The sequence below is a fragment of the Myodes glareolus genome, chromosome 15, assembly GCF_982192425.1.
Source record: "Myodes glareolus chromosome 15, mMyoGla1.1, whole genome shotgun sequence".
Taxonomy (NCBI): Eukaryota; Metazoa; Chordata; class Mammalia; order Rodentia; family Cricetidae; genus Myodes; species Myodes glareolus.
Genome location: NC_142040.1, coordinates 78365628 through 78506701, shown reverse-complemented (window position 1 = coordinate 78506701; position 141074 = coordinate 78365628). Strand labels below are relative to the sequence as shown.

The 141074-nt window shown below is 40.6% G+C and overlaps 4 protein-coding genes and 1 pseudogene across 6 annotated transcripts; 4 read left to right on the top strand and 1 right to left on the bottom strand.

The window, feature by feature from the left end:
* The first annotated feature begins 63238 nt into the window (after positions 1 to 63238).
* Lrrc14b (leucine rich repeat containing 14B) lies at positions 63239 to 67345 on the top strand. The gene is made up of 2 exons (XM_048459252.3): positions 63239 to 64326; positions 65685 to 67345. The coding sequence occupies exons 1-2, from the start codon at positions 63248 to 63250 to the stop codon at positions 66328 to 66330; spliced, it is 1725 nt and encodes a 574-aa protein (XP_048315209.2). The 5' UTR covers positions 63239 to 63247; the 3' UTR covers positions 66331 to 67345.
* Positions 67346 to 69154: 1809 nt separating this feature from the next.
* Positions 69155 to 69315, top strand: LOC148119738 (Nuclear RNase P; annotated as a pseudogene).
* A 2454-nt stretch (positions 69316 to 71769) lies between these two features.
* On the bottom strand, positions 71770 to 81516 carry Ccdc127 (coiled-coil domain containing 127). Of its 2 annotated transcripts, none has more exons than XM_048459236.3 (3): positions 81395 to 81516; positions 77899 to 78029; positions 71770 to 74837 (listed from the first exon to the last, which is right to left on the bottom strand). In XM_048459236.3, exons 2-3 carry the CDS (start codon positions 78017 to 78019, stop codon positions 74176 to 74178), a joined length of 783 nt encoding a protein of 260 aa, XP_048315193.3. In that variant the 5' UTR covers positions 78020 to 78029; positions 81395 to 81516; the 3' UTR covers positions 71770 to 74175. The 2 variants fall into 2 exon arrangements, with proteins under 2 accessions (XP_048315193.3, XP_048315199.3); XM_048459242.3 differs by having other exon boundaries at positions 81391 to 81458.
* Sdha (succinate dehydrogenase complex flavoprotein subunit A) lies at positions 81516 to 108213 on the top strand. Its single transcript, XM_048459226.3, has 15 exons — positions 81516 to 81652; positions 84494 to 84580; positions 87749 to 87910; positions 92533 to 92676; positions 93033 to 93197; positions 94866 to 95014; positions 98184 to 98308; positions 100117 to 100285; positions 101069 to 101264; positions 101962 to 102133; positions 104132 to 104250; positions 105150 to 105261; positions 105448 to 105578; positions 107109 to 107222; positions 107855 to 108213. The coding sequence occupies exons 1-15, from the start codon at positions 81590 to 81592 to the stop codon at positions 107939 to 107941; spliced, it is 1995 nt and encodes a 664-aa protein (XP_048315183.3). The 5' UTR covers positions 81516 to 81589; the 3' UTR covers positions 107942 to 108213.
* A 5113-nt stretch (positions 108214 to 113326) lies between these two features.
* On the top strand, positions 113327 to 130089 carry Pdcd6 (programmed cell death 6). 2 transcript variants are annotated; one of them, XM_048459216.3, is made up of 6 exons: positions 113327 to 113518; positions 114131 to 114192; positions 119124 to 119168; positions 120716 to 120868; positions 124910 to 125019; positions 129533 to 130089. In XM_048459216.3, the coding sequence occupies exons 1-6, from the start codon at positions 113418 to 113420 to the stop codon at positions 129629 to 129631; spliced, it is 570 nt and encodes a 189-aa protein (XP_048315173.1). In that variant the 5' UTR covers positions 113327 to 113417; the 3' UTR covers positions 129632 to 130089. The 2 variants fall into 2 exon arrangements, with proteins under 2 accessions (XP_048315173.1, XP_048315167.1); XM_048459210.3 differs by having other exon boundaries at positions 113328 to 113518; positions 120716 to 120874.
* The last annotated feature ends 10985 nt before the right edge of the window (positions 130090 to 141074 follow it).

Here is a 141074-nt window from a genome sequence, read left to right as displayed (position 1 = left end):
GAACTTCACCCCCATGGCAGCTGGAAGTAATTCTAGAGGACGATGTCCCCTCTCCCAGTAAAGTTTGTCCTTGGGTTTAGGGATATCATTTAGGGGTTGATTATAATTAGTATACAGTTGAGGGTTGGGGGAGGAATTTTATAAGCTCAGGGATCTTTTTGGAAAAAAAAGAGGGATAATTGGATGTTGGGATAATAGATTGGTACTTGTGAGTTATTGCTTTTAGACAATTATATTGGTATGGATTCTTGTATATTTATACAAAGTTAAATATTATATTGACTATTGTATGCATGCATGCTTCTACCTCTGTTTAAAACATTTTTTATGTATTGATATATTTATTTACCATATTGAAATGTATACTTGTACATTGTTTACATTTGGAGGTCATTGTCCTCATTTATTGTACAGTTGTTTATTGTCTTAGTCTTTAAGTTAGATAGGTATTGAGAATTATATAGATCAATAGTCATCTATGTTTGTCATTTATAATTAGACTAATCAGGTTCTTTAGATACATAGAGACTATATTCAGTATAGATATATAATCTTCAACCTCTTCAAAGAGCAGTAGAAAATGGCCTTTAATCTAACTCAGAGTTTTTTCCATGGCAGTGAGACACAATCACTCCAGGCAACACCAATCTATTCCCAAGAGAATGTTGAGCACCAAAGACACTCCACCTGGAGACTTTCTTCTTGGCAGAACTGGCCTTTGGGCAAAGAAATGCCCATACCTCAACTGCTGTCAGAGATACAGAGTATCTGTAAATGGATAAAACAGGATTGTCATATCCTGTCAAGACAGGGTAAGGTAGTTTTGAAAAGTTTCTTGTCTTTGAAAATTGTATGTCAGTTATGTTAGGCCTTAGCCAAAATTGGTTGCTTCAACACTGCAAATGTGAGTTTGGGTTATTGTCCAGGTAGCCAATTGTCTCTGTGATTTGTTGCATGTTTTGGAAGTCGTTTGATTGCACTTCCTAATTACTGAGGTAAAATTATTTCCCTTCTCAGATATATGTAATTACTTTCCTCTCATGACTTGAACAAGTTGTTTATTATACAAGACTTAAGCTAGTTAGAATAGGATATTTGTTCTTATTGTATATAATTTCGTAGTAGGCTTAGAACTCTCTGACTTAAACAAAAGGGGAAGGTGCTGCAGGAGCTCCTTCAGCCAATAGCCACTGAGAAATGCAAATTTGTACAAACACTTTAGAAACCAATATGGTGGTTTCTCAGAAAATTGGGAATCAACCTACCTCAAGACCCAGAAACACCAATCTTGGGCATATACCCAAGGATGCTCAACCATACTGCAAAGACATTTGTTCAACTATATTCAGAGTAGAATATTTGTAATAGCAAAAACCTGGAAACAACTCAGATGCCCCTCAACAAAACAATGAATAAAGAAAATGCGGTACACAATTGAATTACTAATAAGGGTAAAAAATAATGACATCTTGATATTTGCATGCATATGGGTGGATCTAGAAAACCCAATCCTGAGTGAGGAAACCCAGACCCAGAAAGATGAACATGGTATATACTCACTCAAAAGTTGGCACTAGCTGTAAAGCAAAAAAATAGTGAGCCTATTGTGCATAGAAGAAAGGAGATAACCCCATATTTCTCAGCCTGAACAAAACTCCAGCCCAAGTGATTCAAAAGCCTCACATAAAACCCTAAGTACTGAGCCTGACAGAAGAGAAACTAGTGAGTAACCTTGAATGCATTGCCACAGGAGACTACTTCCTAAACAAAACACTGATAATGCAGACACTAAGATCAACAATTAATAAAAGGGACCTCACAAAACTGGAAAGCTCCTGGAACGCAGAGAACACTGACAATAGGATAAAACAGCTGCTTACAGACTGGAAAATGATTTTCCCTAACTAACTCCACATTTAATAGCAGGCTCAATCAAAAACAAAGACAGCAAGTCCATGTGGAAATCTGTGATCCCTGCTGCTGCAAGTTGTTTGAGGCAAGGAAGCTTCTTTTGCAGACCCATGATTGAGAATGAGAGACATTGAAGGTTGCTGTGACAACCTCTTCCACTGAACAAACAAATCAAACTAAAAACAGTTCAGACAGGGAGTTGTTGAAGAGAATCCTTAACATTGTGATAAAGATGCTGAAGTATATAGACCTTCACAAATGATGGGTTTTCCTGGGGACCAGGGGACTGGGAAAGGACTTAGCAATCTTTAAGGATCTGGTCACCGTGATTTGACCATGTTAACTTATGAGGAACACAAATCGGTTTGGTGTATTTGGGGGCAGGGGTTGAAAAGTGTAGAAGGGTGAGGATGTAGAGCAAGGAGAACATTCCTCCACTGCTTGTGGGGGTTAAAACTTGCACATCTAATTTTTAAATCAATATGGATGTGCCAGGCTTTGTTGATTCCTCATGGGAGGCCTTGCCCTTTCTAGGGAGTGTATAGGGTGGGGTACAGTGAGGTTCTTCGTGCTGAAGGAAATACTCCAGTCTGACTGGCTGGCACGCGGCCCCATGTATTCAAAGACCACAGGAAGTTGGAGTCCGTGTTCATTGTTGCCTGGATGGAGACTGAAGGCATGTTTGCAATAACCTGCCACAGCGGGATGGCCTAGAGGCAGAGGAGCGATGCCCTGGAAGAGATCAAGAATCCTGAGCCAGGTGGAAGCTGCTGCCTCTACCATGGTGCTCAGGAGCTCCTGGCCACAGGAGAGTCAGGCCAGGGCCAAGGATGACTCTCCTCTCAGAGCACACAGCCCCAGGGGAAATCCTCTCCTCTCAGAGTCCCATATGCAAAGGACCAGAGAGTCCCCCTCCATAGCCCCATGCAGGACAAGGCCAGCCTGCTTTGCAGAGGCAAGGAATCCTAAGATGCAGCTGTGACTGCCACATCAGCCAGGCAGGCACCCCAGGTGTCCTTTGTTCTGGTGGTGAGTGCCTGCTGGGCGGTCTCCCAGGAAATTGAGGTACTGGAAATGGTGAGGGAGAAAGAGGCACCATCACTGCTCACCAACTATTCGCCACCTCAGCCTTCCTTCCACTGCAAATTTGCAGTTTCCTGCTGAAGAGTACAGCAGGAATGGGCTCTTCTCCTTCCAGATTCTGCTGTCCATGCACCAGCAGCTGTGCTTGGCAAACTCACAGCTGGAGCCATGTCTGATGGTCTTTCCCAAAATGTCCTCTGGCATGTGCATGGTGCTGTTTCTGGGCACCTCCATGATGACCAAGCAGAAAATCGACCATCTATGTTACCAGATCCAGGTCTACCTGGGTCACGGCCTGGACAAGTGCAATTGGAAGATCCTATCCCAGGTGCTCTTCACTGAGACCCACAGGGAGAGACAGTCAGGGAGAGTGGCTTAGGGCTTAGGGCTTAGGGATTGGGGCATTTTGGAGCGACTAATTAATCACTTACCTCTTCTTCCTTTGTTTCAGGTGGTGCTTGTGCCTATAGGGGCTATTCTACTTCTGATTCATTCAGGTGGTGCTACCTATAGAGTTTTCTATGGCCTAACATTGACAGTTCACAGTAACTCAAATTAAATTGAAAGGCTTAAGAATCTCCATAGGCAGCATTCTCTCCTTTCCTAGGTTGCTGCTCCAGAAGTCATGACACACATCAGGCATTGACCAATAATTACATATAACTTTTTGAAAGAGTAACTACACATCAACATAAAAACGTTTTCTCTTCAGGTAAAAATAGTGACACAATATAGAAAAAATATAGGCATTATATGAATTTTGTAGAAGGTATTAGAAGTTATATTCTATAGCTATAGTAATAAAACCCTTGTGATATTGTCAAAAATAAACATATTAATCAATGGATTTGAATCAAAGACCCAGATATAAATTCACATACATATGAACACCTGATATTTCATAAAGAAGCTAGAAATATACAATGAAAAACAGAAATCTTCTTTAATAAATAGTGCCAGTCTAACTGGATGTCTGTGTATAGAAGAAAGGAGATAGTTCCATATTTGTCAGACTGAACAAAACTACAGCCTAAGTGATTCAAAAGCCTCACATAAAACCATAAGTACTGAACCTGACAGAAGACAAACTAGGGAATAGCCTTGAATGCATTGACACAGGAGACTATTTCCTAAACAAAACACTGATAGTGTGGGCCCCAAGGTCAACAATTACTACACTGGATCTTACAAAACTGAAAATCTCCTGGAAAGCAGAGAACACTGCCAATAGGACAAAGCAGCTGCTTACAGACTGAAAAATGATTTTCCCTAACTCCACATCTAATAGAGGGCTCACATCCCAAATATATAAAGACAGCAAGTCCATGCTGCCGCCAGTTGTTCTGGCAAGGAAGCTTCTTTTGCAGACCCATGATTGAGAATGAGAGACACTGAAGCTTGCTCTGGCAACCTCTCCTCCCAAAAGACACAAATCAAAATTAAAAGGATTGAGACAGGGAGCCATTGAAGAGAGTCCTTAAAATTGTGATAAAGATGCTGAAGTATATAGATCTTCACAAATGATGGGCTTTCGTGTCGAGGAGGGAGGTGGGGATGGACTTATCAATCTTTAGGATCTGGCCACTGTGAGTTTGACCATGAGCCAATAAGTATATGGGAAACACAAATTCTGCTTGGTGTAAAGATGCTGAAGTATATAGATCTTCACAAATGATGGGGTTTTTTTTGGGGGGGGGAGGGGGATGAACAACAAAAAGTCCTTTTGCTACATAATAATCAAAACAATATACATGCAGAATAAAGAAAGAATACTAAGAGCTGCAAAGGTAAAAGGTCAAGTAACAGATAAAGGCAGACCTGCTAGATTACACCTGACTTTTCAATGGAAACAATCTAAGCCAGGAGGTCTGGGTCAAGCATTATGCAGACATTAAGAAAACATGGATGCCAGCCCAGACTACTATACCCGGCAAAACTTTCTTTTACCATAGACAGAGGAAAGACTTTCCATGACATGAATAGATTTCATGGAAAGTACTAGAAGGAAAATTTCAACCCAAGGAAGTCAGTTATATTCACAAAATCACAGAAAATAGATGATCTCATAGCAGTAAATCCCAAACAAAGGAAAGCAAAGACAATAATATCACTAACAACAAAAAGTAAAATAGCAGGAACTAGCAATCACTGGTCATTAATATCCCTTAATATAAATGGTCTCAAGTCACTTATAAAAAGACACAGACTAACAGATTGGATACAAGAACAGAGTTTATTCTTCTGCTGCATACCAGAAACATACCTGAACCTCAAAGACAGACATCATCTCAGAATAAAGGGTTGAGAAAATTTTCAAGTCAAATGGACCTAAGAAACAAGATGGTGTAGCTATCCAGTTATCTAACAAAATAGACTTCAAACTAAAATGAATCAAAAGAGAAAAAGAAAGATATTTAACATTAGTCACAGGAAAAATCCATCAGGAAAAAAAATCTCAATACTCAACATGTATATGCCAAATACAAGGGCACCTTCATATGTAAAAGAAACACTTCTAAGGCTTACATTACATTTTAAGCCATACACACGAATAGTGGGTGACCTCAACACTCCACTCTCACCACTGGATAGATCTGACAGACAGAAACTTATCAGAGAAATAAGGGATCTAACAGATGTTACGACTCAAATGGACTTAACCAACATCCATAGAATATTGTACCCAAATATATAAGAGTATACCTTCTTTTCTTCTCTACACCCCATGGAATTTTCTCGAAATTGACCATATACTCAATAAAAAAGAAAACCTCAACAGATACCAAAAATAATCGAATAATCCCATGTATCTTAAGGGATAATCATGAATAGAAGATAGCATTCAATACCGACATTAATTTCCTAAACCCACAAACATATGGAAATTGAGTAATATTCATCTGAATCACCAATGGGTCAAGGAAGAAACAAAGAAAGAAATTAAAACTTTATAAGATTCAATGAAAATGACCACACAAGATACCCAAAGTTATGGGACACAATGAAAGCAGTGTTAAGAGCAAAGTTCATAGCACTAAATACCTACATAAAGAAGCTGGAAAAATCCAAGATCAGAAAGTTAACAGAACGTCTATAAGCTCTATAACAAAAAGAAGAAAACTCACCCAGAAGGATTAGATGGCAGGAAATAATTAAATTGAAAGATGAGATTAACAAAATAGAAACAAAGAAAACAGTACAAAGAATCAATGAGACAAAGAGTTGATTCTTCGAGAAACCCACAAAATTGAAAAATGTCTTTCCAAACTAACCAAACTTCAGAAAGAATATCCAAATTAAAAAATGAGAAATGAAAAGGAGGACATAAAACAGACATGGAGGAAACCCAGCAAATTATTAGGTCATATATCAAATACCTGTACTTCAAAAAAAATGGAAAACTTAAAGGTAATGGAAAATTTTCTGGTAAATATCACATACCAAAATTGAATCAAGACCAGATAAGCAAAATAAATAGAAATATAACCACTAGAGAGATAGACACAGTCATTAAAAGTCTCCCAACTACCCCCCTTGCAAAAAAATAAAGACAAAAACAGGACCAGATGGTTTCAGCTCATAATTCTACAAAATTTTCACAGAAGAACTAATAGCAATATTCCTCAAGTGGTTCCATACAACAGAAACAGAAGGAAGAGTGCCAAACTCTTTTTATGAGGCTACAGTTACCCTGATACAAAAACCACAAAAAGACACTATTAACAATTACAGCTCAGTCTCACTCATGAACACTGATGCCAAAATACTCAGTAAAATACTGACAAACTGAGTCCAAGAACATATCAGAAATATCATCTATCATGACCAAGTTGTCTTCATCCCAGAGATACAGGAATGGTGCAACATATGAAAATCTATTAATGTAATCCACCATGTGAACAAACTGAAAGAAAAAAAAACACATGATCATCACAGTAGACGCTGAAAAAGCCTTCCACAGAACTCAACACCCCTTCATGATAGAAGTCTTGGAGAGAGCAAGGAAGGAAACAAAGACATAACTAAACATAATAAAGGCAACATACAGCAACACAACAGCCAAAATCAAATTTAATGGAGAGGAACTCAAAGTGGTCCAATTGAAATCGGGCACAAGACAAGGTAGTCCACTCTCCATATCTATGCATACAGTAATTAAAGTTCTAGCTAGAGCAATATGACAACAAAAAGACATGAAGGGGAAACAAACTGGAAAAGAAGAAGTCAAATTCACTAAAAAGAAGGAATGAAAAGGAGAAATGCAATGGCGCCAATTTACACAGCCTGGCAGACAGAACCTATACATACCTGCCGACTTCCCATTTAAAAGAAAGAATACACGCGCTGTTTTCCAGTGCAAACGGCTGCATTTTGGAAATACTGGCTGTCAGATTAACTGTAAACCTAGGTATGAGGAGACATTGGCTGGACATGAATGTCCGGCTGGGCCCTACCATTTCTAAATCTAATTTTAACCAGATGCCAGTGGAGTCTTACTGTTAGGAAAACTGAGCCGCATTTCCCTGGAGTCTTTCTGGGTGAAGTTTATTGCTTTCCCGTGGGGGAAACACGGCTCACCAGTGGCTGCCTCCGAGACGGAAAAAAGAGGCGGTTTTCTCATCATGCAGGCTCCTCATACAGCACTGACCCCACTGAGAGGCAGACAGGGCAGCTGACAGCAAACTGAACTGCAGGTGTCATGGCTCAGAGGCAATAATTCCTGCTCTGCCAACTGTCTTCTCAACAGTTGCCTGAACTCGCCTAAGTACGCATGTGCAGAGCTCCTGGGGAAGGCTGGACTCTGTACAACCTCAGAGTGTGAGACCTCAGCCTAGCTATGAACAGTGGGACCTCGAGAGCCAAGGCTGGGGCTGATGAGGATGGTGAGGGAGAGGGTGAGGGTTAAGGTGACAGGGGTGAGGGAGCGGGTGAGAGGGTCAGCAGAACCCAGAAGGAGACCAGGCACAGCTGCACTCTTCAGGCAGAAACTCCAGCCCTGCAGTGGAAAGAAGGCGGCTGTGGCTCTTAGTCTGTGAGCAGCAGTGGCACTTAGTCCTCCCACTCCATTTCAGGCACCTAGATCTTCTTGGAGACCACCAGCAGACACTCACCACTGGCAAGAAAGACACCGGGGGCTCCGGAGTGGCTGGCATGGCAGCTGGGAGCCAAACTCGGGATTCCTTGCCTCTGTGAAGCGGTCTTGCCTTGCCCTGCGCAGGGCCATGGAGGGGATTCTCTGGTCCTTTACTGGCCTGACACAGTAGAAGAGAAGATTCCCCTAGGATTGCATGTACTGAACACGGAGCCATCCTCAGCCCATGCCGGGCTCTTCTGTGGCCTGGGGCTTGGAAGCGCTATGGCAGAGGCCATGGCTTCTATCTGGCTCAGGAGTCCCAATCTGTTCACGGGAACTGCTCCCTGGCCTCTTGGCCGTCCTGCTCTGGCAGGGTATGGCAAACTTGCCTTCAATCTTGTTCCAGGCCACAATGAACATGAACTTGTGATACTCGCTCTCCTTGAATACATGGGACAGCACTGCCACCCAGTCAGACTTGAGCATCTCCTCCAACTCCAACAACATGGTAACTCGAATGGCTGGCTTCTCCTGTTCTCCCTACCTCAATGCACATGACCATATCTACTCCCCAGAAAGGATAAGGCCTCCATGAGGAGTCAACAAAGCCTGCACATCCACATTGATTGCCATATTGGTTATACAAGTTTTAAAGCCCACAAGCAATGGAAAAATGTTCCCCATGCTCGACATCCTAACCAGCATGAGCTGTCACTTGTGCTATTGATCTTAGTCATTTTGACAGATGTTCAATAGAATCTCAAACTAGTTTCGATTTTATGTTTCCCTAATTGCTAAAAATGTTGAACTTTTTTGGGCTTTTCTCAGTCATTCAAGATTTCTCTATGGAGAATTATGTTTATATCTGTAACCCAGTTTAAGTGGATTAATTGATTTGTTGATGTCTAATTTCTTGAGTTCTTTTTGCCTCAATACAATAAGTTGGTTAATTACTTGGGAATGTCATACAATGTGCACTGAGCACACTCTCTTCCCATTCCTCCCAGGCATACCCTTCTGCCCTTTCCCCTTTCAAAAAATAAAAATAAAAAGGAGAAAAAATACACCAATCTGAATTTGTGTCTCCCATATACTCATTGGAATATGGTCAAACTCACAGTGTCCAGATCCTTAAAGATTGCTAAGTTTATTCCCAGCCCCCTGCCCCACAGGAAAACCCATCATTTGTGAAGATCTATATACTTCAGAAACTTTATCAAATTTTCAAAAATTTTCCTCAGCAGCTCCCTGTCTGGACTGGTTTTAAATTGATTTGTTTGTTTGTGGGGAGAGGTTGTCACGGCAGCCTTCAATATCTCTCATTCCTAATAAAGGGTCTGCAAAAAAATATCCCTTGCCCCTAAAATCTGGCAGCAGCACAGATCACAGATTACCACATGGACTTCCAGTGTTTAGATATTTGTGATGTGAGCCCTCTATTAGATGTGGAGTTAGGGAGAATCCTTTTTCAATCTGACAGCTGCTGCTTTATCCTATTGCCAGTGTTCTCTGCTTTCCAGAAGAATTTTGGTTTTGTGAGGTCCCATTTATTAATTGTTGATCTTAGTGCCTGCACTATCAGTGTTTTGTTTAAGAAGTAGTCTCCTCTGTCAATTCATTCCAGGCTATTCCCTAGTTTCTCTTCTGTCTAGTTCAGTAAAAATGAATTTAGGTGAGGCTTTTGAATCACTTGGAATGGAGGTTTGTTTGGGCTGACAAATATGGTGCTATCTCCTTTCTTCTACACATAGAATCCAGTTAGAATGGAGCCATTTGTTAAAGATAATTCTCATTTGCATTGCATAGTTCTGGCTTCTTTATAAAATATCAGGTGTTCATAGGTATGTGGATTTGTCTATACTTTGTCACTGTTTTTACATGAAGAGAAAATGTTTTTATCTAGATGTGTAGTTACACTTTCAAATAAATTATATGAGCCGGGCGGTGGTGGCGCACGCCTTTAATCACAGGACTCAGAAGGCAGAGGCAGGCAGATCCCTGTGAATTCGAGGCCAGCCTGGTCTACAAGAGCTAATCCCAGGACAGGCACCAAAATCTATGGAGAAACCCTGTCTCAAAAATCAAAAAAAAAATTATATGTAATTATTGGTCCATGCCTAGAGTATGTCATGACTCCTGGAGAAGCAACCTAGGAAAGGAAAGAAAGATACCTATTGAGAGATTTTTAAGCTTTTCAATTTCATTTTATTTACTTGTGCACATTACATATATGTGTGTGTATATATATATATACACACATACACATGTATATATAAATAGCAGCACACGAGCACACACATATACTATTCATGTACATTATCCCTGTTAGGTCATAGAAAACTGTATACATAACACCACCTGAATGAATCAAAAGAAGAATAGCCCCTTGAGATGCAAGCACCACCTGAACCAAACGAAGAAGTGGTGAGTGATTAGTCTTGCAGCAAAAATGCCCCAATCCCTATGCCTAAGCCCAAGCCCTAAGACACTCTCCCTGCCTTTCAATCCCTGTGGGTCTTGGTGAAGAGCACCTGGGAAATGATCTTCCAACTGCACTTGTCCAGGCCCTGGCCCAGGTAGACCTAGAACTGGTCACACAGAGCATTGATCTCCTTCTTGGTCTTCTTAGGGGTACCCCTGAAGAGCACCGTTCACATGCCAGAGGGCTCTTCGGGGAAGACCCACAGACAGGGCTCCAGCTGTGAGTTTACCAGTCATAGCTGCTAGTGCATGGACAGTAGAACCTGGAAGGAGAAGAAGTCAGCCCAGCTGCACTCTTCAGCCAGATACTTCAGCTATGCTGTGGAAGAAAGGTGGCTGCTGCTCCTAGTCTGTGAGCAGTGGTGGTGCCTCTTCCTCCCTCACCATTCCAGGCACCTTAATCTCCTGGGAGACTGCCCTGCAGTCACTCACCACAGCACCAAAGACACCAGTGACACCAGGGGGGCTGGCATGGCAGCCATGACCACATCTTGGGATTCCTTGCCTTTGGAAAGCAGGTGGCCTTGCCCTAGGAGGAGCTAAGGAGGGGCCTCTCTGGTCCTTTGGGTGCAGAACCCTAAAGAGGAGAGGATTCCCCTGGGGCTGTGCGTGGGGAGCATAGAGTCATCCTCAGCCCAGGATGGGCACTTCTGCCTCCAGGACTCGGGAGTGCCAAGAGAGATGCTGTGGCTTTCCTCTGCCTCAGGTGTCCCCATCCTTTTGCTGGAACAAGAAACAATCTCAACCTCAAAGACAGACCCTACATCAGAGTAAAGGGTGGCAAAAGATTTTCCAATCAAATGGACCTGAGAAACATGCGCGTGTGGCTATCCTAATATCGAACAAAATTGATCACAAACAAAATCAATCAAAAGAGATAGAGAAGGACACTTTATACTGATAGCAACACAATTTATCAAGATGAAGTCTCAATCCTGAATATTTATGCCCCTCATTCAAGAGCAACCACATATGTAAATGAAACTTTCCCAAAACTTAAATCGCACATCAAAGCCCACACACTAATAGTAGGAGATTTAAACACTCCTCTCTCAGCAGTGGACATGTCAAACAGAAAGAAACTTAACGGAGAAATAAGAGAACTAACAGATGTAATGAATCAAATGAAATTAACAGACATCTATAGAACATTCCACCCAAACAAAAGAGTATATTCCTTCTCAGCACCTCATGGAACCTGCTCTAAAATTGGTCACCTTCTCGGTAACAAAGCAAACATTCACAGATACAAAAAAATTGGAGTAATCCACTGTGTCTTCTCAGATCACCACGGAGTATAGTTAGAATTCAACAGCAATACTACTCCCAGAATGCTTACAAACTCATGGAAACTGAAGAATCAACTACTGAATCACCCTAGAGTCAAGGAAGAAATAAAGAAAGAAATTAAAACTTTCCTTGAATCCAATGAAAATGAAAGCACAACACATCCAAACCTATTGGACACAAAGAAGGTAGTGCTAAGAGAAAAATTCATAGCACTGAGTGCCCACATAAAGAAAATGGAGAGAGCTCACATCAGTGACCTAACAGCATGCCTGAAAGCTCTAGAAAAAAAAGAAGCAGACTCACCTAGGAGGAGTAGAAGGATGGGGAGAAAGGGGGAGGTTAATGAGAACCTGAGGGAATGGTATAGTCAAGATGGATGAAGGACAGAAATGAGAGAAAGGATACAGAGACAGAGAACCACATTGGAGCACTGGACTTAGCTCCCAAGGTCCAGGTGAAGAGTGGAAGCAGTACAAATATGAGCAAGGATGTCAAGACCATGAGAGGTTTACCCACTGAGACAGTTTGCCTGAGCTAATGGGAGCTCACCAACTCCAGCTGGACTGCTAGTGAAGGAGCATGGGATCAAACTATTCCCTCTGAATGTGGTTCACATTTGGGGCAGACAGCGGCCCTGGTATTTGTCTCTACCTGATGTAATATTCTCTTTGGATGTATATCTTGCTCAACCTAGATGTAGTAGAGAGGACCATGGACTTGCCACAGGGCTGAGTGCCTTGTCCTCTCTTAGGATTGGAGGGGGATGGGTGGGAAGGTGTGGGGAGGCAGTCAGTGGGAGGAAGAGAGGGGGTGGGAATTTGAATTGGTATTTTTAAGTAATATTAATAATAATAAAATTCATGACCTCATCTCTAATTATTATTGCTACTTATGTAAGTACATACAAATGAAATATATAAAATATATAATACATCTTATACATGCATATGCTATATAGGTCTATATATAGATATATATACTGTCCTACCACTTCCGATAACTATTGCCTGTGTGAAGGGGTGTTTAGGTCTGAACACTTGGGAATTAGATTTCAGGTGGCTCATCTAATTTTATCATCTCCCCTTTCTCTGTCTTCTCTCCAAAATGCCCCATAAACCCATATATCTCTTATTGAACTGATGGAGGAGGGTTATCTGTCTATTGTGTTATTTTCATTGGTCAATAAAGAGACTGCCTTGGCCCCTTGATAGGACAGAAAATTAGGTAGGCGGAGTAAACAGAACAAAATGCTGGGAAGAGGGCTATGAGCCAGAAGCCATGGAGCCAGCCACCAGGTCAGACATGCTGAATCTTTTCCGGTAAGCCACCACCTCGTGGTGCTACAGATTATTAGAAATGGGTTAATATCAAGATATGAGAGTTAGTCAGTACTAACTCTCTAGAGATAATGGGCCAGGCAGTGCTTAAATGAATACAATTTGTGTGTTGTTATTTCTGGGACTAAGCTAGCCGTGCGGGAGCTGGGTGAGGCGAAAAGCAGGCCTGCCCGCAGCTCCTTTCTACATTGAACCCATCCATTCACCTCAATGCCCTCTTTTCACATTAATTAATTATATATATATATATATATATATATATATATACACATACATGATATATATATTATGTTATATATACATATTTTGTTATATATGTACATTACTACATATTCCTAAGTATATAAATGCTATGAATACTATCATTAACTTTGAAATGAGCAAAGCAGTGGACCTCCAAGAGAATTTTTAACACATTCTTAATTTTACTTAACCTGCCATGTTCTTTAGCCACCATACCCATGATAAGATGATACTTCTGAAAATACTATGAGCTTTAGCTAAATGACATCAAGAAATCAGTCTCAAATCAACCAAACTTCTTTCCTACTACCTAGATTTCATAATGATAAAAGGTACTGATTTGTGGAGAAAAGGCATCAATGATCTTACCCAACTTTAGACCTAGTATCTGAAATACTTACCTTACAGGTAAGATACGTCTGATGATACAATATTTACAAGCCTATTATAGAGTAATTAACCACTTTCTAATTAGATTGAATACTTGCTTCTCAGAATGGAGCTTCATGTTTGATTCAAGGCAGTACATGGTAATGCTATTTTGCAAATGGTCATTCTGTCAAGTTGCCTTCATAGTTTATATGTGCACACCAATAGAGCTATGCTGATGTTAACCTTAATCATAAAAGCTTATTTTGCAGTGAACAGAAGTCAAAGAAGAAGTTCTCAACGTATTAAGCATAAAAGCCTGAATTCTCAATCCTAAACAGTACAATTACCTTAAACCCACCACTATCAACAAGTTTCCAATAACAGCAAGAAGGAGAAAGCAGAGCAAATGTTACAGGGAAGAGGATTACAGGGTACTGTCTTGTGTACATGACACGGCTGTAAAAATCATGACCTTACAGCAGCTGTGGTTCTCTTCACAGACCTACACAAGATCAAGAAAGTCAAAATCCTAGTGTAGATGGAGCAAATAATTTCTAGATACCACTCAGTACTGAGGAGATACTGGTAGTTGTTGGAGGATGAAGAATCATTCATTTTGAGTATGTGGCTTTTGGCATGTTTTCCATGCTCCATGAAATGGCCCCATACCCATTCACATATGCATAATCACATATACATGATTATTTGTATTATAAAAAACAAAAATATTGAAGTTAGGAAGAATACATACAAAACACATAGGCGATCATCTTGGTAGGATTAATGGGAGTGGATATGGTCATGTTTAATTGTATGCAATTCTGAAAACTAACAAAAAATTAATATTAAAGTCAAATAAATAATGCAGGTAGATGTGTTTGGTACTTCATCCTCTTGCCTGATGAAATCGTGATTGATATGTTCACTTGCTTTCTGTTGCTGTGATAAAACACTATAAAACCAATCTAGAGTGAAAAGACATTTATTTCATCTTACAGTTTGTAATAATCATCAAGAGAATCCAAGACACCAAGTATAGACAGGAACCTGGAGGCAGGACCTAAAGCAGTGACCCTCGAGAAATGCTGCTTACTGGCTTGTTCCTCATGGTTTCCTCAACTTGTTTCTTTATACATCCCAGGACCATCAGCTCAGTGGTAGCTCTTCCCACAGTGGGCTAGAACTGCCTGAATCATACATTAACAACAACAACAAAAAATACCTGTTACGTTGTTCAAATATCCCATTCATGTCTTCTCCCCACCTGTGAGATAATAGTCTGAACATCTAGTGTCCCAATCAAATCTGGCCTCTACTCTCTGTTTCAAGATAGTTTCAAAGCTTCTGCCTAAACATCCTCTATATTTCCCCCAACATTAGGCTTCTTTAACACAACATATAGTCTATTTACACAGGCATACAAGAAGCACATCCTGTATATCAGTCAGGTGCTATATGTCTACCTGATTTCTTTACCCCAAGTCGTGTCCAACCTATAGGCTTGGCCTGCCCACACAACCTCTCTTCTACCTGAACCTGCTCAGTCTAGATTGGACTTAGAACTATTGAAGGAAGCTACATACTTCCTTCAATACTGCATACTTGGTATATCATAAAATACCAACAATATCTAAAACTAGACCAGTATCTCCTCTCTAAAACCAACCAATCCTATAGAAATGGTTGCCAATGAAAATTATCTAGATGAACCTCATAACCCATAACTTAAAAGAACAATCATAAATGACATCAGAGACTTCAAATAATATAAGAAAGCACAAAGAAACAGAAAAAAATTTTTTTCTTTAATGTTATCATTTACTCTTTTCCTTTTTAGGACAATTCTCTAGAGAATATGCGCATTTAAAAACAACAAATCATAATATAGTAAATACTTTCACATTTAGATAGTAATGCTTAAAATTGCCATTCCATGTTATGTCTCAAATTCAGAACCTCATGTCTGACATGCCTTCCCAAGCATAATCTATTGGTTTTAAACCCTGAAAAATCTCTTCTAGGATTTTTCATTACCTCCAGCTTTTGACGACTCATTCTTCTTCATCCAAAAGCCATTTATTTGGGACAAAGATACAGAAATTCATAGAACAAGGAAATTAAGGAGAAAGAACATAAGGAGAGTAAATGCCTGGATGATATCAAAGAAAAATATAAAAGTAATTTTGATGGAAATGACAAAAACAATCTAGGGCTTAAGAACAGAATTCAAAGAGGAGATAGAAATATTGTACTTGACTCAGGCTTATAAAGATGAAACCGAAAATGATATCTTATATGTATACTATAAAAATGAAATTGAAAAACTCAATAGCTAAAAAAGAAAACTAAAGCAAGTCTTTCAAAAAAAGGAATATAGGAAAAGAGAGATTATCAGGACTTAATGTGACAAAAAGGATCTGGATCAAAGGAACAAATAGTGAGGAAATTTTTAAAAAATAAATTAAAAGAATAGACAGAAAATATGAGACACCATGAGTAAAATAACTTTGAAATTATGTGCATAAAGAAGAGAGACTAATACCAAGTCTAAAGCATAGACGAGATCTTCAGCGAAAACATAGAAAGGAACTTACCCAAATAAAGCAAACACACATTATGGATACAAGAATCACAAAGAACACATAATCAATAAGGCCAGAAAAGAAAATCCCCATAAGTACATAATAGAGCACCATGTATACAGAACAAATAATGTGTACCGAAAACTACAAGAGAAAAAACTGAAACTACAAATAAAGGAAAATCCTTCAGAATTAATGCTGATTTCTCAATGAAAACTTTCAAAGTCAGAAGAAAACAGAATAATACGTTGGAAGTCTTTAAAGGCTACGATGATGGTCAAGCTAGAGTAGTATACACAGAAAAATTTGTCATGACTAAAGGAGAAAGAAAAACTTTTAACACTACAAAGAGACAGCAAACCAAACCTACAAAAAGTACAGAAAGCAATATTCAAGTTGAAGAACAACTGAACACATCCAAAAGGCTGTGGAAAGAAATAAAAAAAAAAGCCATAGTGGTTAAAACATAGTGGACCACTGAGAACACACACAACAACCAACAACAGGATGGCTGCAATTAATAAACACATTTCAATAATTACTTTAAATACCAATGACCTCAATGAACTAATTATAAGATACAGGATGACAGTATGAATCAAGAAATAAAATCCATCTACTTCTTATCTACAGGAAACCTATTTTAGTTTTGAAGATAGAAACTTAATTAGTACAAAAGGATGTACAAAATTAGGCCACTCAATTGGGTCCAGGAGGCAAGAAAGCAATTTTATATTATTATCTAACAATACAGACTACAAACTATAACTAATCAATAGGCATGAGGAGAGACTCTCCATTCTAATCAGAGAACAGCTAAAAAAGAAGATATCATATCCTAGACATATATGCACCAAATTCTGGGGCATCCAGTTTTATTTAAAAAGTGTACTTGTGGATTTAAAGACACTGATTCAAATCTGTAATAATGGGAATTATAAGAAATCTGTAGGTTGCATATTACAGAGTGGTTATTTTCTGGTAAAGCCATATGGAATTCAGTGTGGGTGTTGCTTAAAAAGCTAGAAATAAAACTATCATTTAATCCAGCTGTTCCACACTTGTGCATATGTCCAAAGGACCCTCTACTGCAGAGATGCTTGCACATCCATGGTCAGTGCTGCTCTAGTCACAATAGCTCAGAAAAAGAAACAGTTTATGTACAACAATGAGGATCCTAAGAGAGACATACATGGATCTAATCTATGTGAGAAGTAGAAAAAGATAAGATCTCCTGAGTAAATTGGGAGCATGGGAACCATGGGAGAAAGTAGAAGGGAAGGGGAGGAAAAGTAGGAGGAGTCAAGAAAAAAATATAGTTCCATAAAACAAAAACAAAAAAAAAACATTCACTTGCAACATTCTGATATAAATTTAAATAAGAAAATAAAGCATATGTGTGGAACAGAAGCTTAAAAGAAATCCTACCCTAGCTAGGAATTGAGAAATAGATGTTTTTTAATTTAGTGGCAAACTAACATATCAGAATTCTCTGCTTGAATGGAGAACAGAGATCGAATCCAGCAATCCAAAAGAGCAGCTGGGGAAAAGGGGTGGGCACAGGCTCTGCATCAGCATACATGGTCTAAGAGGCCATGCCCCAGTAGGTGGGTAACCACAAGCTGTAAGACTTCCTACAGCACCTCCCCCTTTTGTTTAAATAAGAGAGTTTTAAGCCTAATACACAACTATATACAAGAAGAACAAATATCCTATCCTAACTAGTTTAAGTCTGTATAATAAAGAACTTGGCCAAGTCATGAGCAGAAAGTAACTACAATTATCTAGTCTCCAACCCCATTGAGGATTTAGAGGAAAATAATATTACTTAAGGAAGCAGAAAGTGCAATCAAGAAACTTCCAAATGTGCTACAAATGATAGCGACAACTGGCTACTTGGGCAATTACTCAAAGACTCATTTACAATATTGAAGCAACCAACTTTGGCTAAGGTCTAGAATAGCTGACAGACCATTTTCAAAGGCAGGAAATTTTCCAAAACTGTTTTACTCTATTTTGGCAAGATTTGACAGTCCTGCTTATCCATTTCCCAATACTATGTATCTTGTCAGTGGTTGAGGCATGGGCATTTTTTCCCCAAAGACCAGTTTTGCCAAGAAGAAAACAAGCTCCAAGTGGAGTGTCTTCAGTGCTCAATATTCTCTCAAGAATAGATTGGTGCTTCCAAGAGCAATTGTGTCTCACTTCAACAGAATTCTAAGTTATTTAAATGCCATTTTCTACAGTTCTTTGAAGTGGTTGAAGATCTTCTATCTATGTAGAATATAATCTCTATGTATCTAAAGAACCTGATTAGTCTAAGTATGATAAACATAGATGACTATGGACCTATAATTATTAATACCTATATAACATAAAGACTAGGACAATAAACAACTATGCAATAAATGAAGAAAATTACTTTCAAACATAAACAATGTCTAAGTGTCTTGGTCAGAGGGGAAAATGTACATAGCAATATAATAAATTTATGCCAATATATAAAAGATGTTTAAGCAAAGGTAGAAGCATGCATGCATACATTATTCAATATAATTTAACTTTGTATCAATATACAAGAATCTATACCAATGTAATTGACTATAAATAATAACTCATAAGTATTTACTCTATTAGTCACTATTATTATTAGTGTGAGTAAGCTCATACCAATTTATTATCCCATCTAATTTCCCTTTTCTTTCAAAGAGATCCTTGAGCCTGTAAAATTCCCCTATCCAACCCCAACCCTATACCAATTATAATCAACCCCTATATGATGTCCTAACTCTGAGGAGAAACTTTGCTGGGAGATTGGACATTGTCTTCTAAAATTACTTCCGACTGTCATGGGGGTGACATTCTTTCTATACAATCCTATGAAAGTAAAATGACAGTTAAGTTCCAAGATTAATGTCTGGTATAATTGCAAATAGTCTCTGAGTATTCGGTGGAGGTCTGACCAGAACACTGTGAAAAGGTGCACCATTTCAGCTAACCAGGTTGGAACCATCTTGAGCAGCTGGTACACAAAACAAGTCTTGTAGTAGTGCTATCAGCATATGACATCATGTCAGCCAGGTGGAGTTGTTGTGGAGCCCCATCTTCTTCCTGGAAACTTCAAAGATTACTGCAGGAAAATTTATTGTCCATTGTGGAAAACGTAAACAATATTTATATAGACATATACAAACATATATATTTATGATAAAAACAAAAATAGATATGAAGAAAAGAAAAAAATTTAAATTCTTTTTTCTTTCTGTCCTATATCACGAGGCTCTTGACATGAGACAGAAACTCCCTGGGAAACCAAGAAAAAAACAATCAAACAGGTAAAGGAAACAGTTCAAGAATTGAAAACTGAAATGGAGGCAATGAAGAAAACACAAACTGAGGGCCGGCTGGATATGGAAAATCTAGGTAAACAAACAGAGACTTCAGAAACAAGCATAACCAATAGAATACAAGAGATAGAAGAACGAATCTCAGATTATGAAGATACCATAGAGAAAATAAACGCTCTGACCAAAGAAAACAGCAAATCCAACAAATTCTCATCACAAAACATTAAGGAAATGTGGGACACAATAAAAAAGCCAAATCTAAGAATAATAGGGGTAGAAGAAGGAGAAGAATTGCAGATCAAAGGTCCAGAAAATATATTCAACAAAATTATAGAAGAAAACTTTCCCAAACTAAAGAACGATATTCCTATGAAGGTTCAAGAAGCGTACAGAACACCAAATAGACTGGATCAAAATAAAACATCCCCTCGCCATATAATAATCAAAACACAAAACATTCAGATTAAAGAGAGAATATTAAGAGCAGCAAAGGGAAAAGGTCAAGTAACTTATAAAGGTAAACCTATCAGACTTACACTGGACTTCTCTATGGAAACCATGAAAGCCAGAAGGTCCTGGATATAGGTTCTGCAGAAACAAAGGGACCATGGATGCAAGCCCAGACTACTATACCCAGTCAAGCTATCGTTCACTATCAATGGAGAAAACAAAATATTCCAGGATAAAAACAAATTTAAACAATACATAGCTACAAATCCAGCCTTACAGAAAGTATTAGAAGGAAAATCACAACCCAAGGAATACAACATTCCCAACACTGCCTACAATAACTCAGACATCTAGTGACCCTTCACAAGCACAACTCAAAGAAGGGAAACACATACACTTTACTACCCAAAAAAACAACCGGAGTCAACAACCATTGGTCATTAATATCACTTAATATCAATGGACTCAATTCATGTATAAAAAGGCACAGACTTAGAGACTGGATACGAAAACAGGATCCAACATTCTGCTGTTTACAAGAAACACACCTCAACCACAAAGACAGACACCTACTCAGAGTAAAGGGTTGGGAAAAGGTTTTCCAAGCAAATGGACCTAAGAAACAAGTGGGTGTGGCCATTCTAATATCTAACAAAATTGACTTCAAACTAAAATCAATCAGAAGAGATGGAGATGGACATTTCATACTCATAACAGGAACAATTCATCAGGAAGAAGTCTCAATCCTGAATATCTATGCCCCTAATATAAAGGCACTCACTTATGTAAAAGAAACACTTCTAGAATTCCAGGCAGTCATCAAACCACACACACTAAAAGTAGGAGACTTCAACACACCTCTCTCACCAATGGACAGGTCAATCAGACAGAAACCTAATAGAGAAATAAGAGAATTATTGGAAGCATTGAATCAAATGGACTTAACAGACATCTATAGAACATTCCACCCAAATAGGAAAAAATATACCTTCTTTTCTGCAGCTCATGGAACCTTCTTGAAAACTGACCACATACTCAGTAACAAAGCAAACTTCCACAGATACAAAAAAGTATCAGTAACCACCTGTGTCTTGTCAGATCACCATGGATTAAAGTTAGAATTCAAAAACAATGCTACGCCCAGGAAGCCAACAAACTTATGGAAATTGAACAGTCAACTACTAAATCACCCCTGGGTCAAGGAAAAAATAAAGAAAGAAATTAAAGTCTTCCTTGAATTTAATGAAAATAAAGACACAACATACTCAAACCTATGGGACACCATGAAAGCAGTGCTAAGAGGAAAGTTCATAGCACTAAGTGCCCAATTAAAGAAAATGGAGAAAGCACACAATGGAGACTTAACAGCACACTTGAAAGCTCTAGAAAAAAAAAGAAGCTGATTCACCCAGGAGGTCTAGAAGACTGGAAATAATCGAACTGAGGGCTGAAATCAACAAAATAGAAACACAGAAAACACTCCAAAGAATCAATGAAACAAAAAGCTGGTTCTTGGAGAAAATCAACAAGATTGACAAACCCCTATCCAAACTAATCAAATGGCAGAGAGAGAACATGCAAATTAATAAGATCAGAAATGAAAAGGGGGACATAACCACAGACACAGAGGAAATTCAGAGAATCATTACATCTTACTACAAAAGTCTGTATGCCACAAAATTGGAAAATGTAAAAGAAACAGACATTTTTTTTAGATAAGTACCATATACCAAAGTTGAACCAAGACCAGGTGAACAATCTAAATAGACCTGTCAGTTGTGAAGAATTAGAAGCTGTTATCAAAAATCTCCCTACCAAAAAAAGCCCAGGGCCATATGGTTTCAATGTAGAATTCTACCAGAACTTCCAGGAAGAGCTAATACCTACACTCCTTAATGCATTTCACTATATAGAAACAGAAGAGTCATTGCCAAACTCTTTTTATAAAGCTACAGTTACCCTGATACCAAAATCACACAAAGACACAACCAAGAAAGAGAATTACAGGCCAATATCACTCGTGAACATCGACGCGAAAATTCTCAATAAAATACTGGCAAACCGAATCCAAGAACACATTAGAAAAATCATCCATTATGATCAAGTGGGCTTCATCCCAGAGATGCAGGGCTGGTTCAACATACACAAATCTATCAATGTTATTCATCATATAAATAAACTGAAAGGAAAAAAACCATATGATCATTTCATTGGATGCTGAAAAAGCATTTGACAAAATTCAACACCCATTTATGATAAAGGTGTTGGAGAGACTGGGGATACAAGGATCATACCTAAATATAATAAAAGCAATATACAGCAAGCCGACAGCTAACATCAAATTAAATGGAGAGGAACTCAAAGCCATTCCACTAAAATCAGGAACACGACAAGGCTGTCCACTCTCTCCATATCTCTTCAATATATTGATTGAAGTTCTAGCAATAGCAATACGACAACATAAAAGGGGATCAAGGGGATTCAAATTGGAAAGGATGAAGTTAAACTTTTGTTATTTGCAGACGATATGATAGTGTACATAAGCGACCCCAAAAACTCTACCAAAGAACTCCTACAGCTGATAAACACCTTTAGTAATGTGGCAGGATACAAGATCAACTCCAAAAAATCGGTTGCCCTCCTATACACAAAGGATAAAGAAGCAGAGAGGGAAATCAGAGAGACATCTCCTTTCACAATAGTCACAAATAGCATAAAATATCTTGGGGTTACTTTAACCAAGGAAGTAAAAGACCTATTTGACAAGAACTTTAAGTCTTTGAAGAAAGAAATTGAGGAGGACACCAGAAAATGGAAAGACCTCCCCTGCTCTTGGATTGGGAGAATCAACATAGTAAAAATGGCAATTCTACCAAAAGCAATCTATAGATTCGATGCAATCCCCATCAAAATCCCATCAAACTTCTTCACAGACCTTGAGAGAACCAACTTTATATGGCAAAACAAAAAATCCAGGGTAGCCAAAACAATCTTATACAATAAAGGAACTTCTGGAAGTATTACCATCCCTGACTTCAAACTCTATTACAGAGCTACAGTATTGAAAACAGCTTGGTATTGGCATAAGAACAAGAAGTCGACCTATGGAATCAAATAGAAGACCCAGATATTAACCCACAAACCTATGAACACCTAATTTTCGACAAGGGAGCTAAAAGTATACAATGAAAGAAGGAAAGCATCTTTAACAAATGGTGCTGGCATAACTGGATGTCAATCTGTAGAAGAATGAAAGTAGATCCATATCTATCATCATGCACAAAACTCAATGGATTGAAGACATCAACATTAATCTGTCTACTTTGAACCTGATAGAAGAGAAAGTGGGAAGTAATCTACAAGATATAGGCACAGGAGACCACTTCCTAAGTAGAACCCCAGTAGCACAGACAATAAGAGAATCAATGAATAAATGGGACCTACTGAAACTGAGAAGCTTCTGTAAAGCAAAGGACACTGTCACTAAGACAAAAAGGCTACCTTCGGACAGGGAGAAGATCTTCACCAACCCCTCATCAGACAAAGGTCTGATCTCCAAAATATACAAAGAACTCAAGAAACTAGACACTAAAACTCTAATTAACCCAATTTAAAAATGGTGTACTGAACTGAACAGAGAATTCTCAACAGATGAACTTCGAATGGCCAAAAGACACTTAAGGTCATGCTCGACCTCCTTAGTGATCAGGGAAATGCAAATCAAAACCACTTTGAGATACCATCTTACACCTGTCAGAATAGCTAAAACAAAAACACCAATGATAGCCTATGCTGGAGAGGATGTGAAGTGAGGGGAACACTCATCCATTGTTGGTGGGAATGCAAACTTGTACAGCCACTGTGGAAATCAGTGTGGAGGTTTCTCAGGCAACTGGGAGTCAACCTCCCTCAGGACCCAGCAATTCCACTCTTGGGAATATACCCAAGAGATGCCCTATCATACTACAAAAGTATTTGTTCATCAATGTTCATAGCTGCACTATTTGTAATAGCCAGAACCTGGAAACAACCTAGGTGCCCCTCTGGTGTGGGAGAATTATCTGTATTCTGTCAATTATATTTTAATAAAACGCTGATTGGCCAGGCAGGCAGTATAGGCGGGAAAGCCAGACAGGAAGTAGGGGTGGAGAAAAGAGACTGGGAGTATTCTGGAAGCAGAGCTCCCTCAGTATTCCTGTACAGACCACCGAAGAGGCAGCATGTAACTTGCCCAGCAGAGAAAGGTACGGAGCCATTATGGCTAACATAGATGAGAATAATGGGATAATATAAGTTATAAGAGTTAACAAGAAGCCTGACCTAATGAGCCAATCAGTTTATAACCTTATGGAGTCTTGTGTGTGATTTTCTTTGTTGCTTGCCGGCTGTTGGGGTACTGGGAGGGACAGAAACCCCAACAAGCCGGCCCCTCATGTTACACCCCTCAATAGAAGAATGGTTAAAGAAGGTGTGGAACATATATACATTAGAGTTTTACTCAGCGGTAAAAAAAAAAAAAAATGACATCTTGAATTTTGCATGCAAATGGATAGAAATAGAAAGCACTTTACTGAGTGAGGTAACCCAGACCCAAAAAGAGGAATATGGTATGTACTCACTCATAAGTGGATTCTAGCCATAGTTAAAGGTCTTTGAGCCTATATTTAGTGATCAAAGAGAAGCTAAATAAGAAGGTGAACCTGAAGAAAATCATATAGTTATCCTCCTGGATATTGGAAGTAAACAAGATTGCCAGGCAAACTTGGCTGCACGGGGATGGGGGGTGGAAGTAAGGGGAGATGGTTAGGGAGGGGGGAGAGGGGGAGGATTGGGGATGGCTTGGGTGAATGGGATGGGGGAGGAAGGAAGGATGATTATGGGAGCAGGGAAGTAAATATCTCAACTAAGGGAGCCATTTTAGGGTATGCAAGTGACTTGATTCTGGAGGGTTTCCCAGGCCCAAGGAGAGGTCCCCAGATTGTTCCCTGGGCATCAGAGGAGAGGGTGCCTGAACTGGCCTTGGCCCATAACCATACTGATGAATATTTTGCATGTCACCATAGAACCTTCATCTGTCGTTGGATGGAGATAGAGACAGAAACACATATTGGAACACTGGACTTAACTCCCTAGGTCCAAATGGGAAGAAGAGGGAGGGAGAACGTGTCCAAGGAAAGCAGAACCAGAGGGAACCTTCATCTGACGATGGATGAATATAGAGATGGAGACCCACATTGGAGCACTGGACTGAGCCTCCAAGGTCCAAATGAGGAGCAGGAGGGCAAACATGAAAAAGGAAATCAGGACCGCGAGGGGTGCGTTCACCCACTGATACAAGGGACTGATCGAATGAGAGCTCTCCAAGGCCAGCTCGACTGGGACTGAACGAGCTTGTGATCAAACTGGATTCTCTGAATGTGGCTGACATGGGGGCTGACTGAGAAGCCATTGACAATGGCACTGGGTCTTATTTCATCTGCACGTACTGGATTTTTGGGATCCTGGTCTGTTTGGATACTCACCTTCCTGGACCTGGAGGGAGGGTGGAGGAACTTGGACTTCCAACAGGACAGGAAACCCTGACTGCTCTTGGGACTGGAGAGGGAGTAGAAGAGGGAGTGGGGGGAGCGGGAGGGTATTGGGAGGAGGAGAGGAAGTGGAAATTTTTATAAATAAATAAATAAGTAAATTTTAAAAATAAATAAATCATTATGTAATCTATTTCTGTGGGTATTTTCCATTCATTTCTGTTTGTTCAGCATATCTTTTATAGTACAATATGATCTTTTTATAACTGCCTGACCTGTAGGATTATTTGGTATACCTGTAATGTGCTTTATATTATAATAAGAAAAAAACACTTCATTTTCTTAGAGACATAAGCTGGATCATTGTCTGTCATTATTTGTGCAGGAATGCCCATGATGGCCATAACTTCTAATAAATGTATGATTACTGAATCAGCCTTTTCTGAGCTCAAGACAGATGCCCATTGAAAACCTGGATACATGTCTATGGTGTGGTGTACATATTTTAATTTACCTAATTCTGCAAAGTGGAACACATCCATCTCATCCCTTTCAGTACCCTTAGAGTTACTCCCTGCAGGCAATTGTGTTTGATTATAGAAAGAGCAAGTAGGACACCTTTTATAATCTCCTTAGCTTGCTGCCATGTAATAGAAAACTCTTTCTTTAAACCTTTGCTATTGAGATAATGTTTTTATGAAATTCAGAGGCCTTTAACACACTTCTAATCAATAATTGACCAATTTCTGCATTATCTTGTGCTAGAGGACCTGGCAGACCTGTATGGGATCGGATTGTGTTATGTATATAGGACAAAGCCTATTCCTGATTATGTCTTGCACCTAGATAAACAATAAGTCAATTCCATATTATCTGGTATAAATTCAGCAGTTTCAATATGTAAGACAACTCTTTCTGCATATTGTGAATCAGTAACTATATTGAGAGGTTCTTTAAAATCCTTTAGTACCATAAGAGTAGCATATAATTCTGCCTGCTGGACAGAATTATAAGGGCTGTGTTCCACCTTACTTGATTCTTCTGATTTGTAACCTGCCTTCCCTGATTTATTAGCATCAGTACAAAATGTACGGGCTGCAGTTATTGGTGCGTCACGTACAATTTGGGGAAGAATCCAAGAAGTTCTTTTTATAAGGTTAAGCCTATCGCCTTTGGGATAATTGCTATTAATTTCTCCCAAAAATTAGCACAAGCCCTTTGGCTAGGTTCACTGTCTTCTCATAACTTTTTTATTTAATCAGCAGTAAAAGGCACTATAATCTCTGCTGAGTCTATGCCTGCTAATTGATGAAGTCTCAATTTACATTTTATAATAAATTCAGAGACCTTTTCCACATAAGTTTTTAATTTTTTACTTGGTTTATGTGATAAAAAGATTCATTCTAAGATAATATCATCCCTCTGCATTAAAATTCCTGTAGGAAAAATTCTGGAAGGCAATATGACTATAATACAGTTAAGATTTGGATTTACCCTATCCACATGTGCCTCCTGTAATTTCTCCTCAACAATTGTCAATTCCTTTTCCACTTTAGCTGTTAATTCTCTGGGACTATTTAAGCTTGATGTTCCTTATTTCTCCATAGATGATTGTGATAAAGTAGCTTGGTGAAGATGTAAGCCTATTGGAGACAGTCACCTGTGGGACCCTGTCCTCCCTGATCCTTGAGACCAAAATACTGGATGCAAATAATGTTTACTCTAACCAGCTAATCTTCCTGCTAGTTCCGTCCTTGGTTCTGCTACAGCCTGGTACATTAGCCTGAGGGATCTATTTTACTTTAAAATGGTAATTTCTCAACCTGCCTCAAAGAAGCTCAGGCGCCAAGGCCCATCTAACCTGTCTGACATTGCCTTGAACTATCGACCACCTGCCTGGGGAAAAACTCCCACAGAGGCCAGTTTCCCCAGCCCCCTCTGGGTGGGAGGAGTTTTCCTTTACTGGGGCCAAAGGTATTTTAACCCTGGATTTAGTTGAATAAAGGGGCATTCTCTTCTTGAGGATGACTGGAACTCTGTATCTGTGTGTGTGTGCATCTTGTGCTTTAACCCCTAGGACAATATGGAACTCGTGGGATGTGGGTGGCATGGAAGGATGACCACTACAGTCAACTGTGGACAATCCCAACTCTTTCTTTGATACCGAGTCTCACTCACATGGTTTAGCCTTGGCTGTGCTATACCTGCTTAATCTTCTTGGTTTTCTTTGTCTGATCTCTGCCTCTGCTGTCCCCCTCATCTGCACACACATCTGCAGTCTTAGGCTTCTCCTCCCTCATCATCCTCTTTTGTACTTTTCTCTTCCTCTTACTCATCTTCCTCTTTCCTTCATCCTCTGACTAAATCACCAAATGTAATAATGAGTTGTGAAAAACTCAGCACTAGCCAAGCCAGAGGCCAGGAGCCAACAGAACAGCCTGCTCATACTGCCAAACCCATACTCACATAGAGTGATGGGAGAGTCCATGAGTTGTTTCTTCACCACTACCTTGACCCTCTTTATTTCTTCTCTCTCTCTCTCTCTCTCTCTCTCTCTCTTGTTTGTCCTGATGGGGTTTCTCTGTGGAGCCCTGGTTGTCCTGGAACTACCTCAGTAGGCCAGGCTCTCCTTGAACTCACAGAGTTCTGCCTGCCTCTCCCTCCTGAGTGCTGGGATTAAAGGTGTGCACCACCTCTGCCAGCCCTGTGTGATTTTCTGAGGTGAGGGATCAGATTGGTTATACAATCAAAGTGTCACCTATATAAAGATGAACATAATATAGTATGAAGACATGGAATTAAAACTACAACTAGACCACTTTAAAATACTCTGCTCAAGACTTCTGACTTACTCAGCAAATTCCACCTAGCCCAAGGCACACTGTGGTCTGCATGAACTGTGAAGGATCCACCAGTTAATCATTTAAATGTGTGTATCAAGCAAGGCCAGCTTATAACCCTAAGGGTTGTAGATGAGGCTTCTACTGTTGTCTAACTTTAGGTATTTTCTTGGACTCACATAGTGAATCTTTTCCAAGGGCGATATAAACATATACACAGTCACATAATTCCGTTGGTCCAAACTGTCCCTTCTCCTTCAAATCAGGGGCAGATGTGTGGCATGAACAGTTGGATTATTCTATTCAATCACTCCCACCAAGTGTCCTAAGATGCTTCAATTCTCCCGCTTCTATGAAATTTTAAAAATACAAAATAATCTGCACTTCTGAAACATTAGAGATTAATTCCTATAGGAAACTTTTATTGTTGGAGCAGAAAGTATTGTTGAAGAGGCACATGAGCTGAGCGATTTCTGCCTGATGTGCAAAGTTCTCTACCTCTTCCTCTGGCCTCTATGGATAAAAAAATTATGTGTTAGCATGAAGCATAATTGCTGCACATTGTAAAATATTAAAATTAACCTCTTTCAGTCAGGTTGCCTTATTCAGAGACAAAGATAACACTGCTTTAAGTCCTAAGAGATGAAAATGTACATTTTTTAAAATGCTGAAAATCAGTGAGAAGGGAAGTCAAGAGTGGAAAACATTTAAGCAATGGTTGTACAACCAATAGAAGGCTGCATTGTAAGATAGAGTTCAGCTAAGAGGCTCAGAACCTCAACACCTACTAATGTATCTTGGAGAAAAGTGCAGAATTATAGTTAACTAGATTAAGGAACACATACAATGCCTGTGCACTTGTAAATGGATAAATTGCTAACTACACCTTTTGCCTTATGTGACCAAAGAAAGAACTAAGAGAAACAGCGGCCATTTCCCAGGCTGTTCCCAAGGGCATTAGTTGATGAAACAGTAATAAGAGAACACCAGAGGACAGGCATGGAGGGGCTCAGGGTACAATTAAATAAGGACCAAGAGCTATGAGGTAACAGCTCCAACATAACTGTTCACTGTGAAGACTTGCATAGGCCCTGACACTAGCAGAGTAGTTGCTGAAGCTGACCAGACAGCCTAGTCGCTGTAGGGCATAGGTGAGAAGGAAGCACAAGGTGAGGAGGCACCACTGTTTACCTTCACACCACCCAGCATCTAGTCACTGTGGAACCCAGAAGCTTCCACAAGAGTCTGAACTCTTGGGAGAGGAGAGAGCTATGGAACTTCCTGTTCCTGCCCTTTACCCATTTCTCCTCCCACTCCTCTGGGAGCACAGGAAAGACCTAGAAAGGGAACATGCAATGGGTTTAAGTGTCTGACAACTTTTGGGCCCTCCCCCAAAACCAAGCGTCTTGGAAAAGGTGTCCAGGACAGGTAACAGATTTGCTAGGCTGCCCTGCATCATGTATAGAGTAGAACATGAGTGAGCAGACACATCAGACTCATGAGCAACATCCTGAAGGGGACAGCAGAAATGGCTGTGTACAGTAGAGGCAGCTGCAGCCAGTGACAGAGGCCACATGAACATGAAAGTCCAAGTCCCACCTTGTGTGCTGCTGATCTAGTAATCCGTGGGGAGTCTCGTCTTGTCTTTGCACTGCAGACAGACTTGAGCAGCTGCAGGCCTTCCTGGTTCATCACAAAAGGGTGCCTGGATGTTCGCAGTCTTGGAGACAACTGATAAGATAATGGTGAGACTCTGGGGAAGGAGCCTCCAGAAAAGTCAGGGGCAAGGCATTACCTCTGCAGTAGGACCAAGTGGGGTTGTAGGAATAGACTCTCACAGAAAAACCTAGGTTCCTGGGGGTTGACTATAGAGGACTTTTCTACATGCTCCAGGATCTCCATGTCAAATGTGAGTCAGGATTAAGGCCCCTTGCTTGGATTACTTTGCACTGAAGGAGTGACCAATGGGAGTTACCAGCCCTTTTCATGATCTGACACCATGGTTTCCTGTCATGAAGGGTACAGGAAGCAGCTGGAATCTGTGTGTATGAGCAGGAAGTTTTTCTCTGGCTGCCTGTGGAGGAAGAAGCCACACTTGCACTAGAGCAATTTTTTCCAGCAGTGTCGTGTCATGGCCTGGTCACAAGGGAAGGGAGGACCAGTACCCCAGGCCTTTTTTGTCATCAATGTGGAAGCATGGCCCAGGGCAGGTGCTGGTGCTGGTCAGGATAGCAGAGTTCATTCCAAGAACTGAGAATGGCATTTGTTGGGGGAGGGCAATTCTGACTACAAAGGAAAGACCCAACGCTGCTAACAGCTTTCGTCTACTTATTTCATTTCATGAGAACGGAAAGTCTTATGAAATAAGTAAGAAGGGCTGGGATGTAGCCCAGTTACCTGAGTACTTCCTAATATGCACAGAGCCTGGATTATATCCCCGGTCCCAGGACAAGGTGTTACATGCCTGCAGTACCAGTACTTAAGAGGAGAAGGCCAGGGTAAGATTTCAAGGTTATAATAGCTTCTTTTTGTCTCATTAAAAAACAATGAGTAGGTAAAAATAGACTATATCAATCTGGACCATACTCTGGATGTCTTGGCTCCAAGGCTTTATCTTCTGTGTGGTCATAGCAGGTGGTATAATACAGGCCCTAGCTGGACAAAAGGCTCCATTCTGCCTGACAAGGTCTCCCCACATCACACAGTGGGAACTTCCTCCTGGACCCTGGATTAGACACAAACCACACCCAAACACTGTTTTCACAGACAGATCCTTTACTAAGCAGGGAAGAAAGATTAAAGGAGCAGCTTTCAAACTCAGGCAGAAAAGCAGCAGGAAATGACCTTGCAGGTGTCATTCTTTTAGAAGAAAGAAAATGAAGGTCTGTGCTACACTGCTCTAGGTTGGGATGGTGCATTTCAAATGAGCATGTTATTTCAATGAACCAAGAGGGCTTTTGACTGCTGGGCTTAAGATAGTTTTAACTTGGTAGTCAGCCTCCAGAGAAGGAAATGACAAATAAGTTAATAGACCTTGCCTTAATAGCTTTAACAGTGCAATCTAAAGGTTCTCTTCAAGCCTGTGGGAATTGTGGGGGGGGGATAGCAAGGCTGCCATAGCCACAAGCTCAAGTGGGCCGGTGCCACTTCAATCCCCTTATACTCGGGGTCACGTTCAACACCTAGACTCGGGGTCAGTCTTCTGTCCTGTCCTAGGAATTAGGCCATGGGAAAGCACAGGGAACCGTGGTGAAGAAAGAGTGTTTTATTTAATCAGAGGGACTTTGAAGGCACCTGGTTTATGTCCCTGTCAAACAGGCATTAAATGACAAGGAACGGAGACATGGAGAATAGGCATAGAAGTGTAATGAGCATGGAACCAGATTCCTCTGAATGAATAAAGAAAGGGGAATCTGTAGTGTAGATAGAACAGGAAATTTATAGAATAAGAATGAATGCAACTTGGTGTAATGTAAAAACATTTCTTCCTTGCGTGGTGTGGAAAATTATTAAAGTGAAATATTAAGAGAACATTTGCCTGCTTGAAGGCTGCCACACCCATCTGACCCTGTCAGATGGAGAGCCTGCACCCAGCAACCGTGGATCCCCACCCTTCTGTGACCAGTCGATACTGATAACCTAGGACACTTAGTTATCAGAAGGATCAAGTAAAGGGCAGTTTCGAACTGACTTAAAAGAGGATGCTAAAGCAGAACGGTTATCTCACTTCTCACAATAGCCCAGGTATCTGGCCTCGTGGAAGGAGAGATCCTCCAAGCCTGCCTCCCAAAAAGCGGAAATATTAAATGCCTTGCCTAAACATCTAATGCTCTGTCTCCCGAGTACAGAGCTTCATATCCCGAAAACAGACATTTAACGCCTTGCATCCCGAATGCAAAGCCTCATTCCCTGAGAATGGACACTGGAGGTCTGTCTCCAAAGAACAGATGCCTTTCAGAACGCTTTGCCATCCCGAGAGCAAAGTTTCATCTTCTAAGCAGACAGAGCACTTTGCCATCCCGAGAGCAAAGCTTCGTCTTTGAGAGTAGAGAACTAAAAGCCTTGTCTCCCGAAACTCGGTCACCCAAAAAGCTGAGTCCCAAGGCCCTACATTCTGAGATAGACTAGCACCAGGCCAGAGACTATGCGGTCAAGGAGTGATCCAGCACCCGATACCAGCCTGGAACAGGACATCAGAACCTTATCTCCCGAGTGCAGACTATGGGGTCAAGAGTAGAGCCTCGCTACCCAGCCCCCAGTGTGGTCAGGCATCCTGCCTGAAGAAATTCAAAAAGCCCTTTTTAAGCTGAAGAATGCCAGGTCGTATGATACTATTTCATGCATGTATGAGATGTTAAGAGAAGAGCATAGACATGTTAATACATATGTTTAGTGTGTGAAATGTTAAGACATATAGATAATTGATAAGATTAGAAAATGTTAATGGATAAGTTAAGGTTAAGAAGCGCTTTATAGATAAGTAATAAGATAAGTTGTATTAAGGTTAAGAAGTGTTTTATAGATAAGTAATAGATAAGTTGTATTAAGGTTAAGAAGTGTTTTATGGATAAGTGATAAATTAGATTAAGGTTATGAATTGATTTTATGTATTAGGTTTATTAGAATTAATAATTGTGATATTGAATTGCTTGTGTGATTGCCATTATCTATCCCCCATGCCTATTAAGATTGTAAACCCCATTGACGTATTAGATATTGAAGTTGCTAGTAAAGAATCATTATGAAAACAATTCTCTTGCTTGGTCTGGTCACTCATCGCTCTCTGGGGAGAAGGGCACAGAGTCCTCATAGATATTACTCAAAAATAACCTGGAGCTGAAGTCTCCCAGCTCGTAACACAAGGCAATGTATTACTTTAATTGAAGAAAAGCTTGCCTCTGCTCGTATTCATTATAGTCAACCGCTGCTGTTGATAATTTTCCCCTCTCAGCATAGTCCTACAGGAGTTTTTTGGCAGCAAGGACCCATCCTATGGGTACATGAACATGTGTCACCTGTAAAAATTGTTATCTCATATCCATCTACTGTGCTACGTGTTAATCAGCAAGGGTATAGACTTAGTTAGCAAACCTTTGGAATGTTACCTGATAAGGTTATTACACCATATACCCAGGCAGAAATAACTTGGCTGAAAAACTTTGCTAAAGATTGGACCTTGTTTTTTTATGCACTAATCCCTGCAGGTTTGATAATCATTATCCTTCTGATAAGTTGATCACCTTTTTTCAAAAATCATCCAGTATGCTTTTCTAAAGTCATTTTTTTGCAGCCTCTGGCAGGGGCACAGAATGTGTTTACTGATGGGTCTTCCACCTGGAGAGCTGTGGTGGCCTCCCCTCCTGATTTTGATATTCAGCCTGTTAATGCAAAATCTGCTCAGGTGGCTGAATTGATCGCTGTAAAAATGGCCTCAGAGAAATATGCTGATATTCCATTTAACCTTTTTACTGATAGTCAGTATATAAGCAAAATTCTTGCACCTTTGGAAACTGCAGCTTATATTGCCTCTGTATCTCGAGTCCAGATTCCGTTATTGGCTATTCAAACTTTGCTTTGGGTCTGATCTGTTCCCATTATGTAGGGCATTTTCAGACTCATACTGACCTCCCTGGTCCCTTGAGCGAGGGGAATACATTGGCTGATCAGCTTACCCACCAAATTTGTACAGTGAGTCAAAAATCTTATAAAGCCACAGAAAATGCTCATAATCATTTTCGTCTCAATGCTGGGTCTTTAAGATTTCATTTTAAGATTTCTCAAGAACAAGCCACTGATAGTGTTAAAAAATGTTCTCTGAGGTGAACCCAAAGAAAATCATATAGTTTTCCTCCTGGATATTGGAAGTAGACAAGATTGCCAGGCAAAAGTTGGGTGCACCAGGGTGGGAGGGTGGATGTAAGGGGAGATGGGTAGAGGGAAGGGAGAAGGGGAGAATTCAGGAGAGCTTGGGGGAATGGAATGGGTGGGATGGAGGATGGGTGGATATGGGAGCAGGGAAGTAAATATCTTAATTAAGGGAACCATTTTAGAGTTTGCAAGAGACTCGACTCTAGAGGGGTTCCCAGGTCCAAGGAGAGGTCCCCAGATTGTTCCCTGGGCAGCAGAGGAGAGGGTGCCTGAACTGGCCTTGTCCCATAGCCACACTGATGAATATCTTGCATGTCACCATAGAACCTTCCTCTGGCAATGGATGGAGATAGAGACAGAGACCCACATGGGAGCACTGGACTGAGCTCCCAAGGTCCAAATGAGGAGCAGAAAGAGGGAAAACATGAGCAAGGAAGTCAGGAACACGAGGGGTGCGCTCACCCACTGAGACGATGGGACTGATCTAATGGGAGCTCACCAAGTCCAGCTGGACTGGGAGTGATGGAGCATGTGGTCAAACTGGACACTCTGAATGTGGCTGACAATGAAGGCTGATTGTGAAGCCAAGGACAATGGCACTGGGCTTTGATTCTACTGCATGGAATGACTTTGTGGGAGCCTTGTTTGTTTGGATGCTCACCTTTATAGTCCTGTATTGAAGAGGGAGGACCTTGGACTTCCCATGGGGCAGGGACCCCTGACTGCTCTTAGGGATAGAGAGGGTCAGGGAGGTGGGAAAGGGGAGGGAAAAGGGAGCCAGGGAGGAAGTAGAAATTTTTAATTAAAAAAATGCTCTCTGTGAGGTGCTGGAGAGATGGCTCAGAGGTTAAGAGCACTGATTGCTCTTCCGGAGGTCCTGAGTTCAATTCCCAGCAACCACATGGTGGCTCACAGCCATCTGTAATGACATCTGGTGCCCTCTTCTAGCCAGCAAGCATACAGAGAAACAGAACACTGTATACATAATAAATAAATAAATCTAAAAAAATGCTCTCTGTGTCCAGAACTTTTAACTGTTCCCCATTTGGGAGTTAATCCTTGTGGGCTTGCTCCTAATCATTTATGGCAAATGGATGTTACCCATGTTCCTTCTTTTGTGTGTATGCAATATGTTCACGTAACTGTGGATACATATTCTCATCTTATTTTTGCTTCAGCCCATAAAGGAGAAAAATTACGGGATGTTAGAAGTCACTGTCTCCAGACTTTTGCCTGGAACATAGGAGTTACAAAAAATGTAAAAACTGACAACGGGCAGCCTACACCAGCACTGGCTTTGCTAATTTTTGCTGAGTTCTCCATTTCTCATAAAACAGGAATACCCTATTCCTCAAGGACAAGCTATAGGGGAGCAAGCGCATCATATGCTCAAAGCCTATTTGCATAAAATAAAAAAGGGGGAATATGGTTCCACCCCTAGAGACTATTTGTCTTTTATTTTATACATTTTGAATTTTTTGACTGTTGATGCTCAATCTCATACTGCTTCAACTAGCATTGGCGGCTAGATTCTTCTGGGATGCCTCGTGTCAAATGGAAGAATCTAGCAGATGGCACCTGGTATGGTCCAGATCCTGTACTGGTGTGGGGAAGAGGGGCTGTTTGTGTTTTCCCACAGGTACTGACAGTCCAATATGGGTACCTGAGCATCTGATGCGTACTGTGGATTTTTCTGTCCAGAAGCCTGAAGACAGTACAGAGCCAAGAGATCAAATAGACACTGACTTGTCAACTGAAGAGTTGCTGGGATCCTGAGGAGCTGGCTGTGGTGGTCCGAGTGCTAAGAATTATTCCTCTATCAACCCATCCCATGATTATGGCGGTCATTGCTGTGGCTGCTAGAGCGGCTACGGCTGCCGGATTTTTCATTATTCAGTTGCTTCTGCTAGCACAATGAATACCTTCTCAGGGCAGGTTGCAAATGCCTTGGCCATCCAAATTGAGCTAAATTTACAAATGAATATTGCAGTTAATTTTGTAGTTGGTTGTGTTTAAGACCACTGCTAGGTTATACAGTAAAAGGTTAATTGCTGTTATTCACGGACCCTGGAGTGCACTGTTTACAAATTGGCTCTTGAGATTATTCTAGTTAGCTATACCAGGGTTCCTCCCACCAGTGCTGAGACCTTACTTAAAGGGCTCCAATTTGCGGGCAGACTTATTAAGGACTGAGCAGGCACAGCCTCCTTAAGGAGTGCTTATATGTGCTGGAGCATCATCTTTATGGTTTCATGGTGCCAGAGTCAAAGGCAAGCTCAGGTCAATCTCTTATGTGTTCTTTCAATCACCAGGCCCTTGCCTGGCTCACGTACTGTACAATGGCATACGAACTGTACTGAGTGGGTAACACAGAATCAGGTGTTACACCAGTATTGGGGTCTCAGAGATCAAACTAATGTCATCAGACTTGGCAACAGGAGCCTTTGCCCACTGGGCCATTTTGCTAGCACTTGACCAAAACTTCCTGCACAGTATTTATTTAACTAGTTTTTCCTCCTAATAAACACATTGCTCAATTGTACATGCTTCTGCCTCTTCATCTGTGTGATGTCTTTAAGACTGTTGTTATTGTTGTGAGTTTATAATTTATAATTTCATCTTTAGTCAGATATCATGGGTATTGGCAGTATATCTTTGGCAGGAAATTGGGTCCCTCTACCCCACACACAATCTCCTTTCTTCCATCTGTAAATTCAGGCAAGTAATCTCAAGCTTTAGAAAGAAGAGCACAGGAGTAACAAAAGAGAATATCTTGATGCGGGGGGGGGGGCATTTTGGGGTTAGGGAGAAACATAGTGCCAGGGAAACTCTCAGAAACTCACAAAAATGACCCCATCTAAGACTCCTAGCAATGGTGGAGAGAGTGCCTGAACTGGCAGTCACCACAGCACAACAAAACAAACAAACACACTAAAAAAAAAGAATTCCCTTAGTCCTTACAGTGAATGAACCACATGCCGCTTCTGCTTTAAAGATGCTTCAAGCACAAATGGAGGTGGCTTTGTGTTTTCAGATCTCCCCTGCACTGTCTGCTGAAGATAATTTTTCCCTTTGTTGAACTTTATTTTTAAGTTTTTAAATTTTATGCATCAATAGAAATGATGGAGTTAAATAACTATAAGCTAATTCTTAGAGAGACATGTCCCAACAGTCTACGTTGTAAAAGACACTGTTGCCCCATCTCATTAGCTAAAGCATTTATTAACATAAGTGTAACTGTATGTCCAACCTGCGTGTATGCACACTGGGGGTAACTATGAATGTAACCCAGAACAGAATTATGAACTAATTTAAAACATTATGAGATTTTTTTTAAAGCAGGGTGACTTGATTGCATGGCTCACCAGTGTGAACTTTGTAGAAGAAAATGTCCTCCTGTAAGGTCAGGGGTTGAACATGCCTATTAGAGGGACAACCATGAATGAAGTGTGGTGGAAGGCTAAAGAAAATAGAAGGAAGAGAAACATTCACATATAGTGCTACATGTGTGATGAGCAGATTTTATTTGCTGGTTCATTCAATGTTTTGACAAGTTTAGGAACTTTTATTTACTTGACGAAAACTTGTTTACACCCAAAAAAGAATAGCAATTACATTCTTTAATGAAGTTCTGATTTCTTCTTTTGTATTATGATGATGATGATGATGATGATGATGATGTATTTGTTTGTGTGTCTGTGTTTGTGTGTGTGTGTGTGTGTGCTTTCCTGAATTGCCTGTGAACACCTAGAAAGGGTAAGTTCCCCTTTTCAATTACAATAAGTAACTGCTTACCACAACAAAGTGAGAATGGGTGTTGATTTTCTAGGTCTGTTAATCTTTGTATTCTTTATATAAAATCTTAATAATATTTCATTCAGATTGTTCTCACTCAACCATTGTGACAGGATGGATGAATGGCTCCTTAGGAGTCAAGGTGCAAGGATGGTAGATCTTGCAAGTTTGGCCCATTTAGGGCACTTTCCTGTACAAATCAGCCCAAACTATCATGATTTAAATTGATCTCCTAATATGATATCAGTTCTTGAGGACTAAAAAAAAAATCTATTCTCAACTCATTCGCTTCATCTACAAAATTGTGGCTTTGTGTTAGATTCCATCCAAACCTCTTCTTAGCTATAAAATGAGTGTTGGTCTAGAAAATACCTAGTTTGTAAAAGCTGATTGCAACAACATTCAATTTTATAGTCTGCTCCCTCTTTTTAATAGAAAATTATATGAGTTAAAATTTAGGTTTTGGTCACATGATAATTTTAGTCAACCATCAAATTATTTTTGATTATTTAATTGTGGCATGATGAATATCAAACCACCAAACATTTGAAGCCACTTTTCTTCTGGAGGTTTTGAGAACCGATACTTAGTTTTAGAACCAATACCAATAATTAGAATATAAGATAAAATGAGGGAGGTTATCATATGCATCACGGTAGAGTTGCCAAGAAAATGCCCATTTGACTTTAAATAAAGCAGTCCTGAATAATATTTGAGAAAGTAAACTACAGCATAGTTATGTGTTAATTTAATAATAATGATGAAATCTGCTGCTTATATGAACATTCCAGCTTTAGTATAGGCATTTTTCTGTATTTTAGCATATGCAAGAAGCTGGATATTTGGCATTGCCATAGGGGAGTCTCTCTAAAACCAATCTTAATGTTTAGAATATAGGGTAGCCTTTTACAACGAGTGATTAGAAATAGAAAAGGTAACATTCTACAAGATTATTGATAAGTTCTGCCCTATTTAAAATTTATTTAAAAGTTGTGTTAGGGTCTGGAGAGATGGCTCAGAGGTTAAGAGGCACTGACTGCTCTTCCAGAGGTCCTGAGTTACTCACCACCATCTGTAATGAGATCTGGCGCCCTCTTCTGGCCTGCAGGCTTACATGCAGACAGAACACTGTATACATAATAAATGTGTTTTAAAAAAGTTGTGTTAGTTAATTTTCTTGTTGCTATGACAAGGTACTAGAGAAGAAGCCACTTAAGGGAGGGAGGCTTTATCTAGGCTGTAAGAAGATGTACAGTCCATCATGGTAGGAAGACGTGGCAGCGGGAGCTGGAGGTCGTTGGTCACATTACATCCCTAGTGAGGAAGCAGAGAGGGAGGAAAGCTGGCCTCTTGCTTACATTCTCCATTTTATGTTCTTTGGGGCATTATAAATGTCAGGTGGCTCAGGAAAAGGTACCACCCACATTCAGGGTGGGTCTTCATACCTCAAAGAAGTCAATCTATGAACCTTCTCATGAACATACGTAGAGGTTTGACCCGAAGGCAAATTCTAGGTCCCGTCAAGTTGACAGTCAATGTAAAAAATTACAACAACGTAAGGGGAAAGTGAACTTGATTATATATTACATTTAAAGGAAATGAAATTAATATCACTATTTAAGTAAGTATCCTTAATAGTTTTATGTCAACTGAGCACTAGCTAGAGTCATCAGAGAGAATGGAACCTTAACTGAGGAACTACTTCCATAGATTGTATGGAGGAATTTTCTTAATTAGCAATCCATTGGTGAGGTCCCAGCCCATTGTGTGTGGGGCCCCTTGGTTGGTGATCCTGGGATCTGTAAGAAAGCAGAGTGAGTCGGTTCTGAGGAACAAGCTATTAAGTGGTACCTCTCTCCAGTCTCTGCATCAACTCCTGCCTCCAGGTTCCTGCCCTGCTTGAGTTTCTGCCCTCACTGCTCCTAATGGTGAACTGCTATACAGAACCATGAGTGAGATAAACCCTCTCCTCCCTAAGTTGCTTTTGGTCATGGTGTTTCATCACAACAATAGTAACCCTAAGATAGTAGGGGTGTTTATTCTAAACGAGCATTACTAATGACAGTAGGTCGTTATGAATTCTTACATGCTAATAATTCACCCAAAGAAGAATTTCAAAACTTACCTTTAAAGGGTTTTATATTGCTGATTGGTTTATGTTACTTTTCTTTGTAATGAGATGTTTTAAAATATAAAGTTTTGCTCATATTCTCACTCCTCCTACTCTTCAATTCGACTTTAAGAGCTCAGTCCAGTGCTCCAATCAGAGTCTCTGTCTCTGTTTCCATCAGTTGCTGGATGAAGGTTCTATGGTGATTTAAAATATTCATCAGTCTGACTACAAGGCAAGGTCAATTCAGGCACCCTTTCCTCTATTGCTTAGAGTCTTAATTGGGTCATCTTTGTGGATTCCTGGGAATTTCTCTAGAGCCAGGTTTCTTGATAGCCCCATAATGGGTCCCTAAATCAAGATATCTCTTTCTTTGCTCTCATCTCTGTCCTTCCTCCATCTCAACTATCCCATTCCCTCAAGTTATCCTCCCCCATCCCCTTCTCTTCTCTTCCCCTTCCACCCTCTTTTCTGCCCCCATTCCCATGCTCCCAATTTTGTCAAGTGATCTTGTCTATTTCGGCTTTCCAGATGAATCTATATATGTTTTTCTTAGGGTTCACCTTGTTACTTAGTTTCTCTAGGCTCATGAACTATAGGCTCAATATCCTTTGTTTATAGCTAGTATCCACTTATGAATGAGCACATACCATATTCATCTTTTTGGGTCTTAATTACCTCACTCAGGATGGTATTTTCTAGATTCATCCATTTGCATGCATATTTCAAGATGTCAAGGCCATGATGGGTACACCCACTGAAACAGTTTACCTGAGCTAATAGAAGCCCATCAACTCCAGCCAGACAGGGAATGAACAAGCATAGGTCCAAACTGGTCCCTCTGAATGTGGCTGACAGTTGCTTGGCTGGGGCAGTCTGAGGGGCAGGGATATATCCTGGCAGTGGCACCAGGATTTATCCCTACTGCTTGTACTGGCTTTTTGGGAACCTATTCTCTTTGGATGGATACCTTACTCAGCCTAGATATAGGAGGGAGGGCCTTGGACCTTCCCCAAAGCAATGGGCCTTATCCTCTCTGAGGAGTGGATGGGGGGGTAGGGGGTAAGTGGAGGGAATGGGAGAAGGTGGGGGAGAGGGAACTTGGATTCATATGTATAATGAAAAAAGATAGTTTGTTTTCTTTTTTCAAAAAATAAAAATAAAAAACCAAAAAACTATTTTTAAAAAATTAATGTAACTAAAAAAATAAAGCTTTTGGCATATTCTGATTTGTTTATTCTCTTTATAGTGTTAAGAATTACTTTGGGTTCAAATACTCAAATGCTATTTTGTTTTTCTATGATAGCTATTAAATTAAAATTTAAAAATGATTATGCTATAACATAAAACTTGTGATGTTCATGTAATTGTGATATGTTGTTTCTAGATTTATACACATGTGCTAGACATTACTACTCAGTAGTGCACTATATGAGTACAGAAGAGAAAGCTACTGCCTGAGGCAGCAGCTCATCTCTAATGGTCAAAACGTCCATTTTATCTTTTTGCTTTATTAAGAGGAAATGCTTCAAAGAGGCATTAAGCAAGGATGGACCTTACATATTTAGCCATCAGTGATTTCTACTGAACTATACATAAGATATTCAATAGTTTTTACCAGTAATATTTCTGTTCTGTATGATTACTCAACACCCCCCTCACCATACAGTGTTAGATGCCATATCTACATTCAACACAGAAACACCATGAAAATCTCCCCAAATTAAAAAGTTTCTGCAAATTTGACTTATCTCAATTTCACATTCTTTTGTGCTCGGTATGTAGTGCCTGGTTTCTGTGTGAAGTGGTGTCTAAGTTTTCAAATAAAAGCATTTAGAAACAAAATATTTACACCATTCTAACTGGTGTTTGCTGTACAGCTAGATATAATACAGATGCTAAGTCACTGGTCTGAAAGAGCTTCTACAAATCTATAATAAAATAATTAAATTAGTGAGTTGTGTTTAGATCAGAGGCCCTGGGTTGCCAACTCCTAATAACTCGGGGAATTCAGAACCACAGAAGGATCATTTGGACTCCATTTGGCAGAGACGTCAGAAACTTGCTGCTCTCAGGAACATCCTTTTCCAATAACACTTATAGCTCTAGATGGAAATGAAAAGCACCATATGTTAAGAGTTTCCAGCAAAGCTTGCTGGTAAGAGAGGAAATAAGTTCAAATTGTCACATCTGCTTGTGTGCCAGTCAAGTAGGATTTTATCACAGCCTTAAGTGGTTTACAAAACTGTCCTGTTATCGACTGAAGGGGCTTTACATTTCAGGGTTTTTTTTTAATACTGATGTCCATAATCTAAATCATTAAACTATTTTTCTTCTTTGCAGTTTAGCAGCACGAATCGTCATTTGCTTCCAAGCAGAGAGAATAATTCAAAGCAGTTCAGCTATGAATCGTATCCCCATTGCCCAGTCTCCCCAGCTCTCCATGGCTTAACAGCCAGAATGCCTTGAGGGCTCCATTCCACCTCAAATTTGACTCAAGTGTCCTTGTATTTTTCATAATTTAAGATGTGAACTGTATTTAATCAGACTAAATTGATTACCTACCATTCCAAAAGTCCCAGTTGATTTAATCCACGGCAAAGACCCAGAGGGTCAGTAAAGATCGATTTTGGTCAGAGGTACAGGCACCTAACAAAAGTATTAAAACCTGCATTGTGAGCCACACATTTGTGATTCTTCTCTTTTAGCAACTAAATGCAGGTAGAGTTACTATGGGCATTTATTTTGACTTCTCTCTCTTAAGCAGAACGTTCTGGAAATAGAGTGCAGCATATGAACCCTACTTTCTCTTGAGGAAGCACAAGGTAAACAGATGTTCTGAGTCATAAATAAGTTCTCAGCTCACCAATGCATAGCTTCGCATCCTTGTCTTTTTGTAAGGGAGCAAATTTATTAATATGTTCCCTATCATTTTAGAAATTAAGGGCAATTTCATTTGAAATGAAAATGGCTGCCTTCAGATACGGATAATTCCTTTCATTACAGAAGGAAGGGAGGTAGCAGAATCTTAGAGTGTCACACAATGGTACTGACCTCAGCACTCATCTGTATTTAAATGTACACACTATTCCTACAGTATTCCTAGAATACGAAATGTAACAACATATTACTTTTTCTATTAATCAGAGTAAAGGAAAATAGCACAGACAATAAACAAGAAAGATTTAGGACTTTTGTCTATAAATTTAGGCCATAGAATATACTGAGTTTCCTAGAAACCAAAACAGTATTTAGTGATTTGGGTTTTTTTTCCAATTATAGTTGGATTTATTGATTATGCAGCTGTAGGGATAGAAACTTTACAAATGTGAATGATGAAGTCAACCCCAACTCAGTACCCTCTGTACTAACTCCTTTTCTCTTTGCAATGAAAAAATTACCAAAAGGCGGGGGGAGGTAAGCAACTTAAGACAGGGCAGTTTCACTCATGAACATTGATGCAAAAATTCTCAATAAAATACTGGCAAACCGAATCAAAGAACACATCAAAAAAATTATCCATTATGATCAAGTAGGCTTCATCGCAGAGATGCAGGGTTAGTTCAACATACAAAAATCTATCAATATAATCTATTATATAAATAAACTAAAAGAAAAAACCATATTATCATTACATTAGATGCTGAGAAAGCATTTGACAAAATTCAACACTTCTTCATGATAGAAGTCTTGGAGAGATTAGGGATATGTGGATCATATCTAATATAATGAAAAGCAATATGCAGCAAGCCGACAGCTAACATCAAATTAAATGGAGAGAAACTCAAAGCGATTCCACTAATATCAGTAACAAGACAAGGCTGTCTACTCTCTCCATATCTCTTCAACATAGTGCTTGAAGTTCTAGCAATAGCAATAAGACAACATAAGGAGATCAAGGGGATTCAAATTGGAAAGGAAGAAGTCAAACTTTTGTTATTTGCAGATGATATGATTGTGTACATAAGCAACCTCAAAAACTCTACCAGAGAACTCCTACAGCTGATAAATACCTTCAGTGATGTGGCAGGATATAAGATCAACTCAAAAACCCAGTAGCCCTTCTATACACAAAGAATAAAGAAGCTGGGAGGGAAATCAGAGAAACATCACCTTTCACAATACCAACAGATAGCATAAAGTATCTTGGGGTAACACTAACCAAGGAAGTGAAAGATCTATTTGACCAGAACTTTAATTCTTTGAAGAAAGAAACTGAAGAAAATACCAGAAAAAGGAAAGATTTCCCAAGCTGTTGGATAGGAAGAATCAACATAGTAAGAATGACAATTCTACCAAAAGCAATCTATAGATTCAAAGCAATTCCTATCAAAATCCCAACACAATTCTTGACAGACCTTGAGAGAACAATAACCAACGTCATATGATGTTGACTGAGCTTTTTTTCCTGCCCGGTTCCCACAATCATTAAGTCCCAAAGAAATCACACAGATTTCTACATTAGTTATACACTGATCTACATTAGGTATAAACTAATTGGCCCATTAGCTCAGGTTTCTTATTAATGCTTACAACTTATATTTGCCCATTATTATTGTCTATATTAGCCACAAAGCTTGGTACCTTATTCGGTGGGGCAGTCACATCTTGCTTCTTCTGTGGCTGGACAGGACTGTATGAGGAATGGGCTATCCTCTTCCCAGAATTCTCCTATTCTCCTTGACCCACCTCTACTTCCTATCTGTTTATCCCACCTATACTTCCTGCCTGGCTACTGGCCAACCAGCATTTATTTAAAATATAATTGACAGAATATATACAATTATCCCACACCAATGTGGAAAAGCAAAAAAAAAAACAGGATAGTCAAAACAATCCTATACAATAAAGGAACTTCCAGAGGCATTACCATCCCTGACATCAAGCTCTATTACAGAGCTACAGTATTGAAAAAAGCTTGGTGTTGACATAAAAACAGAGATGTTGACCAATGGAATAGAATGGAAGACCCAGATATTAATCCACACACCTATGAACACTTGATTTTTTACAAAGATGCTAAAATTATACAATGTAAAAAAAAGCATCTTCAACAAATGGTGCTGGCATAACTGGATGTCAACCTGTAGAAGAATGAACATAGATCCATTATCTATCACCATGCACAAAACTCAAGTCCAAATGGATTAAGGACCTAAATCTGATCACACTGAACCTGATAGAAAAGAAAGTGGGAAGTAGCCTTCAATGCATGGGCACAGGAGACCACTTCCTAAGTATAAGCCCAGAAGCAAAGATAATAAGACCAACAATAAATTAGTGGGACCTCCTGAAACTGAGAAGCTTCTGTAAAGCAAAGGACACAGTCAATAAGCAAAAGGCAACCTACTGAATGGGAGAATCCCCACATCAGACAAAGGACTGATTTCCAAAATATAAAAAACACTTAAGAAATTAAACATTAAAATTCTAAATAACCGAATTAAAAATGGTGTACTGAACTAAAAAGATTTCTCAACAGAAGAATTTCAAATGGTCAAAAAATACTTAAGGACATGTTTAACTTCCTTAGCTTTCAGGGAAATGCAAATCAAAACAACTTTGAGATACCATCTTATACCTGTCATAATGGCTAAAATCAAAAACACTAATGATGGCTTACGCTGGAGAGGATGTGGAGTAGGGGGAACACTCATCCATTGCTGGTGAGAATGCAAACTTGTGCAGCCACTTTGGAAATCAGTGTGGCAGTTTCTCAGAAAATTTGGAATCAACCTACCTCAGGACCCAGCAATACCACTCTTGGGCATATACCCAAAAGATGCTCAATCATACTACAAAAGCATTTGTTCAACTATGTTCATGGCAGCATTATTTGTAATATCCAGACCCTGGAAACAACCTAGATGCCCCTCAATGGAAGAATGGATAAAGAAAGTGCAGTACGTCTACACATTAGAGTACTACTCAGTGGTAAAACATAATGACGTCTTGAATTTTGCATGTTGGAATTAGAAAACACTATTCTGAGTGAGATAACCCAGACCCAAAAATATGAATATGGTATGTACTCATTCATTAGTGGATACTAGCTATAAACAAAGGACATTGAGTCTATAGCTCATGATCCTAGAGAAGCTAAGTAATAAGGTGAACCTAAAGAAAAACATACATAGATCCACCTGGAAATTGGAAACAGACAAGATTGCCTGACAAAATTTGGGAGCATTGGGGTGGGGTAGAAGGAAGAGGAGAAGGGGAAGAGGAGGGAAGAAGGGGAGGGTTGGGAAGAGCTTGAGGGAATGGAGAAATGACAGATATGAGAGCAAGGAAACAGATATCTTGATTGAGGGAGTCATTTTGGGGTTAGCAAGAAACCAGACTCAACCTTAGGATGACCCCACCTAAGACCCTAAGAAATAAAGGAGAGGTGCTTGAACTGGCTTTGCCCTGTAGTCAGACTGATGATTATCTTAAATATCACCATAGAACCTTCGTCCAACAACAGATAGAAACAGAGGCAGAGACCCACATCGAAGCACTGGACTGAGCTCCCAAAGTCCAGTTGAAGAGCAGAAGGAAGGTGAGTATGAGCAAGGAAGTCAAGACTGTGAGGGGTTCACCCACTGAGACAATATGCCTGAGCTAATGGGAGCTCACTAACTCCAACAGGACTGAGAATGAAGGAACATGGGATCAAACTAGGCCCGCTGAAAGTGGTTGACAGTTAGGGTAGACTGAGGGGCCAATGACAATGGCACTGGGATTTGTCTCTATTGCATGTACTGGTTTTTGGGATCCTATTGTCTTTGGATGTATACCTTGCTCAACCTGGATGTAGTGAGGAGGGCCTTGGACTTTCCACAGGGCAGCATTCCTTGCCCTCTCTTAAGATTGAAGAAGGGTGGGAAGAAGGGTATGTGGAAGGAGTGGGAGGGAATTTGGAGGAGGGGAAGAAGTGGGAATTTGGATTGGTATTTTTAAAAGTAATAAAATAATAATAATAATAATAATAATAAAGATGCTACTCCTTCCTCAGCCATCAAACAATTCAAAGACAACACAATAATAAACAATATCCAGACTCTCTCTGTATTTTCCATCTTTATGTGGCTTTAATTTTTTAACTCTATTTCTTTTTATTTTTAATTTTTTTGTTTCTTTGAGACAGGGTTCTTCTGTGTAATTTTGGCTGTCCTGGAACTCACTCTGTAGATCAGGCTGCCCTTGAGCTCACAGACAGCCACCTGCCTCTGCCTCCCAAGTGCTGGGATGAAAGGCATGTGTCAACATACCCAACTACTCTTTTTTCTTTCTTTTTCCTTTTTAAAGGACTTTCTATTCTTTTCTTTCCCAAACCTACATATATTTTTAACACACTATAAACCATTTAGAGGTTTTTTGCATCTGAATCTGTCTTTACTATATATCTCCCTTTTTCTGACCACATGAGCCTTTAATTTGCTAAGTGACATGTCTAGGATTAAAGTCACAGTTTTGACAGTTGGATCCACCAAAAACCTTGACTTCCTAGAGTCTAGCTTCATAATGAAGGTACTGGTGGGAGTCATGTTTTCTTTTACCACAACTCTATGGAATTTCTAGGTCACTGCCACCACCAAGAATCATGCTAGCAGCTGCTCACAAACACCGTTTAAGTGTTTGTTGGCAGGGCCTCTTAAAAGATCTGTGAGGTTTTTTGCTGCTAATACTGAGTCAGGAAGCCTCCCCTAAAGGAGTCACATATATGCTCGCCACCAACAAACAGAGCCTATTAGAGAAAAGATGGTTACCAAGAAGCTGTGTTTGATTCTGTTCATGTCTGTCCAGAATCCATTTTTTAAAACTTTCTCAGGCTTTATGTGAAAATTTGTGCCCCATGTTGGGTATCATTTGTAGATAGAAGTTTCTGTCTTGCTCAGTCCTGCAGCCGTTCCATCCCAAAGAAGCACACAGGGACTTATATTATAAACTGGTTGGTCTATTAGCTAAGGCTTATTATTAACTACAACATAACCCATAATTCTTACCTATATTTAGTCATGTGGCTTGGTATCTTACTCAGTGCAGCATTTTCAACTTGCTTTCTTTGCATCTGGGTCATGACTTCAGACTGAGCCTTTTCTCTTCCCAGAATTTGCTAGTCTAGTCACCCTGACTATACTTCCTTCCTGGCTACAGCCAATCAACATTTTATTAAGTCAATACAAGTGACAAATCTTTACAGGGTACAGTAGCATTATCTCACAACAGTTCCCCTTACTCTATATCCTCTCCAGTACAAGCATCATTAGCAGCTTTTGCTATCAGCCATATTCTAAGAGATGAAAGATGGTATCTCAGAGTTGTTTGATCTGCATTTCCCTGATGGCTGAGGATGTTGAACAGTTCTTTAAGTGCCTTTTGGCAATTTGAGATTCTTCTGTTGAGAATTCTCTGTTTAGATCTGTACCCCATTTTTTATTAGATTATTTGGATTTTTGATGTCTATTTTCTTGAGTTCTTTGTATATTTTGGAGATCAATCCTATGTCAGATGTAGGGTTGGTGAAGATGGTCTCCTGATGTAGGAGGGTCATCTGTCTATGTGTTACTTTCATTGGTTAATAAAGAAACTGCCTTGGCTTTAGAGAGGATAGCAGCTTAGATAGGTGTTGGATCCCAGGCTCTCCCCTGCTCCTCGAGGTGCTATGTAGGACTGTTTACACTACCAGTCAAGCTTCCTGTTTCTCCTTTGCTCGATTCTACCTACCGGTGTGGGGATTTAACACAGAGTCTTATTCGTCTTTTGGCATGGTAATTTCACCTGCAAAGGAGGATTCTTACAGCACCAGGGTCCCTCTACTCTATCTGACACTGTCCTGCTCCCCTCGCTCACCTGCTTGTGGAGAAGCTCACTCAGCATCAGCTTCCCTGTCCGCCTCAGGCTGGGAGGGGTTCCCCTGTTCTGGGGTCAAAGTATTTAACCCTGGATTTAGCTGAATAAAGTTGGCATTTACCTTTTGGTAAATGACCCAGATATCTCTGTGTATGTTTCTGTTTTTAACTCCTAGGACATTGTCCCAAGCTCGTGGTTAGATGCAGAAGGCGCATAATCCGCATCAGATGGGAGGGAGCGCAGATCGGGATGGAAGAGATAGGTGGAGTAGACAGAACAGGATGCTGGGAGAAAGAAGCAGAGTCGGGCAGACTCCATGAAGCCAGCTGCCAGGTCAGACATGTTGAATCTTTCCCAGTAATCCATGACCTTGTGGTGGCATACAGATTATTAGATATGGGTTAGTCAAGATGTGAGAATTAGCCAATAAGAGGCTGGAGATAATGGATCAGGCAGTGTTTAAAAGAATACAGTTTCCGTGTAATTATTTCAGGGATAAGCTAGCCAGGATCCAGGCGCAGCCTGCTGCTGTTTCTACATTCTCCCATTCTGTAGGCTTCCATTTTTTCTTATAGACTGTGTCCTTTGCCTTACGGAAGTGTCTCAGTTTCAGGAGGTTCCATTTATTAACTGTTCATCTTATTGTCTGTGATACTGGTATATTCAGGATTGATCTCTTGTGCCAAAGCATTCAAGGCTATTTATCACTTTCTCTTCCATGAAATTCAGTGTTACTAGATTTATCTTGAGGTCTTTGATTCATTTGGACTTGAGTTTTGTACATGGGGGTAGACTTGGATCTGTTTGCAATCTTCAATGTGTTGACACCCAGTTATGCCAGCACCATTTGTTGAAGATGCTTTCTTTTTCCATTGTATAGTTTTATCTTCTTTGTCAAAAACCTGATGTTCATAAGCATATGGACTAATATCAAGGTCTTTGATTTGATTCCATTGGTCCACTTGTTTGTTTTTATGCCAATACTGAGCTGTTTTCATTACTATAGCTCTATAGTAGAGCTTGAAGTTAGGGATGATGATACCTCTGGAAGTTCCTGTATTGTAGAGGATTGTTTTAGCTATCCTGGTTTTGTTTGTTTATTTGTTTTTCCATAGAAGTTGACTGTTGTTCTTTCAATGTCTGTGAAGAATTGTGCTGGGATTTTGATGGGGATTTTACTGAATCTGTAGATTGCTTTTGTTGAGATTGCTATTTTTATTATGTTGATCCTACCAATCCAAGAGCATGGGAGATCTTTCCATTTTCTGATATCTTCTTAAGCTTCTTTCCTCAAAGACTTACAGGTCTTTCACTTGTTTGTCTATATTACCCCAAGATAATTTATGTTGTCTGTGGCTATTGTGGAGGATGATGTTTCTCTGATTTCTTTCTCAGCCCATTTATCATATGTATGTAGAAGGGCTACTGATTTTTTTTAGTTAATCTTGTATTCTGCCATATTACTAACGGTGTTTATCAGCTGTAGGAGTTCTCTGGTAGAAGTTATCAGGTCTCTTAAGTATACTATCATATCATCTGCAAATAGTAAAAGTGTCATGTTGGCTGTAGGATTGCTGTATATTGTTTTTATTATGTTTAGGTATGTTCCTTGTATCCCTGCTCTCTTCAAGACTTTTATCATGAAGGGATGTTGGATTTTTGTCAAAGGCTTTTTCAGCATCTAATGAGATGATCGTGTAGGGGCTTTTTCCCCAATTTTTTTGTATGCTGAATTATGTTGACAGATTTTCATATGTTGAACCATCCATTCATCTCATTCATCCCATTCATCTCTGGGATGAAGCCTACTTGACCATGGTGGATGATTTTGATGATATGTTCTTGTATTTGGTTTGCCAATATTTTATTGAGTATTTTGCATCAATGTTCATGGAAATATTAGTCTGTAATTCTCTTTCTTAGTTGCATCGTTGTGTGGTCTGGGTATCAGGGCAACTGATAAAAGGTCTTGTAAAAGGAGTGGCAATGTCCCTTCTGTTTCTTTTGTGTGGAAAAATTTGAGGACTATTGGTAATAGTTCTTCTTTGAAAATCTGGTAGAATTATGTGCTGAATCCATCTGGCCCTGGGTTTTTTTTTGGTTGAGAGACTTTTGATGAGTGCTTATATTACCTGGCAGTTTACAGGTGTATTTGAATTGTTTATCTAGTCTTGATTTAATTTTGGTATATGGTACTTATCCAGAAAATTGTCCATTTCCTTTAGATTTTCCAAATTCGTGAAGTACAGGATTTTGAAGTATGATCTGATGATTCTTTGGATTTCCTCAGTCTGTTGCTATGCCCCCCTTATCATTTCTGATTTTGTTAATTTGGACATTCTCTATCTCTGTCTCTCTCTGCCTAGTTTAGATAAAGGTTTGTCTGTCTTGTTGATTTCTCAAAGAACCAACTCTTTTTCTCATTGACTCTCTGTATTGTTTCCTTTGTTTCTATTTTATTTATTTCATTCCTCGATTTGATTATTTCCTGGTGTCTACTGCTCCTTGGTGAGTTTGTTTCTTTTTGCTTTAGAGCTTTCAGGTGTGTTGTTAAGTTGCTAGTGTGAGATTTCTCCAGGTTCTTTATGTAGGCACTTAACTTTCCTCTTAGCACTGTTTTCATTGTGTCCCATATGTTTGGGTATGTTGTTCATTTTCATCTAATTCTAGGAAGTCTTTCATTTCTTTCTATTTCTTCCTTGACACCAGTGATAATTCAGTTGAGAGTTGTTCAATTTCCACAAGTTTGTAGGCTTTCTGTAGTTTGTGTTGTTGAATTCTAACTTTATCCCATGGTGAAACAATAAGATACATTGGGTTATTCTGATTTGTTTTTGTATTTCCTGTGGCTTGCTTTGTTATTGAGTATGTGGTTGATTTTAGAGAAGGTTCCATGAGGTGCTGAGAAGAAGGTACATTCCTTTGTGTTTGAGTGGAATGTTTTATAGATGTCTGTTTAGCCTGTATGAGTCATAACATCTACTAGTTCATTTATTTCTCTGTTAAGTTTCTGTCTGGCAGTCCTGTTCAGTGGCGTGAGTGGGGTGTTGAAGTCGCCCACTATTTGTGTGTGGGATTTGATGTGTGATTTAAGCTTTAGTAATGTTTCTTTTACAAATGTTGGTGCCCTTGTATTTGGGGGCACAGATGTTCAGGATTGACACTTTATCTTGATTGATTTTTCCTGTATCAAATATGAAACATCCTTCATCTCTTTTGGTTAATTTTACTTTGCTAAGGTCCATAACTTTTGTAAAAGCCTGTAACATGAAATTAGTGGACTCTTCTGAGTCTGATGAGAATGATGAACCCCTGGACCCAGGAGATGCTTTCAATTTAGAAGGAGAAGCAGCCAGGTATCACAATCCTGACTGGCCTCCACCAAAGAAAGCATCCTCCTTGCCCCAACAGAAAGGCATGCTCTTACTTATATGATGCTATGCAGGAGTCCAGAGCAAAGGAGGAATGCTTGCTTGCTTATCCAGTAACACTTGGTGTGGATGATAAGGCAAAATGTGGGCCTATTCCTGATAAACTCATTAAGGAACTGAAAAGATGAGTGTGCCAAGTATGGACCAGCTTCTCTGTATGTCCGTTCTTTCCTTGACTAATAACATCAGTGGATGCCATCTGCTCTCTAGTGACTGGTCTGTCCTTGCTAGACTATGCTTGCCAGGGGGAGAATTTTTACTCTAGAGAGCAGGTTATGATGATAAAATTCATGCTCTTTTGTCTACAAAGAATACTAAACCAGAAGAGTTTGAGGACAAGGGGTCCCCATGTATGCAGGAACAGGAAAATGGGCTCCAGTGGACCAGCAGCTTAAAATACCCATAGCAGCTTTAAAGGAAAGAGCAAAAATGGCTGTTTGTGCTTGGAGACTTTTGCCCTCCAATGATGCTTGACCTACTCCATAGTCTTTAATAAAACAAGGACCTGATGAGCCTTATGCTAATTTTGTGGCTCTACTAAATGATATTGGAAAATCTGTTTCTGTCCCCAATGCCACTGAGATAATTTTAAAACAATTGGCCTTTAAAAATGCAAACAGGACTGGCCAGACTCTATTAAAAGCTAGACAAAAACATCACTCTCTGGATGACTTCATGCATCTTCTCTGACTTTTCACCATCAGTAGTTCAGGGCATGGCCTTTGCAGCCAACCTCAATGGAGGAATCTCTGCTCAATTAAAACAAAAAGGGGAGGAAATGCTTTAAAGACATTATGGGTAGGGATTTTGATGTTATTATTTTGTCCTTTACATCCATACAGTTTGATTGGCTCTTGAATGTGTCCAGTAACTTTGCTTTCACTTGCACAGCATATTTGGGGCAGATCTTGTATCATCTTCCTGCTCATGCATTGTTGCAATTTTTGAATTTGCAAGCTATTATTTTTCCTTCAGTGTAATCTGTTATGCCTTTGGAAAATGCTGTTACAGTGTTTTTGATGGTGCCTCAAGTGGAAAGGCAACTCTTTTTTCCATAGCCGACTTACAGACTTTTTAAATTTTTCTTCTGGTCAGTAGGCAAAGATTTATGAGGTGATTCAAGCCTTCCAGCTTTACACTCAACCCTTTAACCTTTATACTGACTCACATTACATTTTCAGGTTATTTTCTGCTATTGAAACTGCAATTATTAACCATGACAAAACTTCTACAAATGATCTTTTACTTCAATTACAGGAATTAGTTCAAAACAGACTGGCTTTGTATTTTATTGGTCATCTCTGGGCTCATACACAATTGCCTGGACCCTTGGTGGAGGGTAACTGTGCCGCAGACTTATTGACTCATCTTGTAGTTTCAGATCCTGTTTCTGAAGCATGGGCCTCATATGCACTTCATCATCAAAATTCTCAGGCACTACGCTACCAATTTAATTTAACTAGAGAGGCAGCATGTCAAATCGTTAAAAACTGTCCCCATTGTCCTGTTACCTTTTTATGCCACAAATGGGTGTAAATTCCAGAAGTTTGCAGTAACAAATACTGTGGCAAATGGGTGTTATTCATATTCTATCTTTTGGTAAACTCTCTTTTGTTCATGTTTGTGCAGATACTTTTTCTGGCTTACTTTTTGCAACTGCTCTCACTGATGAAGGTTTTAAAGATGTGCTTCAACATTTGTTTGTTGCTTTCACTTTTATGGGAATGCCAAAACATATTAAAACATTTAATAGTCCAGCCTATATGTCAAAATCTTTTGCATAATTTTTTGTGTTCAGTTTTCCATTAAACACACTACTGGAATTCCTTACAATCCTCAGGGACAAGCTATAATAAAGCACTCAAATCAGTTATTTAAGACTCAAATACAAAAATTAACAGGAGGGGATTGGATTATTTCTCACCTCATTATATACTATCACATTCTTTATTTGTAATAAATTTTCTTAATAAAAATAATAATAGGCTGTCTGCAATGCAGAGTCTTTGGTAATCTGGAAAGATGTTCTCTCCTCACAATGAAAAGGTCCAGATATTTTACTTTCTTCCCGAAGGGGGTTTGCTTGTGTTCTCCCACAGGATGCTGAGTTACCAACTTGGATTCCAGACCATCTCATCAGACCCTGTGCTGAAACTAAGCAAAAGATAAAGTTTCGTCCAACCCACAAGGGCCAACTTTGCCAACAGCAACGAATGCCTCTTCCTGATTCTGATTCTGCAGAAAATCCTGAAGCTGTGCTTCCACTGCATTGGCACGCCTACAAATTAAGGGAAGGTCTTCTAAAATTATCTTGCCCACTTTTGAGCAGGTATCCGAGTTGATCACAAAAGGGTGAGAGATGGTGCACACTCCGCACTTGCCGGTTACTGCCTCTAATCTTCTTTTTATTCTCTCCTTGCTCAGCGTTCAGGTACTGTTTGTTCCTTCAGTTTCTGCTCAAGGTCATTATCGGACTTAACTACCTGGCCCTCCTCCTTTTTATCCTACTACTTGGGACTTTTAACTTGTTAAAGTTACTACCAATAATACTAATTTACTTGGTGGGAGAAAGCAACTCCTATCTTAGAGAAAAAACACCTTTAAATTACACTGGAGTTGTGGACTCTGTTCCTGTTTTACCATACATACAGAAGTTCCTGGTTGCTTTAATTTACAAGAAAGGCAATTAATTTCAGACTTCCCTTCTCCTCCTAGTTCAACTAGGAGTGACCTTAATACCAATAGAGATGATTGGTTTCTGAACTTATTTTTGCCAGAAAAAAAAAGGTGACAAAACTTATTCAATGCAGTTACCACCTTCACCACTTCCATCTCGTTTACCACCCTGTAAGACTGGCTCCAAGCTCTCCTCTGTCTGGTCTAGCGTACCTGAAAATGGGTACCCTTTATGGTGGTTGTGTGGCTTCCCTTCCAATACTGTTCTCCTTAAACCTTTTAATTTTACAAGTATTGAACTACAGGATTGGTCTATTAGAAGTCCTACTTTCGAATATACTACGCATTTGAGCCAGGCAAAATATACTAAGGGAGATATCCATCTCCCCACTTCCCTGCTAATGCTTGGTATGTTCCTGGCTGGATTTCACTTGGTTTTTACCTCAAAGAGGAAATTCATTTCTTCCTACTAAACCAGATCTTTTAAAATTATTTGCTGCCACACAAAAGGTTACTTTAATTTGCCCTCGTTCTGTTACCAGGCAAACTTCTGCTCTGGTCTCAGCCTGTGTGGCAGTTCCCCATCTTCATTCTTACTTCTGGTACTTTGGGGCTTCTTGGGGCTAACGTTAACAGGGTCTTTCATTGTCATTGTGTTAACTGTGTTCTTTCTGTCTTATAACCTCTTCTAAGAATACTTATGTTGCGTCAACCTCCTTATCTGCTTTTGCCTGTTGCTATTAATGGTACCTAGTTTTCTAATTCTGGAATAGAGGCTATGCAGCAACCCTCTCTGGCTCTTAAGGAGGGTAAGCATTTTGTTGGTGCACTTATAGGAATTGTCTCATCTTTTGCCTTGTCAGCTACATCCTTAGTTAAAGTGGTACATACTGCCAATCATACTGATTAATTATCCAAAAATGTCAGTGTTGCTTTAATGATGCAGGAGCAAATAGATAGAGGGTTGGAAGATAGACTCAAGGCTCTTGAAGAAACTGTACTTTTTATTGGGGAATGAAAATCAGAATGTTAAAATCAGGCTCTCTGTTCAATGTCACTCTATGTTTAGATGGATTTGTGTTAGTCCATTGCAGTACAAATCCACGGAATATGAATGGTCTTCCATTCAACAACATATTAATGGCCTCTGGCAACCTAACCTCACTATGGATATAGATGAGCTTCATTCCTACATTTCTGATACAAGTAAATCTCATGTCAGCTCTGCTTCTCTAGAGAAAGTGGCCATGGCCTTTGCCAGCTCTGTCAAGGAATATACTATAGGATTTAATTGGCAATTCTTTCTTAATAATGTAGCCATTTCTGGTGATCTTTTTCTAATTCTTCTTATTCTTTTTCCAGTCTTCATCAGCCTGATTCATTTCACTATATCTTCATTGACTACTGATATATGTACACTTCAGTTAAAACAAAAGGGGGAAGATGCCAGAGACGACAAAGCATAGCCTCCCTCCACACACAGTTCCTGAGATGCAAGAAGCAATTCCCTTCAGGCAACCTAGTGGCAGCTTAATGAGCGCGTTACTTGAGGGCAAAGGAGAAAGCACCTACATGCCCCCTGCCCAGGACTGCTTCTATGGCATCTGTATAAGCACTTGGCAGTGATACAAATGATTCTGGCTATAGCAATTCTACCAGTGTACTTGTTTTTCATGTTCTTTTCTCCTTCCACACAAGTGGCTTCTGAAAATATGAATGTGCTGAACAATGATATGAATCTTCCTGATCTGACAGAGCAGGTCATGGGAAAAAGCACGACTGATGAAAGAATTGGGGAAATTTGGGGAAAGTGCAGAAATTGTGCTTTGCCTGATTATGAAACTTGGCAAAAGAATAACACTGGGGGGCTGGAGAGATGGCTCAGAGGTTAAGAGCACTAGCTTTTCTTCCAGAGGTCATGAGTTCAATTCCCAGCAACCACATGGTGACTCCCAGGCACCTATAATGAGATCTACTGCCCTCTTCTGGCATATAGGCATGCAGAACGCTGTGTACATAATAAATAAATAAATCTTTAAAAAAATGACACTGAAACAGATAGGAACTTGGCTATGATGACTAATGTTTCTGAAGAACCTAGAGTTTGGGGACTGCCTATGGCCTTATAAGTCAAAATGATATGTATTGGAATTGTGAGGAACAACAATGGGAAAGGTATGACCATGGAGTAAAACCCACTGAACTATGCTTCTGCAACCCACAAGTAGTTAACCTCTGAGTGAAAGCTTCAGAAGTTGTTTTATGATTAACTCAGCTAAGAATTAAGAGAATAATGACAGGCATGGGGCTTGGGAACTGGGAAAATGTGATGATGTGATGATGTTCTGATTTCAAAGAATCTTTGTATTTTTTGTGAACTACTTTGCCCATGTAATGATTAACCTGAGACAAGAAAAAAATCATTTTATTATGTAAAATTTACAATAAAAGACTGAGGTTTGAAGCTTGGGATAGAAGAAGAACCTGTCCTGCAGCTGATAGCCTGTCAGCTTGTATCAGAATCCTGTGTCCGTGTGCTCACTTCACCTTCCAGACATCTCAGTCTTTGAGATTTGAGACCCACTTCTCTGCTAAGGCTGGTCCCTGGCACATTTTTCAGTAAATAAATTTGGAAAGTCAAGTCTCTTATAAGATACTATGGAACTTCTTTATTTCTTCAGTTTTACTCATGAAAACTTTCTATGCTTAGGAAACATGAAGTGAGTTTTATATACATTAATTATCATTATATTATCCTAGGGAGAAATTCTTTTTACTGTCATATAGTAGTCTTTTATGTTGTTCCAAAAAGTTTTTTACATAAAAAGTATTTTCTGGACCTGAAGGAATGGCTCAGTGTTTAAGAACACAGACTGTTCTCGCAGAGGTTCTGAATTTGCTTCAGAAGTGTACGTGTCAGGTAAACTCAGCAACCATCAGCAACTCCAGTTCCAGAGTTATCTGTCATCTCTGGCTTCCATAGGTATAGACACAGGTATGCACGCACGCGCACACACAAACTCACACACACACACACACACACACACACACACATCTTTTTAAAAGATAGTTTTCTTTGGTGTGACATACTCTGTTTTCAATTTTATCATATACAAAATAATTATCCCTTGTGGTCACTATTTGCAAAAAGTATTTTTCCATCCTTTCAGTTTTATCTTTTATGTGTTCTTGAACCTAAGAGAAAATCTACAATATAATGTATATATTTGAATTATTTCAGATTTGTTCCTACCAGTCTATTTTTACATCTTTATTGGGTGGTTTCGTTTATCTATATGTAAATAAATCACTGAAAAGAGACCTTATTGCTGAACCTTTGCCAATAGTTTCTTCTGGGCTCTCTTCAGGGACTCTGACCCTGCCACAGTGCCAATTGTCAACTTCTCTCCATGACTCCATCAATTCTGGGGTTTCAATTTCAACACAGGTTGCATATTCACCAATGGCTTCTCCTGGCCTCTTACAGTTATAAGCTTCTACTGGTTTCCATGATCCCTTAATGACTTAAAAATCAACATCACCTGGGAAACTTATTAACGAATCAATCCCACATCAGTTATATTTTAAGGGGTTATTTATTTGGCGGGGGGTAAAACTTACATACACCATAAACCGTCAGGAAGGGAGCCTAGTCGCTGGAGCAGGAGCCGGGAGCAGCAGCCGAGACCGAGCACCGGAACCAAGAGCCGGAACCAAGAGAGCCTATTCCGGATATGCTTCTCTTTTTAAAAGAGAAATATACCACGCCCCAGTGGGCTGGTATTTCAGCAGCTATTGGCTGACGGAGCGGAAGTTGCTCCCCGCTGCACTGTGGGCTCGTATTTCAGCGACTATTGGTTGAGGCAGCGGAAGTTACTCCCACAACAGAAACTCCTGCAGGTTACCAAGTTCAGTTGTAAGCACAAGATACAACATTGACCCCACCCTCCGGATCAGAGTGTCTGTACGCTGATCCTGAGGAAACACTTCACAGATTTTTACCTCGATGATGCTGGTTTCTTCTTAATCACAGCTGGTTTCTCAGCCCCAGATGATAAGCATTGATTGTCCCAGTGAAGCAAAGGTATCACATTGGTGGTTTTAAATTCAAAATATCTCATAAATGATCTTGATAGAGCCTTTTAAGGACTCACAAAATTCCCTCTGAAATTTTACAAATGACACCTCCATCATCTGGACTATTCTTGGCATTAACTTCTAAGTTCCTGTACTAGTTCATTGAGCCCAGAACACTCAATGGCTTTTCTAGCCGAAAGTTCAAAAGTTCACAATTCTTCCCAAAATATGCTCAGACCTGTCACAGCAATACTTCATTCTTGGTACCAATTTCTGTATTAGAGTTTCAACTACTGTGATAAAACACCATGACTGATGTAACTTGGATGAGAAAGTATTCTTTTATCTTACAGTTGATGGTCCATAATCTAGAGGAGTGGGGGAAGGAACTGAAGGCAGGATTCTAGAGGCAGACACTGACGTCGAGGCCATAGAGTAATGCTGTTTGCTAGCTTGCTCAACCTGTTTTCTTATAACTTCAAGAACTGCCTTCCCAGAAGTGGCATTGCCCACAATGGGCTGTGCCCTCCTACATAAATTATTAATTAAGACAATAACCTACAGGTTTGCCTGCAGGATAATCTGATAGGGGAATTTTCTCAATTGAACTTAGTTCTTTTCAAGTGACACAAACTAGCCAACACACATCCTGCATGTCATTATTTATATTGACACTGGTGCTTTAAACTTTCCCTGAATGAAAGTTTCATTGAATCAATTGGATTTTGCTTTTTTTTTTTCTGAAGTCTAGAAATTCTCAAATTTCATTCTTAACCCAATTCTTACTCACTGGTGTGGTTTTTTTAAGTTGGTTTGTTTTCTGTTTTGTTTGTTTTGGGTTTTTTGTTTGTTTTTAAGGCAAGTTCCCACAATGTAGCTTTGGCTGGTCTAACTCACTATGTAGACCAAGCTGTCCTGGAAATCATACAAATATTCCTGGCTTTGCTTCCTGAGTGCTAGTATTAAAGGTGTGTGCCATCACACCTGGCTAGTGGGTTATTTTTTTCCACTGCTGTTCAAATTCAGACATGGACTCCTAAATCAACAAGTGAAAGAGATAAAAGGGATACCAGTAGGAAATGAAGTCAAAGTATCCTTATTTGCAGATGGTATAATTCTATGTGTTGGGCCAAAATTATCTCAGGGCTTGTACCTCGAGGCCTGTAGGACATAGAAAAGTCTGACTCAAGTTTAAAGGATAGTCTCAAAGCTACTGAGTGAGGATGAGACAGCAAAATCTAGGTAGACGTCCCTCCAGCTTTACTTGTCAACTAATGACAGCAGCACATTCGCAGTGTACAGAAAGACCATTCCACAGCAGGACTGGGGGTGTGAACTGGGTCTAAACACATTGTGTGGATACAAAATTTCCATATAACTATTTTTAAAGAGCCAAGAAAGAAATAATCACAAAATTATCTCAAATAAGTCTCATGTATCAAATTTTTCCATGCCTAGTAAGATGAAAATAGGAACATTCAGTGATTTTATGTAAGGGAAGGCAGATGATTGTATTCATATTTTAATGGAAGACATTATTTATATTAATGAAGCAACAACCACAGAGAGATCTTTTTGCAAGTCAAAACTTACTTGGATTGGGAAGAAATGATAACTATTCTTTAAAAGTTAAATGGTAAAGAGAAAGGATGGGGTGATGCTGGAGTTTTAGAAATTAAACTCAAAAGATTTCCTAGATTGGGTTAGTGATGCATCCTTATAATACCTGAACTTGGGAGTTGGGTAGAAGGATCACAGGTTCAAATTTATCTTTAGTTACATGGCAAGTTCTAGGCTATCCTGAGCTAAATGAAATCCTGTATCAAAACAAAGAGAAAAAGAGTGATATTTCTCTAAAAGTTGAAATCTTATGTAATGCTGGGGACTTGAAGATTTCACATGAAATCAGAAATATGAAGTCATGAGTAGTTACAAACAAGAAAAGATATGAGTTTTGAAATACAGCTCATGAAATAGGGTAGATATGAACACTGAGATATCATTTAAGAATTAATCACAATGAAGATCAATATAAAAAGCAAGTAAGCTTTATTGCACAAGCAGAGATATTGTGTCAAATTGTCCATTTCAGGGACAATGGAGTGACTTTGTAGGCCACTTGCTGGCTGACAATCAGAGTTAGATCCCCAGAACTCACATTATAAAAGGAAAGAACTAACTCATGCAAGTTATTCTCTGACTTCCACATGCATACTTTGAAATACACATACTTGCGCTTGTGTACACACACATACAGATGTATATACACAAATAAATAAATGTAATTTTTTAAGTGTCCATTTCAGCTGTGAAATTCTATAAGCATGGCAGGAGGCTCAAGGTACTCATGGAACATTTAAAAATGATATAAATCACTTTGCATACTATTATTTCCAAACACATTTCAAAGCGATTCATACAGCAGTGAATTTAGACCTAGATCACTAATAACCTAGTCATGTGTACTTCAAAATTTATAGCTTAAAAGACAGATGTTGGTATCACTAATTTTGGGTTCTTATTTAACAGACATGGTACCAGTTCAGAGGTCAAGTGTTATATAATATTAATATGTTATATTTGTTTATGCTGTAGAACATTTATTTAATGATGCAAACATGCATTAAATTCTTTTATGTTGCATTTGTTTAACTCTGTGAAGCTGCGTTACCTTACCTGTTTGAAACAACTGATTGCTCATCTAATTAAAAGCTGAACAGTCAATAGCAAGGCAGGAGAAACATTAGGCAGGGCTGGCAGGCAGAGAGAATAAATAGGAGGAGAAATCTGGGGAGAAATTATCGAGGAGCCAGAAAAAAGGGACCAGTCAACCAGTCACACAGTCAGACATGGAATAAGAAGGAAAGAAAAGATATATAGAAATAGGGAAAGGGAAAGGTAGATGGGATACTTTAAGTTAAGAAAAGTTGGCTAGAAAAGTCAAGCTAAGCCTGAGCATTCATAAGAAAGAATAAGCCTCTCTCTGATTTATTTGGGAGCTGGTTGGCAGGCCCCACAAAAAAAGCAGAGCGTAAAGAGTAAAAAACAACCAACAATAGCCAAGACTGGGAACAGGGACAAGCGGTGAAATTAGGGCAAAGTTGTGCCATGGATTTTTACCTTCCATAGAAATCCTGCCTACCTGGCAATGCTGGGTGCTTCACCACAGTAGCATATTCGGGTCTATGGCCATGACAGAGTCTTTGGGAGAGATAAGGCTCTAGATCAGGAGGAAGAAGTCAAAGAAGGTCACACAGGGAAACTAGGGTACACCCGAGTGCAGCACACTCACCTGTATTGTCCACTGTCTGACTTCTGCCTCTCCCTCCCTTTCTCTACTATGACCCTCTTGTACAGTTGGCACCATGGGGACCTACAAGCCAGGACTGCTGCCCTATCCCAGGTTATGGATGGTGATAAGGTAGGAACTAACCATTCAACAGTTATTCAACACCTACCTAGGCCAGGGATGAAAATTCACAGCCTATGGGAGTTGCATTTATTTGCAGCATCACTTGCCTATATCTGCTCTACAGGGGAAATATTTCTCCCTTTTGTGGAAAGATGGACCTTGGGAATAAGAGATAGTGAGTTTCATGGGCCAGTATTCTTAAAATTTGAAAAGAGTTATGTAATATACTTATCCCCACAACCCTGGTCCTTGTATCTCTGACTCTAAGGTATAAGAAAAAGAAGGGCTTTATTCAAAGACAGTTGTCTCATCCATCCAAGAGCAGCTCAGGATCTGGCTTCACTCAGACATTTTAACTGGAATAGGCCAGGGTTGGGCAGAGTATCCATTTGGATTGTAAGTCTTAGTGTATTTGGGCAAGTAAGTACCTTGAGCTCAGCCTTTTATTGACTCCACATTGGGCAACAAAGCCAAGCAGCTCCGATTTCATCAGCAGGATGCCATGAAACAGACAGATGCCTCCACAGTCACAGCCAAACTAGTATCCAAGGACCAAAATAGCAGTCAGATGACCACAAGGGCCAGTTTACCACTTTCTGTCCAGAACCCAGAAACAGCAGCAGCTAAAAGTAGGCACAAAACTCAAAGGCTTTGGGAGGAACAACGGGGACAGCACTATCCTGAGAGGGACAAAATGAGGTCGCTCCGTTTCATTTCTGCTGAAGCCTTGGTGTCCCATCCTCGGGTGGCCCAGGAGAGTCTGGACCAGATAGCCTACAACCTCTATCCACTCCTGTTCAAGGCCAGTTACCTGCTAGAGCAGGCAGAAGTAACCCGTGCTGTGCTGAGTCACTGGCCACTAGAGGAGTTCCGGCTGACTGTGCTGCTGGGGCCAAACACTGACCACCCAGAAGACCTGCGTGATCGTGCCTGCGAGGCCTGCTTAGAGGCCTGTATGCAGGGCCTTGCTGACCATGTGCTGCAAAGTAGGAGCGACCGGCTTCGGGTAGCTGATTTTACAGGCATCCAGGATGTACAGGTGCAGCAATGTCCTTGTGGGAGGGCACTAGGAAGGTGGGGCCGCACTAAAGTGCTGGCCAGGATCTGCTGCCAGCTCCAAGGACAGCCCTGTACAGCTAGGCACCCTATTGAAGTCTTTGCTGACCTCTTTGTCACTGAAGGCAACTTTGACATAGTGGTGCAGGCCTTGAAGCCAGCAGGCCCAGCCCCTCTGCAGGTCTGCTGCCCTTCACTCCGGGCAGATAGCCTGAGCCCTAGGCAGCTCCTACAAGTGCTTGGCCTAGCTGGGCCAAGCAAGCTAAGAAAGTTGGAGGTAGTTCATAATGTGCGATTGCATGCTGGCCATGTACAGCAGCTGCTGGCCCAGGTGGGCCTTCCTCAGCTGACCTCACTCACCCTACCCACGAAGGCCTTCGATGCACCCCCCACCTGTACCCCAACTCCAGAGGGTGAGGATCCCCTCCTCACCTCTATTGCCTGGGAGCTCAGCCAGATGAACAAGCTCACCGAGCTAAGTGTAGCTTTCTCTACACTGACTGGAAAGATCCGAACACTGCTTAGGTAAGTCTCAGAAAATTGGGCACAGATTGGGTGGAGTTACTGAAGTATAGGGATAGAGATGGGATCTGCTTACACAGTGTTCTCTGGATATGGTTGGCCAGAACCACGGGAGTTAAGAACCATCAGGAAAGAATCATAGCACTGAGCCAACTTGGAAATTTCCTTTCAATTAACAAAAGCCAGTCGTGGGGGCTTGGCCATAATCCCAGCACGCAGGAGGCATAATCATTTTATATTTGAGGCCAACTATAAAGAAAGGCCTTATCTCAACATAAAGCAAAAACAAGGGCTGAGCATATAGGGCAGTTCAGTAATAAAGCACTAGCAGGATCCCAGTTTTAATTCTCAGCATCAGAGAGGGGGAAGAGAAGGGAGGGGAAGGAGGGCACTAATTAGAAAGTAAACAACACAGGAGGCACAACTAGCTCTTCTACTGACTATTGTTGTATAACAAATTACCCAATGTTTAGTGTCTTAAAACATTTTCTCAGGTAAGGAATGGAAATATAGTTCAGCATAGTGAGAATGTTGGGCCAGTTGGCAGGTGAACTGTTGTCTCACCTGAAACTCTGGTACTGTTATCGCCTCCTCAGCAACTCTGCTATTGAAGAAGGGCAGGAGCTCAGCTGCCAGGCAATGATAAAGTTAAGGTATCTTCATGTGGGACCACATGTGGTCAGGCCATGGGGAGACAGCAAAAACAGGGTATTAAGGACAAAGAACTAGATCCTAGTACATACTGCCTTGCCTAACAAGGGCAGTGATGGGCATGTTCCCAGAAAAGCCAGCATCTGACCTGAAAATGTATATTCTCATGAATCCTGGGTGGAGATTTATTTCAGAGACACACCTCTCGCATCTGATACAGAATGCCTAGTGAATTCAGGATATGGAGTCCAAATTCAGGGTGCTGGACTTCCCTTCCCAGCCCTGAAAATGTATTGGTTCTATTGTCATCTGAGTGACGATACCTTCTTTCAAGCTAATTCTGTCTTTTGATGACCCCAGTCAATATTCTGACGATTCTGAGATCATGTGCATAACTTCCCTAACCCAACTTGAAGTGTGGTGTTGGTTCATTTTAGGTTCAATTATTGACTGTTAAGCAGAACCAGCAGCCATAGACTGCCAGAAGAAACATGTAACTTTCACATGTCAAACTATTTTGATTTAATTGCTTAAAAATATCAGTCATTCTTAACTCAGAAGCCATGTGAAATGAAGTGTCAGCTGGAGTTTCTGGTAGGCCGCCATCTATGATCCCTAAGATAGAAAGGTGGATGTATTGTCCATAGCCATCAAAACTCTGGCTCACCTGGGACCCTCATAACATTGTGATGTTTTTGCCTACTTCACAGCCCCTTGAAGACTCCACTAAGAGTGCTGGACCTAGCCAACTGTGCCCTTAATCATGAAGACATGTCCTTCTTAGCAGATTGTAAGCATACTGCCCACTTGGAGGTGCTGGACCTCAGTGGACACAACCTGGTCCATTTGTACCCTTCTACCTTCTTCCGGCTGCTGAGCCAGGCTGCCCACACACTAAGAGTGCTCACATTAGAGGAGTGCAACATCACAGATAACCATGTCGGCATGATGATTCTGGGCCTCAGTCCTTGCAACCAGCTCCAGGAGTTCAAGTTCCTTGGAAACCCACTGTCAGCCAGTGCTCTCCGGCGCCTTTTTGCTGCGCTCTGTGAACTCCCTAGGCTGCGCCACATTGAGTTTCCAGTGCCAAAAGACTGCTACCCTGAGGGCACTACCTACCCCCAGGATGAGCTGTCTTTGTCCAAATTTGATCAACAGAAATATGACATGATTGCAGAGGATTTGCGAGCAGTACTGCTTCAAGCTAATCGGGAGGACATCCAGGCCTCCACTCCCCTTTATGGAAGTTTTGACCCAGACATACATGAAACCAGCAATGAACTTGGTACTTTCTTGATGCAAGCTTTCAAAACTGCTTTGGAAAACTTTTCAAGAGCACTAGAACAAATGGAGTAGGTCCTGCAATCATGCTTTTAAAAAAGAAAAAAAGGCTGTGCATTTCAACTAGCATGGTGCCCTGAGGTCAGTCCTGGATCAGAAGATCAGGCTCAGCCATTTGTCATCAGCAGCATCACTGCCACAGAATTCCTTAGTGAAAACTACAGGCATACTCATTGCATGCTTTACAAGGAAGCCCAGATATATAATTGGGTGTGTGTCAGTACAGCAGGATCCTAAAGTCGAGGGGAAGTCACCCACAGTGAAGGACCTATCACCTAGGTAGAAGGTGGAGAATGTGGACACCAGGGAAGAATGTACTGGGAGCAGTGTCAACTTGGCTCTGATGCAATGAGGAAGAAAAGAAAAAACTCATCACAGAAAAATGTATAAAAGCAGCAGCCCATAAAAAATAACAAGAAAAAGACACTGAAAATGAAAATAAAAGTGAACTGAAGCCCTGAGCCCAGCAGAAGCTTGCTTTGTTCTATCTGTTGTACTTTTTACCAGATGACATCTGACTACACAGAAAGGTGTGGGATGGAGGTGGTGATCACTTTTCTGTCCACAGCTTTCTTGGCTTTGTTTCCAGTCTTGGCAGTTTTGCACCATCTTTTGGTGACTGAGGACATCTAGTTGCTAAAATATTCCCAGTATTTCTTGAAATATTCTGACCCTGTTTTCTGTTCTGCATCCAACCCTAAGATAGGCAAGTCCAACCTGAACAACCGCAAGTGTCAGAGGATAAAAAGAATGCAGCTCATCACAAAAACTTAAGACAGAATATTTTTATGAAACTTGTTGAGTCAATTATACAGTTTTCAAGCATGAACTTTGTAAATGATAACATGTCTCTAATGCCTCCAAATTACTCCTTAGTGATGCTCCTCAAAATGGCTGAGTCTGGCACTTTGCAACTCCTTTAAGGAAAAAATCACCACACGAGGAAGATCTGTTTGGACTTCATTTACAGTATCTGCCTTGCAAAAGTATTAGTGTAATTAAATGCTAATAAAAAAGGAGTGTGGCTTAACTTATGCAGTTTATTTCATTAATATTCTCAATTTTAAAATTAGAATATGAAAATAATTTTCTTGGGACAGAAGTAAAAGCTTAGCTCCATAACCACACGTGCCAGCCAAGGGTCTGCCATGCTATCTCCTCCCCTAAGTAAGTCTCCACACCAGAGTACTTACTTCCATTTGACCCCTGAACAGCAATAAAAATATGCTACTAACAATTTCAGTCTAAAAAGGACAGAAAGCTGACTTAGGATGGAAAGTGGTCATGTCACAGACACAAACTGCTGATGTGATTCCCATGTAAAATGTGTCCTCATTTTAAAAGATAAACCTCAGAGAAAGCCATTAAATGATCTGTTCAAGATCACTTGACAGATCAGTGGATTAACAGAAACTAAATGCATTAGGAAACTGTTTTTTAGATTACTAGAAGAAATAACTTTTCAGGGACAGTGCTGGTAATACAACAGGAAGGTATGGTAAGTATTCATTGAGAAGAGCTCTGGCTAAGAGAGCCTGCTGCCAACTCCGCCAAGATGGTTCTGAGAACGTGATGTGGGATAAAGAACATGAGCGCTCGTGCTCCTCTGTTGGGAGCCACCTGGAGGCACAGGTGGTCCTGCAGTTTGGAGGTAGCCACGTGGGGCTGAGCACCCTTGCTTGCACATGCTCAGACCAGCAGAATGGCATTAACCAATCAGGACAGCGTTCAAGCTGCTCCACCGTTTAAAAGCAGCTGCCTCGGGGCCCAACGCTCTCTCTCTAAGCTTTCTCTTGTCCCTGCTCTATCTTCCCTTCCCTCAATTTTCCTCAAGGGAATGCTCCAAATAAAGATGTGACCAGAGAAGGAATTCTCGTTTTTGGTGGCGTTCATTCCTGCGGGACAGGATGGCCCCCCGCAACTGGTGCTCGAAACCCCGGGACGCTGAGGGACCCTGACAACTACGCCGGGGGACCCTGAGAAGGAAGCGCCCAGCAACGCGCTGAAAGTCCGGGGGGAGAAAAAGCTGAGATCAGACACCAGGACACAGAGAGCCGTGAATTTCAGAACTCTGAGAACGTGGAGCGGTGAGTGACGTCGGTTGAATTCCTCCAGAAAGGGGAGGAAAAAGAATTTCAAAGGATAGGCCTAAAAAGAAAAGAAAATACAAAAAAAAAATCAAAGTTAAGGTATCTGAAAGAAGGTACAGAAAGCAACGGGGAAGAAAAATCCCTTAAGTTCAGTGCAGGAGGAATGTAAATAAAAACAGCAGCAAAAAAGGCGAGGTAACTAAGGCGGGACTTTGAGGACGATGGGGTACGGGAGACCGCGGCTTCCGCTCCCTCTCCGTCCACCTGCGTACTCGCTGATGAGAGACTCGGAGGCAACAGTCTCGTAGGGAGGTGAGTTTGATCGTGTTCTAAGACTGCCTTCCCTATTCTTAAAGAGCCACAGAGCTTTTGGAGGTGATTTTCGCCTAATTTTGTTAAGAGAGCTCAGTCTCTGGCTCTCAGGTACAGAAAACTTGAATTTTGTTTGAGGAAGTAGCCGGCGGTGGTGGCACACCTGTTATCCCAGCTACTCAGGAGGGAGACGCAAAATTGCACTGGAGAGTGCTAGCTCGTTCGGGAGGCGTGGCCATGCTAACCGGTTGCTGGCGGGGAGTTTGCTGGAGGTCTACGAAAAGCCAGGTCGCCATGGTGACGGGCGGGCTAAAGTCCGTGTGACATCAGAGGCTATATGTCCCGGCCTTCTGGCGGGGCTATGGTTTTTGGAGGACTTTTTCAGCACCTGAGCGGACTCGCCTGACTGAGGCGGAAGCTGCGTGGTGAGCAGCAGCGCCGCTTATGACCTAAAGACGGAGACCCCTGGGAAGGTCTGAGACTGGGGCCCCCGCGGCCCTAACCGGGCCCTCCATGGGTGGGCGGATGCCCCCCCTCGCCGGAGCTTGGAAAAGACTCACAGCCGGCGGTGCGAGTTCATTGCCTGAGGTGAAACGGCGAGCCCGTGCACGGCCCGGGGCGGGGCCATGCGGAGCGCGCCATAAGGGGCCTTAAAGGCGGAGCTGTGGCAGCCGCCGCCGTCCGCTGCCGCTGCCGTCCGCTGCTGCCGCCCTCAGCCAAGGTCGCCAAGAATTCAGTCAGATAAAAACATTTGTCGCCGAAAATTCAGTCAGATAAAAACGTTTATCCCCCAAACAACGTCCCTTTGTCAGCAGGAAGCAGTGAGATGATCGATGGTCTACGCCCATTCTCCCTCAAAGAACTGGTCCTAATCATCATAATAAAGGCGCGTCAACCTGGTTACCATTACCTATTGCCTGAGGCAACAGATGGAATTAAACAATGCTACCTAGAGGTTTTTCCATCTGAATAGGGGAGCTGGAGAGATGGCTCAGAGGTTAAGAGCATTGACTGCTCTTCCAAAGGTCCTGAGTTCAATTCCCAGTGACAACTGTTTTGGTTATTAGACAAAGAGGGGGACTAGCTTCCCCCAGAGAAAGGATTTCTCTTGCATTCTTTACACTTAATTTTTAATTCAAAATTTTGCTGGTACAGGCAAACAAGATTTGCTTTTTGAAGCAGAGACCTGCAGGTCTCTAAGTTCAAAACCAGCCTACTTCCAGTACTGATTGTGCTGAATTTTTACACTGAGAGTTTTTAATACTCTTAAATGTTAATTTGGGAGGAGAGTTTTGTTTATGTTTTTCTAGGAATGCTGACATACATCTGGATGCCAGCGAGACCGACCAGAGAGATAAAGAAGATGACCCAGTGGATGCTGAGTGTCCTGCTGTGGAAGATTCGTGCGGAGGCAGCAGAGATGACCTTCTGGGCGATGTCAAGAGCAGCTGTCTCACGTTATCGCCTTGAGCAACACCCTGTGCAACCTCTTATCTCTTAACAATTTTCTGACTGACTCTACTTTGCCTTTTCCTTCCTTAGGAATGGGTGGGAGCAGAGATATTCTTGGCATGCTGCGTATAGGTGGAAGTGCTGTATGTCTTTGATTGGTGTGCTACCTGCTAGCCCAAGTGAGGTGGGGACCAGATTGAAGAATAGTTTTGCCTTATTGCTCTTATTAACAAGAGAAGAGGGAGATGTTGGGAGCCACCTGGAGGCACAGGTGGTCCTGCAGTTTGGAGGTAGCCACGTGGGGCTGAGCACCCTTGCTTGCACATGCTCAGACCAGCAGAATGGCATTAACCAATCAGGACAGCGTTCAAGCTGCTCCACCGTTTAAAAGCAGCTGCCTCGGGGCCCAATGCTCTCTCTCTAAGCTTTCTCTTGTCCCTGCTCTATCTTCCCTTCCCTCAATTTTCCTCAAGGGAATGCTCCAAATAAAGATGTGACCAGAGAAGGAATTCTCGTTTTTGGTGGCGTTCATTCCTGCGGGACAGGATGGCCCCCCGCACTCCTCAATCATTCCATAACTGAACTGCTTTCTGTGTATTTTCAAGTTTGTCATATTTCTATTGAGGATATGCACATGGTGGAATACAGGATCTGAACATAAACTAACCTAGGCAGACTACCATCTCTCTATCAGGCTCCAGATCCTGTCCTCCAGATCATAAGGCTATGTAGAACTCACTTAAAAGACTTCATACTGACTGCATCCAAGCATAAGGCTAGTACCTAACAGGCATCTGGGAACCTGGATGCTGGGAGTTCCCAGAACTGGTAACTAATGAGTGATGTCTACCACTTTCCTTTCTTTGGGAATGGAACTGTTACATATTAGATAGAATGGTTACATGAATAGCCTCACCCCATCAAGAGCTTGATAGTCACCAGTGAGCTTTCCAGGGTACCTGTCATATATCACAGTTTGCTCCTAAAAAAAAATGTGCCCTGTGATTCCATAGAGTATGATTTTTAGGGGCTCCACCTGGTTCCTCCAGACTTGATCTACATGCCTTTTCTTTGATGATTTTCTTGTTATAATACATGTTAGCCCTGAGGGGAACCAAAAATGAAATCTTAGAAAACCATGGCAAGTCATAGAATCTGAATATCTTGGGAAATTATCATTTACAAGATAAATAATAGTACGTAGCTCATAAAACCAGAGTAAAGATTACATGACAATAGGTCAACTCATATAAGATGTATGTAAATAGGTTATAAGTACCTATCTACCTTTTAAGTAATGTTAAAAACTGAGCCAATACATGTGAAATTACGAACCCAAGAGTAGTTACACACATTTGTAAGCCCAGCACTTGGGAGCCTGAGGCAGGCAGGCTGCACATATGAGGCCTACCTGGACTATGCAGCAACACTCTGTCTCAAAAAAATAGTAAAGAATTGCACAAATAAAGTGACACTATGTTAAATGACAAATATTGTCTGTGTACATTGCTAATAAACATGATTAGATATAGGAACAGCTCACTTCTAGGTGTTCACTGGGACACAATCTGGGAAGAAGAAACATTTGCTGGGTTGTTTGTGGGGTTTTTTTTATGGGGAAAAATGCCCTAAACAAGATATATCTTGAAAATACAACCATGGTACGGGAAAACTGTCTGTATATTGTCAATCATGCTTTAAATAAACATTGATTGGCCAGGCAGGAAGTATAGGTGGAACAACCAGACAGGAAGTAAAGGTGGGGCAATGAGGACAGGAGACTGCTGGGAAGGAGGAAGTCCATTCTCCTGCAGTCCTGCCCAGACCACAGAAGAAGCAAGATGTGACCTGCCCCGCTAAAAAAGGTACCGAGCCATGTGGCTAACATAGATAAGAATGGGTTAATATGCTATAAGAGCTAATACAAAGCCTGAGCTAATGGGCCAATCAGTTTATATCTAATGTAGACTCTCTGTGTGATTTTTCTTTGGGACTTGCCAGCTGTGGGAACTGGGCAGAACAGACACCCCAACAAGCTGGTTACAGAATGGCGCCCACATGGACAACTGCATCCACATAAAGCCTGACAGAACTTGGGAAGTAATTCTGTGCAGAAAAAAGCATGGCTTCTTGGTAGCAGCAATTTCTCAGGTCTGCTCTGCTTGCTAGAGGTAAGCAAGTGCTCTATTTAAGAGAGGCTTCCTCACTCAGCTTTAGCTACAAAACTTTGCAGCTCTTTTAAGAGGTCCTGCCACAAGACACTTACATAGTGTTGATGAAAAACTGATTGCATGCTTTTTGGTTTTCAGCACTAGCAGGAAAAAAGCTGCACCATTTTAAAATGCCAGCTTTCTGGGCCATCCTGCCAGGACAAACTCTGACTCTTTCAGGCAGGCGGTTGAACTATGAAGCATTTGAGTGTGGTTTGTGAGCACACTGTTGCAGCATGCTTGCTGGCAAGAACCGTGAAACGCTGTAGAGTTGTGGCAATAAATGTGGCTATAGCCAGTACCTCTGCCATGAGGCTGGAATCGCAGAAAGCTAAAGAATGGGCTGGATCCAGCTGTCAAAGCCACGGCTTTAATCCTACCCATATTGATTGGTAAATTTAAGACTCATGTAGTCAGAAAGAGAGAGATATACAGTAAATGAAAGATTCAAAGTTGAAGAAAACCTCTAAATGGTTTACAATGTGTTAAAAGTATACTCAGGCTTGAAAAAAAAGGTTAAAGTCCTTAAAAGAAAAAAGAAAAAGAGTAGTAGGGTGTGGTGGTACACACCTTTAATCCCAACACTTGGTAGACAGAGGCAGACGGACCTCTGTGAGTTCAAAGTGTGGTAACACACACCTTTAATCCCAGCCCCGGGGAGGCAGAGACAGGAGGATCTCTGTGAATTCAAGGATAGCCTGGTCTACAGAGTGAGTTCCAGGACAAAGATATACAGAAACCCTGTCTCAAAAAGCCAAAAATTAAAAATAAAAAAACAGAGTTTAAAATAAAGCCACATAAAGATGGAAAACACACAGAGAATCTTGATATTGTATGTTATTGTGCTCTCTTTGAATTGTTTGAATGCTGAGGAAAGAGCAACAGCTGCTAAAAGATATTTGCTTATAAATGCTGCTGAATTAATCTAAGATAGGTATTTTGAAAATACCTTGACTTCAAAATTGAAGTCAAAAGGTATGTTACTTTGGAGAAGAGATTTTGCTTGTTTCCACAGGAAATGAGAGGCTATGGATTCATTCTGAGTTAAGAAAAATCAGGTTTGATCAAGGAAGACCACCTGAGAAATCTCTGGTAGGAACAGATGGCCCAGACGTCAGAGTTCTACATCCAGAAAGGATTCAAGATGCTGCTTGAGATGATCAAGCCTCACAGGATACTCCAGTTAGGACTTGATCATATTATCAGCGCCCGCAACCAGCCGGAAGTAGCCTGGAATACTATGCCCACATTTCCAAAAAATGAACTATGGATATTTTCCTGTTTTTTAAAAAAATGGGGAGAGGGACTCTCTGTGTGATTTTTCTTTGGGACTTGCCGGCTGTGGGAACTGGGCAGGACAGAAACCCCAACAAGCCGGCCCCATATGTTACACAACTACATTAACCAATAACTTCTAGATGGAATCAGGAGAGACCAGTAATTGGAGGAGAAGTAAAAACTGATAGAACACTTCTTAGAGTAAGAATATTATATTTGAGCTTTAAATTTTTTCTTTACCCTAGAACTAAAATATAAAGTTGTACTTTTTCTACTAAATATTAGCAGCTCAAAAATGCTTCAAAAATGAATCTCTAATAGCTACAGAGCATCATAGAAAAAACTTATCTGCTAAGTCCCTACTGCACAGTTCAAAGGGTGGAAAGACTTGAGTTCTCACAAAGGGTATCTGTACTGGGTCACACCTGGTGATAAAGAAACAGACTAAATATCAGAGAGCCCAGAATGCAGGTTGCCATGGCGAATGAACCCATCTGGCCTTAAGTTTCATTTCATTATCATTTTTCTAGTATGACTTTCTCTACTTTCTTAAACTTTTTAAGTTCAACAAGTAGTTCCCAATATTTGAGATACATCCACATGAGCTTCCCGTTTTGGCGTTTGTTGGTGTTCCAGACATCTCCACAATGCTTATCATGCTTAAATATGTCAGATAAGCCAGCAGCCATCTCTAGGTCAGCAGCCACCGGATCAACGGACGAGCGCACCAGTAAGCTCTTCTCCAGCTCTAGCCTTGTACTACGGGGAAGGACCAGGCTGCAGTAGATATTCTGACGTTCTACGAGAGCTTCTCCCACCTCCTTCAGCATAAGCTGGGCTCTCCTCTGCCAGTCATCCCCTTCTTCCAGGCAGTTCAGATAGACACTTCTCAGAGGCTGCAGCTGGCTTTTCTCTTGCATTATCTGAGCTCGTTCCTGCTCAAGAAGCTTCCTTTCTTCTGCCAACTTACGCCCCTGAGAGATAAGAGCTTCTCGAAAACTAGTTGTTCTATTTTGCTCCTTTTCCAGTTCCAAAGACAACTGAGCAACTGCACGCCGATGTTCTGAGATCACAGCATGATATTTAGCTTCAAGATTCTGTTGGAAAGCAGCTGTTCTCTGATGATATGCTTCTCTTGCTTTTTCTATTTCTTTCTGGGATTCCCTAGACCAAATCCAACCTGACATGAGGAAGAGATGAGGAAGACACATGAAGAGACACAACTAAAATCCTATGACTACTAAAGAAAATATAGAACACAGCGATGACAGCATTTCAGTAAAAGACTAAGAATTCAAAGTACCAAGACACTGAAATTTCATAGATAATAAAATAGGCAAAGATCTTATCCTAAACTCAGATCAGTGCTGGACACCTAAAGTAGTACATTCAATGACCGTGTTCTGGTGTCTAACTTCCATGGCTGGAAAAAATTATCACTACTTTGTTTTCAAATCTATCATTTATGTGCTCTGCCTTGGTGCTCCATGACTTATTGCCAATGTTTAAAAAAATTAATATAGGTAGGCTTCAAATATTGTTGGAAGTCATACTTGGGTTTACCCAATTATCATCTGTATACAGTTTAAGTCTAGTGAGTTTGCTATTATGTTTTACAAAAATAAGGTGAAGATGTTCAACTTAGGTTGGACTTGTAGCAAATACTTGTAATCCCAGTATTTGGGAGGCTAAGAAAGAGGAGGATTCCAAGCTCAAGGACATCCAAAATTTGCAGGTTTCAAAGCAAAATAAATTGTTATACCAAAGCCCAGGAAGATCAGATATTTTGGTGTTATCTGACAAAGACTTCAAGACAGTCACATAACTTCATTCCTCCAGTTATATAACATTATGGATCAACTGGTTCCCAGATTTCAGAAGAAACTGTGGCTATGAAGTAACAGGTGTTCCTTCATAATGTGAGGTTATCTTGCCTGTGCCAACCATACGATCCTGTGCCAACCATACGATCCTGAGTCTCACATGAGTCTGTATGAGGTAACCAGTAGGAGAAACTGAGTAAAGGCTACTGATCTGTATGTGGTCTACAATGGTCTCAAAATTGTCTCTTTTGACTACACTGAATTGTACTATGTGATTAAGCTCAGTATACCAGACACTTCATGTTTTAGATCTAAGACAGTTTCTTTTCTACTCAAGAAAAAGTTAGGGAGGGAGAGGGGTTAAGGAAGAAGGGGAGAATGAACAGAGAAAAGGGAATGAGACAGAAGGCAAAACAGAGACAAGGAGATCTAAGACTGCCAAAGAGTGACAGAACTCTTCAAGGTTAGCACAACTTTACCAGTTCTGAATTGTATTGAAAATTATGAAATTCGGGGCTGTAGATGTAGCTCAATGGTAGAGTTCTTGTCTAGCATACACAAAGCCCAGGGTTTGATCATCAGAACCACGAAAGAAAGAAGGAAAAATGAAAGGGAGAGTTGGTCATGAAATTTAAATCATCAGAATAAAAGTAGATTCTCATCCATCCATGAAGCATTCAATTCATCTGCTGTTACTTCCTGACCATGTTACATCCTGACCATGATGAAGGCTGGTTAACATATGCAAGTTGTAATACATCTTCTCAAACATATAGTAACTTACTTTTAGAAAATCCTTATAAGAATGCAAAGTTCTTAAATTACCTTTAGTCTAGGCTGTCCTGGCACACACCTAAGCTGAGGTATGAGGATTGTGAATTTAAGGCCAGCATAGTGAGACCCTGATGTAAAGTAACAACAACAACAACAACAATAAAATAGCAGTTATCCCTGAATACATTATTTAGCCAGGATAATCAAAACAGAAACATAAATCATTTTTTCAGTCCTCAGGAGAAAAAGTATCAACTTGAACATCCAAAAAGGGAAAGCAAGAAATTGGGAGTTATGAGTTCGTATTAAAACTACAAATAAGTCTGAAAAATACATGGAAAATGAAAGGGCTTCTCCCATTCTCAAAGCTAACTCACTCAAAGTAACTAACACCACTAATGGATGAGAATCTACTCATAATAAATGTGATTTTAAGGCTTCCAAGCCACTCACAGAACCACAGCAATAAATGCCTTTTATGTTGAACAGTTCACTGAGAAAGGGTGACAGGAAGGAGCCTTTAAATAGCACTCTCTGGGATGTATCTGGACTGGCATCAGGCAATGCTCAGAACCTTCCTCTTTCCCTATGGCAAACTTCTGAACTGAGAAATTCAGACACACAAAAAGCTACTGTATAAAAATGATCACTATACATATGGCACAGCATTTGCTTTCCATTTCTTGACTCATCAGCTTTTCATATTTTTAGATGACAACCAGAACCACAAGACATGAAGAAATATAAACCAGCTCTTCTACATCAGTTATCATAGGTGGGAGCAGTTAGGAGGCAGGGTTTTCTCAAATTTTCTTTCTCTACATCTGTAAACACACATATAGTCTATACTATAGACTATACTATAGTCTATGACTGGTAAGAGTCTCAGTGGTATTCAGTCAATTTAAATATGAGGATTTCTAGCCTGCAAAGTAGTTTTCATGGGCAAACTCACCCAAATATCTGACTTTTAAAATACTAAACAAACATCCTAACTGGTTTTCTTTCAGGTCAATTTTTCTGTCAGTACTGAGGCGGGCAACTAAGACAAAGAAGTCCCTTTAGAATAGTGAAACAATGAGAGAAAGCTAAAACTTACTAAAACTTAGCACACACCAAATGCTTTTGGCTTACTTAATGCTCACAATGTATTAAAGCATGATAAGCTACCTTCAAGGAACAGGTAAACTGAGGATCAAAAAAGCTAACCTGTTGTGGGATATTTGTTTACCTGTGTGAAGATGTGGTTTTGTCATTGGTTTAATAAAAAGCTGAATGGACAATAGCTAGATAGGAGAGGTTAGACAGGACTTCTGGGCAGAGAAAAGAACTCAGGGTATGAATCTGGGCACAGGGATTTCACCAGCGAGATGTGGAAGGCGTCAGATGTACAGAATGAAGGAGAAGTAAAGAGCCACATGGTAAAATGTAGATTAAGAGAAACAAGTTAATTTAAGTTATAACAGCTAGTTGGAAACAAGCCTAAGCTAATCCTGTCACAGAGTTGGTTGGTATAAGGGTAAAACTGCACTGTATTGGTCAAGTACTAAAGACAATCTTTAGTGTGTCCAGTACCTGCAGCAACCTACTCCTGGCATATGTTTTGGATCAGGAAACAGAGATGTCAAGAAAATTATAACTTACGAAAAGCTGCCAATCCCAGCATTGGGACCAAGAGGGCATAATTCCACTTGCTTCCATCACCCCCATCAGCCCTGGCATTGGGCCGGATGTTCCAATTTGGGGGGTCGTTTAAGTTATTCATGGAGCTATACCTTGAAGAAAATGAAAAATATGCTAATTATATAAAAGGAACAGAGTATAGCTGTTAGGATTATATCATATACATAAATACTTGTCAGCTCTGTGTGCTGCACAACACTGCATCCTATGTGATTCCAAGAAGTAGTCATACTGTAGTGTGAGAAGTATGTTTCAAGTAAAGTACAAGCAAAATGTGGTGAGTTCTCCCTTCATTTTTAGATGTATGGTCATTGTAATGATTAATATTATGTGTCTATATATATGAGAGAAGGCATCTCAGCATGCCTAGCTAATAGGTTAAACATCATTCTAGGTGTGCCTGGAAAGTGTTTCTGTATGACTGGTAAGCATCTGAGTGCTAATATTAATTACTTATAATAAATCAAATTTTTCTCTTACTCTACACATACCATCATAAGCCCTAAAAATTATGGTTGACAATGAACCACACATGTGATAGTATTCTAGATAGATAGATTATCTATCTAATTGAAATATATCTCTATATATCTAGAAAAACTAATAAACAGGACTACGAGCTTGACTACCATAGATGACTATCTATTAACCTATATTTCTTAATTATACATTACATTTTTAAACGAGCTGCACAAACACAATACCTTAATCAAGAGCAGAAATATACATATTAGGTTTTCTAGATATATAGAGAAATATTTCAATTAGATAATCTTCAACACTTTCAAAGACTACAGAATATAGCATCTAAAATGTTTTAAAAAACTTAGGACTTTTCATGACAGCGAGAGCATGAAACTGCTCTTGCTTGACTGGACTTGTGGGACCCACAGAAAAATGGCTGCTGAAGCTGCCTAAAGAAGGTGAGACAGTCTTTCAGGGTTCTTGCTTCATGAAAGAGTCTGCCAGACACTCTGCAAGACACAGAAGACAGTGAGTGAGAAACTGCCAATATAGGTGGAACTGTCTTTGAAATTTCCTGCTTCATGGAAAAGCCTGCTGGATATTATAGGCCTTTAAGCTGAAGATGGATGCCCCCAACGATACAGAACTTTGGGCGACTGTCTGGGCAGCAAGATGTCTCTGTCAATTCTAGAGTTCTGGAAGTTGTTTACAATGCACTTTCTGTTAACTTAGGTAATATTATATCCTTCTGGGGTCTTTGATGGAGTTGAAAAATAGATAGTTATAATTATAGTTTTCTTTAGTTATGATAAAAGATAAAGTAGATATAAATATTGTAACTGTAATTCTTGCTTGATAACTGTTTTGTTATATGTAATCTTGCTATATCAAAGTTAAAATCTTCCTTTTTATTTAGACAGAAAAGGGGAGGTGATGTATGCTGTGAATATGTTTTACTCATTGGTTAATAAAGAAGCTGTTTTCAGCCAATGGCTTAACAGAGTAAAGCCAGGCTGAAAGATAGATAGATAGATACACAGACAGACAGACAGACAGAGAAGGATGAGTCAGAGAGAAGTAGCTGCCCACAGGAGACAGGTGCACCGGAACCTTGCCAGTAATCCACAGCAATGTGGCAAAACACAGATTAAAAGAAATGGGTTAATTTAAGATATAAGACTTAGTCAGAAATATGCTTAAGCTGGTGGCCAAACAATATTGCAACTAACAGAGATTTCTGTGTGATTATTTCATGAGTCTGGGTGGCTGGGAAATGAACAAGCAGCCTCCCCCAACATCCACCATTAAGTAAAGCATAATTGTACATGTCTCTTATTGGTTGTCTCTGTAAAACTCCAAAACAGCTGTACATAGACAATTCAATAAAAGTGAATTTACAATAGGCATTTGCTTCATATGAGCTGGGTTTCGAAGAATGAGTAGCTTTCTACAGATAAAAATCAAAGGAAAGCTACTTACATGCTGTCATGATCAGGATTACAGAAACCCCTTGCTTCACCTCAGAGTATAACTCCCAAACTTGCCTGGAGACCAAGGTTAATATGAATCTACTAGTTTACAAAATACCCATTCTAGCCCAGCATTCAAGAGGCAAAGAGACCCTGTCTCAAATAAATAAAAATAAAGTCACAAAGTACTCATACTAGATGGTTGTTTTCATAAAGTCCTAAGAACATTCACCTTGCTTATATGTACCCTCACAAATACAATAATCACAAAATAGTTAACAAGTACACATGTAAAAAAAATAAGGAATCTAATAGAATTTTTGAAAAATTTAACATTTTAACAAACCTTGCTTAACATGTAAAGATGAAGTATGATGAGAAATATATGACCATAAAATATGACTCAGAATTTAATGGTGTATAGAAACCACAGAATTAAAAATTTTGGTAGATGCCTAATTTAGAACGATACATACTAACTTAGAGCAAATAGATTTTAAAAACTTCCTACTAACGTAGCCATACCTCAGATATCTGTCGGGGAACCTAGTTAAGCCTAGTTAAGACTCCCATACAAAATGGTGGTTGAATATAATCTGTTCAATACTTTGCATTATCTCTAAATCATCAATATTTAATAAGGTATAAAGGCACTTAAGTAGCTGATATGCTTTATTTCCCTCCTTGTTTTAAAAAAAAGTCTGTACATACTCAGAACAGACATAATTTTTCCTAAATGTGTTTGATATGCTGTTGATTGAACGCACCAATACAGAGGGCCCACTGTCTTATTTATCCCCTCCACACCAATAACATCCATTTCTGGGTTAAAAGTCCCAAGGAAATAATTCAAAATATAAAGCGTTGTGCACAAACATATTCCATATTTCCTTATTTATAACAAAAACAAATATAAGAAACGAAGTGGGAATGATTCGTTGGAAACAATAATTCAAAATTCTGCTTATAAAGATTGTGCACCAAAAGGAAGAACTTAATCTAATATTAAGTGAAAATTCAGGAAACAACTGTGATTATTGGTTTACTTTTTATTTCATTTAATTACACCGAAAATTTCAGCTATTTCACTAGAAAAATAGAAATGGTATCTGAATCTGATCAAATCAGAGCGAGTTTGCAAGAATTAGGATGCCAGATGATGGAAGCAGCTTTCGTGATCTAATCTGACAATAGGCCGGATCCTGAGTTTTCCAAGAGCTAAAATCAAGACGAAAGCTTTTGATACTGATTCTGGTTCAGTATCCTGGCTTTCTGCGCTACCCAGTGCAGCTGCCCCCATGGTTCATCCACCAAGGCATCATTCCTACCCACTCCAGAAATCCAGGGCGGTAGGTTCCGCCGACTTCTTGAGACCCAAAACCCAACAAAATGTGCTCTTATGGGGCTGAGGTCGCTGCCCCTCGGACCGCAGTTTAAACTGTCCGGATCCTCCGACTCTCTCTGTTTTGGTAAACTCGAAGAACTACCCGAGAAGCACTTCAAAGATATTGGTACCCACTTACTCCTGGAGCAGAGTCCATCAGCGAGGCTAACACGCTACCTCAAAAGTACAGTCACCGCGGCGTCTGCAGCGCGCAGGCGTACCACCTTTCACCGGAGCCCGTCGTGGTGCGCAGGCGCAGTTTTCCAAGTCCGACGTCGGCGTAGCGTAGTACGCCAGCGCAGTCCGCCGCTGAGGCTTGCGGGACAGCAGAGACATGGCGGGCATAGGAGCAGTTTCGCGGCTTCTTCGCGGGCGGCGCTTGGCGCTAACTGGGGCGGTGAGTCAGTGCCACGGGATAGCGGGCACCAGGAGTGCTCCAGAGCCGAGTGTACTCCTAATCCCGCGAACCCACCCTAGTTGAGTTGGGGCTGGGAAGGTGCAGTGGACCAGAGCCGACAGCTTTCCGGCGAAGGTCACGACTCCACGGTCGCGGGAGTGGAGTCAGGACTTCCCCCGTCTTGGCCCAGCTAAATTCTCCAAGGTCAACGGGCGGGACCAACCTGTGTCCTTCTGGTAGCGGGCAAATCTGCGAGTAGTTGGTAGCCTCGATGTTGCCACTAAAATATTGTAAGTGATGAGCTTATAGACTTTGTGTAGTGACCTCAGCTACTGTTTTTAAATCTCAGGTGAGACTTAAGCACCGTGTTCATCCGATCTTGCGACCACTATTTTGCGTTGGAGAGGAAGAGGGGCACAGAGTGCTCCTGGGCTGCTAAGGTCCGAGTTGCCTTTGCCAGATTGTAAGATTGTCAGATTGTGTCCCAGTGTGCTCTTTGACGATGACATATTACGCGTTAGATTTCTAGGGCGTTATTATAGCAAACTAAATTAAGTGATCCACCTCTACCTACTTAATAATTTAATTACGAAATAAAAGCCTCAAGACATTGAACAGTATCGACTTGCATTGTGCCTATAATTATGGCTGCAATTGTCTCCGTTCTGAAATAGATATTAAAAATTAAGTTCAATTAAATGTTCAAGGGTTACTTGGCAGCTATTCTTGCAAGACCAGAAGGGCATTTTCAAACTTGATAATTTCAGTAATTTGTATTTTACTACCATAGACTTCGACCTCCTCCTCTATCCCTTGGGTCCTCAAAACACTAAAAGGAGGGTTTTAAGTACTGATCACTGAAACCTTTTACAGAAAATAACAGATTAACAACCTGTAGTTTTAGCAGGACTGTATTGTAGCAGAAGTAAGTGAATCCACCCCATCCCCAAGATTCCGTTCACACACTCAGGAAAAAATAAGGAGAACGCTTTTTAATAATAGTCAGAGTTCAGCTCTGGCTAATGCCCAGAAAGGAGACAGTCAAGAATAGAAGATTTCACTAACTTGTTTATACCTTATGTTTATGCATTCCACATGTGTTGTCATCCTTAAATCCCTTTCAGTTCCCAGGGCCAGTTTACACTTTGACCAATTTAGACAGAGACTGGAGACTGCATAAGTCTGGCTACTTATGCTGATGGGAGATTTACACAACAAAGATATTCCAAATTGCATGAATTATTTTTAAGTACACCTTCATTGTTCTTTTCCAAATAGTTGTTACCAACTTGTTATCTTGTCTAGCTGGTAGAATTAGGCTTTTCTTACGAAATCTGACTTTATGGCATACCATACTTAAAAATGGTTGTCACCCTGGGCTTTGAGGCAATTCTGATAGAGAAATGGGCCTAATGGTTGTAAGTTAGGTTGTCCCTTTTGTTATGGGAATGGAGCCTAGTGGCTGGTCAATTCTGGTGAAAAAATATTTACATTCCAGAATCCTTAATTTTACTTATCTGTAACAGGACTGGCTAGTATACTCATCTTTGGAGTGTTTTGAAGTATTTTCCTTAGCTAAATACTGTTTGTGCCTTACTGTGTCCTAAGCAAGTCTATTAATAAATCATTTATAACGTTGATTCTACCACTGCAAGTTTCTTCTACATCAGTATGATTTTTTATTCAGACTAGAGTAGAATTACAGTTGAAAGTGAGAATAAGACTCTAAGCATGTGAGATCAGGCTGCATAACTCTTTTCTTTTATGGGGGCTTGGTTGGAAGCCTTTTTTTCCCCCAAACTTTATTTGAATCATGCTAACTGTCAGCATTTTACCATCTTTGTTGTGGCTCTTCATAATGCTCTGTGGTTAAGTACTAGTAAACAGGATAATAAGATAGAAAAGACAATTGACCTCTCAAAATATGGTTATTGGTTTTAAATTAGTCTCTTCATGAAGATGGCTATTACTATAGAAATTCTGCCCTCCAACTAAATATTCATTGGCATTTGAAGTTTGTTTTTTCATGAAGAATTTGAGTTTACAAAAGAACAGAATAAAGTTAGCAAAAAAGAAATTTGTGATCACCAACAGAGAAATGCTGAAGAAAGAATTGTTTAGTCCTGTCTATTAATAATTATAGCTATAAGCTATTCTGTATTATCAAATGCTTTCAAGTTATCAACTCATCAAATTTGTTTTGCCTTTGGCCTGACCCATGAGAGGGGGTATGGCTATAGTCTTGGTATGTTGGGTAAGAGATAGTTGAGTCATTCTTAAGCTTAATGCCTATCTTGTTTCAATAAGCAGTAACCTGTTCTAGAGTTTAAGTATACCATCTGGTGAAGCAGGATTTTTGAAGGATTGTCCCACCCTGTCTATTTGTTAAAGCACATATCACCATAATCTGATTCATTTTTTTTTAGAATGAAAATTCTTGAAGGACATTCAGAGAGCCAGTATGCAAAGGGTTAAGATGGAGCCAGTAAAAATGCTTCATTATTTGCAAACTATAGCAACACGGATTTCTTTGCCATTCTTCACTGAGTTGCATAGATTAGTATAGTGGCAAAACAAGTGTCAGTAGTAGTTTTCTATTGAGAAACAGGCTTTTTTTTTTTGGAAAAGGCTCTTCCTAGAATGCTAAGTCAGAGTAGAGGGGACGAGACCTGGGTTCTTGCCCCCCTTAGGTCTATCTATATTTCAGGGTCCCAGGTAAACTTTTAGAGGAATAAAAGCAAATGGTACATAGGAAGCTTAGCAATTTAGAAAGAGAATTTTTTAATTGATTCCTCTCTGTTGATATTCCATTAAGATCTAACACTATTCATATCTCTGCAGCGGCCTGCAGCATTCCAAACACAGACCAGTGGCTTTCACTTCACTGTTGGTGAGAGCAAGAAGGCATCTGCCAAAGTTTCAGATGCGGTAAGTTCAATACTTAACTGTAAACAACTTTTTTCCAAGACAGGATCTCACTATGTAGACTAAACTGGCTGTGAACTCAGAGAGATCCACCTGACTCTGCTGGGATTAAAGGTGTGTGTCAATATGCCCAGCATGTAAACAACTTTTCCTGCTTCGAAGGATAGTAATCTGTAATCATTTTAATGTATTTGAATATTGCACATACTTAAAGAAAAGATTTTCTTTAAGTGCCTTTCAGCCATTTGAGATTCCTCTGTTGAGAATTCTTTGTTAACATCCCTAGCCATCAGGGAAATACTAATCAAAACGACTCTGGGATACCATCTTACACCAGTCAGAATGGCTAAGATCAAAAGCACCAATGATAGCGTATGCTGGAGAGGATGTGGAGTAAGGGGAACACTCCTCCATTGCTGGTAGGAGTGCAAACTTGTACAGCCACTTTTGATATCAGTATTGGGAGTCAACCTACCTCAGAATCCAGCAATACCACTCTTAGGCATATACCCAAAGGATGCAGACCCATACCACAAGGACTTTTGCTCAGCTATGTTTATAGCAGCATTATTCGGAATAACCAGAACCTGGAAACAACCTAGATGCCCCTCAACCAAAGAATGGATAACGAAAATGTGGTACATTTACACAATGGAGTACTACTCAGTGGTTAAAAAAAAAATGACATCTTGAAATTTGCAAGCAAATGGATGGAACTAGAAAAAAAAAAAAACATCCTGAGTGAGGTAACCCAGACACAGAAAGATGAACATGGTATGTACTCACTCATAAGTAAATGTTAGACATAAAGCAAAGGATAACCAGCCTATAGTCCACAACTCTAGAGAAGACAGGAAACAAGGAGAACCCTACATACTTGGACCCCACCCCTCACCCCCAGTCCTGGGAAGGGACAGTAGACAAGATCTCTTAAGTAGCATGGCAGCGTTGGGGGACAGGGAAAGGTGGTAGGGGAGTGGGAAGAGGAAAAGGGGTGAAGGGGAGTGAGGAGGAGAACTTGAGGGATTGGGAAGATCGATTTGGGTGAAGGACAGAGAGGGAGAGCAAGAAAAGAGATACCATTATGGGGTTAGCGAGAAACCAGACACTAGGGAAATTCCCACGAATCCCCAAGGATGACCCCAGCTAAGATCCTAAGCAATAGTGGAGAGGGTACCTAAAATGCCCTTCCCCTGTAATCAGATTGATGACTACCTTAATTGTCATCGTAGAACCTACATCCAGCAACTGATGGAAGCAGATGCAGAGATCCACAGCTCTGGACCAAACTCCTGGAGAGGGAGATATTATGACCAAATGGGCCAAGATCATGATGGGGAAATCCCCAGAAACAGTTGACCCGAGCTAGTGGGACTGATAGATAACTTGGGAACCTGCGTAAGACTGAATTAAGCCCTCTGAATGTGGGTGACAGTTGTGTGGCTTGGTCAATTTGTGAGACCACTAGCAGTAGAACCAGTATTTATCCCTAGTGCTTGAACTGGCTCTTCAGAGCCCATTCCCTATGGAGGGGATACCTTGCTCAGCCTAGATACAGGAGGGAGGGCCTTGGTCCTGTCTCAAGTAATGTAACAGATTTTGTTGACTCCCGTGGGAGGCCTCACCCTCTCTGAGGAGTAGATTGGGGAGAAGATGGGGAGGACAGGAGGGAGAGGGAACTGGGATTGGTATGTAAAATAAGACTTAAAAATAAAAGGATTTCTTTGTTATTAATTGTGTGCTCAAATATGTGTAATACAATACTTACAAAAATATTTACATAGGTACATTTTTGCTGGCAAATCTTTATCTAAACTCTCAATGCAAGTAAACTTAACAGTATAAAAAAATACACTGTATATGCTGTGATGAACAGTGTAATCCCTGAACAAATAAGACTGCTAGCTACTGAAGTTGAAATTTCTTTGTATTTAGCCTGTTCTGTTTCTGGTTTATTTGTTTGTTTGTTTGTTTGTTTTTGTTTTTTTTTAATCTGAACATTGCTTACAAGTTCTTATCATATGAGCTAGCAGGAGTTAGAGAATACTGCTTGACAATTTCTCTGTGATAAATCTACCCACACAGACCCTGCCCCTAAATGTAGGCCTGAACTGTAGTTGTGGTCTGCACCCAGGAAAACTGAAATGTGCTAATTTAAACAAAAGCAACATTGTTTTCAAGAGGGACTTGTACACACAGGTGGAGAAACATTGTCTCTGTGTGGTTAATATCCTATAAATAAATACATATGGTCATGAACAGAAGTAAAAACATTGGAAAAAAGATATAAGTAGAGCTCATTGTATTGATACTTTCTTTTGCTCTTATACTTCCTTGTTTTGATAGCAGAATAGAAAGACTGGAATCTTAGTAATTTTAAGTGATCTCAAAAACACTTTGTTTTTTGTTTGTTTGTTTTTGTTTTTGTTTTTTTTTAAAGCTAGGTGTTGGGAAGCAGAGACAGGAAGATGATAAATTTTGAGCCAGCTTGAGCAAAATGTCTGTCTTGGTGTATATATTGCTGCAGTGAAATGCCATAACCAGAGAGCAAGTTGGGGAGGAAAGGGTTTATTAGTCTTATACTTCAGCATTGCTCTTCATCACTGTAGGAAGTCAGGACAAGAACTCAAAACAGGGCAGGATCCCGGAAGCAGGAGCTAATGCAGAGCCCTTGGAGAGAACCTGTGTACTGACTTGCTTCCACTGGTATCCTCAGTCTGCCTTTTTATAGAACCCAGGACCAGCAGCCCGAGATGGCACCACCCACCATGGACTGGACCTTCCCCCATTGATCACTAATTGAGAAAAAGCCTTACAGCTGGATCTCAAGGAGGCATTTCCTCAGCTGAGGCTCCTTCCTCTGATCACTCTAGCTTGTGTCAAGTTGACAGACAAAACCACCCAGTACAATGCCTACAAATCATAAATAAATAAATGAAAAAATGTAATTAATCGAAGGGGGCAAGGGAACAAACCTTTTGTCCATAAAAATCTGATTGTTGTTCCTTTGTTCCTACCACACACTTCAGCACCAGGAATACATACTCATGCTAGAACAAGATTGAGGCTGTCTGTATACAGCAGCTGTTCTTTTCTTTGATTATTTTGTAATTATAGCCTTAATGTTTTATAAAGTTGAATATGTAATGAATAGCTGAATTTCCTTTTCAGATTTCTACTCAGTACCCAGTTGTGGATCATGAATTTGATGCCGTGGTGGTAGGCGCTGGAGGGGCAGGCTTGCGAGCTGCATTTGGCCTTTCTGAGGCAGGGTTTAATACTGCGTGTCTTACAAAGCTCTTTCCTACCCGGTCACATACTGTTGCAGCACAGGTAAGAAAAAAGCCCTCTTTCAATGCCTACAGGTCTTGTGTAGCACTGCTCCTTCCATAAGACTAATTCTGGAGCCTTCTCATTAAGCTCCAGCCACAGTTATCATCTAATCAGTCATTCTCACTTTGCAAGTCAGTGCTTACAGTCTCTTCCTCAGGACCATTCTGGGCTTGACACCTTATTTTTATTCTCACATGTGGGTCTTTTCCAGCTCTCCTGCCTCCTATCGGTTTCCCCATCATTGTTTCATTTCCTCCACAGTTCTTCCTGGTATAAAATATGTTTGCATAGGCCAGATCTTAAGTTTAGTCAGCTTTTTTAAATCACCAAGACAAATACCTGAGATAATAAACTTAAAACAAAGAGAGACTTATTTTGGTTTATGGTTTCAGAGGTTTTTGGCTATGATCATTTGGATGTGCTTTTTGGGCCTATGGCAGCATATTAGGCATGTTGCAGAAAATACTGCTTGCCTCATCTCAAGGCAGCCTGGAAGTAAAAAAAGGGGGTGGGGGGGAGAAGAAGGGTGCTGTCACCTTCAAGGACATGTCCAGTGACTTAAATTCTTTTCCTTAGGCCCTGCCTCCTCAAAGTTCTCCCATCTATTAATAGCACCATAGCTCCTTTAGCACATATGCCTTTAGGGGGACTTTCAAAATCCACACTATAATACTTTGCTAAATGTGTATTACAGTGAGCTTTGATAGCATGGATGTGAAGAATGGGAAAATATTGACCTTTGATGCTCTCAAATTGAGAAAAATTACAATAATTTTTATCCTAGGATCACTAAGTAACACTAATCTTTATATGGTTAGCTTATTCATGTTTGACTATCTTTCCTGGTATTTGGAGTGTTTTGGGTTTTGTTTTGTTTTGTTTTTTTCTAAGCCAACAGCAAAGTTGGATGGCTTCCAGGGGCTAGGAGACCTGAACAGAAGTTGTAGTGGAGAAAAGAGAAATTTGACTACTGGTTATTAAGGAGAATTAGCTTGGAGTAGAGTAAGACTGTATGTAGTTCTAGAGGTTTCAAAAGATTTGAGAGCTCTCAGAGGACCATCATTTGTAGCCCTGGTTTTCAGGTAGCATTAAAGTGATGACTACTATCAGTTACACATTTTTTTTTTTTCAGAGTAACTGTTATATCTTGCTACAAGTGTGTGACTTAAAGTTTATTATCTGGATCATCTTGGCTTTACAATTGGAGGTGTTAGATAAAAAAGAAAAGAAAGTAACTGTAGTGTGTAACATGAGGGCTGGCTTGTTGGGGTTCTGTTCCCGCCCAGTACCCCACAGCCAGCAAGTCCAGAGAAAATCAATCACACAGAGAACTCTATAAGTTATAAAGCTGATTGGCCCATTAGGTCAGGCTTCTTATTAGTCCTTGTAACTTATATTAATCCATTATCGTTATCTATGTTAACCACATGGCTCAGTACCTTTCTCAGCATGTCAGCTCACATGTTGCCTCTTCGGTGATCTGTACAGGAATGCGGAGGGAGCTTCCTGCTTCCCAGAATACTCCCAGTCTCTTTGCTCCACCTCTACTTCCTATCTGGCTTTCCCGCCTATACTGCCTGCCTGGCCGATCAGCGTTTTATTAAAATATGATTGACAGAATACAGACAATTCTCCCACATCATTTCCCTCTTTTTTTTTTTAAAACAAAGGAAAGTACCCTTAGTCCATTTGTTGGGAATGTGGGCATAGTATTTCAGGCTACTTCCTGCTGGTTAGCGGCACTGATAATCTTATGGGGACCTAAAGAAAATTTAGAGTTATAATCAATTTCTGACTGGAGTATCCTGTTGAGTCTTGATCATCTCAGGCAGCAGTCTTGAACCTGTTCTGGATGAAGAACTCTGTCCTCTGGGCCATCTGTTCCTATGGGAGATTTCTCAGGTGGTCTTCCTTTATCATACTGGATTTTTCTTAACTCAGAATGAATCCACAACCTCTCGTTTTCTGTGGAAACAAAAGCAAAATCTCTTCTCCAAAGTAACAAACCTTTTGACTTCAGTTTTGAAGCCAAGGTATTTTCAAAATACCTATCTTGGGTTAGTTCAGCAGCATTTATAAACAACAGTCCTTTAGCAGCTGTTGCTCCTTCCTCAGCATTCAAACAATTCAAAGAGAGCATAATAGCATACAGTATCAAGATTCTCTGTTTATTTTCCATCTTTATTATAACCTCTATTTCTTTTAGTTTTACTTTTACTTTTTGAGACAGGTTCTCTGTATATCTTTGTCCTGGAATAACTCTGTAGACCAGGCTGTCCTTGAACTCACAGAGATCTGCCTGTCTCTACCTCCCCAGTGCTGGGATTAAAGGTGTTTGCTACCACACCTTGAACTCACAGAGATCTGTCTGTCTCTGCCTCCCAGGTATTGGGATTAAAGGCGTGTGCTACTACACCTTGAAGTCACAGAGGTCAATCTCTACCTCTGTCCCTTGAAGTCACAGAGGTCAGCGTACCTCTGCCTCCCAGGCATTGGGATTAAAGGTGTGTACCGCCACACCCTATATCTCCCTTTCTTTCTTTTTTATTTTTAATGACTTTAACCTTTTAGCCTGCATATATTTTTAACACATTGTAAACCATTTAGAGGTTTTCTTCATCTTTGAATCTCTCTTTACTGTATATCTCTCTTTTTCTGACCACATGAGTCTTTAAGGAGAGGACTAAAACTGCGGCTTTTATAGCTGGAATTAGCCCATTCCTTAGCTTTCCAGCCTCATGACTGAGGTACCAGCCAGAGCTGTGTTCACTACCACAACTCTATGGCGTTTCAAGGTCCTTGCTAGCAAGCAAGCTGCAGCATTCTGCTCACCACACTCAGTCGGACTGCCTGCCTGAAACAGTCAGAGATTGCCTTGGCAGGACAGCCCAGAAAGCCGACATTTTAAAACAGCACAGCTTTTTTCCTGCTACAGCTTAAAACCGAAAAGCATGCGTTCAGCTTTTCATCAACACCGTTTAAGTGTTTTGTGGCAGGACCTCTTAATGAGCTGCAAGGTTTTGCAGCTAAAGCTGAGTCAGGAAGCCTCTCTTAGATGAGAGCCTTGCTTGCCTCTAGCAAGCAAAGTAGACCCGAGAAATTGCTGCTACCAACAAAACATGCTTTACTCTATTCTTTCCCAAGCTTTCTCGGGCTTTCTGTGGATTCAGTTATCTACGTCTGGGCGCCATATGTAACATGACGGCCGGCTTGTTGGGATATCTGTCCCGCCTGGCACCCCACAGCCGGCAAATCCCAAAGAGAAATCACACACAGCACTCCATAAGGTTATAAACTGACAGAATACAGACAATTCTCCCACATCAGTAGCGTTGATTCAGTTACAAGGTTCTTAGTTCTTCCTAGTGACTCATCCAAACTGAAAGATATCATAACTAGAAATACCAAGGCACAGCAGTAGTCAGAAAGGAAGGGATTCAGCTTAGGTCAGCTGCTCAAAACTTGCTGAATAGCAATTGGGTAGAAGAGAAGGAAATAAGATGTGTGAATTTATTTGGTACCATATAAAGAAAAGAAATTTTAAAGTCCAAAAATTGGGTAGCCCTATGCATTTGGTCTTCAGTGAGGACTCCCTTACCTACAACATAATATGGTAGTTTGCATTATGAGCTCTTATGAGAGGAAGAAGTCATAGGGTCAGACAGGAAACTAAAAAATGTATTGCTTTTTTTTTTTTTTTTTTTTTGCAGGAACACATACAGAAACTAAGATTCAGTAAAAACTTCTTTAATTCTTCTCAAGGGTACATGTCCCCCAAAGCCTAACATATTCTCAAAGGTTCCACCATCTTTTAATACCATTACACTGTGGATTGTGTCTCCCTCCAATATATGAACTGTTGAGAAACAATCAGGTCATACTAAGGTGCCTTTCCTTGTGAAAAGAAGATTATCTAAAAGGAATGAATTGAAGTTCCAACACACAGTTGGAGGCTGTGTGTGGTGGCACATGCCTTTAATCTTAGCACCAAAAGAGGCAGAAACAGAGGCAGAGAATCTCTGAGTTTAAGGCCAGCCTCCCAGTCTACAAAGAAAGTTCCAAGCTAGTAAGGGTTACATAGTAAGACTCTTTTCCAAAAAAAAGAAATAAAATATAAAAGAAGAAGGAAAGAGATTTGTCCCAGTGTTGCCATATTTTGTGATTCTGAGGGGTAAGATAGAGTGATACTCACATAATAGATGAGGAAACTAGAGTACATGATTATCTAACTGAATGAGGAGCACATTACGGGATAGGGAATACTTTAATTCACATACAGGTACCATAGAACGTTTTATCATAAGATTTCTAGACAGACTTGTTGAGTCCCTATATCTGTCAGTTAGATAAGCAATAGATAAGGTATAAGGACCTTTCCAGTCTTTATAAGCATGGAGATCAAGCAACATCCCCATCACAGATACATATTAAGCCACCCATCTAGTTCATGTAGTCAGGGAGTTTCATGAGTTGGGGTCTGCCTTACTATTCCTTAACCCTCATAAAGAGTTGCAATATAAGGAGCTGACTTTCTCTAAATCAGACTCAGTGAGAAGATGGGCTGCAGAGGCAGTTGGGGACTCACAGTTAAAGCATGTAAACAATTGGCATGGTGTTCCCAGGGAGGCATCAATGCTGCTCTTGGAAACATGGAAGAGGACAACTGGAGGTGGCATTTCTACGACACCGTGAAAGGATCTGACTGGCTGGGGGATCAGGATGCCATCCATTACATGACAGAGCAAGCCCCTGCCTCCGTGGTCGAGGTAACGGAAAAGAAACTTTTGGTTCATTATGCATGTGCTCTGCTTATATTACAAAAGAACCAGTGTGAAAAAAAAAAAAGAAAGAAAAAAAGAAAAGAAAATAAGGGGTTGGGGATATGGTTCTTGGAGAGAGGTCATGCCTAGCACAATAGAGCTCTAGGGTCCCATCCCTGGTAGTAAGGAAGTTTTTCCTGTAAGTATTAAGTTCATTTAACAAGATTTTTTTCCCCCAAATTGTCAGTGTTTTCAAAGAATATGGAATATGGAAGGTTTAGATTTCAGGTTTGGTGCAAATTAACCATGAATATTTGTACTTGTTTAAAGTAACATATTTTTGCTTGTTTTGTGTTTCACAGCTAGAAAATTATGGTATGCCATTTAGTAGAACTGAAGATGGGAAGATTTATCAGCGTGCATTTGGTGGACAGAGCCTCAAGTTTGGGAAAGGCGGGCAGGCTCATCGGTGCTGCTGTGTGGCTGATCGAACAGGCCATTCACTCTTGCACACCTTGTATGGAAGGGTGAGGCTGACTTGGTTGTAAAGGAATGAAGCATAGATGGTTAGGGTTGATAGTGACAAAGAATAACCAAAATCAGTTTAGGAAGGAAAGGATTTATTTCACTTTATGATTATAGTTCATTATGAAGGGAAGTCAGGGCAAGAACTTGAGGCAGAGACCTCTGTGGAACCCTTGGAGGAATACTGCTTAATGACTTATTCCCTGTGGCTTGCTAAGTCTACTTTTTATACACCCCTAGACCACTTACACAGGCATGACACCACCCCCAATGGGCTGGGGCCCTACCAGCTGGCCTTCAATCCAGTCTGATGGGAACATTTTCTCAGTTGAGGTTCCCTCTTTAATGATTCTAGCCTGTGCCAAATTGATAAGAACTAACACGAATAGTAAGGTGTCCTGAGTAATTATTAATATGAAATATTAAATAGGTATTGTGAAAAGCTATTTAAAACAGCTTTATTCCCTGTGTCTGTTTTGGAAGTTGAATTGGTAGTCATTGCTTACCATCTTGCATTTGTGATCCATCACATGCCAAGAAGAGAGGACATATTTTAGAATGCTTTTATCAGCTCTGTGTTCCTGAACTTAACTGGTATGTTTTAATACCAGTTAAACTAGATGAAGTCTTGAGGTACAGGAGTCACTAGATCAGTGGTTCTCAACCTATGGGTCACGACCCACGACCATTGGAAAATATATATTCACATTATGATTCATTACAGTAGCTAAATTACAATTACAAAGTAGCAACAAATATAATGTTATGATTGGGGGTCACCACAACATGACGAACTGTATTTAAGGGTTGCAACAATAGGAAGGTTAAGAACCAGTACATTAGATAGTCAGTCTGCTTTGGCATGTCCAGATAATCAACAATCTGAACTCTGTTTTCAGAAAGCAGTGACAGATAGTTAGCATGAACATATTAGAACATCAGTAGCTTCCTTTAGGCTGAATACACTGAAAAAATGTACAGTTTGTGCTTGTTCTGTGGTTGTTTTGAGAGTTTGTGTAAGCTCTTTAAAACTCCTTGCATTCAACATCAGGACTATCAGATCCACACTTGGTGGCATTGTCCAGGGCTGACTCCCCTATGTGCATGGAAATGGGCTGACCTGTCTGCTTACTACAAACCCCATGTGGCCACTGCAGGTATAGATGTGGTTGATCTGTACTGAGCTGGATTTTTTAATTAATATTATTAATCACATGGCCACATGTAGCTAGCAGCTTTTCTGGGTCATGACTCTGTGATCCATGGACCTCATTGAGGGTTCCAAATTCTTGAGAGGTGTTCAGTATTACATAGAGCCACTGGAGAGCCTAGAGTGCTTCCTAAACTTTTGTAAAAATAAGAGTGGTGTTACTAAAATATGAGCAACCCAGAGCCTTTCACATTCTACTCTCTGCATTTTTTGTTGTGAATATACTCCTGAACCTAGGGTAACTTTTTGTGCTTTGTACTGCTGTCAGTATTGATGCTAATATAAGCACATGTAATTTCATTACAAACCATAGTATTTTTTAAACTTCCTTCATTTGTTAACAGGGCTAGATCAAGTCCTTCAAACTGTTTTAATGGTTTAACCACTCAGTTTTGAGTGTTGTTTGTTTAATCCTAATCTTAATTAACAATTTGAAATGTGGACTCTTTTTTTCTTACAGTCTCTGCGATATGACACCAGCTATTTTGTGGAGTATTTTGCTTTGGATCTTTTGATGGAAAGTGGGGAGTGCCGTGGTGTAATTGCACTGTGCATAGAAGATGGGTCCATACACCGAATAAGAGCAAAGAACACTGTTATTGCTACTGGGTAGGATCTGAATTTCTTGTTTGTTTGTTTACTGTATTTAATTTCTTATAGAAAAATTGAGTTTAGCATTTAGGGGGAGGGTTTGTTTGCTTTTTTCTTAAATAAAACTAATTGAGAACCGTGGGTGGATAGGCCATTGTGTCACCTCATAACCTTCCCCAGCCTTGTTACCTTCATCACAATATAGATGTTCTCTGAGCATTATAGGACAAAATTGGGGATTATAAAGCTTACCCTGCCTGTTTTTACATAAAGAGTAAGCCTAGAGAGTCACATGACATTTTCAGATAAACTTTCCTGCTTTTTTGTTTACTATGTATAATGATTCTTAGAATCAAGAAATACTATGTTTACATGATGAGAATAAGTAAATTTCACTTGATATCACTTCTTTTTTACCATTTTAAAAATTAAGAGCTGAGGGTATATCTATCTCAGTTGTGTAGTATTTGCTTGTCTAGAATGCATGTGGTCCTGGATTCAGTCTCTATTACCACCACCACCACCCTCTCAAAAGAAAGAAAAAGAAGTTTAAATAACTTATAGAACTTATAGAACCTGAATAAGTGTTTTTCCCAGGTGGGGATACACATGGTCAGCAGGTTTATAAAAGGTGCTCAGCACCATTAAACATCTAAGGAGTTCAAGTAACAGCCGTACTTGTGAGGATGGTTAATGGTTAGTGTAAAGATACAACTAATAATAAGTGTTGATGAAGAGGGCCAAGTGGCCCTTTTGTTTGTTTGTTTTTGTTGTTGTTGCTTTGTTTATAGAGACAAGCTTTCTCTGTAGCTTTGAAGCCTATCCTGGCACTTGCTCTGTAGACAAGGCTTGCCTTGAACTCACAAAGATTCGCCTACTTCTTCCTCCCAAGTGCTGGGGTTAAAGACATGCATTGCCACCACCGCCCAACTGTTCAACTGTCTTAGTTACTTTTCTATTGCTTGATAAAACACCATTACCAACTTTTAAAAGAAAGTGTTAAGTCTGACCTCCAGTTTCAGAGGTCTAGAGTCCATGATGGCTGAATATAGGAGTAGCTAAATGTTTAATCTTGATCCACTACCATGAGGCAGAGAGAGTCCAGAGTCTTTTAAATATCAAAGCATACCCCCACTCGAATACCTTCTAATCTTTTTCAAACTATTCCACCAACTAGAGACCAAGCATTCAAATATATGAATCTGTGGGGGCCATTTTTATTCAGACCAGCATACTGAATAAAAGTAGTTACCACACAAGTGTGATAGTCTACCTGAGTTCCATCTCTCGAACTTATAGTAGAACAGAACAGACTTCCCACACATGTGCCATGGCAATCCCTGTGCTCACACTTACCATATATACTCACTAATAATGATATTATTATATAATTTTATATATATGTATATTTAACCAAAACAATGGCCTGGAGAGATGGCACAGAATTAAGTGCTGCTACTCTTGCAGAGGACCTGACATCTGGTCCCGGCACTCACTTCAGAAGACTCATAACTTCTTTGGGCATTGGCACACATGTTGCATAATTCACACAGAAACATACACATAAATAAAATAGATCTTAATTAAAAAAAAAGATACAGATAAAAATGACCCAAAAGTCTAAAGACTATTAGGAGTATAAATTGGTAGTCATTGTGAAGGTTCCCCAGAAATTAAAGAGGACTGAGGAAATGGCTTGGTAGACAAGGTATTTGCCACCCACACATGAGAATCAGACCTTGGATGCCTAGAACCACATAAAGCTGAGTAAGTGTGGCCTTGTCTGTAATTCCATGACTTAAGAGGCAGAGTCGGGATTCCTGAGCACAGACTTACTAGCTGTTGGCTTAGTTAAGAGATTTTGCTTCAGTAAAATAGAGAGCAATCGAGAAAGATACCCAGTGTGAACATCGGGCCTACAAACACTTATAGACATATATGCACATCAAACTTATACCATTAAAAAAAGATACCCTGAGAGTAAAACTCACATGGTGCAGCAGTCCCACCATAGCCGCTTATGTAAAGAGAATAAAGTCGGCATAATCACATGATGAATATATCATCAATGCAGATATTTGCTGTGGTATTATTCACAGTGTCCAAGTACGGGATTATATTTGAAGAAGGATGCTTAAAAGAAATCTCACACTAGCTCAGAATTGAGTATAATAGAGGGTTATTTATTAGGGGTAGAGTCATAGATCACAATCCTCTGCTGAAATGGGGAACAACAACCAGAAATCCCGCAGCTGGAAAAGGAGAAGCCAAAAGTGTGCTTTACATTGCCTTTTATAGTATAAGAGGCCACACCCAAGCAGGCGGGTAACTTAAAGGCTACTGGTGGTAGGAATTCCTACAGCATGTATTAGCCAGACTGTCACTGTGACCAAATATAGTTTATGCAGAAAAGGATTTATTATGGCTTTCAGCAGGTTTAGTGCATGGGGACATGGATTCATATGTGTAAGCAGGATATTTTAGTGACTAGTATGTGATTTGGCAAAGAGTGAAAGACATTAATCCAGGATTGTATATAGTCTAAGGACATACCCCCAGAGATCTAGTTCCTCTAGTTAGGTTCCATGTCCTAAAGTTTTCAATCTCCCAAATAATGCAACTAGCTGTGGACCAAGCCTTTTCAACACATGAGCCTATGAGGGACATCTATATTCAGACAAGAACAGTTTGAGTCATGAGGTGAGCAGTTTCTGAAACCTGATAGATAGCATGTTTGGTACAGTAATTATCAACACCACAAAGAAAGGATAATTATGTAAGGTTATGGATATCTTAATGAAATTGTGGAAATTTGTTCCTATTATACATTTATCAGATCATGTATACCATTTATAAATAAGCAGTAAGACTGGGGAAGAAATAACAAATTGTAAAAGTAATATATCCTTATCAGGAAAATCCTTTGAAGATAAAATAAAGCACAAAGTACCAAATACAAAAAGAATTATAAAATTCCCATTCTCTGTCTCCCAACTTCATCCATCCATGTTAGCAGCGTCACAGATGTGACCTCCCAGTATTGTGTACCGTATATGAACATGCATAGGTCAGAGTACAAGGGGTTTTTAGAGGTTGGTGCCGCAGAAGCTACATTATATATTCTTTGATGCCCTAAGAAACGGTTTGGTGTTGACTGATGCTTATAGTCACTGTTTTCTGTTTTCAGGGGCTATGGACGGACCTACTTCAGCTGCACATCTGCCCATACCAGCACAGGGGACGGCACAGCCATGGTCACCAGGGCTGGCTTGCCTTGCCAAGACTTAGAGTTTGTTCAGTTCCACCCCACAGGTAGGATGGGTACCTGTCTGGCTCTGGACTCTTCTGTGTCTTATAAACATGTGCACTTCTTCTGTTTTGAGTCCTCCTGGTTCCATAAAGGCATTTCATAATAGATTTGGTTTCAAGCACCCATGGTTAGAGGGATGTGAAGTTAGAACAAATCAGACTCTTAAGTTAGGTGTAACAAAAATTCTAATTGGTCTTAGTCAAAACTCAGAGTGAGTTATCAGTGAGTGAAAGCTGAAGGATCAGAGAAGCGGAGCAGCCAGCCACTAGAGTTCTTACCTCTACCAAACCAAATGGGCGATTCTGTCTGTCCGAGCTCTCAGACTGAATATGTTAGACTGTCTTTAACTCCTGTCTCCTCCTGCCTTACATTCCAACTCTCCAACCAGCCACATCATTCTTGTCTCCACCTCCCTAGTGCAGGGATTTGTGTGAGCTGTTTCTTTTTCAGACAGATTCAAGTGTGGCCTTGAACTCACAGAGGTCCATCTTCCTCTCTCTTGTGAGTGCTGGGATTAAAGATGTGTGCCACCACTGCCTGACCTCTATGACTAACTAGGGGCTTAGCTCTTCACTCTTACCTTCAGGCAAGCTTTATTTGTTACAGCATAAACAAAATATCACCACAGTGAGGGTTTGTATTTAGAAGCGGGAAAGAGCTAGTTGTAGAAGAAATTAGCTCTCACTGCCTGTCAAAGCATTGAGTCAGAGGAGAGAAATAGACAGAGATAGAGAATGAAAAATAAATGTGTTAGTCTTCTTCCTCCCAATTTTTGCCCGGTGTCTACTGAGTCTCTGGATTTCCTGTCATATACTGTGTTTAAAATTCCCATTTTTTATGCTTTCTTCACAATACATAAGAAATAAACTACCCAAAAGATGTTACTAGAACTATGAAAAGTGAAAGTAGGTGAAATGTAAGAACTTCTATTCTTGCCTTTAGAGCATGTAATCCTTTTGGCATATGAAAGATAATTTTAGCTTTATAATAACACTTATTTAGCCTCTTCTGTTAAAATTCAGTTTTTGATATTCCTTGTTTTTCCTTACATTGAGGGACATAGTTATATTAAGAACTCAGACTATATCATGCTCCTCTGATTTTAATTTGGGCTCTGCCCTTTAATAGCTCTGTGACTTAGGTGAGTTACTAAGCTTCAACTTTCTTGTTTCTGAGGATAGGCTTCTTATTACCTGGGACCATCGTAGAATTTAAATGAGTGAATGTTTAGAATTGGTACAAACATAAATATTAATCACTAAAATAATTTGTCAGTTTTGCTGTTTGGTTAATTTAGGTAGAAATTCTCCAAGCTGGTTTATTCCTGCTTAACCTTGTTACCACATTTCTTGGTTTAAAGGTTTATTTTAAAAATTAAGTCTACATACATGATGTTTATTCAGATATGGGTTAGACCTTGTGGGTGAGCTCCTTTTCCTGGGTCTGTTGTGCTTTCTAGTGTTCACTGCTGCTTGTCACACACATACCTCCTACTTTTCTTATTATTTTTGAGTTTAATGCTCTTTGTATTTTTTTTCTTTCTTCCCCCACCCAATTTTTTTTTTTTTTCATTTTTCAGTTTTTTGAGACAGGGTTTCTCTGTGTAGCTTTAGAGCCTGTCCTGGAACTAACTCTTGTAGACCAGGCTGGCCTCGAACTCACAGAGATCCGCCTGTCTCTGCCTCCCATTAAAGGCATGCGCCACCACCGCCCGACTTAAAAAATGTTTTCTAAAAAAGGATTTAGCCATTTGAAATAGCTACCTAGTCATCATTCATTTATAAGCATTTAATCACCTGGATTTTTACAGGTATATATGGCGCTGGCTGTCTTATCACAGAAGGATGCCGTGGAGAGGGAGGTATTCTCATCAACAGTCAAGGTGAAAGGTTTATGGAGAGATATGCCCCTGTTGCCAAGGACCTAGCATCCAGAGATGTTGTGTCTCGATCCATGACTCTCGAGATCCGTGAAGGAAGGTTTGTGATCCTCCAGGGATACATGAATGTAGTAGGCGGGGGACAAATTTGTGTCCTCTTTTCTCTTTGGTAGCCATTAGGTCACATCTGTATATTTTAGCAGTTTACCTTTGCAGACAGGCACCTCGGCACCTACCTACAAGAATAAAGCTATCCCATTATTTTCTGGCTAACATCTGTTAGTTTGTGATATTTTCCTAAAGACCTATATTTTGAGAATCTTTTTCACATCAGTGTGTGTAAGAGTAAACATATCATATGCTCCCACAGTATGAGAATGAGATTCATACACCAAGCTAATACTCATGAGCCTTAGGAGTTACGTTGTTTTAATCAGTATCTACAGGTGTCTTGGCAGGTAACCTTCAGGGCTTGTGTGTCGCTTGTCCTTTGGTGAAATCAGTTGAGGCTCCCATGACCCTGTTCCTTAATGCAGGGACCCTGTTACTTAATGACACTTTGACTTAAAACGGGGGAGTTCGGTAGTTACGGGAGACTTTTTAACACATTTGCCAAGAAAAACATAGGAAATCATGGTACCCAAGATGAGAATATGACTTTGGTGAGTACAGGTTTCTATTCTTGTGTTCCTGCACAGAATTGTTGTGACACACTGTAGGTGATTAGAAAAAAAATACTTCAAGTAAAAAGAACTAATGAGTCACTGACCATGAATGAAGTTGAAATTTTCCTCAAGATCCAAGATTGTTGAGGCTCACATACTTTAGAAATTTTAGTTGGCTCTTAGGTTCTTTGTCTCATGTTACAGTGTTGTCTTTGCAGAGGCTGTGGCCCCGAGAAAGATCACGTCTACCTGCAGTTGCACCATCTGCCCCCTGAGCAGCTTGCTACACGTCTACCTGGGATTTCAGAGACGGCCATGATCTTCGCTGGTGTGGATGTCACTAAGGAGCCCATCCCTGTCCTTCCCACTGTGCATTACAACATGGGTGGGATTCCCACTAACTACAAGGGGCAGGTGATGATGACAAGCCCACTTCACAAAGATCCTTTTAGTGCTTAGAGGCATAGAAGCAAGAACAGGCATTTTTCCCTCCAAAAGTGCAGTGTGTTCAGTTTTTTTTTATGTAAATTATGAAATGCCATTTCTGCTAGGCGGTAAGAGGCTAGATTATGTTCTTGGGTTTGCTTCTATTTGGCAATAACCAATAGAATGTTAATTCCCCATAGCTATAATATTGTACACCTTTTCCATTTTATAATTGCTTTTCTATATAATCTGATACTTTTCCAGTGACCTTATTAATTAGTGATCTGTATATACAATTGGTACTTGGGTTATGAGCAGTTCACAAATGCTCATCAACTGGTCCTTCTGCTTTGAACTCCTGTCAGGACAAAAGGTAGAGATTGCTATCCCACTTCACAGATGATCCCCAGTTTTTCTCTTCCCTTTAATGTTCTATCAGTTGCCACATTCCATAGTCAAATCAGGTGGTGCCTGAGACTCTGAGGAACGTGGATCATCTTTGACCTGCTTGTAACAAACATCAAGGGTTCAGGAGCAAAAGGAGAACTGAGGATATACTAAAAGAGTGAAATATAGAAGGTGCAATCTTTGCTTTTTCTACCTTAGGCATGGGAACTATGATAGGGAAGCAGGCACGTGGAGCCATAGGTATTTTTGATGCCTCATCTGAAATACATTCCTGCAGGTGCTGAAGCATGTGAACGGACAGGATCAGATTGTGCCTGGCCTGTATGCCTGTGGGGAGGCGGCCTGTGCTTCAGTGCATGGTGCCAACCGGCTTGGAGCAAATTCCCTATTGGACCTCGTAGTTTTTGGACGAGCCTGTGCTCTGAGCATTGCAGAATCTTGCAGGCCTGGTATGTACTCTCTTCAAGCCCTCAAGCTATTTTAGGATACTGCATAGTCTTTATTGCTGGAATTTTGCTTAGTGATCATAGAGGAAACCTGCTTTTTCCTATAGAAACAGATTGTGTAGTATTAATAGTAAAGAAAGTAAGGGATTTAGGTCCCCCTTTTTTTTTTAAAGACATGATTTTTTTTTTTTTAAGCCATATGGTTTCACTATATCTCTGGTTGGCCCAGTATGCACACATATCAGCCGGACTGACCTTGACCTCAGAGAGATCCAACTGCCTCTGCTTCCTGAGTGCTGTGTATGCCATCATGTATGGCTTGGTTGCTTTTTAAACAATCACTGTATCCTTAAAAGACACTACTAAAAAATTGGTATTTTGAGGGGAAATTGATTATATATTATTTATCTGTTATAAATTATTTTTGCAGTGAAATATTTTTTATAGTAAAAATAAATCTGTAGCTTCTTGGTAATTATAGAAAAACGTTATCCTGTTTTAAAAACAAGATATAATGGAATTTCATGAATAAAGGGATGACATAAGCCCCTACCCCTCAGGAATAGAATGAATTTCAGTTGATGTCTTCTTATGGCAGCTTTAAACATGTAAAAGAAAAATGTGCCTGTGTTGGAGTATATTTCTGCTTGCACAGACTAGAACCAGGAGGTTACCAGAGTTCCAACCCCCAAGGAGCCTTCATGGTAGCTGGTTTGTCTGTTTGGTCAGAATAGTGGTATGAGAGGGCATCTCATGAGGACAAGGATGGAGACTCTCCCTGTTCCGTCTATTACTCTGTCCTCTTGTTAATTGTGGATGTCCATTGTACAGTTTATATAGAGTGGATATTTTATAGATGAATAGTAGTGATGTAGGAACTAGCACATTCTTGCCTCACTGGTAAACTGAAAGATGCAGGTCATGATGCATCAAGATGAAGAGGTTTGTAATATTTTCCCCCAGGTGGTAATGTCTTAATATTTCTATAGTATAAGTGTTTGGAATCCTTTATATAGTATGTTGAAATTTGTAAAAATGTGCACCATGAGAAAAGTCAGTTTTACTGAGTGATTTTTTTTTAACACTAAAAAGGTGCTAGGTGTGCACACACCTGTAATTTGGATATGTAAAAGGTTGGGGTAAGAAGATTGTTAGTTCAAGGCTGATTTGGACTGTGTAGATTATCTCAAGACATAAAAGGGAAAGAAAAAGGGAAATGAACTAGTTGCATCCTTGGAGAGGAGGTGGCTGGAAGCAGCTGTTGCCTTTTTTCTCATTAGAAAATACCTATACCACCTAAAACCACTTTTTAAATACCTCAGAACTTTTTTTTTTAAGTGGAGGGGATTCTTTAATTTTTGTAGGGGACAGTGTAATACAGGGGATCAATCCTGGGGCCTTACCAACGCTAACCAGTACTCTACTTCTAAGTTGTACCCCTACCTGAAAGTCATGATCTTAAGGGCTAGTTAAGAGGACAGGAGAGTCAAGACACACAGGATAGCCATCTGTTTATCCTGTCATGAGAAAAAGTGTGACGGTGACCCTTCACTATCTCTAAGGATATCCAGTTTCCTTACTAGAGTAACAATTCTGATTACATATAGGTCTCTTAGTTTCAAAAATGGTTACCTACTGTGTTGCAATATCTTTGTTTCTGTATATGTTCTTAAAAATTGACTCTGGAAATGGTCAACGCCTTTAATACCAGCACTTGGGAAGCAAGGCAGGTGGATCTCTGTGACTTGAGACCAGCCTGGTCACAGAGTGAGTTCCAAGACAGCCAGAGCTATTACACAGAGATTCACTGTATTGAAAACAAAACAAAACAAAATAACTCTGTGTCAATATCTTATACCTTAGGTTGGTGCCAAGACTGTGTTGATTCATATTACTTCTATGCTTTCCAGACTCCTGGAATGGCTATGATGTAATCCGAGTGGTATTCAAATCTCCCCCCGCCCAAGTGATTTTGAAGTTAAATTCTGGCTTTCTTTTAAGGAGATAAAGTTCCTTCAATTAAAGCAAATGCTGGAGAAGAGTCGGTTATGAATCTTGACAAGTTAAGATTTGCCGATGGAAGCATAAGAACATCAGAACTACGCCTCAGCATGCAGAAGGTAGTAGACACAACCAAAGCCACCCTGCATGGGTGCTTGGGGATTGACAGCAGGAGGACCTGTTTCTAATTTTTTAAATCAGAGTATAAAAGTAATCAGCCTTAAACGTGTCTCTTTCCACATAGAACATTGGAGTTGTTAGTTCAGGGCAGAAATAAGCATCAGCTTTAGCACAGGGACTTGGCTTTCCCTGGCACTCCTGTATATGAGCTTGACATTCATCCTAAGACCAGTACTGCTTGTCATGTGTCTTGCAGCCAATAGGAAGGGGAAGAACATGAGAAAGTGAGTCCCACAACTGGTTGTGTCACTTCATTTAGCTTCCTCAGCTCTGAGAGAACGAGATCCTCAGACTGAATTGTCCCATAACAGAATCAGAAAGTGAGGAGAGTGAAGTGTGTAGGAGCTAACCTCTAGTCCCTTAGACAGTGGGGAAGTGCCTGGCCACAAAAGTTCTCAGGCCCTGGTTTCCTCCTTTTAACTTCACCACACCCACCACTATTAGCCCACTTGGACTCTGGGACTGTTGTGTTCTGGAAATGCTGCCAGAGAAGTAAAATAGTTATAATATTTTTATATATACACAGATTTGTTGTGAGATACATACATAATGGAGCACATGGAGACATAGGGTTTTGTTTTGGCTTGGTTTGTTGTTTTTGTTTTTTATTACCAACGTAAAGTGGCATACCTGGGGGACTATGGTAGGAGGATCGCATGCATAGAAGACCCTTTCTCCAGAAAAGAAAATTATATTAAGTTTAAATTTAACTCATAGTCTGAATTTCCTAGTTTATTTAAAATGTGTAAATATATAAAATTTCAAAAAAACTAAAGATCTGAGCATTTTGCCTGTCTTTTTCTGTGCATTAAAAGTTTATAATGGTATCTTATGATAGTCGATGCAGAATCATGCTGCAGTATTCCGTGTGGGAAGTGTATTGCAAGAAGGCTGTGAAAAAATTAGCCAGCTCTATGGAGAACTGAAGCATGTAAAGACATTTGACAGAGGTGAGTCAACAGTATTCTGAGGGGACACTGCTTTTGGGGGCTAAGCTGGTTTCTATCCTGTTTACCATTACCTTATTCCATGCTATCCAGCTGTTTCTTCCCCACAGACATATGTTGCTAGTTAAGTTCAGAGTACCTACATGACTGGATCCCATCTGTCCCTCATGGGTTTTTGTGTGTCCTCAGGAATGGTCTGGAATACAGACCTGGTGGAGACCCTGGAGCTGCAGAACCTGATGCTATGTGCACTACAGACCATATATGGTGCAGAGGCACGGAAGGAATCACGGGGAGCTCATGCCAGGGAAGATTATAAAGTATGTTTTCAAGATATATCACATTGACCTGACATTTTCCCAACTGGTTCTATTCATTCCTATTCACTTTCTCTGTTCCATTTTATTTTTCCCAAAAGTGAATCAAGGAAAACACCTTTTCCTCCAATATTTTTTTATTCTTATTCTCACTCTCAGAACCTTGCACCTTTTTCTTGCTTTGCGTCAGCCCATTCAGCATCTGTAAGCAGAACAGACCTGGTTCTTAAGGCTAAGGGTAAAGTGCATCCAGTGACCATAATCAATTAGACTGTCCTTGAGTCACTTGCTCAGACACACCCTGAGACTGGGAAAAGGATTTAGAGATCTGCCCCAACCATGGCTTCTAAGCAGAAAGCATAAAAGAGCACACATGTTGGGTTCTACATGTGAGGGTAGAAAGCACAAGGAGAAGCTTGGGTGTAGCTCCAAGTTCAGGAACATTTCCCATGATGAGCACACAAGTTCTGGACAGTGTAGGATGGTGAGGAAATAGGAAAGTGAGCAAGTAGAAGTTTTCATTTGCTATGAGCATGTATTAATTTAACCTGCAGTAATCAAGTAGATGAAAAGAAACATGAGCAAGCATATCCCCAGTTAACTGTTAGGAGCTGAGATAAATAAGGCTTTGGAGATTTGACGTAGATTCTGCTTATTCTTGGCAGGTGTATGCTATAGTTAGTGTATAACTAGGACTGTGCTTTAGCCCTTTGGCCCGGGTAAGGAACCTCCTACCTGCCACTGCTTCCTACTTGTTTTCAGTAAAAACAACAAGGTGTCTGATCTTGGTTTTTGAAGAGCCACTTGCTCGTCTAACTTACACCTACATGCAAAGTTTTCTTTGTTAGCAGTCAGTGTACTGACAAACTTTCTTCGGTATAAATGCTAAACTTAGAAAACAGCTAAATTAGCCAGGCGGTGGTGACACATGCCTTTAATCCCAGCACTTGGGAGGCAGAGGTAGGCGGATCTCTGTGAGTTTGAGGCCAGCCTGGTCTACAAGAGCTAGCTCCAGGACAGGCTCCAAAGCTACAGAGAAACCCTGCCTCGAAAAACCAAAGAGAGAGAGAGAGAGAGAGAGAGAGAGAGAGAGAGAGAGAGAGAAGAAAACAGCTAAATTAATGCCTAATCCTAGCACTTGGGAGTCAGAGGCAGGTGGATCTCTGTGAGTTTGAGGCCTGCCTGGCCTACACAGTAAGTTTAGGACAGCTAGGGCTATGTAGAGAATCTCTGTCTCAAAAAAAAAAAAAAAAGCCCATTTTACTTAAAAATGCTAAAGAGAAAAGTTGAGGAACTATCAGTGCATGGAGCCAAAGGGAAAGTTGCATAGGTGATATTTAATTCCAATTTCTATCTATAGAGTTATAAGAGAAAATGCAGAAATGGATGTTCTATACTTGTACTCCTGGCTCCAAACCCCTTTCTTTGCCAAGGTGCCCATCTCCTGGGCTGGTCTCCTGTGCATTTGCTAATATTTTCCATGTTTTTTGATATTGCTCTATGGTGACAGATGAGGTATGTTTTTTACCTCAGGTGCGGGTTGATGAGTATGATTACTCCAAGCCCATCCAGGGACAGCAGAAAAGGCCATTTGGGGAACACTGGAGGAAACACACCCTCTCATATGTGGACATCAAGACTGGGAAGGTATGTGGGCATGCATCACCCCAGGGATGAGCTGAGCCACTCTATTTGGCCTTTGATGGTTGACCAGTTTGGGAAACAGCCTAGTTTTAAACCAGCTGTTAACAGATCTGAGATATCACCAAATAGAATAAGAGTCATGCTTCTTGCTGGAGGCAGAATCCAATGCCTGGGTGGTTCAGGGGGACCTTTAGTACAGAGCCAGCTCTCATCTTCCCTACCAGATAAACAGTCCTGAGCAATGACAAGATGTCTGAGGCCTGTGATGGGGAAGAAGTGGTGACTAATTATTAGTACATTTACATCACTGTAATGACATACCTGATATGAATAACAAAGGATTAAAGATTTCTTTTTTTTTCTCCTAGTTTCAGAAAGTTCATTGTTGCTTGCACTCATTCACTTAAGCAGAATGTCACGACAGAGGCAGCTGTTCACCTCACAGCAGGTGGATAGGGAGGAGCTTGAGTTGGAGGTTAGCATAGACTAGAGGGCGATGGGGTAGGAGGAGTTACCCACTCCTTTGTCTTGACGTTCTTGTGCTTATAAATACTTTGATGGATTAATTTTACAGAAGCACAGAAGAAATGATGTAAATATTTATGCTTTGATTCACCCTGACCCTTTTCTCCAAGGTTGCTTTGGAGTACAGACCTGTCATTGACAAGACCTTGAATGAAGCTGACTGTGCCACCGTACCCCCTGCTATCCGTTCCTACTGATAAACCTGGCAGCTACAGGACCAGCTTATTTGATTATATATCATTGCTTACATAGGTTTTCATGTCATACCTGTCTTGTTAAAATTCTGCTCTCATGAACAAGGAGTCACTTCACAGATTATTGCTTAACAGCTTGCTAGTACTTGATATGAGGGACAACTGCACCAGACTTTGTCCCTTTATTTTTGTGTAGTGATAAAACTGGCATAATTCTTAAATAAAATACAAACGAGCATTCTTTATTTCCAAATAAAATCATTTATTTGGTTTTAGGTTTTTCTATTTGTCTGAAATAGGAAATGTAATTTTCTTCCCTATCTAGCCCCAGTAGTTATGTTTTTCAAGTATCAAGTTCTTGGGCTATATACTAAACTAAACAGCTGAAGGATCCCGAGAGCTAGGGCCATTGGTCAGGGAAGGCACTATATAAACTGTCCTGGAACACAATAAAGTTGGCATTCTCGTTTCAAAAAAAATAAAATAAAAAATAAATGTGGTAAGTATAGAGCCAGTGCCTTGTTTAGGTTTTCTTTATTTCTGTATACCTTTCTTTACTTCTTTTTCTTCTTATTTCTGTATGTCTTACTTTTGCTTACTCTGGCTGACTGGGTGGCTGACCCCTGGTGTCCTCTCCTTGTTCTCTTGTTGCTCCTTGTGCTCCTCATTTCTCCTTTTATCTTCTCTGCCTGCCAGCCCCACCTACCCTTGCTCCTGCCTCACTCCTCGCTACAACTTATCAGCTAGTTGCTGACTCAGCCCCCGGATTGCAGGTGAATTTTATTTAGTCACATCTTTGCATCATTAAACAAATGTTCCAGAGCATAAACTAAAGTAACACACCTTAAAGTAACATTCTGCAACATAAACCCTTTCTCAAAGTTGCTTTTGAGATAAAAACTTGGTTTTATCATAACCAAGGGAAACTAGTTACATCCATAGTGCATTCTTATGTGGAGATCAGAGCTTGATATTGGGGTGGTTGGACCAGAAGTAGAAAGTTGATAGAAATCTAACCACTGAAAATGACTTAGAAGTTTTATGACTATTACAGAAAGTAGCCACAGAAAAGTGGCTTTGACATGAAGAGATGATTGTATTGTATCCACACAGTGCTCATCACTATGAGAAAGGGATAGGCTGTTGATGTACACAGCAGTGTGGATGAATCCCAGTGTTACTGACAATGATAGCAAGTCCAGAAGGTACACTGATTCCACTTGAGGTCTAGAAACTGCAATCTGATATGTAACAACAGCAGATCAGTAGTTCTGTGCAGAATTGAAGGAGATGGCCCCAAAGATTCGAAGAAAAGTTTTGTGTGCTGATTATATTTTTTCTAAGTATAACTCAAAAATTTTTAAAAAAAGTAACCGAAGTTATAGAAAAGCTACACTAATAATTTCTCAAAGTCAGACATGGTGCTGCTTGCATATAAATCGAGCACTTGAGAAGCTGAGGCGGAAGGGTTGCCACATGTTGAAGCCAGCCAAGACCCTGTTTTTAGAAAACACTAAGGAAAAGAGAATTCCTCACCTATAGAATTGGTAAACATCCTGAAGTTTGTTGTCCTACATACCGTGCAAACTGATGGTATGAAGGAACCCTTGTTAATGACTGATGGGAGTGCAGAGCATTACATCTATGGTAGAAGAGAATTTGATGGTCTAGATAGCTCAGAGGTTAAGAGCACTGCCTACTCTTCTAGAGGTTCTGAGTTCAATTCCCAGCAACCACATTGTAGCCCACAGTAATCTATAATGGGATCTGGTGTGTAGACATACATGGAGGCAGAATGTTGTATAATAAATAAATCTTTAAAAAGTAAAAGAAAATTTGGCAATAGCTAACAAAACTGAGGCATTTGCTCTTTGACCCAATAGCTCTAGGACTCTAAAGAAATGAAGTGAGCTTTAAAATCGAGTCTTCAGGATAATGGAAGGAGAGCTCATATTTTCCATAATCTAGTTAGAGGGCAGGATGAAACTTCAGATAGGATAAGCAGGGCATGGTGGTGCATGCCTATAATTTCAGAGCTTAAGCTGAAGCAGGAGAATCATAGTTTGAGGCCCTGTCTTAAATGACTGCAAAGTTGAAAACTTTATTGTCTTAATATTAAAAGCAACAGTTGGTTGCTGGGGAACAGGTGAATCCATCTAAGGTAGAAGTACTGTATAGCTGAGAGAAGGAATGTGGAAGATCTTGACCTTAGGTGTAATGTGTGCCTGTCTTCCCAGTATACTGGAGGCTAATGTACAAGGGTCAAATGTTTAAGATGTGGGGACTGGGGAGATGGCTCAGAGGTTAAGAGCTCATACTGTTCTTAGAACTGAGTTCAATCTCCAGCACCCACATTGAGTGGCTCATAACTACCTTTTCCATGGATATTTGATCCCTTTGTTCTTGGGCACCTGCACTCAGGTGTACACCTACACAGCACACACATAATTAAAAATAATGAAAACACCCCAAAATATTTTGAACCCAGCTTGTACTATAAAGGAAAACACACACATACACACGCACATGGCATTATATTTCATACCATATGAATGTATGCTTGTTTGCTTGCTTTGAAAAACAAAAAGGAAAATGAGAAGCAGAAGATTGGCCTGCAGTATTCCAGTCAGGACCTGAAAATTCCTAAGGTTCTAGTTGCATCCAAGAATTTGCATTTCTTAAATGATCGGGGAATTTGAAAACCAGAATGACAGGATCCAACCAAAAGGCAGGATAGCAAGTGGAAAGTTGTGACTGCTGAGTAACTTGGCCCCATTCAGAAGGTTTAGTGAACACGCAAAGCTCTGTAAGAGTGCTAGAGTGTCAGAGCAATATTCAAAGTTAGTACTTGAATTAAAAACACAAGTCACCTGTAGCATAGTAGAGTGATGGTTTCCTCGTAATTATAAATGTAAATGTCTGTACTTCACTAATGAGCTATGAACCAGAATCTTTCAAAATGCAGGTCTCAGCATTTCAAAATGAAACATTCTATAAAAGAAGCAATAGACCACGTTTAAAGGAAGTTGGGTGCCAGATGTGATGACACCTTGAAGGAAACAAAAAGGACCAATGCTTTATCAAAGCCACATGTTACATTTTAATTAATTAAATTAACTTTAAATTTAAAACTACTTCAGTTGCTCTGGTTCATCTCTGCTCTGCAGCCTCGTGTGACAAGTGGCAATCGTGTCAGACCAAGCAGATGAGAACCAGTCCATCCGTAGCCAATGGTGGTGTGTGGACATTTGCTGCTGTCCTCACACCAACTAGCACACATTTGATAGACTCAACAACACTCCCTAAAAAGTCTGTGTTACATAAAAAGTAATAGGTTGTTCTCTTTCAAACTAAATACAAAATATTGGAACCAAGGGACAAAATTTCATCATTAATCTGAGAAAGAAAGAAGGGTGTACTGAACACATTTGGCTCTGTCCCAGAGGCCATTTACGGAAAAGTTACAGTAAAAGATTTGTCTTCCCTGTGCAAATGCCCAGGGCTGCGATCAACCTGGGAAAGTAAGCACAGGAACCAATGTGGCTTAGTGGTACACTGCTAAGTTAGGTATGTATAAAAACATGCATGCATCAGTGCATACACAAAAATATCTTTATGCAAAGAATAGAACAGATAGTGACTCGCCCATTTCATTAGTGAACATTGTAGAATGCATCAGGCATCCCAGCTCCTAGAAAAGGCCAATGGTTAGAAAAGTTCTAATGGAAAATAAGAGCTTTCAAAGTAGCTCAAAGGAATTAGGCTAAAGGAAAGACTGGCCCAATATGCAGACACATGATATGATTAACATTACAGTAGGGAGGACAGTGTTATCTCATTTATTTCTCAACTCCTGGAAAGCTTAGAACAGACCTGGCTAGGAAGAAACTGAGCCTAAGATAGGGTAAGGAGATAGATGGTGTAAACTGTTGGAGGAGGTAATCTCCTTGGGACTGGACCTCCATAGTAGCATCCCAGGTTGGAGACTCTTACCAGTAAACAGCTAGCAGAGTCCCAGGTTCTGTAGGTAGGGACCTCAGGTCTGCAGAGGCAACTGCTTTTAGGTCAAGCTTGTACCAGGAAATTCCCAGATCAAGTAGCAAAATTATGGGTGTTAATGTTTTCTTATTACTGGAAAAGAGAAAAGGAGCCAGAATAAAGGGAAGACAGAATAAAAATGAAATTCAGAATCTAAATAAAAGAACTACAAAAAGTCTGAAAGATTATTCAACAAGTTAGATGAATGATTTATGGGAAATTTAAGAAATGAATTCACTAAATCATGGAAGAGAAGTCACCTTAAAGAACTTTGTAGATTTTGAGGTAAATGCCAAAGCTATGAGACAGTTTCTTTGAAGAATTTGAAAATCTCATGGACAAGAAGAAGAAAAATGGGACAAGAAACAAAATGATACAGTTGGGAGTTGATCAGATCTATAGCTGTGCTAAATAATGGATGACTGTCCACATGGAAGAAAGTTTCAGGTGTACGAGGCAATATTCTTGGGCCTTGTACTGTTCGGCCTTAGCAAGTAAACTAAAAAATCCACAAAGATAACATAGCAGTTATGATGATAAATCGGTCTTCACTAGATGAGTAGTAAAGCTGAAATAATCCTACGGCAGAACTGGAATAACTGTAGTATCTTGAACTGTACACAGCACACAGATCTAGGTGGAAGGATGGCCTGATAGAATGTGAATATGACAGGTTAGTAGTTGCCCCAATGCTGTACATTTCCCAATTCAGGGGCATTCCAACTACAGAAGCATCATAGAATTAGTATCCAAGATGAAGGAGACAGATTTATAATTACAGGAGTTAGTAACAAACCTGTTATCTAAGCACAGAAGTCCAAATAGAGGTCACAGATAAATGAAGCTTTTACCTCATAATCAAACCTTACTAGGGCCATTCACAAATGAAGTCACTTGTGCAAACTCAGGGGAGGCTGAGGTTCAACCAATATAAGCAAGTGGGAAGGCGGGAGGGTGGAGTACAGACAGATGGATAAACTCCAGGTTGCCTACAATGTCACTCTGAGTTTCTGCCAAGAACATCACGCGGTTGATGTGCAGCACGTTTGCTCCAATATTATATGCAAACACAACGAGAGGTCATCAACTCAAGTGAAGCTTTCACCACTTCCCATATCCCAGGCCGAGGCATTGTGTACGATTGGTTTGGCCCCGCGGTCTACTCTCTTTTGAGCTTGTCTGAGGCAGCTCCGGAACAAGACCGACACCTGGGATGGGAAGGAGGGTGGGGCACATCGGGCTGAAAGGCACCGGACGCCGCTAGCAGGAGCAGGAGGCCCGGCCCAGACGTTGCATGGCAACTAACCACGCCTGCCAAGTGACTCAAGGGCACGCGCTTCCGTTGTTCCCAGGAAGTTGTGGGCTCCTGGTCCTACCCCGGAGGGAGGCGGAAGCACAGCATTTGGAGCTGGGTAGCTTTACCGCTGTTCATCATCAGCCCATGGCGGCCTACTCCTACCGCCCAGGCCCGGGCGCAGGCCCTGGTCCTGCATCTGGAGCTGCGCTGCCAGACCAGAGCTTCCTGTGGAACGTCTTCCAGAGGTGCGTCCGGGGCCGCCCTGATCCTCTGGCCCTTGGGCCGGTCCTCGGTTTCCAGGGCCTACTCGCCGGTTCTCTCCTGCCTTCTTTTCCTGTGACCTGCTTCCTACTCCCCTTCATCCCCGGCTTCCTCTCTTCTACAGCGCAAGGCTCAGGGTCATGTTGGCGGTTCCTTTTGCTCAGGGCTGAGTGGCGCAGACCAGCCGCGCTACAGGGGCGGGCGTGCTTGATATAGGAACAGGGCAAAAATCTTGAGTCGGAAAAACAGCCATCAGTAAAAGGAGCTGGCTACTTAACTGCAGCGTCTTCTGTCTCTGGTCGTCCTAATGAATTGCCTGATTGTCACCCCACTGACTCGTATAGTCAAGGAATGACTTATTTGTCCTAGAGAATCTTTACCTAATATGAAAAATATGAACTGGTGCAGGTGTAAATTTAGACGGACTTGAAGTAAAGTGTTCCTTAATCTCTGGTACACCTCAGCTGAGCTAAGAGAAAGGTCTGACCTTTATAACATTCCAGACCTAGTGTAAATTGGTAAAAATGATGTTTTAGCCATGTTTTATTTTTCCTTATTTTTCATCATTAGCTTACCCGGTCTTTTTTATTTTGTAGGGTTGATAAAGACAGGAGTGGAGTGATTTCAGACAACGAGCTTCAGCAAGCATTATCCAATGGTGAGTTGAATGGATCAGGATCCATTCCCAGTAAGCCATTTCTTTCCTGGAATTTCTAAGTATGGAGGTCCAGTCATTACCAGTATAAGGTAAAGGTGTTTCTAAGCTACTGTGCCCACATTTCCTTGATTATCATTGTTGCCTCACCAAGCTCCAGAACAAATGTATGTGAGCTTCAAAAAATGCTTTGTGAGAAATGGGAGCCACAGTGTAGGCCTTGGGGGAGAGGTAAGAAGGCTAGTTCTGCGCCAGAGGTTCCTTAGTTATCCAGAAGGCCTTTGACCTACTTGGGTAAATCTTAGCAACGCCTCTAAAGAGGATCACCTGAAAAATTGTCAGAAGTAATTGTTTAGTTGTTGAACGGTTTCGAGATAGTCCTTCAGTGCTTTTGTGGAAATATATTTGCTGTAAGAACTGCTAAGACTCTGGGGCCAGTTTGGGAAGTAGGTATGGCAAGTGCTGTCAGCAGGATCATGGAGCAGTATTTATATAAACATGAGGAACATTTTGTGCCCCAGCAGAATCAACAGGATTGTGGCCTTTGTTTGGCGCTCTCCACTGAGTCTTGTTTTTGCTGGTGCCAGTGTCCTTAGTCTTTAGTGGTACCATTGGAGACTTTTTTTTTCTTTAAAAAATTATTTAATTTTAAGATTTATTTATTGGTGTGAATGTTTTACCTGCTTGTGTGTGCCACCCACAGAGGACAGATGAGGGCTTCTGATTCTCGAACTGGAATTACAGATGATTGTGAATCACCATGTAGTTGCTGAGAATCAAACCTGGGTCCTCTGCAATAGCAGCAAGTGCTCTAAACCCCTGAAGCTGTCTCTCCAGCTTCAACATTTTTTTTCCTTTTTTTTGTTGATCTTGAACTTGCACTCTTCTCTCCTGCAACTCCTTTAATACTGAGTGCTGGTTTAATGTATACTTAGAACAGAACCTAGAACTACGTGCATAGTAGGTAAACATCTTACCAACAGAGTACATCCATAATCCTAGAGACGTTTTTCTTATCAAATGTCATTTGTAATTCTTAGGTGTAGCTGTCTTTTCTAATGGAGGGAGCTTGTTTCTCCCCAGGTGTGCTATATAAGCTTTGGAAGGGATTAGTTGTAGCTCAAATTTTAGTTGGTCTTAATAATAAAAACTTAGAGTCAGATATTAGGGGGTGAAAGCTGAAGGATCAGAGAAACATTGTGACCAGCCACTAGAGTTCTCACTTCTGTCACGTGCAGACCAAAAGGGTGATCCTGTCCTCAGACTGCATCCTCTGACTGCATCCTCTAGACTGCACTGTCTGGAGAGCTCCTGTCTCCTCCAGCCTTACATTCCTCTCTCTGCTCAGCCACATCACTCCTATCTCTACCTGCCTAGAGCCTGGGATTAAAGGTGTGGGATCCCAAGTGCTAGGATCACCTTTGTGTGAGTTCTGTTTCTCTTTTAGACAGGTTTGGTGTAGCTCAGGGTGACCTTGAACTAACAGATTCCTCTGCCTCTGTCCCCAGTCCTGAGATTAAAGGTTTGTACCACCACTCCATGGTCTCGAGAGGCTTAGCTATGCATTCTGATCTTCAGGCAAGCTTTATTTGTTAAAACACAAACAAAATATCTCTATAGTTAGTTTCAAGACGTTATGAAAAGTTTAAAAGGCTCATTTTTTATTATAATGAGGATCATTTTCCAGTAATTGACTGGACAAACAGAGAAGGCAAGTGAGATGCTAGATAGTGCCTTGAAGCCTTGGCATCAGTTAAAGGAAAGCCCTCTGCCGTCCACTTTTGCTAGACATTCTTGTTTCAATTGTGTTTTCAGAGTGACTTTTAAACTGACCCAATTTTTATTACTTAGGCTGTAGGGACCACAAGATGCTGTTATTGGTGGATCACTTTAAATCATGGTGGTTTCCTGTCACCTAATGATATAATGATGCTGTATAAATTAACTACTGTATTGTTGTACAGTATTGAGGAAGGAGACTTTGACAGGTTATCAGGGAAAAAGCAAGTCTGCAGGAGCAGCCACACCCATGTGGTATGAAATAGATCTTCCAATGAAGAGAAGCAGGGGAGCCTAGGGTCCATGGCAGCATGTAGGCAGAAAAATGGGTGCTTAGTGGTTTGGCTCATGTGTGACCTACAGTTGTTCAAACAAGATAGAAAAGCGCAAAGGCTTCAGAGTGAAAGGAACTGACAGCACCTCAGGTGTGAGGGCAAAAAAAATCACTGTCACCTGCTCTGTGAGGCTGTGAAAGAACTTAGAGTTTATATTCATTGACAGTCTGCTCTATTTCCAAATAATCAGAATACAGAAAATAAAGTAAATTTTAATTATGTTAGCTGAGAGGTAGAAAATAAGACAGTAAAGATGAAAGGTTAAAAATAAGCCTTAACTTTGAATTCAAAATTTTTAGTAGCTAATGTGAAGAGGAACATGTATTCAGTTAATATAATCTTGGTTTTTCCAAGAAGCAAACAAAAACAGTCACTAAAACCTCTTGGAACACACAGACTATTCAGCTTGTGGACTTGTGTAAGGCCTTGCACTCATGGGGTCAGTTCTTGTGCTCCCAGCATGAGCCAAGGACTTTCCCTGTTTAGCTTGAGCACTGATTTCAAAGTGATTCTGACATGAATTAGGGCTTAGTGGCCTTCAGGCAACTAGTAAATACTAAACTTCTTTCTCTCTCAAGTAAGCTTCTGTTCCTAAGGCTGGGGTTCTTATAACCTAACTTCTCCATAAAGTTCCTGCCTTTTAATAATGGCAAATAAATGTTACTTTTAGTTTCAGGGGGAATAACTTTTAAACTTTCGCACTCTCTATCTTTTAGATTATAAGCTTCATAAAGAACAGCTACAGCTATATTGTGAAGGGGACATTTATCATCAGATAGTTACGTCTGAGTTCTCACTACTCTTCTCAGAATTGCTATGTTTTTGTGATTTAAACTATTTTGATTTCCAGTCAGTCTTCTAGGATTGGTTTTCTGCTTTGATTTTGTAATCAGATTAAACTATGTTAGGAAATTTAATTTGTATGTTATGGAAGGAATTGTGAAGTTAAAATAGCATGGTTTCTCACTTAAGTTTAGTCATCTCTAAGACCTCTTGGTTGCTATGCAGTTGACACCATGCTAGGAGTGTTCATGGGTACAGTGGGCCTCTGTGAGATTGTTTACATGAGACTTGTTTACATAGAACAAGTATGGTCAGTGGAAAGAAAGAAAGAATACAGAACAGGAGATTTGTTTCTCATCTCTGCAACCACAGTACCTGCCAGAAGCAACTCATGGAAAGAAATATTTGTTTGGGTTCACAATTTGGGTTCAGCCCATCCAGAAAGGGAGGTTTTGGTGGGACAGAACTGTTCACTTCATGGCAGCTAGGGAGCCTAAAAGGGGAATGCTGGTGTCTCCTTGTTCCTCTAGCTGTCTCCTTTTTCCCTTTTATTCAGTCTGGGCCTCATCCCAGGGCATAATGCCACCTACATTCAGGGTAGGTTGTTCCCTTAAATTAATTCCATCTGGACATACCTTCATATACATGGTACTATTATCTTATTAATCTCCTAGGTGATTGATTTTTAAATCCAATCAAGTTGACAGTGAAGATCAACTATCACAGGATTTCTCTTATGTTTTTGAAATAATGTATAACAAACTTTTTTGGGGACTTCTTGGTTATATATTAAAAATTAATTTTTCTCAAGATCCTTTTTGGTTTACTTGTTGATTAGTCTTTTGTGAAGTATAACCCAGGTAAACTTACTGCTTAGCTGAGGATGATTTTTGAACTCCTGCTTCTGCCTCCCAAGTGCTGGGACAATAGGCACTTGTTACCACACTCACCTCTTTTTAGTGCTTTTGAAGTAGATTTGACTTAGTGAACATATTAGTGATTTTAGATGCCTGTTTTGAAAACAGTCTTTTTTTCTTTTTAAAAAAATTTCTTTTGGATGTGTTTTTATCAATAGAGTTCTAGTTTAGGATAAAAAAAGAGCTGAGGGAAGGGGAAATCATACTTAAATATAAGCAAGATGATCCACTGTAAAATTATTCAGTCACTATGTCTTTTCTCTAACACTGGCCTAGTTATGTGACCTTTGTTGTCTTGTGTTGGTGCAGAGGGAGTTTGAGATCTACTTGTTGTTTTGGGTTTTTTGTTTTTCTTGTGTGTGTGTGTGTGTGTGTGTGTGTGTGTGTGTGTGTGTGTGTGTGTGGTTTTTTGGTTTTTGATATAGGCTCTCACTATAGCCCAGCCCGGTCTTAACACTCCATCCTCTGGTCTGTGCCTTCTGAGTACTGGCATCATAGGCATGCACCATCATGTCTGACTTCTTTGCGTGGGTGATTTACAGCAAAGATGTGATTTGTGGCAGAGCATTATTTTCCTCTGGACAGCGAGAGCCTAGTGGCTAACTACCCAAAAATGATAGACTCTCAGATTCAGGACAGTTGCCCTGCTGGTAGCCTGTGTATGAGTATGTCTCTCACTGATTCTAGGAGCCAATTCCTGGTTTTCCACCGTTATCCCTTCCTCCTCTGTGTAAAGAGCTGTTATGATGAGCCTTGTCCTAGAGAGTTGTCAAGTCTCAAGGTGGTCTTTGGGACACCGGGCATAGCCTGGCATATCTGCTTTCCCCAGAAATTTGAACAACTGAAATTCCACAGAGAAACAGCATCCAGCCTCTGGAATAGCAAATAGTTTAAACCTGGAAGTACAGACTAGGTGCTGACTAGGAAGTACAGAAGTGATCAGGGCTCCTATAGGTTAAGGCAGCCGGATCTTCTGGTGTCTTGGGGAGCAGACCCCTGCTTGTAACCTCTATTCCAGAGCAGGCTGCTGAGTCTCACGGACTATCATGGGCCACGCATTTAGAACATCTTATAAGTCTATCTTCTTTTGACTAATTGCTTTTATGTCATTTGTTTTCAGGTACTTGGACTCCATTTAATCCAGTGACTGTTAGGTCAATCATTTGTAAGTATTCATGCAAACAGGCTAGGTGGTTGTTTCTGTGAGTCATAGAAACAACCTCAGTTATACTGAGTGGGCTCCTAGGTTTCATCCTCCCTACTTCTGTATTTCTAGATGCTTTCACTTACTTGTTTATATTTACATCTTAGTCTGTCCTTTCCAATTCTAGTTCTGAGGTTATAGATGTATAAAATTTCCACATTAGTTTTCTTTAAGCCTTATTTTGTTATTTTTGTAGTATCTTTTAAAAAATTCATTTTTGTGACTTTTGTTTCTAAACTTTAAGAAACACATTTACGGGCTGGAGAGATGGCTCAGCGGTTAAAAGCATTGCTGCCTGCTCTTCCAAAGGTCTTGAGTTCAATTCCCAGCAACCACATGGTGGCTCACAACCATTTGTAATGAGGTCTGGTGCCCTCTTCTGGACTGCAAGCATACACGCAGATAGAACATTGTATACATAATAAATAAATAAATTTTAAAAAAAAGAAAGAAAGAAACACATTTACTTAAGAATTATATATATATTAGCGCTAGTGTTTGGTATTTAAAATGCATGTATCAAGTGGGGCAGTGGTGGCGCATGCCTTTAATCTCAGCACACGGGAGGCAGAGGCAGGCAGATCTCTGTGAGTTCCAGACCAGCCTGCTCTACAGAGTTCCAGGACAGACTCCAAAGCTACACAGAGAAACCCTGTCTTGAAAAACAAAAACTAAACAAACAAACCAAAAAAAAGCATGTACCCAGGCCTGAGCTGGAGTTGTGGAGTTGGATCCCATCATTTCTTTCCTACCAGGATATGGATTATCAGTTTGGATTCTCACTGTGTATTAGTTACTTTTTCATTGCTATGATGAAACACAATGACTACGGCAGCGTATAGAAGAAAGAGTTTATTTGGGCTTGCAGTTTTAGGAGGTTAAAGTTTGTGGTAGTGGGAAACAGTAGGCAGAGGCCTAGTGGTATGAACAGGAAGCTGAGCACTCACATCGAGAACGAAACTAAATTCAGGTCTTAAAAATAAAATTCAAAGTTAATAGAGTAATAGACTAGGGTATCTTCTAATTAAAATAAGCATTCTTGCCCTAAGAGAACTCCTCTGAACCTCCCTCTGGAGGTGGTACCTGGGCAGTAAGTAAAAGGGTTTACTCTGGCTCAGGACTAGGAGCTAGGGTAATGGGGCCCTTACCTTTGCATACCATTTTCCTTCTGATAAAGTGTTTTTGTTTTCCAGAACTTTCTGAAGTGTAAAACATTGTTTTCTCATAATTGTCTACCTTCTACACAATTGTGAGTGTGTGTTCTGGTTGTTATTACTTAGGAGCTAGTTTAGGGTTACTGTCCTCCACACTCCCTCCACCTCAGGCAAGGATAACTAGACTTCTAGGAATCTAGTAATTTGTTCAACAAACTAACCTTTACTAGCCAGCTGGTGGCTCTGTGCCAGCAGCTACCTTAGAGGTGGTATTAACTGTCAATTCTGTACTGTGGTTGTCTTTTCTGTTGAACATACAAACCTAATGTGTGTCTGGTGTTCCTCTGCACTCAGCTATGTTTGACCGAGAAAACAAGGCTGGCGTGAACTTCAGTGAGTTCACAGGCGTGTGGAAGTACATCACCGACTGGCAGAACGTCTTCCGCACCTACGACAGGGACAACTCTGGGATGATCGACAAGAACGAGCTCAAGCAAGCACTCTCAGGTTTTGGTAATTCACTTGTCTTAATTGTATAGCACATTTCATTTTGGAATATAGGAGTCCCTCGAGTTTTGTTTTACTTTGTTTAGTTTATTGATTTTTTTTTAATCCAGTCCATGTGAAATTTCTGTTTATGTTGTACAGGTTCATATTTTGATCCTATTTTTGTCATGAAGATTTATATGTGACATGGAGTCTTTCACACAGTGTTTCATCCAAAATGAGATAAGGGCTATGCAAATCATGTATTTTTTTGTGAAGTGAGATGGTGTCATTAGCAAAATTGAGAATGTGGCTTTTGGAACAATTTAAAGTAGAAAAATGGAAATACAGTGGTGTGGAGTAGTTGGCAGCTTCTATATGGTGGTTTGTCAAAGTATGTGAACACAGTGATAAAACAACACAAAAAGCTAATTCTGTAAAGAAAATTTATCAGTTCATTCAAATTTTGCTTCAGTGGACAATTACAAAGTTTGTGTGCCCATTCTCAAATGCATTTAGCACGTGTGTGCTTGGTGTGGGCTTAGGCATGCAAAGTGTGCTGTGTTTCTCACAAATATTTATAGTACCTGTCCAGAGTGTAATTAGAAGTTCTCAGAACCAGCCTTGAGTCTGAGAGAAAGCTGGTATTTACTTACAAAAGAATCACTGAAATGTTTGCATCTCATCTGTAACTTGTCGTGATTATACCAGGATTCAGATTTGGAACAGTTTCATAGAATATTCTCTGTTCTTTTGCCCTTACCAAACTCTTCTGTGTTTTATTTTTTAAAAGGCTGTTAATAGATGTCATCTATTATTAAAAAGTGAATTATAATCTAATGTATTGTGAATATCTTGATTTTTTACTTTCCTAAAGTATGTTATTTCCCACTTATGTAGATTATATAATTCTGCCTTTTCTCCTTCCAGCATGGCAATGACCACTCCTTTTCTTTAATCTTCTCTCTTCTCACTTTGTCCTTGGGCCAGTTAGAAGCATAAGCATCCTCCATGTTTGATCAGAATCTTCTATAGGAGAGCATGTTTGTTCAGGGGCTAGTGGGCCATCTTGGGCAGTGCCACCATCTCTCTCACGTTCCAAACATCTCTCAGCTCAACAATCCCCTGTGAATGCTGCTGGTACTTCTGCCATGGTTTCTCCTGTTTGTCTTGATGCATTTCTCTTAAGTGTCCAGGAAAAAGAAATGTATTTCTGTTTGCACACTAATTTGAGATATTTTTGGTGGCAGCTATTAGGAAGTTGGTTTTAGAAGCAAAAGTTCTTATTTTGGCTCCTTAAATGGTTATTGCTGTTGGGAAAACAGGACCTCATTAGAGAATGAGAGAATCTGTAGTGTTTCAGGCCGACCCAGTGATACCTAGTGAGTCTAATGATTGTCTATTCATGGAGACCATTGCTACTAAGTTCTGTGGCCAGGTACAAAGATCTGAATGGTCATGTACACTGCCCTGTAAGTGTGACTTTTGTTACTTGTTAATTACTTCACCTGCAGTACAGCCGTCTGTTCTGGTGGGCAGCACAGTTGGAGTGAATAATCCCTTATCCCAAACCCTCCACATCTTTGAGCATCCTCTTTTCCATGTAGCCTCAGGCAACTTATGTAGTTTAGGTTTTTGTTTGTTGTTGTAATCATGAAAGTATAATGAACTTCCACTTACCTATATTTTCAGCCATGTTCAATCATGTTGCATCTGCTTATCTCCTTTATGGTGAAGGCTTAGGCAAATATGAAGCTTGTGGCATGACCTCCAAGTAATATGGTTGTTTACATTGACTCATTTCACAAGGTTACTGGTTTTTAAAAATGCTTTAAGTGAGATAGGATTAGGCAAGGCTCACGTATAGCCTTTCTCATGCCATTTGCTGGTTGTTGGAACAGAGATTAGTGCCAGGCAAATTATCCCTGTATTCACTAGAGGTCACTAATTTCAGTCAGGCTGTGTGTGATTGCATTGGGATTCCTCAGGAAGCGCAGGGCTATGTTGCTTCTGGTAGTGGAACTTCTTGTCCAGGTGCTCACTTCCTGGTGCTGACCAACCTGGCCATAGGTCAGTAGCCTAACCAGTGGTGTAAATGGATTTATTGTTCTGGTGGCGTCATACCTTCTATTAGTTTCTAGGTAGAAAAGGACTTTGTGTATCACCAGGAATGTTGGCTGTTGGAAGTAGAAATATAATTTCCATTCAGTGAGATTCTCACTTCTGGAGCTACAGAAGAACATTCCTGACACACTTAGGGCAGTGTTGGAAAGTAGATATGTCTCCATATTACTTTACTCAGACCCTTCAGCCTCTTGTGAGGGTATTCTACCTGGTCTATCCTGAGATAGACAAGACTGACTCCAGGGCATTTTCCTGGTTGAGAATTATGATCTGCTCTTGCTACTTGTGCAAGAGTGGAGGCCTCGAGGTGACTTTTTCCTATTAGATGGAAACAAGTTGGCAGTCAGCAGGTTGGGTCTAATAATGTATCTCACTAGTCAGACCTACCAGATCTCAGGGCTGAGCAAAGAGCTCTTTAGAGGCCAGTTTGCTGCCAAATTTTAGCCCATCTAGGGAGCGTTCTCTTTTGTTTTACTTCTTTGTAGTTTGCTTTGTTAGTCTGTCTGTCCTTTGTCTTTGCTTTCTCTACAGGAGTGCCAATGGTCAGAGAAATTTCAAGTTAATTCTAGCAGCAGTGGGGTCCCTTTCGTGCACAGACAAGAACTCTTATATATTTGTTCTCATTTCATTGGTCCTTTCCTTGTCTTGGCAAGGCCGACAATACCTGTCTTTCTCTGTCTATACCTGGGCCCAAGCTCTGTTTTCAGAGGGTCAGGGCTTACCCAGGGCTACTACCTCACATGCTAGGTGTAAGGAAGTGAGGCATGGCAGAGTTTCCTTTGGGCTATTTCTTTCAGATTTAAATTAGAGGTCCTGTTTTCTGTTTGATCTGTAAGAAAGGGGGTTCCTGCGGCAGTTTCAATGTCACACATTTGTTATAAGTTCCTGTCCCACTCCCTGCAGTTGCTCTGGAAGGTGCTGTGAACATGTGTTTGAACATTTATAAGTATCATGGCTAAGTTTTATTCAGTAATTAACTGTGATATTCAGACGATAGGTGTATATATACTTATAAAGTTTACTGAAAACCGGTTAAAATGTTTTGGTACCTGGATTTTGTCTCCGGAATCAATAAGTATGCTACGGTCACGCAGGTGACAAGGGAAGGAAGCAGATGAGGGGTGTCCTCCTTAAATTTGGCCTTTGGTCATGTCTGTATGTCTGATGTGTCCACACATTTTCACATCTGTCATCCCCTACTAAAGACCTTTTCAAACACACTCAAAATTTGGAAATGGAATTATAATGCCAAGTGATCTTTCATTGATCCTGAACTTCGATGGGACTGATTATCTGTACTCTCAGAAACTTAAAATCATAATGCATAGGACACATTATTGTCTCTAACCTTTACGAGGCCAGTTCGCTGCGTTTTCAGAACCCTGATCCCAAATGAACTAGTTTGTGTAGGAGTTCCTGTCAGTTAACTCCATTCTTTATGTTGACACACATGTAACTAGAACTTTTAGTGATGTTTTAGCTTTAGTATCTTCTAATGATGAGTGACATTCATGTCTAGATGAGTTGACATAGTGAGGTCTCCACTGGGTTCAAGAATACCAAGTCTCACTGCCTTGTGGGTGTTTTCTTAGGCACAATCAGAATGAGTACAGTTAGTAACATAAACCAGAGAGATCATAGGAAGCAAGACAGCAAGCAGCACATTCTGTTACTACTCAGACTCGCAAGTTGGTACTGGTGCGTAAGATCACTTCACAGTTCTGACAACATATTTATTTCAGAAAATTGTATTTAAGTAGCATACTTAGTTTCCAGAATGCCTTTCAATAAGTTTGTACTTTTTTTTCTCTCTCTTATTCCCATCTAATCACTGTTTGATCTGAAGGGTCTTATGAAGGAGAAGTTAGGCAGTATAAAGTGTAAGTCATGCTTTATTCTTCTCCTAGCCTATCTTGACTCTTTTCTTCTCTCTCCAAGGCTACCGGCTCTCTGATCAGTTCCATGACATCCTCATTCGCAAATTTGACAGACAAGGACGAGGGCAGATCGCATTTGATGACTTCATCCAGGGCTGCATTGTCTTGCAGGTGACCAAGCAACTTCATGTGTGTTTGCTGTGACATCAGAGGTGGGAGGTGGGCAGGAATGGAGTAACCATCAGAATGAGTACTTCCCTTCTGTTTAAGGTTTGGATCTAGAAAAAAAAAATCTTTTTAACCCTTGAAACTAGGATCATTTGCCTTGCTGTGATGTTTCTGACATTGTCCCTATGATGTCCCAGCTGTTATGGCATCATAACATAAGACACTGCATTTTTATGGTAAAGCTGGTATGATGAACCTTGGTACTGGTCATATGTAGGTCTAGCAATATGTTTGTATATAGTACATGATTTTTGGCAATAATAATTGACTTATATAATTGAAATAATATGTAATACTATACTTTTTATTTTGGGAAACGAGGTCTCTATACCTCTGGCTGGCCTCAAGTTCACTGTATAGTCTATGCTGGCTTTGAACTCACCCTTTAAAATAATAAAATTATAGCTGTTAACTATATGCTTTACTTTTTATCACTACAGTATATATACTTTACTTGCTAAAAAAAATATTTAAAAAAATACTAGAAAGAACAGCACCAGCCTCCTACCTACATCCCCTCCTTACTGTGACCCCTTGATTGTGCCAAGCAGCCAAACTTTTGATGACCTGTGCTATCTGGGCATCCATTCATTGCTTAGTACATGTTCCTGTCAAAGAAGCAGGTTCTCCTATTGCTTCTAGATAGAGGTCCAGGTTCTATAAGTTTAAGCTTTGGAAATACAGTATGTTGATAAGCCGATATGTATATTAAGATTTTTTTCTATGGAAATTTTCAAACAGAAAGCAACAACAGAGATAACAGTATAATGATCATACTTAACAGCTGTTAGCTCAAAGTGGGTTATGTGTGACACTTCCTTGCTCCAGCCCCTTCATCTAAAGTAGATTCAGTTCATAGAACGCAAATGTTTTCTCCATTAATACTTCAGTTGAACCTGTCTCTAAGAGATAAGTCCTTAGAGATTGAATCTAGACTGAGGTCACTTCTGTTGGTTGCAGAACCATTGAGATATATGGACAGCATTAAATCTTGAGATACAATGTAGAATTTTGGAAAATATTCTCAATGTTGTTCTAGTTCAAAGAAAGTCAGTAAAGGTGCATCTTCTCTTATTGAACTGTTAATTACAATGCTCCACGGTTTCTTAAAAAATGAATTTGAAGGCCTAGAGAGATGACTTGGCAGTAAAAGCACTTACTGGCCTTCTGGATGATCCAGGTTTGATTCCCAGTACCCACATGGTAGCTAACAACCATCTGTGACTCTAGTTCCAGAGATTCCAATATCTTCTGGCCTCCATGGGCAATGAGTGTACATGGTGTACAGACACATTCTGGCAAAACACCCATACAAATAAAATAAAAATAAATCTTAAAAAAGTAAATCATTCTGGGCCTAGTATGGGCCTAGTGTAGGCCTATAATCCTAGCTTCCAGGAGCCTAAAGTAATGAGTCATGAGTTGTAAGCAAGCCCGACTACATAACAATACCCTGTCTTAAATAAACAACAACCAAAAGACTTGACATGTCACCTCCTCCTGTTCTTCATGCTGTTGGAGAATTGGTCTATTCTCTGAAAGAGACTACTTCTGCCACTACTCTTAGTTCCCGTGAGGTTAGGGAAGCTTACAGTGTTCTCTGAACACTTAAGAAGACATTTGATGTGAGATCTCATAGACTATGTCTGAATTGTTATACTCTTAGAGTTTGCATTTGAGAGTGAAGTTCTGATCCTTGTATTTCTGGATATGCAAAGGTTTGAGGCTTTTTCTCACCCTCCTGGGTAGCCTAGTCAAGGCCAGAAGAAGCTTTCTATTCTATACATCCTGAACTCTGTTGGTATTGCCTCCTATGGGGTGGGATAGGGTGGGGTGGGCAGCCAGTTTCTTGGATCAGTTTTACGTTTGAAAAATGGCAGGAAGTGCTAGAAAGGTGGAGAATCTGAAAGGAAAGATAACAATGTGCCATATAAAAGTTTCCTCAGAAATGTGTTTCTTTTTTCTAAAATGCCCAGACTGGCTTTGATTTTTCTCTATGTAGCTGACAGTGGCCTTGAATTTCTGGTCTTTCTACCTCTACCTCCCAAGTTTTGGGATTATAGGCTTGAACCAGCATTCTGAGTAATTCATTATTCTTTGTATTTTGTTTTATGGCACTGGGATTGAAATCAGAGCCTTGCACAGGTTATGCATATTTATTCTTTTCTATAGTCATTTGTCACTGATAGACATGTTCTTTCTGGAGGATATGTTATTAGATGAAGTTATTGTGCAAACATGAGTGTGCTTATACATACCTGGATGACAGAACCTTGTTATACATGTAAACTGTATGGTAGAGCCACTGTGTTACCTTTCTTTCTCTTACTGTTAAAAAAAAAAACAATAACATAAATCAATTAGAAATAAAATATAGACTCTCAATTTTAGAGGTTTTAGTCCAGACTTGGCCTGTTGCTTTGGGGGTTTATGGCAGACAGATGAGAAGGTGATTGGAGTCCCAGTACTCCTTTTGTGGGCACACCACTAGTGGCCTAATTTTTCCCCACTAGGCACTATTTCCCTAATGTACTATGTACATTTAGACAGAGCTTTGTAAACAGAGACTGCATTTTTGTTTCCCGGACTTTCAGACACGAATAATCACACAGAAACTCTTGTTAGTTACAACGCTGTTTGACCAATGGTTCAGATGTATTCCTAGCTAGCTTTATTCATTAACCAATAAAAGCAACACATATACAGAAGGGCATCCCATATTATCTCTCCTTTTCTGTCTAATTAAAAAGAAAAGTTTTAACTTTAACATAGTAAAATTACATGTATAGAATAGTATCAAGCAAGAATTATAGTTATAATATTTAGTTCATTTACATTTGGCAAATTAAGAAAAATTCTCTATCATCTATCCTATCTTTGTGTGTCTAAAGTTTTATATCTAATTTATTTTTATCATAGCTAAGGAAAACTATAATTATAACTATCTAGTCTTCAACTCCATCAAAGACCCCAGAAGGATATAATATTACCTAAGTAAACAGAAAGTGTGTTGTAAGCAACTTCCAAAGTTTTAGAATTGACAGAGACATCCCACTGCCTGAACAGTAGCCCAGAGTTCTTCTGTAACATTAGGGCATCCGTCTTCAGCCTGTAGGCCCATAATATCTGGTAGACTTTTCAGTGAAGCAGGACATTTGAAGATCTGTTCTGCCTTGTAATGGCAAAGTTCATCAATTGCTTTCTTCCTTTTAAAATGAAAATAAACATTTATAAACAATCATTTAGGAAATTTGGGCATAGTTTTCTCCAAACTGTTCCTGCTCTTTGTTGGGCAAAATATTTTTAGGGTTCATGGAGGCCTTTTGGGAGTCTTGTTTTATCAAACCATGCTTGGGCCTTTTTAACAGATATTTAAGTTTTAGATAGTAGTGTCTTATAGTCCACAACTGACCAAGACAGAGTTTTGTGGCCATGTGACTATAGTTCGTTTTATGATGATAGTATTTTCTGGAGAGTGGGGAACATTAAGACAAGATCTTGCAATGTAGCCCAGGATGAACTTTAACAGTTCCCTCAGCCTCAATGCTGAGATTCAAGTTTGTGCCACCACCTGACCTTCTTTTTCATTAAAAACAAAACAAAACAACAACAACAAAAACCCACTCATGTCTAAAGCAGGAGGTAGACCATGAACTGTTGAGTCTTGATGTGCTGGGGCTATTGATTTCTGTTAACACATAGAATTCCCTTGTGTCTGTTTTTGTTTTGTTTTGTTTTGTTTAGAAATACTGAGAACATACTTATGGTCTTCATAAGTTTATTCAAAATTGTCATGCGTATAACCTAGTCTTACAAAATATGGTTGGAATCTGGACGTGGTAGCACCGTGTTTTAATTCCAGTCTCCAACACTCTGGTGGCAAAGGCAGGTGGATGAATCTGAATTCAAGAGCAGGCTGGTCTGCAGACCTAGTCCCAGGCCAACTAGGGTTACATAGTGGGAACCTGTCTCAGAAACATAAAATAGCAACAAAATAAATGGAATAGAATGGTCTTGTTCATCTACTTCTGACCTGTCTGGGTCCAAAGTCTGCTGAAGGGGAGGTGGGCTGGGGAGGCTGAGCCCTGCATGATGCTTATATACTACATGTAGTTAACCCTTCCCCCACATGTGCCCTTTGAGCATATAGTTGAGATCCAAATTGTAGTGTCTCTGTCCTGGGCTACCCAGACCAGGTTCATGAGATGGTTGTGAAATGTGAAGAAGGGCCTGTTTGGTATATAGTTGGGTAGATCTGCCATACCCTTTGTTGTCCATAGAGGCACTGAATAGAGGTACTCAAGACTACACCCGTGCTTTCCTGTGTGAATGCCATTGCACTCTCCTTCTAAGAAGTGAGGGAAATGCTTTGCTTCTGAGATTGGGTCCTCAGGTGTCTTTTTATCTAAGTTCACTGTTCTGTCTAGTAAATTCTCAATGTCTGTGCTTCTCCTAGAGGTTGACAGACATTTTCAGACGCTATGACACGGATCAGGACGGCTGGATTCAGGTGTCTTATGAGCAGTATCTCTCCATGGTCTTCAGCATCGTATAACCAGGCCCTGTGAACAGCAAGCACAGCATGCAAAAAGACTGAAAATGCCAAATCTCTTACCTGTGATAAAACAGGGCACAAGTGCAGTTAGATGCTGTTCTTCCCTAGGGTGTATAAATGATACTTGGGGACCTGGCTGTACATATGTGAATAACCTGATTAGTGATTCTGTAGTGGCACCCTAGCTACACTGTTAGAATACAAACCTTGGATTTGCTGACTAATTGTGCCATGAGGTGAAACTTAATAATGGCTCAGGATTCTGCTCTCAAACTATCATGTTCTTTTCTAGATGTCTCTAATTCAGTAGTTGAAATGCTTTTATTAGTCAATAGAATTTTAAAATAATATGGAACCTGCACAGAAGGCTTTTCATGTGCCTTACTTTTTTAAAAAAAAGAGTTTATGTATTCACTGGACTATGTAACATAAGCAATAAAGTGATGATACAGACTGGTTACCTGCTTTTGGCGTTTTTTTTTTTAATCAAACAGGTGGAAGAGATGTACCCATTGTTGATGTTCTAGTTGGCAGTGTGAACCTGGGAGAGTGGGACCTAAAGTGAGGCAGACTAAAGTCTCATGCAACAATCAACTTTATTAATTATCAGACAATTTATCAGACACTCTGAGGGTTAAGAATCACATGAGTAAGGTGTTTAATCACAAGGACAAGCCACGTGTGGAAAAACATGTTTTCCATGGAGGCATATGAATAATAACCACTGAAGTAAACTCACTCCTTTGCCACACCTGGGAGGAGCACAAAAACACATTCCAAGAACAACTCTGTTCTGAAGAAACTGAGGCCACAAAACTCTTGTCTTGTTTTCTTGCAAGCACTCAGAATTCTCACATGACTTCATTTTTGTACTGTGTTCCAACACATGTGTCTCTAAATTCACTGTCTCACATGTACTTTCCTACATGAAATTATGTCCAACAGACAAACAGGATAGATGGGCTAAGAAGATGAAGTTCAACCAACCGGAGATAAGAACCAAGTTACCTTACATCAGCTCTGGGGATAGGAACCCCTTCATGTCCCCTGCTTGTCAACTCTGCTTAAAGGAAGTAGGTTATGCTTTAGGAGGAATAGGGGTATTAAGACAATGGGATAGATGTCAGAGATGAGAATCCATAGAGATCTATCCATCTGTTTCTGGCCAAGGATGGTGCTGGGAGTGTGTTTCCTGTGCTCTCTGGTTTATAAGACCACAGAGGGATGGGGTTATATTCTGTGGTGACAGAGTTGTGAAGCCCCATTATGTGAGTCTCCAGATGTGCTCTGAGGATCCATCCATGTTGGTCATCTTCCAGACATTGACCCACACTAGCAAATGACTCGAGGTCAGCCAATACACAATGAAGTCCATGAGTTCAGTAATGTAGGGTGCCTCCATCTATGTAAAGGCTACTACCTGGACTCATCTTCCATTTCTGGCCACCAGTCATGACTGCTCCCTCCCAGCTCTGTCTGCAATCATCCTCTTACAGCCTCAGCTGGCAGAACCATAATACTTGTTGTCACTGCGCTCACCTGTTCATGTTCATATGGCACCAAATATGAGTACCACATGTCTAAGTACTTGCATTGCACACCTGAGCATTTTCATGGCCTACCTTAGTGCCTGAATTGCTTACTTGAGTACCTATATGTGGTCGTTTGAATGTAATTGGGCCTCATAATCTCATAGGGAGCAGCACTATTAGGTGTGGTTTTGTTGGAGTGGGTATGGCCTTGTTAAAGGAAGTGTGTCACTGTGGGGAGGGCTTTGAGGTTTCCTATGCTCGGGATACCACCCAGTGTCTCAGTTGACTTCCTGTTGCCTGCAAGAACACTCAGTTCCAGCACTGCCTCTGCCTGCACGTCACCATGCTCCCTGCCATGATGATAATGAACTGGAACTCTGAGTGAGCTAACCCAATTAAATGTTTTCTTCATAAGTGTTGCTGTGGTCATGGTGTTTCTTCACAGCAGTGAAAACCCTAACTAAGAAACTATATCACACTTCTGAGGACCTGCGCCAACAATATACTTTAATTCCTGATGCATAATCCTGTGCCCCCACACCATACAACTGAAACTGCTCTACACATCTGAGTATCTGGTCCCTATAATTGAGTACCTGTACTGTATATCTGAGGACCCACCCATAGACACCTCAAGATCTGCTGCACACATCTGAATACTTGCACCACCTGAGAATTCACACAGCATATTTGAGCACCTGCTTTATATGCCTGAGTACTTCTACTGTATACCTGAAAGTCTGCCCAGAACCTGTACTGCACTCCTTAGTTTCTACATCACATAATCTTTGCACAACCTTTACTACATGCCTGAGAACCTGCTCTGCCCATCTGGGTATCTGTTCCACATGCCTGAGTATCTGCACCTCACATGAGAATGGAGTGCCTTGTTTGCACGTATGTGAGCTTATACCATGCACCTGGGAGTGTGCCACACCCAAGAACGAAGTGCCTGTGCTGCATATCTGGGTTTGTCTGTGTCATAACCCTGAGTAGAGTACCTGCTAGGGCCCAGTGCTGTCATTAGTAAGGCCTGAACTTGGATTCTTGACCTGAGCTGTGTATGATTTGGCTGGATCACTTTCAGAAATTCAAAATAGCCTGGATTTAGGGTTCCAACTGAGGGAGGTAGAGTGGTAAGTGGGGTGGAGACTGTTTGTGGAGTGGGGACTTCGCTGCTCTTTCAAAGGCCAGGGAAGGAAGTGTAGGAGGGTCAATGTCAAAGCAGGTGCCCACCTTCAAAGAAGCAGTGCTCTGTTCCTCTAGTCCACCAAACTGCCCAGCACACACTCCATCCAGCAAGGGCTGGATGAAAAAAGCAGAGAAAGCCAGGAAGCCTGGTGTAGGAAAACCGTTGAATGTTTGCTCAGCCTAGCCACATGGGGGCAGTGCAGTCTCATCGCGACTGGCCCTGCCCATACAGGGCATTTGCAGAAGCAACAGAAGTCCTAGGGCTGGCTACAGTCGGTATCTGGAGGGAGTTTCCTGCAGGTTTGTATCCTTTGCTCCTCCCTCTTGTTCATTCAGAACTGATTGTTAGGATGTGGTGAGTGGACAGCTGATGAGCAAAGGATGAGTGAGGAGCTGGCCATGGTGTTGACAAAGCCCTGCTAAGAGGAGGCAGCCTTAGAAAGGAGAGACCAGGATATCTATCTTCCGGCCATGCTGACCAGCCATATGAGCCAGTCATAATAGACACATGATTAAACACTGTACAACTTTGCATGGTAAGAAACTACTTGAGACTCTGGGGCTGTCACTTGGATTCAAGCTTCAGAAGATCCTACACGAAGAATGGTTAAGGTCGTCTATCCCTCCAGATGGGATAGTGACTACTCTGGTGACAAGAAGTAGATGTTAACCAATAGCTATTTTTATGTCTTTCCCTCCCCTCTACTCATTGTAAAGATTGGAAATACCATCATGTCCCCAAGGACAAACTGGACAGCCCAGATCTATGTCTTACAAGAAGAAATTTCTTTTTAAACGTAATACCCATGACCTTTGGAAAGTTACTTGTCCCTTTCACATCCCAGCAGTTTAGTAAAAGATCTTCCCCTTCTTCTGATGGGGACAGCCTGTTCTGCTGCTATCAATGCTAGTCCCCATTTTCTTGAGAAGATTCTGATGAAACTTTATCTTGAGGTTGGGAAGACAGCGCAGTGAATAAAGTGCTTGCCATATATGCATGAGGACCTGAATCTGGATTCCCAACATTTACATAAAAAGCTGTGTGTGGTGGTGCAGGACTCCAAATGCTGAGAGGAAAAAAACAGGAAGATCTCTGAGGCTCACTGACCATCCAGTCAAACCAATCAGTGAGCTTCAGGTTCACTGAGAGAAAATATATAATACTATACTATACTATAATAATAGAGGAAGAAACTTTATGTCAACTTCTGGCCTCCACATGAACATACATAGATATGCATCTCCACACACTTATGTGCACATCCATACACACCATACAAACAAAAGCACCCCAAGATTCTTTCAGCCAGGTGAGAACTCCTCTCCCCCTATACATGTGAACAGATACAGTGGGAAACAAGTCAGTTCAGAATAGGGGAATGTGGAGATATTTTTCCAAAGAATGGGTACTTCAGGGTAATGAATGTGGGATTTGCTCTACCTGTTGTGGGCTCAGTACCCACGAAGTGTCTGCCCTAGTTCTCTTTTGTGGTTCCACATCTTTAGACAATCCAGGCAACCTAGGCTTCCCTGCCAACCTAGGAGTTTGGAGCTTCCTATTACAACCTTCTCATCTTCTTACAGTCTGACAGTGTACTGTTTGAGAGCCAATGCCATATTACTGGGTTTCTTCTTTCCAATTTGAATGCAGCTTGTGCCTATGAGTGTGCTGGTAAAATTGCAAGAGAATTTGATGAATGTCAGATTCTCCAGTTAAAGTTTCAGGAAGCTATGCCTCCAGCAGTTGGAACATCCACTCTAAAATACAGCAGTGCAAATGCCAAGTCCTGAAGCTCCATGTCCAGCATCTGGAGCTCTTTTGGTATTATTTGTGCTCTAGTAGCTTTGGATAGCACTGTGCTTCTACATCTGTTTACCTGTGGCACATGTGACCCACTCATGTAAATTTTCCTTAGTAAATGTTTCACGTTTCTAACATCTCCAGCATTCTGCTACTCCACTACAATCTAGACTTCACCTTCATAGGATGGATTCGTAGGACTTTCTTGTGGGGAATTAGATGTTAAAGGCATGCACCACTGGGATTCAAGGCATGCATCACTCAGTTTCTGTGGCAAACTAGTGTGGCTACTGGGATTAGAGGTGTATGTTACCACTGCCTGATCTATAAGGCTGACCAATGAAGCTGCTTTGCTCTCTGATATTCAGGCAAGTTTTACTTACTAAAATACAAATGAAATATCACTACACTTCTATTTATATGGCTGTCCGGGGTCCCTGCATCCTTGAAGATATGACCACCCACCTCTTACTACAATGGTCAAAATTCAAATGGACCCCCACCCCAAACCACAGCATCTTCTTTCTGCCTTGTAAAAAAGACACTATTGGAAGCTTTCTGCTCCAGAACCCCCCCAACTGGAATCAGAGATGCCACGACACTGAGCTATCCTTACTCAAATATTACCTGTTGGGTTCTAGTCCCTTTCATTGCACCACTTCCTGTCCCCTGACTCTGTATGTGAGGGTTTGAGTACTGCTGAGGGCTTGGGAATATAAAGAACCCCAGATACCACAGTCAACCCTGGGAACTCTGCTCTGGATGTGGCAGTTCCAGAGAGTTGCTGCCACACCACCCAGACGCTGGCCACTGGAAGGTGCCTACGGCCAAATCCAGCTCCGAGAACTCACAGGGGCATTTGGAGGTGCAGAAGAGCAAAACTGCTTTCTCTACAGCTGAACTTCAGTGGCAGTTGACTTCAACTGTTCCTGGCCTCTCCCATTCATACCCTTCTGAGCTGGGAGGACAGAACTGTGCTTCACCCTCTGTGGTGGTTTGAATGAGAATGGTCTCCATAGAGTGACCAACCAATGCCTGGGCTAGCCTGGGATCCTGTAGAAAATCCCACCTCTTGCGCCACAAACTCTTGGGTGTGCAGAGCCAGGGACCGCCACCGCCTCGCTGCCCCACCACCACCTTATACCGCATGCGGACGACCAGCTTGCCAGCTTTGGTTTTAGCACTTGTTGCCGTAGTTGCTGATGAGCCTCACTCCCCGCTGTGGCTCCTGGCACCACCACTGCCTACAGCATCCCCCTGGGCCCCACAACCTCCAATAAAAAATCATTTAGGGAATTTGGGCGTTGTTTTTATTTTTATTTTTTTTAAAACTACTTTCTGCTGTTACTTGGGTAAAGTAATTTTTTGGAGGGGTAATCACAGCAATCTTTTGGGGGAATCTTGGTCCATCAAACCACATTAATCTAGAAGGATTTCACAGGTCCTCATCTTCTGTGGAAACAAAAGCAGAACCTCTTTTTCAAAGCAACAAATCCTTAGACCCAAATTTTAAAGTTAGGATACCTTTCTTAGCAATTCCCAGAATTAAATGTCTCTCTGTAATCCAAATTCTCTGTGTACATTTTATCTTTTTGAGGCCTTTAATTCACCCTCCCACCTCCTCTTTATTACTTTTCTGCTGACCAGTCTTTCAGAAGACGACCCTCAGGGCATCTCTAGTTTCCAATCTCAACTGTGCCTCCTGTGGCACCTGCATCATGCGGGATTGCTATCGAGCAAGAGCCTGGAGATAAGAAACATATAGACACACACCTATCTTCAACATCTTCACTATTCCCGAGGATGATCTCTTAGGGATCCCTAGTTTCTGATCTTGCTGGGGCCTCCACTTGTAATACAATGTCTGCTCTACACGCTGCGTGCTACAGTATGGTTTGCAAGTTTGTCAAGGTGTTGGAGATTGAAACACATACACACACACACACACACACACAGAGAGAGAGAGAGAGAGAGAGAGAGAGAGAGAGAGAGAGAGAGAGAGAGGGTAATGCCAAGAATATTCTCTCTAGAGTGTTTCAGGGCAGCTTATATATGGTCTCCTTGACTAATGGCCATGCCCTAACTCTCAGCTGCAGGCCCACCAGAAACCACTCCCCTGCCATCAGGAACTCCTGAGGGTCTCGTGCTCAGAGCAGCTGCAAAACTAATTGTTTTCTCAGAGCAGCTGCATGCATAGAAAAACAAGTTGTTTACTCCAGTAGGCAGAGGGTCAGAGGAAATTCAGGGTCTGGGGGCTCCATAGTCCCCAACAACTATGGACCAAACATTCAAATATAGGAGTCTATGGGGTCACTTTCTTTTTAAGTTAAATTTATTTATTTATTTTACATCCTGACCACAGTTTCCCCTTCCTCTTTTCCTCCCATTCCCCCTCTCCACCTCCCCTCCCCACATCCATTCCTCTTCTGTTTCTGTTTCAGAAAGGAGCAGGCCTTCCACAGGTTCTAACAAGGCATGGCATATCAAGTTGCAGTAGGACTAAGCACTTCCCCTTGTGTTAAGGCTGAACAAAGCAACCCAGTATGAGGTTCCCAAAAGCCAGCAAAAGCATTAAAAACATTTTCTGTTCCCACTATCAGGAGTCCCACAGAAGACCAAGCTATACAACTGTCACATATATGTAGAAGGCCTAGGTCAGTTCCATGCAGTCTCTCTGACTGTTGATTCAAACTCTGTGAGTTCTTATGAGCCCAGGTTAGTTGCTTCTGTGGGTTTTCTTGTGATGTCCTTGACTCCTCTGGCTCCTACAATCCTTCCTCCCTCTTTTCAGAAAGATTCTCCTAGCTTGGCCTAATGTTTGACTGTGGGTCTCTGCATATCTGCTTCCATCATTTACTGGATGAAGGCTCTCTGGTGACAGTTGGGGTAGATCTATGAGTATGCATAATATCATTAGGAATCATTATGCTGACTTTTTTGGCCAGTTGTGTTTCATTCTAATCTAGGTCTCTTGGCCATCCAACCTCTGGGTCCTGGCACCACAGGCAGTGTCAGGGGTTGGCTCACTCTTATGGCACGGATCCCAGGCTAGCCCAGGCATTGGTTGGTCACTCTATGGAGACCATTCTCATTCAAACCACCACAGAGGATGAAGCACAGTTCTGTCCTCCCAGCTCAGAAGGGTATGAATGGGAGAGGCCAGGAACAGTTGAAGTCAACTGCCACTGAAGTTCAGCTGTAGAGAAAGCAGTTTTGCTCTTCTGCACCTCCAAATGCCCCTGTGAGTTCTCGGAGCTGGATTTGGCTGTAGGCACCTTCCAGTGGCCAGCGTCTGGGTGGTGTGGCAGCAACTCTCTGGAACTGCCACATCCAGAGCAGAGTTCCCAGGGTTGACTGTGGTATCTGGGGTTCTTTATATTCCCAAGCCCTCAGCAGTACTCAAACCCTCACATACAGAGTCAGGGGACAGGAAGTGGTGCAATGAAAGGGACTAGAACCCAACAGGTAATATTTGAGTAAGGATAGCTCAGTGTCGTGGCATCTCTGATTCCAGTTGGGGGGGTTCTGGAGCAGAAAGCTTCCAATAGTGTCTTTTTTACAAGGCAGAAAGAAGATGCTGTGGTTTGGGGTGGGGGTCCATTTGAATTTTGACCATTGTAGTAAGAGGTGGGTGGTCATATCTTCAAGGATGCAGGGACCCCGGACAGCCATATAAATAGAAGTGTAGTGATATTTCATTTGTATTTTAGTAAGTAAAACTTGCCTGAATATTAGAGAGCAAAGCAGCTTCATTGGTCAACCTTACAGACCAGGCAGTGGTAACACACACTTTTAATCCTAGTAACCACACTAGTTTGCCATAGAAATGGGGTGATACATGCCTTTAATCTCAGTGGTGCACACCTTTAATTCCAGCTCTGGAGAGGTATTTATAATAGAAGGAGGCAGCTCACAGAAACAGTCTCATTCTCATTCTGAGATCCTGAAGGCAGGATACACATTTTGGACTGAGATAGAGGTAAGAGCCAGTATCTGACTGTTTTTTCTCTTTTTTTTGACCTTCAGGTTGAACCTCAATTTCTGTCTCTGAGTTTTTATCATGCTGCATTTGGCACCCAGTGTGGCACTCAAACCTGTAACAGGAAGGCTGCTTGTTTGTCCTGGTTGTCCAGAACCGAAATAGTCACACAGAAACCATATTCATTAAAACACTGCTTGGCCCATTATCTCTATTGACTAGCTCTTTTTAAAAAAAATTATTTATTTATTTATTTATTTATTATGCAATATTCTGTCTACATGTGTGCCTGCAGTCCAGAAGAGGGCACCAGACCTCATTACAGATGGTTGTGAGCCACCATGTGGTTGCTGGGAATTGAACTCAGGACCTTTGGAAGAGCAGGCAATGCTCTTAACTGCTGAGCCATCTCTCCAGCCCCCATGACTAACTCTTATATTAATTTAACCCATTTCTATTTATCTGTAAATTGCCACATGGCAGTGGCTTATCAGCAAAGATTTGGCATGTCTGACTCTGGTGGCTCCATTGCATCTCTCCCTGACTCCACCCTTCTTCCTCCCAGCATTCAGTTCCATCTTACCCGCCTACCTAAGTTCTGCCCTATCAGCAGGCCAAGGCAGTTTCTTTATTCATTAATGAAAGCAATACATAGACAGAAGGACCTCCTACATGAACCAACAACCTTGAGATTAAGAGTCTCATGCTCTACCAACTGAGCTAGCTGGGCCAAGATGCACTCCTGGTGGTGGACATGGACTTCACTCGCCTGTGGCTGGGGCTTCTGCTGCCAGTTGTGGCCACCCTGGATTTCTGATACCACCACCAGGAAGGAATGAAGGCATTCCTAAAGAATTCAGTCATGCACTTGTGCAGCATCAGGAAATCTGTGAGTGGTAGAAACCTGTAGATTCTCATTGTGGAGCAGTCTCCAAAGGAACACAGAGTTGGAATTCCAGAATTCAGATACATGGCTAATATGCCTGGGGACGAGGCTGTGGGGTGAAAATTGCTGATACACCGGATCGACTATCTGGTGACCAGTCACAGGAAAGATGCCGAAATCACACATTAATCACCAGCACTCGGATCCACATCATGCTTCCATGAACCCAGATGGATTTGAAATTGTCAAGAAATGCAGCAGTTATTCAGTATCATAAGGGAAAATTAAAATGATTGTGACCTGAACAGAAACTTTCCTGATGGCTTTGAAAATAATAATGTGTCAAAGAAGCTTCTTTATTAACCAATGGTACTAAAACATATTCATAGCATACAGAGGAGAAACCCACATCATGTAAGTACAGACTAGTCCCTATGTTCAGGAAACGCTGCTGAGAAATCCAGAGACATCCTGATGTGGAATACCCTAAGAGTTAGGGCTCCTAACATGGGGTGCTCTGTCTGCTGTGTTCCTGGCTTTAAAGGTGGTACTTTCTTTTGAAGGATTATCTCTACAGAGACTTGAGATTGTGAGAACATCTGAGATTGATGACTTATACCCTGAAGGTATCAAGGACCAAGTGTTCTGCTGTACTTGGGTAAAGAAATCCTCAATTTCCATGCCAGTTCAGGAATCAATGGTGAAGTTCCCCTTCCTGTTGGTTCTGAGGAGACAAGGTAAGTGTGGTGGGACTTGTGCTTGTCTTGAGATATAAAGGTTGTCTTCCCGTGAAAGAGGAGTGAAGCTCTTTCTGGAAAGTTCCAAAGGTCCTGAAAGGGACAGCAAAGCCCAAATTCTTAGGGTACCTATGGATGCCAGTTCCCCCATCAGCAGGCTGTGCATAGCAGAACCTCTCTCTGCCTCTCAGATGCCACCACCACTTCATTACACCTGCAGTTCTGTTTGCTCCAGATTATCAAAAACACTGCATGCCCGTTAACAAAGCTATACAAGAATCACAAACATCTTGAAAATTTAAAAGAAGAAAAATAAAGTTTACAGTAACCTCACTTCTAGCGAACCAAAAATTTCTATGCATAGTTTACATTACCAAAAAGCCTATCAAGATAACAATTAATGATTAAAAAGCATGGTAGTGTATCTGCACATTGTTTGATGCCCACATCCAAATAGAAATACATTTACTCAGTCCCTGTTCCTGAGCCTATGTTTTATGTTTTATGACATAGCCTATGCCTATGTCAGGCAGAGATGTTTACAGAATAGAGAACAGGATAGAGCTATCCCATATCCCCAGATTTTCTGGTGGAACTCACAAACTAGAAGATGTTAGCTGTTTAGCTTCAGAGCTGTGCATGAAAAAGACAAGGTACCTTTCACCTCTGTGCTATCAGGACTAGTCCACTGAGAGATTCTAGGGAAGAATGCCTTCTGACCAAGCAGCCGGTGCAGTGCAGGGAGCAAACAAGGGTAATCGGGGAACGTTACTCAATGGACAGTGACATTAAGGTGTGTCCCAGAAACTGGAACATGGGCAGAGTCAAAATCAGGACTGGTTGCCTAAATGGAAGGCGGAATGAGGACTAGAACATGGAGGGCAGATTGCCCCCATGAGAGCTTCAGGGACTCTATGAAAGATACCTTGAGCTTGTTAGCAGGAGTCCTGATACCTAGGCCAACCAGGACAGCAGAACAGGTACATTTAAGGGCTGAACTTAACCATGTGACATCCTGAAAAGCTTCAGATGAGAATGTCCCCCGAAAGGATCCCAATGTGTCTAATATGTCTCATTAGTTAAGTTCTGTGACAGAAAGAAACAAACTAATATTTTATACTTCGTGAAGTATAAAAATACTGTGCTTTTAATCTTTTTGATTCTCCAAACAACTCCATACAGCAGGCTAGGAGGGTCACATTAAATCCGCCCCAACCCACAACTCTGCAACATGGAGGAGACTACTTGGACCTCCTGAGGCCCAGGTGAAATTTGGTGCACAAACTGGAGGTTTGCTCTGGGAATTTGAGAGGCCCG

What these genes read in the sequence shown, in the direction of transcription:
- Sdha (XM_048459226.3), top strand. Translation starts at nt 81,590, where the DNA reads ATGGCGGGCATAGGAGCAGTTTCGCGGCTTCTTCGCGGGCGGCGCTTG. An exon ending in GCTTGGCGCTAACTGGGGCG is followed by an intron (nt 81,653 to 84,493) that starts GTGAGTCAGTGC and finishes ATATCTCTGCAG; the next exon opens with CGGCCTGCAGCATTCCAAAC. An exon ending in TGCAGAATCTTGCAGGCCTG is followed by an intron (nt 102,134 to 104,131) that starts GTATGTACTCTC and finishes CTTTCTTTTAAG; the next exon opens with GAGATAAAGTTCCTTCAATT.
- Lrrc14b (XM_048459252.3), top strand. Translation starts at nt 63,248, where the DNA reads ATGAAACAGACAGATGCCTCCACAGTCACAGCCAAACTAGTATCCAAG. An exon ending in AAGATCCGAACACTGCTTAG is followed by an intron (nt 64,327 to 65,684) that starts GTAAGTCTCAGA and finishes CCTACTTCACAG; the next exon opens with CCCCTTGAAGACTCCACTAA.
- Ccdc127 (XM_048459236.3), bottom strand. Translation starts at nt 78,019, where the DNA reads ATGAATAACTTAAACGACCCCCCAAATTGGAACATCCGGCCCAATGCC. An exon ending in GCTGGGATTGGCAGCTTTTC is followed by an intron (nt 74,838 to 77,898) that starts GTAAGTTATAAT and finishes TCCTCATGTCAG; the next exon opens with GTTGGATTTGGTCTAGGGAA.
- Pdcd6 (XM_048459210.3), top strand. Translation starts at nt 113,418, where the DNA reads ATGGCGGCCTACTCCTACCGCCCAGGCCCGGGCGCAGGCCCTGGTCCT. An exon ending in TCAGCAAGCATTATCCAATG is followed by an intron (nt 114,193 to 119,123) that starts GTGAGTTGAATG and finishes ATTTGTTTTCAG; the next exon opens with GTACTTGGACTCCATTTAAT. An exon ending in AGGGCTGCATTGTCTTGCAG is followed by an intron (nt 125,020 to 129,532) that starts GTGACCAAGCAA and finishes TGCTTCTCCTAG; the next exon opens with AGGTTGACAGACATTTTCAG.